Genomic DNA, 136,686 nt, shown 5'->3' with positions numbered 1-136,686 from the left:
ATGATTGCCTTAAAGACACTGGACACTATTGGTAATTGTCAAAGACCAGTCTTCTCACTTGGTGTATCTCAACATAATTTATGCATAAAATAAGAAAATTTGAGCTCATTTGGTCGTTGAAGTTGCGAGATATAATGAAAGAAAATACACCATTGTCACACAAAGTTGTGTGCTTTCAGATGCTTGAGTTTCGAGACCTCAAATTCTAAATTTGAGGTATCGAAATCAAATTCGTGGAAAATTACTTCTTTCTCGAAAACTACACCACTTCAGAGGGAGCCGTTTCTCACAATGTTTTATACTATCAACCTCTCCCTATTACTCGTTACCAAGTAAGGTTTTATGCTTATAATTATTTTGGAATTATTAATTATTACCAATATAGTATCCTCAGCCTCTAATGATGGTTTGTTGCATAGCTGTTTAGGCCTACTATTATGATAATGTTCTGTACACCCACCTAGTATTTTTTTTTTTAGTATAGACTGGTGCATTATTAACGTAATTTATCGCAAAAATCAGCCAAACGTAAATAATTATATCTGACAATATCGAAGCTTTCATACATGCATACACAAAGAAAACTATACTGCATTACAAAGTGCGTATACAAAGTGTTCAGTATCTTGTTGCTGTTCAGCTTTTTAAAGGCAGTAGACACTATTGGTAATTACTTAAAATAATTATTGGCATAAAACCTTTCCTGTTGACGAGTTATGGGGAGAGGTTGATGGTATAAAACATTGTGAGAAACGGCTCCCTCTGAAGTGACATAGTTTTCGAGAAAGAAGTAATTTTCCGCGAATTTGATTTCGAGACCTTATTTTCAGGCCGGGCATAGTCAACTATGACGTCATCTTGTCAGAAAAAAAGGGGCACAGCTATTTCCATCACTTCATTTTTAACCAACCAGATTAGACGATTTTAGGCTGTATCCGAATTGGCGGCTACGGCCACGGCTACGGCCGGATCGCCGCGTCATCATGCATTGAAGTATAGGACGCCCTTAATTGATTGTTTTGAGTAGTTTTAATCATGGATCCTAACACGGGGCGAGCACCCCCAGTTAACACGTGACCAACGAGTACAGCGCCCATTGGTTGACGGAGTCGAAGTATCGTAGCAGGTTGTATATGAAACACGTCGCATTCTAAATCTCTACTTTCATATTATTATTTCAGATACCATAGTGAAGTGTAGTGCGGTGCAATGATGGCTCACTGCGAGGGAATATCGGTGGAGAAAAACCTGTTGATATTTCTCTTTGGAATCCTCGTGTGGTTTTACCCGCTATCCTGCTGGTGCCTCAATATCACAAGTAAGTATTTAATTAACGAGGACACTAATGTGGGAACGCAGCATCAGGCAAAGTATACCTTCGGTTCTTAGAACGGTTCAACCAAGTTTTAAAATGTATGTGAACATGCACCCACCATTTCATTAAAAAAGTCGCGTTTTTATAGATGTCGCCGAAAATCCGGAATGATTTATGTCCTCGCAGAAGGAATCAATAATATTGTAGAATACACAGTCTTGAAAGCGTTACTCTGAGATTCAAACGTTGTGAACACAAACTTATATCTTATTACTAATCACATCACTTCGAATTGAAATGTCTTTCGAAGTGCTTAACACTATCGAAAGCTGCATGAATTAGGCTTCTACTAAAACTTTGTTTTTACATTAATTTCAAGAGTGATTACCAAACGTATTATGCATTCCCTTTTAAACATACAACTCACTAAAAATCTTGTAACTAATCACATCACTTCGAATTGAAATGTCTTTCGTGCATTAGGCTTCTACTACAACTTTGTATTTACATTAATTTCAAGAGTGATTATCAAACGTATTATGCATTCCCTTTTAAACATACAACTCACTAAAAACTTAGATCAAAAGGATTGCGTCTCAGATCTATAACGAATGCATTTTCAAAATTGAGTCAATGTTCATTTCAGCATTGGATCTCCGTGGGATGCAGGCGAGCCAGATCTCGGACTTGGACTGGGGAGGGTTTTCAGCAGATCTAGCAATTGATGGCAACTCAAACACATACTTCATGGATGGATCTTGCTCTCACACCGGTAAGTGTAAAATTTGAATAATTTTTTTTTGCAAGATACAAATTACATAGAAGTGTTTAGGAGAGAGTGTAACTCGGGGCAACGAACATACGAGCCTAGCATTGACCTTACTCATTGACGTCATCCAGCGGCCATCTTAGTGGAAAAACGGTGACGAAACAATCGAAACGCACAGATTTGTACGCGCGGCGCACAGGATTGGCCAATGAACAACCTCCGTTTTACCTCTAGGTGAGGGCGCCCTACTGAAATGACGTCATGTGCATAAGGTCTTTTGTAAATTTTTGTTTGATTTGTTGGTACCTGCCACTCATATCCAATGAGTCCCATTGGATACAATGATATCATTGGATAAACGTGCAATGGTTCGGAGGAGGAGGAATTAGATGAAAACGAAAGTGATGAATAAATAAAATGGCAGTGATGATTGTAATGATTGTATTGCCGTGAAAAAGTTGAACCAGTGAACAAACGAATATGGTCCACTAAACGATTAACGAAGGAATTGCACCACATCTCGTAATTTCATATTCTTTAAACCTATGCCTCTGAAGAAGGTCCGGTTTGGATCGAAAGCTAAGGCCGTCTACCCTACTCATAATACTTTAAACCTATTTCTGATACATTTTGATCTCTCCGAAGGAAGGTCAAAGTGTTCAATATTGTTACCCTTCTTCTGGCACAGTTTGACCTTTCATTAAGGTTTCAGCCAATTATTTGTCCGAAGTTCATGTAATTCATGCCTCACCTATTATGTCCCTGTTGCAGGTTATGATGTTCATCCCTGGTGGAAGGTGAACCTGGGAGCAAACCACTGCCTGGGTAGTATCACCCTTGTCAACAGAGGAGATTGTTGTAGTAAGTCCTAAAAAGTTAATTGATCCAATTCACTAGACGTCATCAACATTAATATTGGATGCGCCATACTGGTTGGCAATGTCACTCTGTGCGCTATTCAGTGAAGTGCGCACTTTAGGCGACGCGGCGTTTTACACATAAACCTTTTGACAACCAAAAGTGTGAGTGTGGAACAGTCACCGCATGTGACGTGCCTGCAAGGGATCAATACTTGACGTTTGAAGATAATAAGATTGACCTGATTTGGATGAATATAAAGAAGAAGTGTCTGTAACCAGCGAATACAATCATAACCATATCACTCGAGCTGGTTATAGTTTAATGTTTTAGCAATTATTGTTGTACGGGACTTATTAATTGACCAAAGAGGGCGCTGTTCGTAAGGTCGAACAGAAAAGTGTATTGTTTGGTTGATAACTGGGTGAGCAGAACGAAAAGTACTCAGATGTGGTATCTATCACTCCCTCGTTCGCAGAGTAATACCGTAATGCTACTCTCACACTAGGGAGAATATGCTAGCGAAAGTGCTTACGAACGGAAATATTTAACAATGGCTCAAACTTCGCAACATTCGCCACAAATTCACTACGTTCACAAGTCATTCTCCACCTCCTTACGAAGATCGGTCACTTTATGCTGCTCTCACACGGCGAAAATGCTAGCAAATATGCTATCGGAAAGACATATTTGACAATCGCTCAAACTTCGCAGCATTATTCGCCGTGTCTTCGTAAGCGTTGGTAACAAATTCGGAACGTTCACAAATTATTTCCCACCTCCTTTCGAAGATCGCTCAATTTACAAACCGGTTTGTTAATTTCAGCGAACGTTGCGAAGATGGTCATTCGGCGTGATTTTCGTTAGCATTGGTAATGTTGGTAAAGCGTGCGTAAGCGTTTGCAACGTTCGTAAAGGCATTGGCAAGCGTTGGTAAGCATTCGCAATATATTCGTAAGATATTGGTAAGGAGAGGGCCGACCGAGGACGATCAAGGGGTGAGACCGAGATGAAAATATTCACTATCCAACCGCCATTTTGGACGAATTGAACGCGAAATTCATATATTCATGATCGCAAGAACATTCGCCACTCTGTGAGAGGGGTAATACGAAGCGCTTTCGTACATTCAGCGAATGTTGTGAAGACGGTAATTCGCCATCGATTTGCGTAAGCATTTGGTAAGCCATTGGTACTGTTGGTAAAGCGTGCGTTATGCGTAAGATATTGGTAAGGAGAGGTTAAGGACGACAGAGAACATCAAATCGCAACTTTGGGGCGAATTCATCGCGAATTTAAACATTCGTATTCGCAAGATATTCGCCCAAGTGTGAGAGTAGCATTTACGGGGGAAAAGGGGATTTACAAAATTGATTAAACGCTGGCAAGAGCCATGCCGACGGGCTAAACTTAAACTCAAGTTAATTATTATGACAAAGAAAAGTCATGCATGGATGTATAGATTATCACAGTGTTTTTCCTGGATTTCTTGTTGACAAGAGTTGTTATCTATGGTTTGTCCGCTGACAGAATGAAGTAAAGAACATTCAGATTGGATGTGGTAGATATTATCACAAACATAACAAGGGTTCTTCTGCAAAGAATATTGGTGTTGACCAACGACTATGTCCGCGAGTATTTTAATGCAACAAGATTATGTATAGTAAATGCCAAAACCGTTAACATGGGTTGTCCTAATATAACTGCACAAAACATCAAGCATAGTAAGACTCGTATTCAAATGTTGTGCATCCTGGGTTGAATCAAGTTGAATAAAGAGTTTTACTTTCATTGACAGGCGACCGATTGATTGGCGCCGTGGTAAGGGCAGGCATAGAGAGCGACATTTTCAACAATGCCGCGTGTGGGTTACCAGTGACATCAGACCAAGCATCGATCCTTGGGGGACACATACGAGTTGTATGTGACCCGCCCGTGATTGCGCAATACATCAGTGTGGACGACGATGTCCCTTCTTTACAAGTAAACTCCCTAGCACTGTGCGAAGTGATGGTTGAAGAGTACTCCATGGAAGAATGCCTTCAGACGTCAAGTAAGAAAACAAGAAAATGAATTATGACTTTATTTTTTATGATTTTTTTTTTTAGTGAACCATTTTAGTTGAATGGGGGAAACTACAAACAACGAATTTCTTTATTCAGTAGACATCGTCTTGAATGGTAAACTCACTCTGTGACAGTATTTGCCAGAAATGGTTCTTGGAATGTAACATTTATTGCGTGATTGCGTATTCCGGTTTTTGTCGGCTGTCTGTCTGACTGACAGTTTTTATCAACTGCTATCAGTTTAACTTGTTTTTCTGCGTTCTTATGGGATTAACCGCCTTTTGATTTAAAGGCAGTGGACACTATTGGTAATTGGCAAAGACTAGCTTTCACAGTTGGTGTATAGATCTCAACATATGCCAAAAGAACAAACCTGTGAAAATTTGAGCTCAATCGGTCATCGAACTTGCGAGATAATAATGAAAGAAAAAATACCCTTGTCACACGAAGTTGTGTGCGTTTAGAAAAGTTCTAAACTTGAGGTCTCGAAAACAAATTTTTGGAAAATGACTTCTTTCTCGAAAACTATGGCACTACAGAGGGAGCCGTTTCTCACAATGTTTTATACCATCAACCTCTCCCCATTACTCGTCACCAAGAAAGGTTTTACGCTCATAATTATTTTGAGTAATTACCAATAGTGTCCACTGCGTTTTAATATTTTGTTATATTTTGTTAAAGATGCAAAGATCTCGGTGAAGAGATTTCCTTTTTGCGAACGACCTCGACCTGTTCTACATGTTTATTTTCTGATTTTATTCAACAGCTACTGAGATGTCAACAACCACTGATATGTCGACAGCTGCAATGATCGGGGACCCGTCGTTCTCCATCGCCTGCATGTCCACATTGATGTTTGTGGACAAAGAAATCACCAACGCACGCCCTCTGTCGGTCGCTAACAAGAAGTCACCCATGCAATGCTTCATGCGTTGCAAGATAAATAACGGGTGTTGGTCTTTCGACTACGTCATGACTTCTGGTCAGTGCAGGCTCTACGATGTAAAGGCTGGAGACTTGAAGGCAGATGATCAGCCAGGCTGCTTGGTGTATGCAGTAGTCCGTGGCTAGACCAACATTGCAATATTATATAAAAAAGGCAGTGGACACTATTGATAGTTACTCAAAATAATTATTAGCATAAAACCTTTCTTGGTAACGAGTAATGGGGAGAGGTTGATGGTATAAAACATTGTGAGAAACGGCTCCCTCTGAAGTGCCATAGTTTTCGAGAAAGAAGTAATTTTCAACGAATTTGATTTCGAGACCTCAGATTTAGAACTTGAGGTCCCGAAATCAACCATCTAAACGCACACAACCTCGTGTGACTAGGGTGTTTTCTTCTTTCATTATTATCTCGCAACTTTGATGACCGATTGAGATCAAATTTTCACAGGTTTATTTTAAGCATATGTTGAGATACACCAACTGTGAAGGCTAGTCTTTGGCAACTACCAATAGTGTCCACTGCCTTTATTTATGTAACCATATACGGACGCATAATTATGCCAATAAATGATTCGAGTTATTCGGAATTAATTCATGTTCTTATTTGTACGTTCGAATCAATGTCGTGTTTACAAAATCATTTCAAGTACACGAATGGGAGACTTTGGGACGCTAGGTGGCAGCAGACTTACCAGGTAAATTTCCTTTGTTTACGTAGTTCTGAGCGTGCGTACATGACCGAGAACAATGGATTTTACCTGGTAAGTCTGCTGCCACCAAGCGTCCCAAAAGTCTCTCATTAAATACTTCGAATTGTCTTTGTTTCGAGTGAACGAAAGAACGCAATTAACCAGTTCTTGGCAGGTGGATTTGTTTTTTATCTTTTGTTTCCCTTTATAGGCACTGGACACTATTGGTATAATTATGTCAAAGACCAGTCTCACACTTGGTGTGTCTCAAAATACGCACACATGCTTTCAGATGCTTGAGTTCGGGACCTCTAAATATTATTCTGAGGTCTCGAAATCAAATTCGTGGAAGAAAATTCTTTCTCGGAAACTATGTTACTTCAGAGGGAGCCGTTTCTCACAATATTTTATACTATCTACAGCTCTCCATTGCTTGTTACCAAGTAAGTTTTTAAGCTACCAATTATTTTGAGTAATTACCAATAGTGTCCACTGCCTTTAATCATTGTAGGAAACCTAAAGCCTGTTTTTGTGTTCAGCTGAATATTTTTGTTTAGATGGCGCTCTTTTACTAGGTAGTCGCATCGCAAATTTCAAGGTTTAATGTTTTTAAAAGGCATGGCTTTGCTTAAAGCTATTGTGGTGAATCTATTGTAGGCTTATGTACATGTCTCACTCTGCGTTGAGAGTTTAGTTGAACGCTTTTGTTAAAGCCAATATACACGTTCGGAACAGAAAACAAAATAAAAGTTCACAGATTTACAAATAACTTTACGTAGTTTACAGAAGGTAATGGTAAAAGACTTCTCTTGAAATATTATTCATTTAAAAAAAGCACTAGATCCAAGCACACATACATTTTGAAAACTACAAAAAAAAACGTTTTTAAATAGGACGAAGAAATTAACAGGGGGGGGGGAATACATCCATTAAATACACACAACCAAATACAAAAAAACAAACAGAAGAACCACAATGGAGTTATAACAAATGCCAGTAAAATTGGGATTAAGAAAGTCAGTAAAAATGGGATAAACTGAGCTGTTTGAGTTGAGTTAAAAATTGATTGAGGATAGGGACTATAGCCTCAAGTTTGTTTTTATATCTCCTAGGATCAGGTCCCAATTCTGGTTATAAAAGTGTTTGGTTTTCTTTTTTGTTTATCAATAATGAAGTTTGTAAGTCCAGCCAGCAATTGGGGGATAAATGCAACTTAGGATCGAGAAAGGCAACCATAAATCACACTCATCATGAAAGTAAAATAACTAGAAATATAGTTTGGTATTTGTTGAATGGGTTTCCGATTGGAAGAACTTTTGAGTCATATTCAGGTCTAACTTTTGGGTAGCATTATTATTATTATTATTGTTTACTGGATGCCACAAAACAGTGTAATGCCTAGCTAGGCGTAATAGGGTTATGTTCTGTATAAAGGAGGATATTCATCTTTGTTTTCAGTAATTTATTAAAATGGGTTGTTATGTTAAATGAGAATTATTGAGCTGTTTAAAGGCACTGGACACTTTTGTTGGTAATATTGTCAAAAACCATTTTTGTTCACCTGGTTTATCTCAACATAATTTATATGCATAAATTTGTGAAAATCTTTGCTCAATTGGTCTTTGAAGAAACAAAAAAAACCTTATTGCACAAATCTGTGTGCTTTCAGATGCACGAGAAAGGGTTCATATATATATGTGTTGGGTTATAACCAAACGTGTCCAGTTTTCAGTGTTATTTGGAGTAAGAAGTAGGAGGATATGTATCGATGTTTTCTGTAATTTATAAAAATGGGTTGTAATGTGACATGAGAACTTACACGAATTAGTGAGCTGTTTAAAGACAGTGGATATGTTAAGTTGTCAAAGACACGTCTTGGCACTTGGTGTTATCACAATGGGACACTTTGGAACGCTAGGTGGCAGCAGACTTACCAGGTAAAATGTCCATTGTTTACGTAGTTCTGAGCACGCGCACATTACCTAGAACAAAGGATATTACCTGGTAAGTCTGCTGCCACCAAGCGTCCCAAAAGTCTCCCATTACATATGCGCAAAATAACAAATCTTTGAAAATTTGGGCTTGAGTGATCATAGATTTGGTGATAAAATGAAGAAAAAAAACTTTGTAGCACACACATTCTGTGTACTTTAAGATGCCTGAAAGAAAACCCTCACGCACTATTGAAGTATTTTAGTGAGAAACAACCGCTTTTTGAAAAACCATGTAAGAGGCCATCTACCCTACTCATAATACTTTAAACCTATTTCTGATAAATTTTGATCTCTCCGAAGGAAGGTCAAAGTGTTCAATATTGTTACCCTTCTTCTGGCACAGTTTGACCTTTCATTAAGGTTTCAGCCAATTATTTGTCCGAAGTTCATGTAATTCATGCCTCACCTATTATGTCCCTGTTGCAGGTAATGATGTTCATCCCTGGTGGAAGGTGAACCTGGGAGCAAACCACTGCCTGGGTAGTATCACCCTTGTCAACAGAAAAGATTGTTGTAGTAAGTCCTAAAAAGTTAATTGATCCAATTCACTAGACGTCATCAACATTAATATTGGATGCGCCATACTGGTTGGCAATGTCACTCTGTGCGCTATTCAGTGAAGTGCGCACTTTGGGCGACGCGGCGTTTAACACACCAAAAGTGGAGTGTGGAACAGTCACCGCATGTGACGTGCCTGCAAGGGATCAATACTTGACGTTTGAAGATAATAAGATTGACCTGATTTGGATGAATATAAAGAAGAAGTGTCTGTTACCAGCGAATACAATCATAACCATATCACTCGAGCTGGTTATAGTTTAATGTTTTAGCAATTATTGTTGTACGGGACTTATTAATTGACCAAAGAGGGCGCTGTTCGTAAAGTCGAACAGAAAAGTGTATTGTTTGGTTGATAACTGGGTGAGCAGAACGAACAGTACTCAGATGTGGTATCTATCACTCCCTCGTTCGCAGAGTAATACCGTAATGCTACTCTCACACTAGGGAGAATATGCTAGCGAATGTGCTTACGAACGGAAATATTTAACAATGGCTCAAACTTCGCAACATTCGCCACAAATTCACTACGTTCACAAGTCATTCTCCACCTCCTTACGAAGATCGGTCACTTTATGCTGCTCTCACACGGCGAATATGCTAGCGAATATGCTATCGGAAAGACATATTTGACAATCGCTCAAACTTCGCAGCATTATTCGCTGTGTCTTCGTATAAGCGTTGGTAACAAATTCGGAACGTTCACAAATTATTTCCCACCTCCTTTCGAAGATCGCTCAATTTACAAACCGGTTTGTTAATTTCAGCGAACGTTGCGAAGACGGTCATTCGGCGTGATTTTCGTTAGCATTGGTAATGTTGGTAAAGCGTGCGTAAGCGTTTGCAACGTTCGTAAAGGCATTGGCAAGCGTTGGTAAGCATTCGTAATATATTCGTAAGATATTGGTAAGGAGAGGGCTGACCGAGGACGATCAAGGGGTGAGACCGAGATGAAAATATTCACTATCCAACCGCCATTTTGGACGAATTCAACGCGAAATTAAAATATTCATGTTCGTAAGAACATTCGCCACTCTGTGAGAGCAGCAATACGAAGCGCTTTCGTACATTCAGCGAATGTTGTGAAGACGGTAATTCGCCATCGATTTGCGTAAGCATTTGGTAAGCCATTGGTACTGTTGGTAAAGCGTGCGTTATGCGTAAGATATTGGTAAGGAGAGGTTAAGGACGACATAGAACATCAAATCGCAATTTTTGGGCGAATTCATTGCGAATTTAAACATTCGTATTCGCAAGATATTCGCCCAAGTGTGAGAGTAGCATTTACGGGGGAAAAGGGGGTTTACAAAAATGATTAAACGCTGGCAAGAGCCATGCCGACGGGCTAAACTTAAACTCAAGTTAGTTATTATGACAAAGAAAAGTCATGCATGGATGTATAGATTATCACAGTGTTTTTCCTGGATTCTTGTTGACGAGAGTTGTTATCTATGGTTTGTCCGCTGACAGAATGAAGTAAAGAACATTCAGATTGGATGTGGTAGATCTTATCACAAATATAACAAGGGTTCTTCTGCAAAGAATATTGGTGTTGACCAACGAGTATGTCCGCGAGTATTTTAATGCAACAAGATTATGTAGTAAATGCCGAAACCGTTAACATGGGTTGTCCTAATATAACTGCACAAAACATCAAGCATAGTAAGACTCATATTCAAATGTTGTTCATCCTGAGTTGAATCAAGTTGAATAAAGAGTTTTACTTTCATTGACAGGCGAACGATTGATTGGCGCCGTGGTAAGGGCAGGCATAGAGAGCGACATTTTCAACAATGCCGCGTGTGGGTTACCAGTGACATCAGACCAAGCATCGATCCCTGGGGCACACATACAGTTTTTGTGTGACCCGCCCGTGATTGCGCAGTACGTCAGCGTGGACGACAAAGATCATATGAATGAATATGACAACCTCATAACACTGTGCGAAGTGATGGTCGAAGAGCACCCTATGGAGGAATGCCTTCAAACAACAAGTAAGAAAACAACAGAATGAATTATGACAAAGACAGGTTTTTTTTTTTTTTTTTTTTTGTGTGGGTTACCAGTGACATCAGACCAAGCATCGATCCCTGGGGGACACATACGACTTGTATGTGACCCGCCCGTGATTGCGCACTACATCAGTGTGGACGACGGTGTCCCTAATTTACCAAAACATAAAACCTACCTGACACTGTGCGAAGTGATGGTTGAAGAGTACTCCATGGAGGAATGCCTTCAAACAACAAGTAAGAAAACAAGAGAATGAATTATGACAAAGACATTTTTTTTTTTTTCGAAGACAAATTTGTGGAAAATTACTTCTTTCTCGAAAACTATGGCACTACAGCGGGAGCCGTTTCTCACAATGTTTTATACCATCAACCTCTCCCCATTACTCGTCACCAAGAAAGGTTTTACGCTAATAATTATTCTGAGTAATTACCAATAGTGTGCACTGCCTTTAATATTTTTTTATATTTTGTTAAAGATGCAAACATCTCGGTGAAGAGATTTTCTTTTTTGCGAACGACCTCGACCTGTTCTACTAGTACTACTTTATTTTCTAATTTTATTAAACAGCTACTGATATGTCGACAGCTGAAATGATCGGGGACCCGTCGTTCTCCATCTCCTGCATGTTCACATTGATGTTTGTGGACAAACAAATCACCAACGCACGCCCTCTGTCGGTCCTTGACATGAAGTCGATGTTGCGCTGTTTCCAGCGGTGTTTGAGGATGGAGAACGAGTGTTGGTCTTTCGACTACGTCATGACTTCTGGTCATTGCAGGCTCTACGATGTAAAGGCTGGAGACTTGAAGGCAGATGATCAGCCAGGCTGTTTGGTGTATGCAGTAGTTCGTGGCTAGACCAGTAAATTTGTGTGCTTTCAGATGCATGAGAAAGGCGCCAGACACGATGTATTTCTCAGATTACAATATATATTTTGATTAGTTACTACGGAAACGTGTCCAGTATACAGTTTTATTTGGAGCGAGAAACAGGAGGATATTTATCAATTTTTTCAGTAGTTTATGGGTTGTTAAGTGACAGGAAAACTGACAAGTTATTGAGCTGTTTTAAGGGCAGTGGACACGTTTGGTGATTTGTCAAAGACCACTAATAATAATAAAGAATATTTATAGGGCGCCAAAATCCACCAAAATGAGGTGCTCAATGCGCACAGGAGGGGGAACCACACACAGTAAGGAAAATAAGAAAAATAGACCAATTACACATAGGCGAGATTAAACAATGTGGTTCTCAACTTACATGGGAAAAAGACCTATCGCCCCATGACTTGCTTCTCTTAGTAACTTGAATCATGCATTGGAAGATCGGAGAGATCGCACGGGAGTATAATCTTAGCAGAAGTTTGAAAGTAATACGAGATTCGACTGGTAGCCAGTGTAGTGACTTCAGAACCGGTGTAATGTGAGTGTGTTTCCTGATAAGAGTGACAATGCGAGCAGTATTATCACTTGGTGTTATCACAACAATGCGTAAAATAACATATCTGTAAAAAGTTTGGGCTCGATTGATCATCGAATTGGTGAGAAAATGAAGAAAACAATATTCTTGTAGCACAAAAATATGTGTGTGCTTTCAGATGCCTGAAAAAAGGCTTCAGACATAATGTCTTTTAAATGTTCAAGTACTTTCATTAGCGAGGAAATTACAGCTTTCTGAAAAACTATGCTACTATACTATCAATAGCTCTCCGTTGCTCGTAACCAAGTAAATGTGTATGCAAATACATATAGTTTAGTAATTACCAAACGGGTACAATGACTTTAAAGCCTCATTTGGTTCGAAAAATAATAAAATGACAGAACAACTCGAAACAAAGAGTCACGTCTCAGTTTAATTCGCCTATAACGTGTGATGTTTTATCTGAGGTGTGTGACTCTATAAAGGGCAACACCATTAAACTAGTTTCCTTCACTGTGTATTAGCCATGCCACTTAAGCACTTTCAGAGCCCTAGCCTTGACCGCCCTCGTTGAGTCAAGCAATGGAAACTTACACGCGTGTAAGCGCTGCACACGACCCTCAGCCAATGACAGGTCTTCATTGACCTCTGTGAGGGCGCTGTTTAGAGCTTCTGACGTCATGTGCAAGGGAGTTTATTGGTTGATTGACGCAAAACAACCCCTCAGCTAGCCCAATTAACATCTAATTAGTCTGCATCACTCAGTTTGCATATAGCACTTGGCTTCTGTATTCTGTTAGTATTATTTTTTGATATCAGCGAACGAATGGCGAGTTACCATGATGGCTCACTGCGAGGGAATGTTGCTGGAGAAAAACCTGTTGATATTTCTCTATGGAATCCTCGTGTGGTTTTTCCCCCTATCCTGCTGGTGCCTCAATCTCAGAGGTAAGTATTTCATTAACGGGGAAACTAATTGGGGAACACTTACAAGCAAACGAAGCATACCTTAGGGCAAAGTATACATTCGGTTTTCGGAACCGCTCAACTGTTTTAAAATGTAGATACATGATAAAACTATCATGTGAACATTAATTGTAGATATCGCCGTAAAACTAGACGCAAGAAGAATAGTCCCTACTGGGAATACACAATCTGGGAACTTACTCCCAGATTCAAATTCCGGGACATAAATAACCATACTTCGAAGTTGAATGTTTCTGTAAATGCTTGACACTATCGAAAGCTGATTATAGGCTTTTAACTAAAAGTTTGTACAAAAATTACATTTTAAGAATGATGACCAAACGATACTCTCTCTTTAAAGCCATTGGACACTTTTGGTAATATTGTCAAAGACCGGTCTTTTCACTTTGTATATCTCGGTATATGCACAAAATAACAAACCTGTGAACATTTGAACTCAATCGGTCATCGAATCTGCAAGATAATAGTGAAAGAAAAAAAAACACCCTTGTCACACGAAGTTGTGTGCGTTTAGATGGTTGATTTCGAGACCTCAAGTTCTAAACTTGAGGTCTCGAAATCAAATTCGTGGAAAAGTACTTGTTTCTCGAAAACTATGTCACTTCAGAGGGAGCCGTTTCTCATAATGTTTTATATCATCAACCTCTCCCCACTACTCGTCACCAAGAAAGGTTTTATGCTAATAATTATTTTGAGTAATTACCAATAGTGTCCACTGCCTTTAAGGCAAAGTATACCTTCAGTGTTCGGATCCGTCGAATTGTTTTAAAATGTAACATACCGTAAAACTATCATGTGAACGTTCATTTAAAGGGTCGCGTTTTGAGATATCGCCGAAAACCCAGAGAAAGAAATGTGCACGCAGGGAGAACTATCTTTAAAGGGAGGTTACAGAATTGGTAAGAAACAAAAATCGTGATGGTCACAGATTAACATACAACTTACACGATCTAATGATGATGATAGTAGAAAACATCCCTTGAAATATTTCTGTCTGAAATGTCATATTTGATGAGAAAAAATAATCAAATTTCGCGTTTGGAGTTTATCGCTCAGTGAGCGTTTTATTCATTTTTATTTTGGCATCGATGCAATGCAAAATTTGTAATCGGTTTTCACTATTCTCTGGTGACCCAGATGGCCAATCGATCTCAAACTTCGACAGGTTTGTCAGTTTATGTTTAGGGTGGATTACATCAAGTGCTTACCCTGCCAGCAACTGTTTTGTTAGCAAAAATCAATTCTGTAATGTTCCTTTAAGGACTCTACACAATCTGAGAAGTTTCTCTCAAAATTTAAATTCCGTGGCATGAACATAAATATGACTTCTAAGTGGAATGTTTCTCAAAATGCTTTTTACTATCTAACCAAAAGTTTGTATAACAATTAAATTTAGTGTAACTCAAACGTTGATCTCCTTTAACCCTCTAGTCCCTGCACCGCCCGAGTTTGCCGAACTAATTTTGTTTTTCTTTTCAAGATTCTTGCAGTAACTTTACTGAAATCGTAGTTCATTTGTTTTAAAGATAGCCAAGGCTTATTATTTATAATTAAACGTACAATTTTTGACCCTTTCGGTAATATTTGTACAAGTCCTCATTGGGGAACAATAAAAATCCCTACGGTAATATTTAATGGCGATTATTTTTGTATGATGATAAAATGGATACAATAGCTTTTCAAGGCTTTTATCTGGCTCAATGCTGATTGTTTGCGAAGGCATAAGTTTTCGACAATATCACCATTAACGATAAATACAGTTTCCTTTGTGTTCACTAATAAGCGTTTTGTTGGGTAAGTGCTAAATTATTTGATCATCATTAGCTTCGTCAAGTCAACTATGAAGAGAAAAATGAATAAATGATCTATAAACAACTAGATGGATTCACCAATGCGTAGGCATACTATTGACTACCTAGTTTTATTTTGATGTTTCTTATTGTAAAGAGAGACGGGAAGGTGAGAGCCGGTCCTCTACTTAATAAAGGACGAGCATTCGCCAAAATACATGTCAATAAATGGAACAGTCAATAAGCCAATGACGTTTATATGAAAATCTCTTCTATACAGGTTTTAATACTTCCAACCCATAGAAAACATACAAAAAGTTATAACACTACAGTATACACTACATGTAGCCTACATAAAACAGTGCACAAAGGTCAGCACACACAGAGGCTTAAACGGACGCACGTGTGTGACAGTGCTACATGGCATACACACATGGTTTTACAAATAAAACTATCCAAATAGAGAGCTACGAAATCACAATAATTTGGGAATTAATTAGGGTAAAAACACAAAATAATACTCACAAATATCTCTACAGCTTACTTGATCCCATATTAATAGGTTTTTGGAGCATGGCTCTTGCCATATAGAAATAGAGAGAATCACAGCCCAAATAAATTAGTTGCTCTTCCAAGTCGAAGCTATAGAAAAAGAGGGTGATTGTCACGTGACAATACCAAAAGTTAACTTTGAACAAATCCAACAATGAGGGCGCACTTTGGATTCCTACATTATTTTCTACAAACAAAAGCTATAGCGAGGTTTCCTCCTACCGCATAATACAGTGTATCGCTTTAGGTGGCTGGGCGGTCCAGTGGCTAAATGGTTAAAACAAAAAACTTCACTAATTTATATGTATAAATGTTGCGTTTGCAACGACATAATATTACTTTTAATTAAGTCATGTTCATTTCAGCATTGGATCTCCGTGGGATGCAAGCCAGCCAAATCTCGGACTACAATGGTGGTACAGCAGCTCGAGCAATTGACGACAACTCAAACACAATCTTCACTGAATGGTCTTGCTCCCATACCGATACCGGTAAGTGTAAGATTTAAATAAACAAATGTTTGCAAGATGCAAATTACATTGGTGGTTTAGAAGAGAGTGCAACTCGGGGCAACGAACATACGAGCCTCGCATTGTACAACTTTGTTTGATTTGTAATCTTCACACGCTCGTATCGTATCGTCGGTTGCACCAAGTTTGTCAGCTGCATGCTCCCATATCACCTCGACCAATCAAAATACATTTATGGAACGCTAGTACCTATATTTACCCTTTCGGATAAAGACAAGGGCCCAGTATATGTGTCATAATGACATTTTGTATTTAATGTAAGTCTGCACCATCGATACCGCAAGGGTTTCAACCAATAGTCGTCAAAAGTTCATGTAATTCATGTTTGTGTTATAGGTGTTCATCCCTGGTGGAAGGTGAACCTGGGAGCAAACCACTGCATCCGTCGTATCACCCTTGTCAATAGAGGAGATTGTTGTAGTAAGTCCTAAAAAGTTAATTTTTTTGGAATTTGTAAATAATAAGACTGACCTAATCTAGATGAATATAAAGAAGAAGTATCTGGAAAATTAATAACCATTATTCGAGCTGGTTATTACTTTAATGTTTTAGCAATATTGATGTGCGGTACTTATTACTTGACAAAAGAGGGCGCTGTTTGAATAAGATTAAACAGAAAAGTGTAATGTTTGGTTGAACTGGGTAAACAGAACGAAGACTACTCATTGGTGGTATATGTCACTCCCACCGTGAGCGGAGCAATACAGAAACGAGTGAAAATGGGATTTACAAAGGTCAAAGCTGGCAAGAGCCATTCCGACTGGCTAGACTTACATGTAACTTCAAAAAGTTATTATGACATTGAAAGAGGCAATAATACCAATGCTATACTCACGGTGTTTTACCTGGATTTTTGGGGGGTTTGTTTGCAGACAGAATGAACTAAAGATAACTCTTACTAGATAAGGTCGATCTTATCAAAAACAACGACAAAATATAATCATATGGGTTTTACTGCAATGAATATCGTGGTGTTGGCCAAACCAATGCCGTTTAAATATTAGTTGCATGTACGCGAGTCTTAGAAAGTAATGTTACAAGATTATTACCAAAGCCGTTAGTATTGGTTGTCCTAGCAACTGCACAAAACATCAAGCCTAGTAAGACTCATTTTCAAATGTTGTGCATCCTTGGTTGAATCAAGTTTAATAAAGAGTTTAACTCTCATTGACAGGCGAACGATTGATTGGCGCCGTCGTAAGGGCAGGCATAGTGAGCGACATTTTCAACAATGCCGCGTGTGGGTTACCAGTGACGTCAGACCAAGCATCGATCCCTGGGGGACACATACGAGTTGTATGTGACCCGCCCGTGATTGCGCAATACATCAGTGTGGACGACGATGTCCCTTCTTTAAAAGAAAAAGGAAATTACCTAACACTGTGCGAAGTGATGGTTGAAGAGTACTCCATGGAAGAATGCCTTCAGACATCAAGTAAGAAAATAAGAAAACGAATTATGACTTTATTTGTTTTTTTTAGTGAACCATTTTAGTTGAATTGGGGAAACTACAAACAACGAATTTCTTTATTCAGTAGACATCGTCTTGAATGGTAAACTCACTCTGTGACAGTATTTGCCAGAAATGGTTCTTGGAATGTAACATCTATTGCGTGATTGCGTATTTTTGGTTTTTGTCGGCTGTCTGTCTGTCTGACTGACAGTTTTTATCAACTGCTGTCGGTTTTACTTGTTTTTCTGCGTTCTTATGGGATTTTGATTTAAAGTCACCTGGAAATAGAATTTTTTTTCTTTCAAACATAAGAGTATATGCTTACGAACAAAAAAACAATTTTTTTAGTAATTGTTTGTCACGATTTATATGTTTAAAAAATATATAAAGTTGTTTGGGGGGCTGACTCCGCCTACCCCTTTTGTGACGTCAATCGAGGCAGACTTTGCCTGCAATGTGTATAGTAAACACACGTGCAAAGTACATGTACGTCCAAGTCGTGAGTTGGTACGTTTCAAAAAGTGTTTTTCTGCATTCAGCGGCAATACACCTGGTCAGCATTGCCGGAAAAAAACAAAAAAAATCTTTTTTTGAAACGTACAAACTCACGACTTGGTCCGTACATGTACTTTGCAATTGTGTTTACTCTACGCATTATAGGCAAAGTCTGCCTCGATTGACGTCACGAACAGCGCCCTCTCAGGTCGGGGTCTACTCTTAAATTTGTAAATAACATAAGAACTGATTTTTTAAAACCTTAGTTAACTGTTTATTCACATTCCACTCATCAAAACACATTAGTGACAAAAGCTTTATTTTAAAAAAATACCACTTCCAGGTGACTTTAAAGGCAGTGGACATTGTTGGTAATTGTCAAGGACTAGCCTTCACAGTTGGTGTATAGATCTCAACATATGCCAAAAATAACAAACCTGTGAAAATTTGAGCTCAATCGGTTATCGAACTTGCGAGATAATAATGAAAGAAAAAATACCCTTGTCACACGAAGTTGTGTGCGTTTAGAAAAGTTCTAAACTTGAGGGTCTCGAAAACAAATTTGTGGAAAATGACTTCTTTCTCGAAAACTATGGCACTACAGAGGGAGCCGTTTCTCACAGTGTTTTATACCATCAACCTCTCCCCATTACTCGTCACCAAGAAAGGTTTTACGCTCATAATTATTTTCAGTAATTACCAATAGTGTCCGCTGCCTTTTAATATTTTGTTATATTTTGTTAAAGATGCAAATATCTCGGTGAAGAGATTTTCTTTTTGCGAACGACCTCGACCTGTTGTACATGTTTATTTTCTGATTTTATTCAACAGCTACTGATATGTCAACAACCACTGATATGTCGACAGCTGCAATGATCGTGGACCCGTCGTTCTCCTTCACCTGCATGTCCACATTGATATTTGTGGACAAACAAATCACCAGCGCACGCCCTCTGTTGGTCGCTAACAAGAAGTCACCCATGCAATGTTTCATGCGCTGCAAGTTGAATAACGAGTGTTGGTATTTCGACTACGTCATGACTTCTGGTCAGTGCAGGCTCTACGATGTAAAGGCTGGAGACTTGAAAGCAGATAATCAGCCAGGCTGCTTGGTGTATGCAGTAGTCCGTGGCTAGACCAGTTTTGCAATATTATATAAAAAAGTAACTCCTTTAATTATGTAACCATACGGACGCATATGCCAATAAATGATTCGAGTTATTCGGAATTAATTCATGTTTTTGTTCGTACGTTCGAATTAATGTCGTGCTTACAAAATCATTTCAAGTACACGAATTAAATACTTCGAATTGTCTGTGTTTCGAGTGAACGAAAGAACGCAATTACCTAGTTCTTGGCAGGTGGATTTGTTTTTATCTTTTGTTTCCCTTTATAGGCACTGGACACTATTGGTATAATTATGTCAAAGACCAGTCTTCTCACTTGGTGTGCCTCAACATACGCACAAAATAACAAACCTGTGGAATGAACTCAATTGGTCGTCGAAGCTGCAAGATAAAAATGGAAGAAAAAAACACTGAAAGTAAAATAACTAGAAAGATAGTTTGGTATTTTTTGGAAGGGTTTCCGATTGGAAGAACTTTTGAGTCATTTTCAGGTCTAACTTTTGGGTAACATTATTATTATTATTGTTTACTGGATGCCACAAAACAGTGTAATGCCTAGCTAGGCGTAATAGGGTTATGTTCTGTATAAGGAGGATATTCATCTTTGTTTTCAGTAATTTATTAAAATGGGTTGTTATGTTAAATGAGAATTATTGAGCTGTTTAAAGGCACTGGACACTTTTGTTGGTAATTGTCAAAGACCATTTTTGTTCACCTGGTTTATCTCAACATACATGCATGAATTTGTGAAAATCTTTGCTCATTTGGTCTTTGATGAAACAAACAAAACCTTATTGCACAAATCTGTGTGCTTTCAGATGCACGAGAAAGGGTTCATATATATATATGTGTTGGGTTATAACCAAACGTGTCCAGTTTACAGTGTTATTTGGAGTAAGAAGTAGGAGGATATGTATCGATGTTTTCTGTAATCTATAGAAATGGGTTGTAATGTGACATGAGAACTTACACGAATTAGTGAGCTGTTTAAAGACAGTGGATATGTTAAGTTGTCAAAGACACGTCTTGGCACTTGGTGTTATCACAATGGGACACTTTGGAACGCTAGGTGGCAGCAGACTTACCAGGTAAAATGTCCATAGACCTTATCGCAAATACCAATGCGCAAGCGCAGACTGTTGAATGAGGTGCATTGTGGGATAGATATGGATCAAATTTTGATACCAGCAAGACCACAATGCACCTAATTCCAAGCTTTACGCGCGCGCCCCGGTATTTGCGATAAGGTCTATTGTTTACGTAGTTCTGAGCACGCGTACATTACCTAGAACAAAGGATTTTACCTGGTAAGTCTGCTGCCACCAAGCGTCCCAAAAGTCTCCCATTACATATGCGCAAAATAACAAATCTTTGAAAATTTGGGCTTGAGTGATCATAGATTTGGTGATAAAATGATGAAAAAATCTTTGTAGCTCAACACATTCTGTGTACTTTAAGATGCCTGAAAGAAAACCCTCACGCACTATTGAAGTATTTTAGTGAGAAACAACCGCTTTTTGAAAAACCATGTTAGAGGAAGTCATTTTTTCACAATGTTTTATAATATTAATAGATCTCCGTTGCTCGTTACCGAGTAAACAATTAGATGCAAATATATATTTGAGCAATAACCAAACGTGGCCAGGGCCTTTAGGGTTTCATTTTGAGCGAAAAATAAAAAACTAACTACAGAGCAACCCGAAACAAGACTCACGTCTCAACTGTCTTTTGATCCTAAATTAAATCATTGGAGAGATGTGGCATGTAGAAAGCCACTGTACCAAAAATACGCTTCTTCTTGCGCACGTAGTATTTACAAAATTGATTTCTCACATTGATAATGGCAGCCAAATTTCACTCTTCAGCATAGGAATCTCAGATCACAATACAAATTGAATAGGTCAAGTGAATTCACTTATTTAGCGAATTAACGTATAAGCCTTGGTTACCTGGACCCATCTGGTGTTAGGGAAACACCACCAAGCCGATTCCAGTGCCCTTGTAGCCTCAGCGTCCACCATGTTACTAAAAAACCAGGGTGAATTAAGAGTTGTAGAACATGCTGAACATCGCTGGTTGAAGGTAGAATGGAGAGTGGGGTAACCATCAGAGCGTGCTCTGTAGTTTGTAGTACTGCGTTCCGCACCAATATTATGATGAATAGGATAGTCTGTGCCACATCTTTGGACCATTATTAACAAAAGAAAGGGAAGAATTCACTTCAGTATGTAAAGTGAACCGGGTCAAATGTCGTTCCTGTTTATTACATGTGTCTCAATCATCTTTAAAACCCCGTTTTGAACCACGCATCCTCCTTGGTTACAAGTTATGTTCGTCAGTGTTTTGCCCAGTTGCAAGGCCCACAGTGAGTTAGACTCTGCAATTGTTACGTACAAGAGGTTGCACTCTGTGACATCTGGAGAAATAATGATGCATGAGGGACAGGGAGATCTAGGGACAACTCAGCCGTAACATTGACCGAGGACACCACTCGAAATAGAAGTAGTTACTGGGATAGGGCATTTAGGGGTGTCAGCAAAATTCTAAACGGCTCACCCGCCAAAAATTGAAAAGAAATCGTAAGTTTAGTTGTTTCAAATGCATTTTGAAGTATTCAAGAGGCTGACTTCTTTGTTTGATGAGTATGTGAATTTAGCCTTATTGACATTGGTCTCCATTGGAGCTTACTTAGTGAGGTGCACCGTAGGCATTATTATAGATGTTTTTGTCAAAACATAATTATTCTGATGATAGAACGCACTTCACGGAAATAGCGCTGGCGAGGACTTTGCAGAATAAAGGAAAGCGCACACGATTAATTAAGGCAAATGGGATTTAGCGAAGCCAAATGTCCTTGATGACAAAGAATCGTGGTACAGATAAACTGATGCCGGCTATTAGGCCCTACTCAAGGGGCTAACAACAATTGATGAGTTATAGTTGTCCATCCTCTTCAGTTCAATCGGATACCACAATTTGAAAATGCCTAACTTATTTGTTTTTTTATAGTGATCCCGATCCCCATAAAACAAATGTTTTTATATAGGCTGTGAACTTTAAAAAGGTTTTTTGGTCGTGTGATATTAATGGGGGTGTACTTTTGTTTGTAAACAAATTGCCTGTGGAGTGTGTGTAAACAAATCGTGTGCGCTCTGCACTGCTCCAGCAATGTTTTAAAGTCTTTTAGAAAAGGAAAAGAACATTAATATTGGAGAAAGGAGGGGGGTTATTGGTGTTCCCAATAAGCCACTTCGGAGTTCCAGCTGCGCATGTCTGTTAGTGCTGACAACGGACTTTGTCTATCTCCCGTAACCTTTTGACAATATCCGGGGTATTAATTGTCAAAAGGTTACGGGAGATAGACAAAGTCCGTTTTCAGCAGTAACAGACATGCGCCACTGACATTCCGAAGTGGCTTTTAGGGTGCGTTCGTTTAGCTTCCCTGGGTCTACCCCGGTGTGTGGCAGGTATTTTTTTCCAGGACGAACGTGGGTAATTATCTGCACACGTTCGTCCTGGAAAGAAAAAAACGCCACACACCGGGGTTGACCCAGGGAAGCTAAACGAACGCACCCATAGACTGAGTGTACATATCTTGCGGGTATTCAAATTTCCACGCGTTAACAAACAACCTCGTTCCCAGTGGTGTATGATCTCACCGCGCTGTGTTTTTCCGAAATGTCCTGCTCGATCATTATAAGCCCTAACCATAGAGCTATATATTATTGTCAATATATAAAACTCTCTGGCCCTAACCGATTATTTGTCTTTAAAAAACGTGTTTATAATCAAGTGCCTTCCAATTCCTCGAGGACGTTCAAGGTTCGTGTATCAAAAGTCTGTTACCGAAACCAATCGGGGGATTGTTGTCATGGACGATTGGAAATACTTCATTGTTAGCCAAGTTGCCAAGGGTAACAATGCGCGATGATGCTTTTCGTCAGCAAGCAAACCGACTCAGGATCGATTATATTTTACCCACCAGTTGATGCTCTCGTCAGGTTTAACACTCGACAAGAAATAAAAAGACAAACTTGGATAAATCCCCCAAAAGATAAAAACTCTATAACCCTCATATCTTTATCACAGGCACGGACACCTTCGGTAATTGTCCAGGATTAGTATCACACGATGTATCCCAATAATTGAGTTTTAATATGCAAAAATTCAGAAAATCTGAGAACATCTGGACTTAATCACTAGGTCACTCTGAGAAAAAGAAAAAAGGGGGGGGATCTGTATTTTACACGAACGTCATGATTAAATTTTTGTATAACTTATGGTTAGGGAAATAGCGAGTAGAGTGTAACAACCGCATCCTATAAGCCCATTCGCGACCGGACACTAGCCCTCCCTGAGAAATCTGAAGTTCTCTGATTCAATGGTTTTCGGAGAACGATATTTAAAGGAACACGTTGCCTTGGATCGGTCGAGTTGGTCTTGGAAAAGCGTTTGTAACCGTTTGTTATAAAATGCATATGGTTAGAAAGGTTTTTTTGACTCCCATAAGTGGCCGACCGTGTTAGTTCGCAAAGTAAAAGAAAAACCGCTCAATTTCGAGGCAAATTTGTGTGGATCATTGTATTCTACTTTTAAAACATCTTTCTAACCATATGCATTTTGTAACAAACGGTTACAAACGCTTTTCAAATACCAACTCGACCGATCCAAGGCAACGTGTTCCTTTAAACCATTAAACTCGAAGGGAATCCTTTCTCAAAAATGTTAACCAACCAGCTGCACTAATTCTCAGCAAAACAAAGTGTTTATTATAATTGATTGTTTTGAGTAGTTTCAATCATGGATCCTAACACGGGGCGAGCACCCCAGTTAACACGTGACCAACGAGTACAGCGCCCATTGGTTGACGGAGTCGATTGTATCGTGGTTGTATATGAAACACGTCGCATTCTAAATCTCTACTTTCATTATTATTTCAGATACCATAGTGAAGTGTAGTGCGGTGCAATGATGGCTCACTGCGAGGGAATATCGGTGGAGAAAAAACTGTTGATATTTCTCTTTGGAATCCTCGTGTGGTTTTACCCGCTATCCTGCTGGTGCCTCAATATCACAGGTAAGTATTTAATTAACGAGGAAACTAATGTGGGAACGCAGCATAAGGCAAAGTATACCTTCGGTTCTTGGAACCGTTCAACCAAGTTTTAAAATGTATGTGAACATACACCCACCATTTCATTTAAAAAGTCGCGTTTTTATAGATGTCGCCGAAAATCCGGAATGATTTATGTCCTCGCAGAAGGAATCAATAATATTGTAGAATACACAGTCTTGAAAGCGTTACTCTGAGATTCAAACTTTGTGAACAAAAATGTATATCTTGTAACTAATCACATCACTTCGAATTGAAATGTCTTTCGTGCATTAGGCTTCTACTACAACTTTGTATTTACATTAATTTCAAGAGTGATTATCAAACGTATTATGCATTCCCTTTTAAACATACAACTCACTAAAAACTTAGATCAAAAGGATTGCGTCTCAGATCTATAACGAATGCATTTTCAAAATTGAGTCAATGTTCATTTCAGCATTGGATCTCCGTGGGATGCAGGCGAGCCAGATCTCGGACTGGAGAAGTTTTTCAGCAGATCTAGCAATTGACGGCAACTCAAACACACACTTCATGGATGGATCTTGCTCTCACACCGGTAAGTGTAAAATTTGAATAATTTTTTTTTGCAAGATACAAATTACATAGAAGTGTTTAGGAGAGAGTGTAACTCGGGGCAACGAACATACGAGCCTAGCATTGACCTTACTCATTGACGTCATCCAGCGGCCATCTTAGTGGAAAAACGGTGACGAAACAATCGAAACGCACAGATTTGTACGCGCGGCGCACAGGATTGGCCAAGGAACAACCTCCTTTTGACCTCTAGGTGAGGGCGCCCTACTGAAATGACGTCATGTGCATAAGGTCTTTTGTAAATTTTTGTTTGATTTGTTGGTACCTGCCACTCATATCCAATGAGTCCCATTGGATACAATGATATCATTGGATAAACGTGCAATGGTTCGGAGGAGGAGGAATTAGATGAAAACGAAAGTGATGAATAAATAAAATGGCAGTGATGATTGTAATGATTGTATTGCCGTGAAAAAGTTGAACCAGTGAACAAACGAATATGGTCCACTAAACGATTAACGAAGGAATTGCACCACATCTCGTAATTTCATATTCTTTAAACCTATGCCTCTGAAGAAGTTCCGGTTTGGATCGAAAGCTAAGGCCATCTACCCTACTCATAATACTTTAAACCTATTTCTGATACATTTTGATCTCTCCGAAGGAAGGTCAAAGTGTTCAATATTGTTACCCTTCTTCTGGCACAGTTTGACCTTTCATTAAGGTTTCAGCCAATTATTTGTCCGAAGTTCATGTAATTCATGCCTCACCTATTATGTCCCTGTTGCAGGTAATGATGTTCATCCCTGGTGGAAGGTGAACCTGGGAGCAAACCACTGCCTGGGTAGTATCACCCTTGTCAACAGAAAAGATTGTTGTAGTAAGTCCTAAAAAGTTAATTGATCCAATTCACTAGACGTCATCAACATTAATATTGGATGCGCCATACTGGTTGGCAATGTCACTCTGTGCGCTATTCAGTGAAGTGCGCACTTTAGGCGACGCGGCGTTTTACACATAAACCTTTTGACAACCAAAAGTGTGAGTGTGGAACAGTCACCGCATGTGACGTGCCTGCAAGGGATCAATACTTGACGTTTGAAGATAATAAGATTGACCTGATTTGGATGAATATAAAGAAGAAGTGTCTGTAACCAGCGAATACAATCATAACCATATCACTCGAGCTGGTTATAGTTTAATGTTTTAGCAATTATTGTTGTACGGGACTTATTAATTGACCAAAGAGGGCGCTGTTCGTAAGGTCGAACAGAAAAGTGTATTGTTTGGTTGATAACTGGGTGAGCAGAACGAACAGTACTCAGATGTGGTATCTATCACTCCCTCGTTCGCAGAGTAATACCGTAATGCTACTCTCACACTAGGGAGAATATGCTAGCGAAAGTGCTTACGAACGGAAATATTTAACAATGGCTCAAACTTCGCAACATTCGCCACAACGAAAAGTCATGCATGGATCTATAGATTATCACAGTGTTTTTCCTGGATTTCTTGTTGACAAGATTTGTTTTCTATGGTTTGTCCGCTGACAGAATGAAGTAAAGAACATTCAGATTAGATGTGGTAGATCTTATCACAAATATAACAAGGGTTCTTCTGCAAAGAATATTGGTGTTGACCAACGAGTTTGTCCGCGAGTTTTTTAATGCAACAAGATTATGTATAGTAAATGCCGAAACCGTTAACATGGGTTGTCCTAATATAACTGCACAAAACATCAAGCATAGTAAGACTCATATTCAAATGTTGTGCATCCTGGGTTGAATCAAATTGAATAAAGAGTTTTACTTTCATTGACAGGCAAACGATTGATTGGCGCCGTGGTAAGGGCAGGCATAGAGAGCGACATTTTCAACAATGCCGCGTGTGGGTTACCAGTGACGTCAGACCAAGCATCGATCCCTGGGGCACACATACGAGTTGTATGTGACCCGCCCGTGATTGCGCAATACATCAGTGTGGACGACGATGTCCCTTATTTACAAGTAAACTCCCTAGCACTGTGCGAAGTGATGGTTGAAGAGTACTCCATGGAAGAATGCCTTCAGACGTCAAGTAAGAAAACAAGAAAATGAATTATGACTTTATTTTTTATGATTCTTTTTTTTTAGTGAACCATTTTAGTTGAATGGGGGAAACTAAAAACAACGAATTTCTTTATTCAGTAGACATCGTCTTGAATGGTAAACTCACTCTGTGACAGTATTTGCCAGAAATGGTTCTTGGAATGTAACATTTATTGCGTGATTGCGTATTTCGGTTTTTGTCGGCTGTCTGTCTGACTGACAGGATTTATCAACTGCTGTCAGTTTTACTTGTTTTTCTGCATTCTTATGGGATTAACCGCCTTTTGATTTAAAGGCAGTGGACACTATTGGTAATTGTCAAAGACTAGCCTTCACAGTTGGTGTATAGATCTCAACATATGCCAAAAGAACAAACCTGTGAAAATTTGAGCTCAATCGGTCATCGAACTTGCGAGATAATAATGAAAGAAAAAGTACCCTTGTCACACGAAGTTGTGTGCGTTTAGAAAAGTTCTAAACTTGAGGTCTCGAAAACAAATTTGTGGAAAATTACTTCTTTCTCCAAAACTTTAGCACTTCAGAGGGAGCCGTTTCTCACAATGTTTTATGCCATCAACCTCTCCCCATTACTCGTCACCAAGAAAGGTTTTACGCTCATAAGTATTTTGAGTAATTTTCAATACTGTCCACTGCCTTTAATATTTTGTTATATTTTGTTAAAGATACAAATATCTCGGTGAAGAGATTTTCTTTTTGCGAACGACCTCGACCTGTTCTACATGTTTATTTTCTGATTTTATTCAACAGCTACTGATATGTCAACAACCACTGATATGTCGACAGCTGCAATGATCGAGGACCCGTCGTTCTCCATCACCTGCATGTCCACATTGATGTTTGTGGACAAACAAATCACCAGCGCACGCCCTCTGTTGGTCGCTAACAAGAAGTCACCCACGCAATGTTTCATGCGCTGCAAGTTGAATAACGAGTGTTGGTCTTTCGACTACGTCATGACTTCTGGTCAGTGCAGGCTCTACGATGTAAAGGCTGGAGACTTGAAGGCAGATGATCAGCCAGGCTGCTTGGTGTATGCAGTAGTCCGTGGCTAGACCAGTATTGCAGTATTATTATTTGACTTCGCGCTCGATGTATTGCAAATTGTATTCATTTCAAATGTCCTTGCCCTACGGCTGTTCATAGAAGTCAGTTATTCCAACTTTCTTTTGTGTTTCATAACCTTGCATTATCTGAAGGCTGACATAATTTGTAATCAGTATACAACAAACAAAGTTAATAAACAGTATAGGCATGGAAACAAATTCATTAATTATCAAATAAATTAGCCAAAACCATAACATATACTTAATTATTTGTCTTTTCAAATGTCAAAATCCTATAGCCAGACCCTCAGTCTGTGAAATGCGTTGTGGCTTTGATATAACTCACAATAGCTTGATTTTGCCTGGAATAATGCGAGTATAACTCTTAATACCTAAGGTAATACCTCACTACTGCAGTAAAGCACAGTGCAGTGGTAGCCTCAGGAAAATGCTAGCAATTTCCAACTAAGAACGAAAGTTAGCAATTTTGCTTCATTTGTTGCTTCATGTACGTCAGCCACTACCGGTAAATCGATATTGCTCTAGATGATGCACTACAATTCTAAAACGTTATTTCACTTTGATGCACACCGTTCTCGCCTCAATTATTTGTAAAATTTGTATCAATAAATTGAGCTGTGCAGAAGTAATTCTAACTGACACATCACCGTATAGTTATTGATTTGCTCCCCACTTGCTGAGGTATATTTGACTCAAGAAGGACTACATAATCATCATTGAACTCAACACTTACTGCTGCAAACGACATTTACCAACATGTTGTTTCGCCTACTTTTCTAGTTTGTATCTGGTACCCAAACCCCATTGAAAAGGTCCCTATCTTCACAAAGGTTAACTACCAAATTTTACTATGTAAAAGTGTTTTAGTATTAGTTTGAAGATATAAATATTAACGAATTCGTTTGTGAGTTTATGGTTAAAAGATAAGGCTGCGTACGTGTTTTTGGGGTGTTTTTTTTTAATGCAAGTCGCCTGACACACAAGGCCTGAAGGCCACTTCAAGGTGTGGGCCACAATTATTTTTTTCCAGAGGCCTTTGTCACCTACTCCTAGGGCTGAACAGGGTTAAACCCTTTACAGTCCATACGGATGTAGGCTTGGGTATCATCAATTCGAATTCTGGCCGGTAGAGCAGAAAGCACTACCTCACCTATAGTGGAAATAGCAGGTAATAGATTCATGAAAACATAGAAGTATTTCCCTTTTTTTTTGGGGGGGGGGGGGTATGTGCAGCGGCTTCATATACGTCAAGAGTGTTTGCACTCAATGATAATAATGTGCCCTTTGTTTTGGGGGTATTTTTCCTTTTTATGTCACGCCTACGGCTATAATCCGAAAGGGCAGCTCAAATTGTGGGGCTACGAATGTTGAAACGGGTGTTTCTAAGTACGGCATACGACTGACTGACCTCAACTTTTCACGGGGAGATCACTCTTTCTCAATTTATTATATCGTGCGTGCTTAGATAGGCTCACGTTCCGAAATATAAAAAGAACAAAAACAATGTTTGGAATAAACATGTATTGGGAGTAACTGTAACGGAGCCCCTAAAAAGACAGGTAAAAACAAATGAAAGGGTAAACCAAAGTACTGAAAGTAATCAGTTCCCTTGAATCATTATTTCGGGGGGGGGGGGAGAGATTTAACATTTCGAGGGCCCGAGATAATACTTTGGGGGAGACGAATGTTATTTTGAGTGAAAGAATTTGTTACATTGTTTTTACCTTGTAAAATTTGAATATCATTTGGTACCTGTCCCATATACATATGCGCACCATTCGCGAACAGTTCAAGCATCGATCGCATACTCATGCGCAAAAAATTTTTTCGCGACCTCACGCATGCGCACATAATTTATTTCATTATGCGAGTTCCCTTGAACGTCAGCTACGACACTTTGCGTTTTAAAACTCTGAGCGGCAGAAGAAAAACGTCGCGTTCTCAGCCTATTGAAAAGATTATTCAGATAGAAGTGAAGTGAAAATAGAGGTGCAATGATGGCTCACTGCGAGGGAATATCGGTGGAGAAAAACCTGTTGATATTTCTCTTTGGAATCCTCGTGTGGTTTTACCCGCTATCCTGCTGGTGCCTCAATATCACAGGTAAGTATTTAATTAACGAGGAAACTAATGTGGGAACGCAGCATAAGGCAAAGTATACCTTCGTTTTTTGGAACCGTTCAACCAAGTTTAAAATGTATGTGAACATACACCCACCGTTTCATTTAAAAAGTCGCGTTTTTATAGATGTCGCCGAAAATCCGGAACGATTTGTGTCCTCGCAGAAGGAATCAATAATAATTATTGTAAATATTGTATTAATTTTTTTTTTTTTTTACCCATACACTGATGTGTGTAGAACTGTATACTCAGTACTTTCCCGAGTCCTGTGAAAAAATATCACAGGCATATTATGTACTGAGTATACAGTGCTAACACACATCGGTGTATGGATAAAAAAAAAATAATAATAATAATAATAATATTCTTCATCCCCGATGCAAATTTAACATCTATTATAATAATATTGTAGAATACACAGTCTTGAAAGCGTTATTCTGAGATTCAAACTTTGTGAACAAAAATGTATATCTTGTAACTAATCACATCACTTCGAATTGAAATGTCTTTCGTGCATTAGGCTTCTACTACAACTTTGTATTTACATTAATTTCAAGAGTGATTATCAAACGTATTATGCATTCCCTTTTAAACATACAACTCACTAAAAACTTAGATCAAAAGGATTGCGTCTCAGATCTATAACGAATGCATTTTCAAAATTGAGTCAATGTTCATTTCAGCATTGGATCTCCGTGGGATGCAGGCGAGCCAGATCTCGGACCGGACCGGACCGGGTTCAGCAGATCTAGCAATTGACGGCAACTCAAACACTTACTTCAATGGTGGGTCTTGCTCTCACACCGGTAAGTGTAAAATTTGAATAATTTTTTTTTGCAAGATGCAAATTACATAAAAGTGTTTAGGAGAGAGTGTAACTCGGGGCAACGAACATACGAGCCTCGCATAGACCTTATGCATTGACGTCATCCAGCGGCCATCTTAGTGGAAAAACGGTGACGAAACAATCGAAACGCACAGATTTGTACTCGCGGCGCACAGGATTGGCCAATGAACAACCTCCGTTTTACCTCTAGGTGAGGGCGCCCTACTGAAATGACGTCATGTGCATAAGGTCTTTTGTAAATTTTTGTTTGATTTGTTGGTACCAGCCACTCATATCCAATGAGTCCCATTGGATACAATGATATCATTGGATAAACGTGCAATGGTTCGGAGGAGGAGGAATTAGATGAAAACGAAAGTTAGGAATAAATAACATGGCAGTTATTGTAATGATTGTATTGCCGTGAAAAGGTTGAACCATTGAACAAACGAATATGGTCCACTAAACGATTAACGAAGGAATTGCACCACATCTCGTAATTTCATATTCTTTAAACCTATGCCTCTGAAGAAGTTCCGGTTTGGATCGAAAGCTAAGGCCATCTACCCTACTCATAATACTTTAAACCTATTTCTGATAAATTTTGATCTCTCTGAAGGAAGGTCAAAGTGTTCAATATTGTTACCCTTCTTCTGGCACAGTTTGACCTTTCATTAAGGTTTCAGCCAATTATTTGTCCGAATTTCATGTAATTCATGCCTCACCTATTATGTCCCTGTTGCAGGTAATGATGTTCATCCCTGGTGGAAGGTGAACCTGGGAGCAAACCACTGCCTGGGTAGTATCACCCTTGTCAACAGAGGAGATTGTTGTAGTAAGTCCTAAAAAGTTAATTGATCCAATTCACTAGACGTCATCAACATTAATATTGGATGCGCCATACTGGTTGGCAATGTCACTCTGTGCGCTATTCAGTGAAGTGCGCACTTTAGGCGACGCGGCGTTTTACACATAAACCTTTTGACAACCAAAAGTGTGAGTGTGGAACAGTCACCGCATGTGACGTGCCTGCAAGGGATCAATACTTGACGTTTGAAGATAATAAGATTGACCTGATTTGGATGAATATAAAGAAGAAGTGTCTGTAACCAGCGAATACAATCATAACCATATTACTCGAGCTGGTTATATTTTAATGTTTTAGCAATTATTGTTGTACGGGACTTATTAATTGACCAAAGAGGGCGCTGTTCGTAAAGTCGAACAGAAAAGTGTATTGTTTGGTTGATAACTGGGTGAGCAGAACGAACAGTACTCAGATGTGGTATCTATCACTCCCTCGTTCGCAGAGTAATACCGTAATGCTACTCTCACACTAGGGAGAATATGCTAGCGAAAGTGCTTACGAACGGAAATATTTAACAATGGCTCAAACTTCGCAACATTCGCCACAAATTCACTACGTTCACAAGTCATTCTCCACCTCCTTACGAAGATCGGTCACTTTATGCTGCTCTCACACGGCGAATATGCTAGCGAATATGCTATCGGAAAGACATATTTGACAATCGCTCAAACTTCGCAGCATTATTCGCCGTGTCTTCGTATAAGCGTTGGTAACAAATTCGGAACGTTCACAAATTATTTCCCACCTCCTTTCGAAGATCGCTCAATTTACAAACCGGTTTGTTAATTTCAGCGAACGTTGCGAAGATGGTCATTCGGCGTGATTTTCGTTAGCATTGGTAATGTTGGTAAAGCGTGCGTAAGCGTTTGCAACGTTCGTAAAGGCATTGGCAAACGTTGGTAAGCATTCGTAATATATTCGTAAGATATTGGTAAGGAGAGGGCTGACCGAGGACGATCAAGGGGTGAGACCGAGATGAAAATATTCACTATCCAACCGCCATTTTGGACGAATTCAACGCGAAATTAAAATATTCATGTTCGTAAGAACATTCGCCACTCTGTGAGAGCAGCAATACGAAGCGCTTTCGTACATTCAGCGAATGTTGTGAAGACGGTAATTCGCCATCGATTTGCGTAAGCATTTGGTAAGCCATTGGTACTGTTGGTAAAGCGTGCGTTATGCGTAAGATATTGGTAAGGAGAGGTTAAGGACGACAGAGAACATCAAATCGCAACTTTTGGGCGAATTCATCGCGAATTTAAACATTCGTATTCGCAAGATATTCGCCCAAGTGTGAGAGTAGCATTTACGGGGGAAAAGGGGGTTTACAAAAATGATTAAACGCTGGCAAGAGCCATGCCGACGGGCTAAACTTAAAGTCAAGTTAGTTATTATGACAAAGAAAAGTCATGCATGGATGTATAGATTATCACAGTGTTTTTCCTGGATTTCTTGTTGACGAGAGTTGTTATCTATGGTTTGTCCGCTGACAGAATGAAGTAAAGAACATTCAGATTGGATGTGGTAGATCTTATCACAAACATAACAAGGGTTCTTCTGCAAAGTATATTGGTGTTGACCAACGAGTTTGTCCGCGAGTATTTTAATGCAACAAGATTATGTATAGTAAATGCCAAAACCGTTAACATGGGTTGTCCTAATATAACTGCACAAAACATCAAGCATAGTAAGACTCATATTCAAATGTTGTGCATCCTGGGTTGAATCAAGTTGAATAAAGAGTTTTGCTTTCATTGACAGGCGAACGATTGATTGGCGCCGTGGTAAGGGCAGGCATAGAGAGCGACATTTTCAACAATGCCGCGTGTGGGTTACCAGTGACGTCAGACCAAGCATCGACCCCTGGGGCACACATACAGTTTTTGTGTGACCCGCCCGTGATTGCGCAGTACGTCAGCGTGGACGACAAAGATCATATGAATGAATATGACAACCTCATAACACTGTGCGAAGTGATGGTCGAAGAGCACCATATGGAGGAATGCCTTCAAACAACAAGTAAGAAAACAAGAGAATGAATTATGACAAAGACAGGTTTTTTTTTTTGTTTTTTTTTGTGTGGGTTACCAGTGACATCAGACCAAGCATCGATCCCTGGGGGACACATACGACTTGTATGTGACCCGCCCGTGATTGCGCACTACATCAGTGTGGACGACGGTGTCCCTAATTTACCAAAACATAAAACCTACCTGACACTGTGCGAAGTGATGGTTGAAGAGTACTCCATGGAGGAATGCCTTCAAACAACAAGTAAGAAAACAAGAGAATGAATTATGACAAAGACATTTTTTTTTTTTTTCGAAGACAAATTTGTGGAAAATTACTTCTTTCTCGAAAACTATGGCACTACAGCGGGAGCCGTTTCTCACAATGTTTTATACCATCAACCTCTCCCCATTACTCGTCACCAAGAAAGGTTTTACGCTAATAATTATTCTGAGTAATTACCAATAGTGTGCACTGCCTTTAATATTTTTTTATTTTTTGTTAAAGATGCAAACATCTCGGTGAAGAGATTTTCTTTTTTGCGAACGACCTCGACCTGTTCTACTAGTACTACTTTATTTTCTAATTTTATTAAACAGCTACTGATATGTCGACAGCTGCAATGATCGGGGACCCGTCGTTCTCCATCTCCTGCATGTTCACATTGATGTTTGTGGACAAACAAATCACCAACGCACGCCCTCTGTCGGTCCTTGACATGAAGTCGATATTGCGCTGTTCCCAGCGGTGTTTGAGGATGGAGAACGAGTGTTGGTCTTTCGACTACGTCATGACTTCTGGTCATTGCAGGCTCTACGATGTAAAGGCTGGAGACTTGAAGGCAGATGATCAGCCAGGCTGTTTGGTGTATGCAGTAGTTCGTGGCTAGACCAGTAAATTTGTGTGCTTTCAGATGCATGAGAAAGACGCCAGACACGACGTATTTCTCAGATTACAATATAATATTTTGATTAGTTACTACGGAAACGTGTCCAGTATACAGTTTTATTTGGAGCGAGAAACAGGAGGATATTTATCAATGTTTTCAGTAGTTTATGGGTTGTTAAGTGACAGGAAAACTGACAAGTTATTGAGCTGTTTTAAGGGCAGTGGACACGTTTGGTGATTTGTCAAAGACCACTAATAATAATAAAGAATATTTATAGGGCGCCAAAATCCACCAAAATGAGGTGTTCAAGGCCCACAGGAGGGGGAACCACACACAGCAAGGAAAATAAGACAAATAGACCAATTACACATAGGTGAGATTAAACAATGTGGTTTTCAACTTACATGGGAAAAAGACCTATCGCCCCATGACTTGCTTCTCTTAGTAACTTGAATCATGCATTGGAAGATCGGAGAGATCGCACAGGGGTATAATCTTAGCAGAAGTTTGAAAGTAATACGAGATTCGACTGGTAGCCAGAGTGTAGTGACTTCAGAACCGGTGTAATGTGAGTGTGTTTCCTGATAAGAGTGACAATGCGAGCAGTATTATCACTTGGTGTTATCACAACAATGCGTAAAATAACATATCTGTGAAAAGTTTGGGCTCGATTGATCATCGAATTGGTGAGAAAATGAAGAAAACAATATTCTTGTAGTACAAAATGTGTGTGCTTTCAGATTCCTGAAAAAAAAGCTTCAGACATAATGTCTTTTAAATGTTCAAGTACTTTCATTAGCGAGGAAATTACTGCTTTCTGCAAAACTATGCTACTATACTATCAATAGCTCTCCGTTGCTCGTAACCAAGTAAATTTGTATGCAAATAATATATAGTTTAGTAATTACCAAACGTGTCCAATGCCTTTAATAAAGCCTCAATTGGTTCGAAACATAATTAAATTACAGAGCAACTCGAAACAAAGAGTCACGTCTCAGTTTAATTCGCCTATAACGTGTGATATTTTTATCTGAGGTACGTGACTCTTAAAAGGGCAACACCATTAAACTAGTCCAGTATAATAATAATTATCACGTACTAACCTTGATGTGGCAGTCTTGCCTTCACAATGTCAATGTCACAGCTTTCATCAGGCACTATAAACGAAAAACGCTTAATAAATTACTTCCGTGGTTAGCATAAGAACAAACATAACAGAGTCTATTTGGGGAAAATTTCTCAGCATTTGATGTTAGATGAACCAGAAAATATTGTGGTAACTGAAAACACTGAAAAATGGCAGCTATTTTTGAAATGTGGTTTCTGGTTTGAAAATTGGGTGGCAGCTATTCGTTTTGGTAATGCGCATAATTATTTGCATTGCTATGACACTTTAAGATAGTTGTTTAGTTTAAAACTGAGCGCACCTTCTTCGAGGCCATTGAATTAGGCCTTCTGTTTAGACTAACAAAACCCGTTTGTAGTTTCGTTGTCATGGATACGTGGCAGTGTAAACACCTCGGGTAGCTACACCAACAAGAAGACTCTTGGGATTTGACTGAATCGTCCACTTCTGCACGGACTTTCGGTTGAGTAACTTCGTGTTCAAAACAATGCAGTTCAGAAAAAAGTATGACTAATTTAGTTAAATTTATGTGGGGTGGCTACCAGGGAATTTTGTCCGCCGAAGATTCGGTCCCCAAAAATGTCCCATTACATGAGAAAAGAATTATTGATTATTGGGCTGGAGGACGATGATTCAAAAGAGGGCACTATCAGAAGAAGTTTGTAAACATTTTAAAAGAATCTTAAAAGAATCTCCGGGGAACAGAATCTCCTACCACACCTTAAGTTATTATCACTACCAAACAATTAAGCCCCCCCCCGTTACTCTCAATACCCCCCCCCCCGACCTAATTATCCCCTATAGCTCTCAACCCTATTGTATTAGGGGGGCCCCTAATAACTAGCTTTATCGGCTGCTGCATAATATTGGGTGCGTTCGTTTAGCTTCCCTGGGTCGACCCCGGTGTGTGGCGGTTTTTTTCCCAGGACGAACGTGGGTAATTATCTGCACACGTTCGTCCTAGAAAAAGAAAACGCCACACACCGGGGTCGACCCGGGGAAGCTAATCGAACGCACCCATAGCTACATGTCATTCGGTCACGCCCCCTCCAACTCTCAACTTTTGTCCCCATCAAAAGAGGGCGCTGTTGTATTTGACCCGCTTTGACCTTTCCGTAACTCGGTCTTGTTCACACTTTCAGTACTATTTTGACTCCCGAAACCACGATTTATCTTTAAAATGACGGTTTAGTTTCGTGAACTTTAAACTGCACCTTTTCTACCACAAGTGTCAGAGGCTACCACAAAGCTCTACATCACCAGGACGCCTCGACGTATGCGTTTATTCTTTATTTTTAAAAACAGATTTTTGACCTACCGATTACAAAAAACATGGCTGCTTGTGTGCGGTCAGTTAACAATATTTTCACAAAAAGGACAGTTAAATTTGTGACAACACATCAGGGTTTTATGTGCAGGAGGTTCACTGCTACGGAGACTAGTGCAGCAGCTAAGAAACCAGTCCCAGCTGAGCTGACATGGACGCAGTATTTCTTCAGGTTTGTGTCAATTTTACAAAATCATAAAAAATGGGGCCATTCGTTTTTTCGTATCCTGGACCTGGTGTCATGTGTTTTCAGTAGGAAAAATAGTAGGATAACAGGAAAATTGTTCACAATCAAAAACTAAATATTTTTGTTTCAAATCATCTATCTAATTTTTTAACAATTACCATTTCACTTCATGGTGTGTTGAAATTTTTAAAGTTTTGGTTTTACGTTGCAAGAGATAGTCCGCCATTAACAGTGCTTATGCATGCATGACATTGGAGCAACGTCATATGTTTTCACACCTTTCATTGGTTGGTATTTTATTGAATATTTAGAAGCTAGTATGGCGTGCAAAATAAATCAAAAATATTATTCAATTACTACTTAAAAAATTTAATTACATTTTTGTCCTAAAGGCATTATGGCTACTATATTAAAATCCAGAGATATCATAAGGCATGAAAGTAAAACACCCCACCCCTCCTTGATGCACTCACACTTCATAACAATCCGTTTTCCCCCATTACAGACCAGTAATGTTTGGTTTCAGGAGATAAGAAACCAATCTATGATATTTTCTCTTTAATGTAGACTTAATATTTATTACGCTTATCGGAATTTATTACAGTATGCAGTAAATCAACAACAAAAAATTGTTGTAATTTTCACTTAAAATATTTTAATATTTTCCCCACATTTGCACACCATAGAATCCCAAATAGTAACCACCTCACGTGATCCATCTAGTGACTAAAGCAGAATGAAACTCAATCTAGCAGATAGTAATTTTGCTTTGAACTTTCGAGGTTGGATGATGTTTCTTTGACTCATTTGAATGTTGGCATAATAATGCACTAGTGATTAGTACCAAAAATCAATCATTTTATAAATGTTTGAGCATAACCAACGACAGGAAACTTTATTCTCAGCATGATTAAGCCTGATGAAAATACCGACCGTGAGTAAACTGCATGGCTTCTGTCACCGGTGCAGCTTGCAGAATTTCGCGGTAAATGGGAATCAAAGTTGGGGACCGAAAACATATGAGGCTCGATAACTTATGACGCTACGATATTATTACTTCATGCTATAGTATCTGATTCTTCTGAAACGTTCGTACGAACGATGATAATAGTCTGTTGGGGTGTTATAAAACAAATACATGTATTGACTGTTAATAATTCGTGCATAGAGAAAGCTCCTTGGATCACCTCGGGAGTCATAGTTTTAACCAGAGCACTCGAAGCAGTCAATATTTGTATATTAGCCGCCATGGCCAAACCTAAATAATTGGTTACCTAATTGACATTCTGACTTTACTTTGTTTGTATTCACTCTTGTTTTTCATGTTCCTTCTGCCATGGTGTAACTATCGACTCTGATGTAAATACAGCACGGTGAGTAGCCTCGACCTTTCTTGCTCTTTTAAGGAACATGACAGAATTTTTTTTTGCAAACAAAAGTTGCTGGCAGTGTAAGATGTAATCCACCATATTACATAAACTGACAAGCCTGTTAAAGTTTGAGATCGATCGGCCATCTGGGTCACGAGAAAGTAGTGAAAAAATGTTCACCATAGTCATTGCATGACATTGATTAAAAAAACACTCAATAAAACGCTCACTGAGCGATAAGAAGGAATATGAAATTTCAGACAGATATATTTCAAAGGATGCTTGCTACTATCAACATTCAACATTAGTAGACCGTGTAAGTTTTATTTTAATCTATGACCTTACATTACATGTACATGTACACAAGTTTCTTGTCAATTCTGTAATGTTCTGTTTTACAATAGCAACTGTGGTGGAGTTTCATTGAAGTTGACAGCGCTAGGCCTGGGCGACTTAAAAGTGAAGTTTAATACTCGACTTGTCGCACCTCAAAAAGTAGCGACTACGACACTTGGCTTGACTAAATTTTATTATCCCAAGGTGCTTTGTGGCAATGTTTGCCGCAAGCCCAACATATACGTACTAAAATTCAAGCTGAAAGGATTGAAGGATTGTGTCCGTGTCTTGATGTGTTTTGTAAGTAAATTATATTGTGTTGACTAGTCGTGAGGGCCACAATTAACTGAGTAGTTGAACAAAGGTAGTCGCGACTCGACTAAGCAATCAATAGTTGCGGCTACGACACTAGTCGCACTCATCGCCCAGGCATGGACAGCACCATAATTAAATTTACATGTAATACTTAGGCCCTTCGTGTATATCTGAGAAAATTTATCATTATCCTGACATCCAGAATGAGTTTTTAAAGCTTGTTTTTATTAGTCTGTTAGTCATAATTGAGTTCTTTGTTATTAAAACGTGTTTCTCTTTTTATTTTACAGCATTTCTGGGGGCCGGGTGAGTACAAATACTATTTATAAAATGCTTTTTTTTTTTTTAAGATGTTTTTAAAAGTAACACTAAAAGACAGGCGCTCCAGAGTGGCGCTGAACCTAATTCTGAATTTTAAAAGTACATGAAAAGTTTGACGTCTGAAACAGTTAGGAGTGACTGGAAGCAAAAGATCGACTATTGCAGTTGGACTCTGGGTCGCCCTGGTTTCAGATGTCGAACTTGTCATGAGCCAAGCCAATGTTTATGTTATGTTTAGTTCGCCTGTCTGAAACAGAAAGTTATTTGGGGCGACCTAAAGTCGCTCCTAATCTATTTAGTTCTGCGCGACTCTGGCGGGCCTGTCCGAAACGGGTGTAATTTTATTTTTTTTTAAGTTTCAAGCAATATGAAAATCTGCTATGTTTTGTTTTTACTTGAATGAAATAAATATAATGGAAAAAAATAGTGATATGTATGGTCAGCTAACATGGCTGAGACATTAAATACTCGCCTCTCACCACAATGGCCATGGTTCGAATCCCAGTCAGGACTAATGTGATTTGACTTGAGTAACATTGGTTGCCTCAAAGTTTTTTCTTGCCCTCTGGTTTTACTCCCGCCGAAATGTTCAAACACTTTACTGTCTGGCTAGAAACTGTGCTCCATCCATACTCTGTGACCACAGAGTATTTATCATGTTTTGTTTATGGGTCAATGTGGCTGGACGCCACTCATGCCAAAAAGCCCCCTTGCATGTCAGACAGCTGGCACACGTCCTTGGCAGTCAAGCTCCTCCGCTAGCAAGGATGATTACCCTTCCAAACTATCATGAACCATAATAATAATAACAATATGGTACTCATGGCGCTGAGATATAAAAACTTTCAGAAAGATTGGTTATTGCAGTGATGAATTCTTAGACCGAATGATGTAGCACCTTATTGGTTTACAAGGTGCTACGCGCCTCAGCCACAGCCAGGAACACAGAGGCGAACAAATTCTCTTTACGATAAGTGCACTGGGTTCTTTTACATGCGTTGCACAACACATGGGATCAGCGGCTTTATGTCCCATCCGAAGGACGAAGCAATGGTTAAGTGTCTTGCTTAAGGACGAAAGTGTCACGGCTGGGGATTCGAACCCACACTCTGCTGATCAGAAATACCAGAGTTTGAATTCGGTGCTCTTAACCGCTCGGCCACGACACTCCTATTATCTTTTTCCATATTGGAGGAATTGCAAGGTATTAAAAGGTGTCAATGGATATTTTGATTTGCCGTAACACCTACAGTTCATTGTATATCTCAAGCTGGTTAGATGTTCTTTTGAGAACCTGTCTGGCTATAATAGTGCAAAGTCGATTTTATGGAATTTTAGAGACTTTTCTTTTACCCCGGAGTAGATTTTTTTCAGAATTTGGGAGACTTCTCAGTTCTAAAAAGAACTGTCTGCTTATTAACTGCTACCTAGGTTGAAAGTTGGAAATTGGCCGGGACTAGCCTACTACTTTCGCCTAGTAGATCTACATGTAGGGGACTTCTCGTCATTAACTTAACTGCTGTGACGTGAGTAAGTGCAGGCAAGCGTTTCCAGAACTCAGAAGTCTCCTGATTTGTGAAAAATCTACTGGGTGGTAGTAGAATCTAGTAATAGTAAGACACGTTCTCAAAAGAACATAATCTAGTTTGTTCTGTATTCCACCTGCGTGTGTTATAGCTAACAGTAGTGTTTTTGTTTACCTATTTTCTCTTTTGAATGCAGTCGCCAACTGGGGAATCCCCCTAGCTGCCCTCGGTGACATGAAGAAAGACCCAGAGATCATTAGTCCCAGGATGACAACAGGTAACTATGGCAACAACCGTGACCATAGATCACAGTGGTCCAGTAGTAACACTGCAGGACTGCAGGACTTGCAATCACAGGGTTGTGGGTTTGAATCCCCCTAGCTGATTTTACAATGACTAGAACAAGTATTGTCGTCAAGTTACTCGTGGAAAAATTGTGGCTTGATAGCCTGAAAAGTCTATTAAAAGCCCTTTTCATACGAGAGCAATTTAGCAAGGGTCCCTTGCTAAATTGTAGCATGGTTGTACGATTTTACAAAGTGCAACTCGTGTGAAAGGACAATAATTTTTGGAGTGTCCAGGGTCCCTTGTCAAATCTTGTCCAACATTGCTACATTTTGTCGGAGGTCTGGACCTATGTACGACAAAATCTTACACTAGCGGAAGTTTTGACCAAGGCAGGGGCTACATCATCGTGTGAAAGGAACTCTTGTTTGTTGAACAGTGCCTAGGTGAAGATGCCCATACAGCACATGCTATTGTGGGTGCTATCTTGTCCAACTATGGTGATCAGGATTACCAATTCGTCATATCACTCTCATGTCGCACAAGGGTTGTTAGTTTTTTAACTTTGCAGTGTGAAAGCTCACAAAATCAGTCACGCATGGTGACAACAAATAGACAATCCACGCTCGTTTATTTTTTAACAAGGGACTCTGGCTTCATTTTTGGCGTGTGAAAAGGGCTAAAGACTACATCATGTGTACATATTGTAGGTCAACCCTTGTACTTACTGAAATTTTCCTACTTTTTAACGACTTAGTAAAGGCATTGGACACTATTGGTAATTACTCACACATAATAAACATAGAACCTTACTTGGTAATAAGCAATGGATATATCTGTTGGTAGTTTTCGAGAAAGAAGTAATTTTCCACGAATTTGATTTCATGACCTCAGATTTAGAATTTGAGAACTCGGAATCAACAATCTAAACGCACACATCTTCGTGTGACAAGGGTGTGTTTTCTCTCAGTATTATCTCGCAACTTTGACATCTAATTGCTAATAGAGCTCAAATTTTTCACATGCTCTTTTTTTTAAGCATGTTGAGATACACCAAGTGAGGAGACTGGTCTTGACATTTACCAGAAGTGTCCACTGCCTTTAATAGAATGCCTGAGTGTGTAACATGCTTTGTGTTTCTTGTTGTATTCCAGCTCTGTGCATCTACTCGGCTCTCTTCATGAGGTTTGCATGGATGGTCAAACCACGCAATAGTCTTCTCTTTGCCTGTCATTTCACCAACGAGTGCGCTCAGTTAGGTCAACTCACCAGGTGGTTTAGGCATAACTAGTAAGTATAACTATAAACAGTCTCCTCTAACTAGTGTGCTTAGTTAGTTCAGCTTACCTGGTGGCTTAACCATAACTAGTGAGTATAACTGTAAACGGCCTCCTTTTATCAGTTTATTAGTGTGCTTAGTTAGTTCAGCTTACCTGGTGGCTTAACCATAACTAGTGAGTATAACTGTAAACAGTCTAATGTGGCCTGTCATTTCACAAACTAGTGCACTCAGTTAGGTCAGCTTACCAGGTGACTTAACCTTAACTAGTAAGCATATAACTATAAACAGTCTCTTCTTACTAGTGTGCTAGTGAGTTCAGCTTACCAGGTGGCTTTCCATCACTAGTAAGTAATTCGTGTTTGGTAATTGTCGAAGACCAGTATTCTCACTTGGTGTATCCCAACATAAAATAACAAGCCTGTGGAAATTTGGACTCAATTGGCAGTTGAAAATGCAAGAAAATGTACAAAATAGTGTGCTTTCAGATAGGAATAAAAGGCTTTTGGCCGGAAGTCTTTTATTATTTTAGTGAGAAACTACCTCTTTCTGAAAATCGTTGTTACTTCAGATGGAGTCGTTTCTCACAATGTTTTATACTTTCAACAGCTCTCCGTTGCTCGTTACCAAGTAAAGGTATGCTAATATATATTTTAAGTAATTACCAAACGTGTATAGTGGCTTTAAACTGTCTCCTCTTTTCCTGTCATTTAAACCAAGGAGTGCGCTCAGTTAGGTCAACTGACCAGGTGGTTCATTAACTAACCCTAACGACTACAGTCTCATCTTTGCCTTAAAGTTATGACTAAAAATAGTGGAAATGTTTTTTTTTCTTCAGTGGCTCTTCCAAACATGCAGTTGCGGCAGTAGCAGCAACAACAGTGACTGCAGCATCAGTGGTCGCCGTCCAGGAAAGTGATGTAGAGACTGTATCAAGGTGGGTGAACATTATTCTCTTGTTCTGACTAAGATAATGGTAGAGGCTTTTTATATAGCGTTTATATCAGTCACTTAGTGACGCTCAAGGCGCTTTAACATACTTTATGTAACTGACATACAGATCCTTGTCATTTGATTGGTGGAACTTACTTCACGTGACATTCACTATTACTCCCATCCGCACCGACGATCAAAGAGACCTATTTGCCCATGGGGAATAGCATTTCCCATTCAACAGTTAGGATCATCCTTGTTCGTAATGTTTTCGAGTAGTACAGCGCCGCCGAGCCGCTGCTAAAACAAAGGTGCACCTATGCAAAAGGTTGTGATCCGATTGCTATTAAATTTGTGCATTGTTGCCGCTATGCAGTCCGAACTAGTAATTTGTGTGATTGCCTCGTGAAATGGAACAGTCCAAATTTTACCCTGCGATAATATTCCTCACATTCCTCTCTGAGCCACTCAATATTTGTTTAGTATTTTTTTCTGCAAGGTATGTGGGACTATGTTTGAGTTATGAGACCTACTCCTTTAATGTAACACTGTGTAATGGTTTACAAGATACTGTGACGCAATATGCAGCCAATCAAACCAGGAACACCGGGACAAGCCCCTTCTCTTTTCGATACGTGCGTTGTACAGCACATAGGACCAACAGCATTAGCCTTGTTTTGGGCAAACTTGCTTTAAGATAAAAAATATTTGAAAAGTTTTAAAACATCTTTTGATTTACTTTCATTTCAGTGTTGATAACACAGCAGAGGAGGTACAGTCAAGTCCATCAGCTTAAAAACAATCACCAAGGTCTGTGAAAATAAGGTCCTTATTAATTACAAATTCTTTCAATATATTAGAGTGATATAATCTTGGTCCAATTTCATAGAGCTGCTTAGAGCAAGTTCGAGTGTGCACAATGGTTAACTAAAGGTTGACCATTTGCACTCGAACCCAGGCTGGTCGACCATTGGTTGACTACTGTGGTCGACCATTTGGAACCAGCCTCGAGCCCATGGTTTCTTCACTGGTCCCAACAGCATGTTCCATTCTAACCTGTGTAAAGCGCAGAGGGGAACCAGTGACACTAAGGCGAAAAGACCGAAGGTTGACTAGACTTCCAAATGAATCGTTCGAGTGAGTGCATAACTGGGCATGTGCGTTGCTAGTCTGTGGTCGACCACTGGTGGACGAAGTGTGCGCACTCGAACTTGCTCTTAATCAGAAAGAACTGCTTTAAAATTAAACAGGATACCAGCCACAGGTCTGGATCTAGATCTGGATCAATACTGCAATCAATCTCCCACTGTAGGGATGTATAGGTTGCAGGTGTGTGGTGCTGGGGACTCTAATTATTATAGACGATGTGACCTATGTTTACATTCAAACCGCCCTCTGTTGACAAAACACTGTATACGTCATGTTTCGCCGGGCAAAAGACACGTAGTCATGGTAAGATTGCATACACTTTCTAGCTGGCTGCCAAAACACAAAGGTTTTGCCCGGCGGTATGCGCGCGAATCATGTTATGGTTTTCGTGTGACGTCAGAGGTCACATTGTCTATAATGCGCTATACTTTTGATATTTAGATAGTACTTGTGGGCTGATAACCTTATGCTGGTTAGCATTATTTTGTTGTGCTTAGCCACTTTTTGTGCTTTTAAGGAGCGCTATGAAATTGGACCCTGGGTCTAATCCTAGAACTGCTTATGCAGAAAAAAGTAAGCACAACAAAATTATGCTTACTAGAATAAGGTGCCAGCCAAAATGCCTTGTCACATGGACAATCTTTGACTGGTACCCCGCTTATTAAATATGCTTTGAGCACAAGCATTTTAAGCCCTAATTACTGCTTTGAAAGCTGATTAAGAAGAATGTATTGCTTAAACATTTTCTGCTAACAGAAATTAGCAGAACACCAGTTCCAAATTGTACATGTGAAACGTCATTTTGGCTGGTAACCTTACTCTGGTAAGCATATTTTTGTTGCACTTAGCTGCTTTTTTGCTTAAGCAGCTCCATGAATTTGGGCCCAATTTCATAGCGCTGCTTAACTATCGGTATTAAGTAAATTTTCGTGCTTACTGTAGCAGTAAAATCCGCTAAGGTTTAAGCGCGTAAGTCACAGGGTAGCATGAAAATTTGGCGGCCAGTCAGTTAGTTTTGTGCAGTAAGCACCAGAAGGTTAGCATGCCTTTTCGTGTGCTGACAGGGACAGTAAGCATTGCTATGAAATGGGATTCAATCTCTTGTGTTTGAATCCCGGTTGATACCCAAGCCTACATCCATATGGACTGTAAAGGGGGTAACCCTGTTTCAGCCCCAGGAGTAGGTTGCAACGGGCTCTGGAATAAAATAATTGTAGCCCACACCTTGAAGTTGCCTTCAGGCCTTGTGTGTCTGGCGACTTGCATACAAAAAATAATAATAAAAATAGTAAGCACAAAAATCGACCGTAAAGCAGCTCAATGAAATGGGGCCCTGGTGTAATGCAAATGGACTGGTAGAGGATTGGTTTTTAGCTGGAATTTTGGTTGGGGGCTGGTACACCATGTGGAAATCTTGGGTACAAGGTTGTGATTGAGAAGAATAGGGTGGGGGTATCGACTAACACGGTCGGCCATTACTGGGAGTCAAATTTTTGACTCGCATAAATGGCTGACTGTGTTAGTTCGCAAAGTAAAAGGAAAACCATGCAATTTCGAGGCAAATTTGTGTGGATCATTATAGTCTACTTTTTAATTATCTATCTAACCATGCATTTCATAACGCTTTTCAAAGACCAACCCGACCGATCCAAGGCAACTGGTTCCTTTAAAAGTAGGATTTGAAACTTTGCATGGTGGAATTTAGTGAAGGTTTGCGGTAACACCATGTAGTGATAATTTCTAAACCGTTTCTAAATTGGTTTGGGTGGTTCTGAAAAGAACCTTTGATTTCAACTCAACGTTTCGATCAGTATGCTCTGATCGTCTTCCAGGAAAAGAAGTTTTTTAAAGCCATGGTCTAAAAGTAAAACAAGTTTGGGGAAAACCAGAGTACACAGTTCTTAAAGCCATTGGACCCTTTCGGTAAACAGTATTGTCCAAGGCCCACACTTCGTGTATCACAACTGCTATATAAAATAACAAACCTGTGAAAATTTAGGCTCAATCGGTCATCGGAGTGGGGAGAAAATAACGAGAAAACCCACCTTTGTTTCCGCACGTTTCGCCGTGTCATGACATGTGTTTAAAATAAATCGGTAATTCTCGTTAACGAGAATTGATATTGTTTTACTGTGTTCTCAAAAAGTAAAGCATTTCATGGCTTTAATCATTGGTGTAGATTGTAGGATGAACAATTGTTTTAAAAATAATCTTTATTCCTGATGCAATGATGACATACATTTTCGAGACAGGCCTCAAAATGAGAAACTGACAAAACACAATAAAAAATAAATACAAAGCAAAATCCTTTTTTTTTTTAAGTAGGATTTTGAAATAATGTTGAGGAAAAGTAAAACTCTTTAAGATTGGTGTATTTAAAAGGAAATATAGAAAATTTAGAAAGTTTTCAAATTGTTTATTTTTTGCACCCCATATCTATTGTAGATTATAATACTAAAATAACTATTGTTCATAATTATGTAAACATTTTTACATACATACAAAAATGAATATAGTAAATTGCGGTGGTCATTTTAAAGTCACTGGACTCGCTCTCTTGTGAGTTTAAATCATCAGAATCAAACTGAGTCCGGGAGGAAAATTAGACTTGTTTTAGTCTGGTGGGAGTCAGTATTCACATTGCAGTTGAAAACAAGAATTTTAACGAGTTTTATAGTAAATGTTGCAGCTTAAAACAGGGTTTTATTGGTTGTAGGAATTGAAGCAATACAAATGTTAAGCAAAAGTATAATCCAAACTCAGTTGAAATACTTGAATTTCTTATTTTTTTGGTGAGTGATATCTTTGGATAAATATTTATCAGGTTTTAAGAAAATAAAGGTTGAGGAAAATGAATTATAGAAGAAGAAAAATGTATTTTGTTTATTTCAGTGTAAATCACATTTAAGTAAAAGAGGGCTTGCCGCGGCATTTCTAGTCTTGTTGACGACATTAATTTTTTTATCACAACACAAATTACTGGAGAGGAGTGTCTGTATCACACAAACTTCTGTATCGAAATGATTTGTAGACTTGCCCAGTCTTTCCGAGTCAGCCTCCAAAATAGTCTATGTAGCGCCCTCTACCGGTGACTAATGCAAACAACTGAGTCACCAATCAAGACTACTGTGTTTCTCGACTTGATTTGAAGTCTGAGATCGCGGGTTTTTCTCTGCATCAGTCATGCAAAACTCTCCCTTTTGTGCCCTAATAATTTACCCTAGTTACGGTGTGTACAGGTTTCCCAGGGTAACAGGGTAATCTGTCCCCCGGGGATGCTGTCCCCCATAATTGGGCTGAAGGAGGATGATCAAAAGGGGGGCTATTAGAAAGAGTTTGTGCACAGTTCGGTGGACAGAATCTCCTGCCCCAACCGAACTGCTGCGCAGGGCTCTGCAAAGTACGCCCTGCTACATTTTTCCAATTCAAGTGCTTGTCCCACTTGTTTGTCTTTAATTAAAGGTGGGGTCACATGTTGGTATAGGCCCTACTCTAAATAGTAATTGCTCCCATTGTATCAATGTAACCTAACCGAGGCTGGAAGAACAAAAAAGTCTGGTTCCTCATTGCAAATTCATTATTAGCATCCATTTTTGTTATTCGATACGATAAAGGCCTAGGTACCCGCTGTCACCTAAATGTGGATGGATTCAACATTCTTGTGTATATCGTGATTGCTTTTTGTGGTTTTAAAGACAGTGGACACTATTAGTAATTGTCAAAGACCAGTCTTCTCACTTGGTGTATCTCAACATAACATGCACAAAACAACAAACCTGTGAAAATGTTGAACTCAATTGGTCGTTGAAAATGCGAGATAATAATGGAAGAAAAAACACCCTTGTAACACGAAGTTGTGTGCTTTCAGATGCTTGATTTCGGGACCTCAAAATCTAATTATAAAGTCTCGAAATCAAATTCAATTGTTTTTAGTGGAAAATGTCTTCTTTCTCGAAAACTTTGTTAGAGGACGCCGTTTCTCACAATGTTTATACTTTCAACATTGCTTGTTACTAAGTACGCTTTTATGCTAACAATTGTTTTGAGTAATTACAAATAGTGGCCAGTGCTCTTAAATGGTCTATGTAACTTTTGTAGGACAAAAAAACACAATGTCCACAGATTTACACTACACTTACACAGTTTGATAATGATAGTAGAAAGCTTCCCTGGAAGTATTACGTGCTGAGGTGCTGTAGTTTGGGGAAATGGGTAATAAAAAAAAGTTCATGAAAATAATGTCCGTCTCATGAGACGAAAATTATTTTAATCAATTACAAACGTATTTTCATGACATTGTTTTACTCATTTCTCAAAAACTACAGCACCTCAGTAAGTAATATTTGAAGGGAAGCTTTCCACTATCATTACCTTGAAACCCTGTAAGTTTAATGTAAATCTTTGGACATTTTTTAAAGGTACCCGAATCCTTTAACGCAAAAAGCCGAAGGTCTCTTCATTCAACTTTTCCGATCGGACATACTACTGAAAGGAGTGAATAAAAAAAAATATACGCAACAAAAACCAGATTAGACTGTCCAATAACTATTGACGATAATAGTTCATCACACGTACCTCTAGTCATGATAATATGCGGAAATGAAATGCCTTTTCACCTGAACTGTTGTCACAGTTCACGGAAGCATAACCACCAACCTCAATGATTATACACACCAAACGTTGACTGGCATAAACTGAAGTGGGTTGCCTAACTGGTAGAGTTTTCATTTGCTGGTGTTAGCGTCGAGAGTAAACACTCGCTCAACTCACCGGGTACAGAGGAGCGCTGACACCCACGGAGAGCTTCAGTGATCTACGCTGCTCGGCCTGAGACCGGGAAGCCTCATTCCTTTGCAAGCTCTTTTTCCTGGGTTGACTCAGAAGTGCTGGAAGCAACATGGGTGATAGGTTGATCAATGAGGGTCTGAAGACAATTTTCTTGGTGAGTTTATAGCTGATACTTTCCTATTATAAACTGTTGATAGGGGGCTCGGTTGTTTCCGCGGTCATTGAGGTGTTTTCATAATATAATCCAACAAAAATAATGTTTAATAGATGTTAAATTTGCATAGGTGATAATATAAAGAATATTCATTTGGTTTTACCCATAACATACACTGATGTGTTTTAACACATACTCGGAACTTAGCCGAGTTCTGTGGAAAAAATGCAGCATACATTATTGCTCGGGTGGAACATTAACCCACGATCTTTGCAATTCCAGAGCAGTGTCATACCAGCTCATGATTTTAAAGATATGTTAACATCTTTTATGTTTCTCTTAGACTTCCAATCTCATTTCTTTTAAAGATAGACAAACATCAGTGTGGACCTTTCTGAAACATTTTCTCAACATACCAGACACCGCTTAAAGACACTGGGCACTATTGGTAATTGTCAAAGACTAGTCTTCACAGTTGGTGTATCTCGACATTGCATAAAATAACAAACCTGTAAAAAAAAGTTGTGTGATTTCAGATGCTTGATTTAGGGACATCAAAATCTAATTCTGAGGTCTCGAAATCAAATTCGTGGAAAATCACTTCTTTCTCGAAAACTATAACTTCAGAGGGAGCCGTTTCTCACAATGTTAACAGCCTCCCATTACTCGTCACCAAGTAAGTTTTTTACGCAAACAATTATTTTAAATATTTACCAATAGTGTCTACTGCCTTTAACGGGAAGTCGGCTGGTGATAGTAGGATTACTATTTCCTGACAGTGCTTGCCCGACCGACTTCCCTTTTCACAAAATGAATGATAAATAAGTGACAGCAAAATTAAAGGAACAGGTTGCCCTGGACTGGTCGAGTTGGTCTTTGAAAAGCGTTTGTAACCGTTCTCTATAAAATGCATATGGTTGGAAAGATGTTTTTAAAGTAGAATACAATGATCCACACAAATATGCCTCGAAATTGCGTGGTTTTCTTTTTACCTCGTCGATTAACAACGGTCGGCCATTTACTGGAGTCAAATTGTTGACCCCCATAAATGGCCGACCGTGTTATTAGTTCGCAAAGTAAAAGGAAAACCATAAAACCATGCAATTTCGAGACAAGTTCGTGTGGATCATTATATTCTACTTTTAAAACCTCTTTCTAACCATATGCATTTTACAACGAACGGATACAGAAACGCTTTTTATACTGCCAACTCGTCCGATCCAAGGCAACGTGTCCCTTTTAATGTAATATGTTAACACTTAATAACAATTAGTTTAAGGCAGGGTGAACTTTTGGTATTTACTCAAATAGAATGATCATGCAAAGTAACTTGGTATACAGAGCTTCGGAGAGCTGTTGATGGTATAAAACATTGTTAGAAACGACGACCTTTTTTAAGTAAATGCAGTTTTTGTAACTATAATGACATTAGGTTTTTTTATGAGAATTTAATCTCAAATTCTATGTCTACGTTTCCAAATTGGCTGTTTATAACACACTGTCTAAAGTAAAAGATGTCTTCAAAAGAAATTGGTTTCTTTGTGATTGGAAAAGTTATGTAATTTTAAACTTCAAACATTTACGTTATGGTCGTTCCAACCACGTTTTCCCTGTTTCGAATCTTTTATACGACTTACGTCAAAATGCACCCTTCCATCGAGTATAAGCAAAACCAATTAACCCATACGGGCGAAATGCTCACACATGGTATTGGTTATAGATCTAAAAGGCTTTCACACCAAGACTTCACAAAATCAAATGAGTTCCCCGTGGCTAAGCAAACAGCTCGAATTGTGCAGTGGACTTAGCTCAGTTATAAAAACTTGTAACGCTTTGCTGGACGCATTATAATGGGAGTCATACTGCTGTGTATAAATCATTGCCCAGTATTTTTAGCTTAGGTTGCGGCTTTTGTCCCGACTTAGGCTCCGACGGCTCCGGCTTAGGCTCTGACTTGGTTGAGGATGCTCCGACCAGAGTCCCGGCTTAGTTCCAACTTAGGTTGCGGCTAGACTCCGACTTATGTTTTGACTAAGGCTCTGACCTAAGGCTCCGACCTAGGCTTCGTCGGTAAGTTTTGCGGACGGAGCCTAGGCCAGGCCTTAGCCGTGGTCAGAAAACAAAATCATCTCAATCCCCTCGGGGAGTCAAATACATTGATACCCTAGACTGGACCATTCCAAAGGGTTGAGCAGGCGGGTGCTTGAGTTGGGTAGCTCTATTTTTGAGGGTCTGAAAAAAAAATCATAGGTTCTGAGGTTTTCCCAACACCACTTACCATCCCAAATGCAACTTTTTAGCTGACTGGGACAGTAGCTGTGTTAGTCATCACCTCCATTTAAAGGCAGTGGACACTATTGGTTGTTACCCCAAATAATTATTAGCATAAAACCTTTCTTGGGGACAAGTAATAGGGAGAGGTTGATGGTATAAAACATTGTGAGAAACGGCTCCCTCCGAAGTGCCATAGTTTCAGAGAAAGAAGTAATTTTCCACGAATTTGATTTCGAGACCTCAGATAGAGACGCACACACCTTCGTGTGACAAGGGTGTTTTTTTCGTTCGTTATTATCTCACAACTTCGACGACCAATTGAGCTCAAATGTTTACAGGTTTGTTATTTTATATTCATATTCAGTACATTTATTTCAATGCTGTCATACAAAACAATAATAAAATAGCGTACATTTATGTCAAAATTAAAACAAGCAATATCGTATGAGGTATGATTAGGTACACAATACTTCAAAAAAATAAAAATAAATGAGCAGTAGTTTAAAGACAACATTTAGGTGTAAGGTTAAGCAAAATGCTTTTGTGCCCTAACCTATTGACATACAAACATGATACCAAGGAACACAAACAAAGACAAGGGACAACATGGTCAGACGATAGGTGTAGGCCTACAAACAATACAAAGGCGAGTCATCATTAAATGGACTCCTACTATTAATGTCATGAATTATAAAGTTATAAAGAATATGCATTTGAGTAGTAGTTATTGTAGTTTTTTTCTCGAAAATACAGGTAGAGTGATTGCCGATTAAATTGTACATAAATTTGCCTAATTTCAATGATAATAAAAATCAGAGAACAAAATAATGCAACAGTATGAAGAAAAAAAAAATACATCTCGCTTTCGTGAGGTGAGATGCCGATTACTACTAGTGTACCAAAGTATTCCTTATTTGAGAGACAAAACAGACACACAGGTATACACAAGCTGACAGCTGAGACCAAACAAAGCAAACGATTAAAAAGAACAACATTAGATTTTGATGGCATTACAGATAAGTATCTAGCAAGTAGTGTTTAAGTTTTCTTGAAAATGTACTGATTGTAGAAGGCTGCTTAAAATGTATGGGAAGACTATTTCAATATTCTACTCCTCGTTGCACAACGCTATTTTTATGAATTGAAGTTCTATTGTGATTGACATACAGATCCCCCTTCAATGCTTTACGAGTACCATAGGAATGTATTGATGAAGCTAAAGTAAACATTTCATTAAAGCTATTAGGTAACAGGCGGTATTTGTTCTTGAACATGAATTTACCCAAGTTCAGACGATACAGGTCATTAAATTTGAGCACTTTAAGTTCGGCAAATATAGGAGCTGAATGAGAAAGATAATTGGCTTTTGTAATAACTCTAACGGCTTTCTTTTGCAATAGTAAAAGTTTGTTACATAGTGCCTTTCCGTGACCCCAGGATAATATTGCGTAATTTAAATATGAAAGAATGAATGCATTGTATAAAGTTAACAAAATCTTTTGCGGTAGAAAATATTTCAATCTGTTTCAATCTATTCATAATACCAACATTTTTTAATTTTATTATGCGTATGTTGAAATGCAGCAAGTGAGAAGACTGGTCTTTGACAATTACCAATAGTGTCCATTCGTAACATTGCATTATAACGAAACCATTGCATTATTACAGGGACTCTATCACACATGGCAACATGGCAACTTGTCTGGAGTGTAGAATATAAAGTACCGTAGACTTGGTGAACATGTTTACCGAGCCGTGAAATGTAATTTTTTTTTTATTATGGGAAATGTATGGCAGCGATTTCAAAGGACACCAGACTTGCGTGGTGCCATAACATTTCTATAAAAAAACTGCATGGTCACCTGGAACAACAGTCTTTGAAAGAATATTGGGGTCAGGAAAATTGTGTCATCGAGTTCAGAATTACGAATGTAACAACGCTATTATAGGTTGTCAAAATGGCTCTTATGTTCCACATGATTAGTTTGTTGGTGAGTTGACGACGGAGGGAACCCACTTCACTCCCCGGTATTTTGAAGTTGATACACAATCGGTGAAACTTTACATTCTAGGAATAACTTCAAGTTCAAAGCTCAGTTCATTTCTTTTTTGAGATACATAACAGTTTGTGTTGTGTAACGCATGTGAAATAACCAAGTGCTCAAGAGAAGGGGTTCACCCCGTGTTTCTGCCTAGATTGGCAGCCTATTTCTCCAAAGCACCTTGTAAACAAGTACATGGTGCTAAGGATTAGGTTTCATAATTCTAAACTTAGTCCCACTCACCTTGTACTAAAATTAATACCTGGCGCTTTGTAATCTTTGGGAAAATGCACGTATTAAATTCGGTTACTATTACAACTATTATTTACAATTCAACAACAAAACTTGGCACTGCAAAACGTAAAGGAACACTGTTTGATTTGCCTTTGGATACAAAATATAATATAAGACTAAGGGAACGTACTTAAAACACCCATTTCAACTTGTTCCTGTTTACCGAAACAGTTTCTTTCTTGAAACTCTGGATCTTGACATGATTATAATACAAACTGGCTGAAAACCAACATCACACGTACAAGACTAAAGAACAGCCAAGAACACAATAAGTAACCATTAGTTTAAGAACTCGTATGAAGTTGACCATTCTTCAGTAAATAAAAGCCAAGTACTTCCTCGTCGACAACAAAGATATTTAACGGAGAGGTAATCCTCTTTATTATTGGCACCCTGCAGTTCCTTTCTAACAATGCATTCAGTGCTAGAGGAAATACTATTTTCCTTATAGTATGTACCGTGTAACTTCTGACACTACATGTTTACACGAGAGCTATGGGTCCTGGACTTCCTGCAGGCACATTTTGTGCTATCTAATACAAAAAACACAATGCACTATATAGAAACCTTTGGTAATTGCTCAAAATAGTTTTAGCATGAAAACTTTCTTGGTAAATGAGGAATTGGAAGATGTTACTAGTACAAAACATTTTGAGAAATGGCTCCCTGTGAAGTGACGTATTTTTTTTTTACCAAGAGGTAATTACTCACTTAATACTGTATGCCTGAAGCATTTATTAGGCATCTTAATGTGCAGTTAGGTTTTTTTTCCTTGCATTATTCTCTTGCAACTCTGATGAAAAACAATTGAGCTGAATTGTTCACGGATATGTTATGTTATGCGTATGTAAGTCTTTTGCTTGCACTGTTGCTTTATAACACTTGAACTTGTGTGTAAATTAAGACACAATATTCAAAATGTCCCATTGTGACCATTGTTAAAACCGCAGTATCTTGCCTGCCTTGACACGATTTCAAACAATCCATAAAATCCATGCCTTCACATTATTTTGATTAACAGATAACTTTAACCCCAAGTTTTTGCAGTGTGCATTCTTTTAAGTGTTTGAGTTCTTTGTACGACACAAAACACAAACGCCCACAGATTTACATAAACTGGGTCACGGTATAAAGATGATGATAGTAGAATGATTTCCCTGCGGATGGTTTGCAGTTTTTTTTTAAATGAGTATTAAGCAATTTCACTAAAGTAATTTTAGCATGTACAACGGATTTACGCGACTCCCCTGAAAACATTGCTCTGTGACTCCCTTTTTCCCCTCTTTAAGACAGTGGACACTATTGGTAATTAATGTCAAAGACCAGTCTTTTCACTTGGTGTATCTCACAATATGCATAAAATAGCAAACCTGTGAAAATGTGAGCTCAATCGGTCGTCGAAGTTGCGAGATAATAATGAAAGAAGAAAAAAAAAACTTTTGTCACACGAAGTTGTGTGCTTTCAGATGCTTGATTTCGAGACCTCAAATTCTAAACCTGAGGTCTCGAAATTAAATTCGTGAAAAATTACTTCTTTCTCGAAAACTACATCACTTCAGAGGGAGCTGTTTCTCACAATGTTTTATACTATCAACAGCTCCACATTACTCGTCAAAGGTTTTATGCTAATGAATAGTTTGAGTAATTACCAATTGTGTTTGAGTAATTACCGCCTTTAAAACTTGCTGACTTATAATGAAGCTAACATTTCTACACGTTAGTTATATTACATACATCTTCGTTTACAGTGAGTGCACGGGGATTCATGTCATGGCCAAAAACCTGACCTATAAAAAGGTATCAAAACCCTTTATAACAACTTTCCACTTCGCTCGTCAGCCAAGTTATTTATTTACACACCGAACATGCCTCGTCATTGCCATGTTCGTTGGTTCGTTCTATTCGGGCATTTGTCCTTCAAAATCAGCCTACACATTTCCGTTTTATTGGCTCTTCATCAATCCCGGAAATAGGAACTCCATAAATCGATCTACTTGTTGGAATGAGTTTTGAATGGGTCGTCAAAATAAAACACTACCCTGCAAAAACTGTGGTGTTAAATTGACACCACTTATGCTATCACGTAATAAACACCGAACAGAGAACCAAAATTAGCCGATCATAGGATGTTAAAATAACACAAATTTCTGCAAAGACAATAACATTAAACAATGAAAGAATAATACATGCTTGGTGCAGTGAACGGTTAATGATGTACACCTGTTCATAAAGGCACTAGACAATTTTGGTGTTATTTGTCAAAGACCAGTATTCACTGTAGGCCTATCCCAACAAATGATAACATAAAATAACAAATCTGTGAAAATTTTGACCCAATTGGTTTTAGTTGCGAGAGAACAATGAAATAAAAAACCTCCCTGTTGCACAAATCTGTGTGCTTTTAGATGCCCAAAAGGGCATCAGGTCTGAAGTATTGTAATAATATTGCTTCTTTAATGATGACATAAAAATTTCTCAAAAGTTATGGTACTTCATCAGATGGAGCGGTTTTTCACAATTTTTTTATCAACAGCTCTCCATTGCTCGTTACCAAGAACGTTTTCACGCTAACAATTAACATTGATAATAATAAAAAAGAACACTTAATAGAGCGCCGTTATCTGCCTAAAGAAAGCGCTCATGACGCTTGATTGAGGAGAGAAGGACAAATTAGGACTGAGGACTGTGTGAGTATGCTTGTTTGAATAGGTGGGATTTTAAGTTGTATTGAATTAGACTCCCTCCAGTCTCGAAGAATCAAACTCTGCCATCAATTTGCAGAGAAGGCAAGCGCTTCTGTAATATTTTCGAGGTGGTTCCCTGCGTCTGTAAACAACTCGTCCATGCAACTGCGCCAAAGAGCCAAGTTTGGTTTGTTTAACTGTAAAACCAACATATTCCAAAATAGCCCCCTGCCCTACCTCACCAAGCTCCTGCCCTACCTCACCAAGCTCCTGAACTCTTAAAACCATTTTTAATATATTGCTAGATTTCCTGGTCTTAATTGTATATAAATGTAGTCAAACTGTTTGTACATTTTTTTTAAGTTTTGTTCATCAAATGTTCACTAAGTATTTTATATTGTAAAGCTTTTTAATCATTATTGTAATATTTTTAATGATTGTAAATTATGTCGCAATTCAGCGGTATGCTGCGATGGCATTTTTAAATAAATAAATAAACCATTCATAAACCATTCATAATTACTTTAGTGATTACTTTTACCTTGATTATTCAATTGTGTATTTATTTTACAGTTACTATGGCTAGGTGCCAATGTGGGGTACTGGATGCGGGTGTTTTGGACCTACGAGTTTGGACCTCAGTATTTCTACATCAGACACATCACTGGGGTACGTTAACACCTTCTCCTTACACCCCCAAGACATTTCTGTTACGATTTTGTTTCCTTCATTTAAAGACAGGGGACACTATTGGTAATTGTCAAAGACCAGTCTTCTCACTTGGTGTACCTCAACATATGCATAAAATAACCAACCTGTGAAAATTTTAGCTCAATTGGTCGTCGGAGTTGCGAGATAATAATGAAAGAAGAAAAAAAAACTTGTCACATGAAGTTGTGTGCTTTCAGATGCTTGATTTCGAGACCTCAAATTCCAAATTGTGAGGTCTCGAAATCAAATTCGTGGAAAATTACGTCTTTCTTGAAAACTATGTCCCTTCAGAGGGAGCCGTTTCTCACAATGATTTATACTATCAACCTCTCCCCATTACTTGTTACCAAGTAAGGTTTTATGCTAATAATTATTTTGAGTTATTACCAATAGTGTCCACTGCCTTTAATGTATATTACACAGGATTTGTAAGAACAACAATTTTTTTTTTTTTAATCTGAAGTCAAAAGTGGCATCTCTTTCCAAGTGATCCGTGTTTTATCGTAAACTTGGGTGTGATCCCTGGCTATATTATGGCAGTTAACGGTTGTATGGCTTCTGACTGGCACCTACCGAACAAAATATTGACAAATTAGGAGACCGCATTTTTATAGGACTGTAGCTCAGTTGAATCGTGAATATTTACGTAAATATTGGCAATAAGGAGGCACAAATCGTGATTGTTTGCGTAAATTTGTTCCCAAAATCGCAAATATTTTGTTAAACATTTGCCCTTTGGATGCACTAATCGTGAATATTGACGTCAATATTTAAGGTTCGGGCACACATCATAAGCAATTATTCTCGCGTCATGGCCACCAATGCTTCTGAAGGGATAATTTTCTGCTGAATGGACTATTGTTCCGTCCGACATTTAGTAAAAGAAAACTTGTGGGTTAACGTTGCATGTACAATAACACACAACAATCATTGTTGATGACGTAATGGGTGCGTTCGTTTAGCTTCCCTGGGTTGACCCCGGTCTTCCCCCGGTGCCTTCGAATAGCTTTGACGTCATTCCAGGGGCTCACCCGGGTCAGCCCCCAGTGCCCTGCTTGTGGAGTGGGTCACTTGGGGGCTCGCCCCAGGTACATGACGTAACTGCAAGAGCGGCGAGTGTGATCGTTCGTTTAGCTCTTGTCAGGTGGGCACACCCGAGTGAGCACCACGGGGTAGACCCAGGGAAGCTAAACGAACGCACCCATACGTTTCCTCTTTCCAGCTGGGCGTGTCTATAGCCAAGGCATGTGGGGCGTGCCTGAATCTGAACAGCATGCTGATCCTCCTACCAGTGTGCCGCAATCTCATCTCCTTCTTCAGAGGATCATGTGAGACGAACACGGTAAGACATTTGAAAAAAAAGAGAATGTTGTTTTATCAAGATAGATGCTTACTAAAACGGCGTCCTGTGCACATGAAACCTTTAACCTATGTTCCATAATCTTTTGGTAGTATATCAAATGCCCATAGCTCTGTCGTCGAAGCGTCCGTCGCCAACTCGACAAGAACATCACATTCCATGAGACAATTTCTATGATCCTCCTACTGTCTTGATATGTTGCTCTACCAGGAGAGACGCTTACTAAAATGGCGTCAGGTGCACATACCTTTTAGCCCGTTTTCAATGAGCTTTTGGTCTTATCTTAAAACTTCCACATCTCTGTCGTCACAGCGTCTGTCGCCAACTCGACAAGAGCATCACATTCCATAAGACACTTGCTTACATGATCCTCCCAATGTACTGATCTGTTGTTGTATCAGGAGCTAAAGTTGCTTACTAAAATGGCGTCCATTGCACAAACCTTCTTATGTTCAATAATCTGTTGTTTTGATCTCAAAATTTCCACAGCTCTGCCGACGCAGCGTCCGTCGCCAACTGGACAAGAACATAACCTTTCACAAGACACTTGCTTACATGATTCTCCTGCTGAACATAGTGCACGTCATCGCTCACTTCTTCAACTTCCGGAACCTCTACAATCACTTCCGGTTTGGTCGATGCGGTGATGGCCCTGTGACCCTATCATGCACCCTGAGGGACCTGCCGGACAAGGAAGGAGGGACGTGGCTCAACCCTATACAGTTTGACAACAGGGTGGGTTTTGGGCAATTCAATTTCAGTTTTTCAATTAATTTAGTAAACATTTAATTCCAAGATATCTCAACCTCATTCCCAGTGGTGATACGATTGCGCGGTTTTAGCAACTAATTTTATACTAATTTTATAGTTTTTCTTTCACTACACCGATGTGTGGTATACTATATGTATTTGTCTCTGAGTTATATGTGAGCAAGATTCACAGACATATTACTCGGGTGGGATTCGAACCCATAACTTTCGGTCATCTAGAGTAGTGTCATACCACCTAGACCACCGAGATCGCCCCGATTGCTATAGAAGCCGTTCGAATCCTAGTTTTAGCAGCGAGGATCGGGTTGGCTTAGTGGCTCATTTCCAAGCCTTCGGGTTCGAATCCCACCTCAGGGCCTTGAATGTTGATGAGGTTTATACCCTACCTTAATGTGGTGGTTTTCCCAACCAAGGGTTTTCCCCTCCCAAATCTAAAAGTTAACATTCTATTATCTCGTTTCCTTGTCATCCCTTTTCAAATCAAACATGAACAGATGTTAATTGACCTTTTCGCAAATACCGGGGCGCGCGCGTAAAGCTTGGAATTAGGTGCATCGTGGTCTTGCTGGTATCCAAATTTGATCCATATATATCCCACAATGCACCTCATTCAACAGTCTGCGCTTGCGCATTGGTATTTGCGATAAGGTCTATGTTGCATGGGGTAAAGAATAAAGAAAAATGAAAAATTTTGTTTTACCCTTTCCTACGGAAGCGTAATGCTGCCACAAAATCTCTCTATTGTAGTGTACGATACCCAGTATTTAGCGTGTATATTTTTTATACACAATTAGTTTTTTTTATTCATGTCGAGGCACTACGCTTCTGCACTTTTTCAAGTTTTGTGTATCAGACTTTTACTTTCCTTAGGGACTCCCATTTGTGTTTGGTCTGATTCTTCAAGGCGTCATCCCATCGCTGGATGGTCTTAAAGATTGGTTTATACCCTTCCCCGAGTTCTATATGTATCCGTCCTTTACTTTCCTTATATGGTGTTCCTTCCACCCTCAGGGACTTCCTTTCGGGTTCGGTCTCATTCTTCAAGGAGTCATCCCTATCGCTGGATGGTCTGGGGTCGTCCTTACATTGGTCTTCATCATAATGTTTTCATCAGCAACAGAATTTATCCGGTAAGTTTAAAGGCACTGGACACTATTGGTAATTGTCAAAGACCAGTCTTCTCACAAAGACCAGTATTCTCAACATAATGCATACAATAATTAACAAACCTGTGAAAATTTGAGCTCGATTGGTCGTCGAAGTTGCGAGATAATAATGGAAGAAAAGAACAGTACCCCTGTCGGACAAGTTTTTATGCTAATAATTATTTTGAGTAATTACCAATAGTGTTCTAGTGCCTTTAAGAGTGATTATGAAATGCATCTTCTCATTAAAAGAAATCCTTTAAGAAGGTTTCCCTAGGATATACATAGACAACTGTTGGCAATAACAATACTAATCTCTAACTATAAGAGCTGTTAAATTTGCATCGGGGATAAAGAATATTAATTTTGGTTAATCTCTAACTAAATAACAGTATTGCTTCCTCAATTACCATGCAAAAGAGCGTCATGAAGACACAAAAACATGTTTGAGAGAAATAAAATGCTGTTCTCACACATCTCTGTCTCCGAATTAGTTTGTGTGTCATGGCCGAGCGGTTAAAGGCAGTGGACACTATTGGTAATTGTCACAGACCAGTCTTCTTACTTGGTGTATCTCAACATATACATAAAATAACCAACCTGTGAAAATTTGAGCTCAATCGGTCATCGAAGTTGCGAGATAATAATGAAAGAATAAAACACCCTTGTCACACGAAGTAGTGTGCGTTTAGATGGTTGATTTAGAGACCTCAAGTTCTAAATCTGAGGTCTCGAAATCAAATTCGTGGAAAATTACTTCTTTCTCGAAAACTGTAGCACTTCAGAGGAAGCCGTTTCTCACAATGTTTTATACCATCGACCTCTCCCCATTACTCGTCACCAAGAAAGGTTTTATGCTTATAATTATTTTGAGTAATTACCAATCGCGTCCACTGCCTTTAAGAGCACCGGATTCAAGCTCTGGTGTTTGATCAGAAGAGTGTGGGTTCGAATCACGGTCGTGACACTGGCTCGCTACGTAACATTGGGGAGGTAGTGCCTTCTGCTTTACCGGCCAGGCTTCGGATTGATGATACCAAAGCCTATATCCTCTGGAAAAAGAATAATTGTAGCCCACACCTTGAAGTTGCCTGCAGGCCTTGTGTGTCTGACGACATGCATACAAGAAAATACGTATGTCATCATACTGGACTGTAACACCAGTATTATCTCTAAAATGAATATGACATTATTGGTTTTTTTTTGACAGCTTGAAAGCGGAGTAGAATAATATGGCTTGTTTATTTGTCTGTTCGTTTGTTTTGTTTGTCTATAATTACACAATGAAAATGAAAGAATAGTGAAGTTCATTGGAGGATACGTGTGGAGTATTTGTTTCGATTCTACTTTGGTTTTGAAACTTGGGAATGTCAATAATTATATTTTGCCTACTCATGTTGGAAATACAGTGTTAAAGGAATACATTGCCTCGGATCGGACGAGTTGGTCTATAAAAAGCGTTTATAACCGTTTGTTATAAAAAGCATAAATGGTTAGAAAGATGTTGTAAAAGTAGAATACAATGATCCACACAAACATGCCTCGAAATTGCACGGTGTTCCTTTTACCTCGTCGACTAACACGGGCGACCATTTATGGGAGTCAAATCTTTGACCCCCATAAATGGCCGACCGTGTTAGTTCGCACTGTGAAAGGAAAACCACGCAATTTCGAGGCAAATTTGTGTGGATCATTGCATCCTTTGATATTGCATGTGTATTGTATTTCTCTTTAACATGTTCTGGATTTCGTCTTAGCTTAGGCTTACGTTTCAATTTTGGTCATTGTACATGTAAATATTATTCTTTGTATTAAGCGCCATGAGCGCTTTGATGGATTTGTGCGCTTTATAAGTTCTCATTATTATTATTGTTATTATTCTACTTGTAAAAATTATTTCAATAATATATATTTTATAACAAACGGTTACAAACACTTTTTTATAAAACCAACTCGTCCAATCCAAGGCAACGTGTTCCTTTAAAGACATGGTGTACTTTTTGTAGTATTGACCATGATAAAAAAACTACTTGGTAAGAGCACTTGAGAGCTGTTGATACTAAAACATTGTTATAAGTGATACCATTTTGGTAATGTAGGTTTAGATAAAGGGGTAATTTCCGAACCCCCCCCCCCCCCCCCCCAATTGAGCCCAAATTTTTGCAAGTATTTCTGCATATATTTGGATACACCAAGTGGTCTTTGTCAATAACCAAAGTTATACCTAATGGTTGTGATATGCTGGAAACTACTGTGATTTTCATATAGAAAGTGAAAGTGTCGAACCTTATGTTAATCCTCACTGTATTTGTGGAAGTATTCTGAAACCTGGGTACACAGACTGCTTGCAGTTTTACTTTTTACTTCCCGTACCTTAATTCCTTTAATTGAATGATGCAGCTCAAAAACATTTGGTGTTCTTTGTTTGTTATATTATACTTACTTGCCAAAACATAGGATTGCCTCTAGCTGCCGGGCAACCTCGGTAGTCTAGTTGGTAGACACTGCTCTAGAATTGCAAGGGTCGTGGGTTCGAATCCCACCCGAGTAACATGCCTGTGATATTTTTTCACAGGCCTCGGGAAAGTACCGAGTATACAGTGCTAACACACATCGGTGTATGGGTAAAAAACAAAATTAATATATTATACTTCTTTCAAATGTGCCGAATCATTAGGTATGAACTGTACTAATTCACACTAAGTTAATGTTATTATTATTATTTGTTTTCTTGACAGGCGTTCATACTTCGAGACTTTCTGGATCACCCACCATTTGTTCATCGTGTATTACGGTATGATACTTGTTCACGGAACTGGGTGAGTAAAATAACAAACATCTCACCACGCGATTTCCTTCATTTCAATGAAGTTACTTTCTATTCCTGAAACCCGATACCTGTTGTTTTTGAAACATTTATATGGAGCAATGAACGGTCCTGAGATCTTACTATGACTTTGTAAAACATTACTCTGTAAAGGTCACTGGTCATACTAAACAAAAAATGTTTAGCATAAAATCTTACTTTGTAACAAGCAATAGAGACCTGATAGCATAAAACATTGTGAGAAACAGAGCCCCATGAAGTAAACGTATTTTTTGAAAAAGGGGTAATTAATTCTCATTCAAATAATAACAGACTTCAGGCCTTAAGCCTTTTATGGAGCATCTGAAAGCACAACAAGTTGTGCAACAAAGGTGTATTTTCTTTATTCTGTTCCAACGTCGATGACTTAGCCCAAAATTTCACAGGTTTGTTATTTTGTGCTTTGGCAAACACCATGTGAGAATACTGTGATTAATCCCATCCTAAGTAACCCATCCTAACTTAGGATGGGTTCAATGCGTCCTACGTATTTGGCTACGGAACTGAACCCGTCCTAAGTCCTCAGATTAATCCTAAGTTAGGAAGAGTTTGGTGAAATCGACGGCAGGTTTTGACAGTTACCAAAGGTGACCGTTGCCTTTAAAACCACTTCGGGGAAAACCCGAGAAAGACACCAGTGGAGTTGCTGTTCACCGCAGAAATTTAATCTGGAGGATATTTTTGTGAAGTTTTTTGAAGCAATTCATGCTGAATGGGTAAATGTTAGCCTTCAAAATGTTGGTAGATTTGTCTCCAAGTATATGTGTTATTGAAGTGCTTTGCCTTTTTGATAATGACTGCACCACTACCTGAAATGGCCCTCTTGTGGATTAACCTTCAATCACTTTTAACCTAAATCGCCCATTCCAAGGCAACATGTCTCTTTAAGCTACCATCAGTTCTCGATTTCACTAATAAAAGATTCACTTTAAGTTATCAGCATTACAGTGATTTGTATTGTGATATCACACTTTGCATAGCACCGTAACACGGACCATACGGAACCTAACGCTTGTAGGAACACGTTGCCTTGGATCGGCCGAAAAGCGTTTGGTAACCGTTTGTTATAAAATGAATGGTTAGGAAGATGTTTTAAAAGTAGAATACAATGATCCCGAAATTTGCCCCGAAATTGCGTGGTTTTCCTTTTATTTTACGAACTATCACGGTCGGCCATTTATGGGAGTCAAAATTTTGACTCCCATAACACGGTCGGCCACTTATGGGAGTCAAAATTTTGACTCCCATAAATGGCCGACTGTGTAAGTCAACGAGATAACAGGAAAACCGTGCAAATTCGAGGCATGTTTGTGTGGATCATTGCATTCTACTTTAAACACATGTTTCTAACCATAATGCATTTTATAACGAACGGTTACAAACGCTTTTCAAAGACCAACTCGACCGATCCAAGGCAACGTTTTCCTTTAATGTCCCTTCTGGGGTAGATTTCACAAAGAGATAAGACTAGTCTTATCTCGAGTTAGGACTAGGTTAACTCAGGACTAGCCTTCAGTTTTTTGTAATATCTCCTAGGAATAGTCCTACGTGCTTTGTGAAAAAAGACCACAGGCCTTGTGTCATTCTTGTTTTATGTAAAGGTATATAGGCCTACTTATACTCGATCCCCGAACCAAAGTTAAAAAAACCTCTGTTGCTCTTATTTTCCAGGGGCATAATTCGTTCTCAGTCAAACTTAGCGGACCACAACATCACCCTCTGCAAGAACATTCCAGATACGTGGGCCCCAGAAGCACAGCCGTGTCCATACCCGGTATTCGTAGACGGCAGCGCTGCGGTGAGTAGAAAAAGTACCTGACCAAATCTAATTGTATAGGGTGTCATGGCCGAGTGGTTAAGAGGATCGAATGAGAGACTTTGAAACGCTAGGTGGCAGCAGACTTACCAGGTAAGTTTCAATTGTTTACGTAGTTCTGAACGTGCGCACATTACCAAGAACAATTGATTTTACCTGGTGAGTCTGCTGCCGCCAAGCGTCCCGTAAGTCTCCCATTCAACTTCAGGTGGAAAGTCATCGGAGTGGGTTCGAATCCCGGTCCTGATGCTTGGGTCCTGGGGGAATATTCTTTACTCTAATTGCTTCTCTTCACTCAGGGGTATAAATGGGTACTTGCGAGGGTAGAGGTTGATATTGTGTGTTCTTTTCAGATCCAACACAATCCCATGGGGGCTGTTAATACTTGTGTTTTTTAGGGCTCAACTTCCTGATTTTGTGTTTTTCTCTTCACCTTGCAACATAGTTTATTAATCGGGTGTTTGTTCACCTTTCAGAGTTGGATGTGGGTTATTGGTCCGATAGCCCTGTACATTCTCGAGAGAACTATTCGATTTGCTCGCAGCTGCCAGAAAGTTCAACTCGTCAAAGTCGTCAAACATCCTTCAAAGGTGACGGAGAAAGTTACTTCTAATAAATAGGTCTACACTCTGAAAACTCCCGGGTCAGAATTGTCCGGATTTGTGTCACAGGAGGCCAGACCCATTTCTGGGTCTGTTTGACCCGGAATCCGTGTCAATGTAACCCGGAATCCGTGTCATTGTGACCAGATATTTGGTTAAAAGCGGTGATTTTGACTCGGAATCCGGGTCAATTCTGACCCAGGAGTTTTTAGAGTGTATATAAATAGCTCATTTGGTAAACCACTCGTTAATCTGGAGGTGGCGGGTTCAAATCCCGCTCTTTAAAGGAACTTTTTCATTTTTCACCCCAAAATTAATTTCAATAAAAACGTGTTAACCCAACATTATATTGGATACCATTGTTGTCAGGTCAATAACCTAACAATAAAAGGATTCAACGAATACCATAATAAAAAATGTCCACCCTGACAAGTAATCCTTCTTTCAGAGATTTATTTTCTTCACAACATCGCACATCAAAACTTGAGGCATAAAAGCATAAGTTCAGATTAGCTCAAATTTAATTTCCATCCTGCTCCTGAATTGAAAATAACCATCTGTCGCAAGACCACACATTGTTGTCTCACCCATCAAGGAAACCAAGGGCTTCCTTAGGTGATCGGGCATTTGTATACGCCGCTCCAAATCTTTGGAACAATCTCCTTCCTTGTATTAGCACCCTTCTTCTTCTTTAATGTATTTAAATCAAAGTAAAAAGGGGGGAAAATGGTTTACTTCACCCATTTAATTCATTCTTGCTCTGTTTGTGTATTTTTTTTTTTTTTTTTTTCATTTTTCTCTGCATTTGTTTGTATTCCTTGTAATGCGCAGTACAGTGTATTTATATAGGTCACTGCGCAATATAAATATCCTTATTATTATTATTATTATTATTATTATTATTATTTTTTTTTTTTTTTTTCTAGGCAAAGTTGCATACCCTGTCACTAAGACAACATTTCTCGGTTACTCGGATTACGGTATCAACAAGATAAAAAAGACGGCCACAAAGACCAAAATGTCACAAAGACGTACATATTGTTAAGGTCACAAAGACCAATTATGTCACTGAGACTTTACTTATTTAATTTACAGGTGATTGAGCTGCAGATGAAGAAGTACGGCTTCAAGATGTTGTCTGGGCAGTACATCTTCCTCAAGTGCCCACCAATCTCACACATCCAGTGGCATCCATTTACCCTCACGTCCGTAAGTTTCATTTTTGTAAACTACAATTAATTTCATTAGTTTGGGCCTGGTTTAAAGACAGTGGACACTATTGGTAATTACTCAAAATAACTATTAGCATAAAACCTTACTTGGTAACAAGTAATGGGGAGCTGTTGATGGTATGAAACATTGCGAGAAACGGCTGAAGTAACATAGTTTTCGAGAAAGAAGTAATTTTCCACGAATTTGATTTCGAGACCTCTGATTCAGAATTTGAGGTCTCGAAATCAAGCATCTGAAAGCACACAACTTCGTGTGACAAGGGCGTTTTTTTTTTCATTATTATCTCGCAACTTAAACGACCGATTGAGCTCAAATTTTCACAGGTTTGTTATTTTATGCATAATTATGTTGAGATACACCAAGTGAGAAGACTGAATTTTGACAATTACCAATAGTGTCCACTGCCTTAAAGGCAGTATTGGCAATTACTCAAAATAATTGTTAGCATAAAAACTTACTTGACAAGAAACGACCCCATCTGAAGTAACGTAAGTTTTTGAGAAACAAGTAATTTTCCACTAAAATATTTGAATTTGATTTCGAGACCTCAGAAGTAGATTATGAGGTATCTGTTGAAGCGCAGTTGCCTCCTCCGCCGCTGGGTCGTACGCCTGTCAATCAATCGATCAATCAATCAAAGGTCACTTTAGAGCGCCAAAATACAAAGTTTGTTCTAAAGGCGTTGGGGAGGCACAGTTGAACGGTTAAACAGGTGAGCTCTATGCAGTGTCTTCAATGAGGTGAGCAAGCTGGCGTTTCTGATCTGTGCAGGAAGCTTATTCCACATTTTGGGGCCATATACAGAGAATGTATAGGGGCATTGATTGGCAACAAACAGCGCAGGATAAATAGTGAAATGAACAAATGGTGAGGAGATTGTCCTCCTGCAGTGGAGTTAAAAAGGCTATAGATAGTACAGAAAATGATCTCTCTGCAAACGTTGGCTAGCGAGTTCCTGACACAACACAAAGGGACCAAGATGTAAACAAACTTGTGGGTTCGAACCCGCGACAATCTTTTAATCAGGAGCAACTTAAAGCGCCTCCCCGGTGATGAGAGACCCTCGACGCCATTATATTCATAAAATTTGTTCCCTTTCTTTATTTATTATAACACATTTTTATTACACAATTTTTTTTTTTTTAATCTTGTTTTGATCAGGCGCCAGAGGATGACTTTTTCAGCGTTCATATCCGCACTGTGGGAGACTGGACTACAGACCTTTGGAAGGCAATGGGAGCTGACGCTAAGACCAACACTGAGTCTGCTGACGATCTTGCAAGGTATAGCGCAGAGTTATTAACACTGGATACTATTGGAAGTTACTCAAATAATTGTTAGCACAAAAACTTATTTGGTAGCTAGCATTGGAGAGCTGTTGATAGTCTAAAACATTGTGAGAAACGGCGACCTGTGAAGTAACAGGTTTGTTATTTTATGCATAATATGTTGAGATGCACCAAGTGAGAAGACTATCACTATCTCCAAACCGTGTATTCGTTTAATGTAAATCCGTGGACGTTTGTGTTTTTGTACCCAGACCCTTCAAAGTATAACAGCAAACATTGCCAAAGGTATCTCATTAAAACTGAAGTTTTTCACAGAACAGAGGATTTGATCCAAACAGTCATTTCTATCCACTTTAAATGTTGATAACTACAAACCGAATTAACATGTAGGCCTATCTGATGGAAAAGCTTCTTTCAAAATGGACGTTGGGCAAAAAAATCATCAGTTTCACGCAAACCTTGAGTTCATAATGAGCTCATTTTGATAATTTCTTGTTTAAATACTTTGGGTTTTTTTTAAATTCGTCATAGTTGATATCTCTTTCATATTCTTCTTACAGGGTTGCAGTTGATGGACCATTTGGTACTGCAAGTCTAGATGTGTTTAAATACCAGACTGCAGTGTGTGTTGGTGCGGGCATTGGAGTCACTCCATTTGCATCTATTCTGCGATCCATCTGGTCAGTTTATTATCATATTATACACATAATGAATGTTTATGAGTGCAATGGTGCGAATATGTTCATGAGTTGAAAGATGGAATGTTTTATATAACACCCAAGCAGATCGTTGCCATTTGATTGGAGGATTGTCCGTCACGTGGTAGCAAATAAAAGTACCATTGCACGCTGAGTCACTCGCCGTGCTTTTTCGTTCCATCCGAAAAGTACCATTGCACGCTGGCACGCTGCCAGCGTGCAATGGTACTTTTCGGATGGAACGAAAAAGCTGAGTAAAAACATCACTGCGTGCGCGTGTCTTTGGTAACGCAGCATGCAGGTGTTACTGCAAGAAGGCATAGTAAAATTACTAGCATTCGGCTTCTACAGTTGAAATTGTTTGTTTTGAAAGTTGTTTCTTTCAATCAAAATGACAAAGTTCTACTTGGATGTTATATTAAACAAATAATGAATGTTTTTCATTCGTGCAATGGTGCGAATATGTTCACTCGTTGAAAGCTGGAATGTTCCATTCAACTCGGCTCCGCCTCGTTGAATAGAACATTCCATCTTTCAACTCATGAACATATTCGCACCATTGCACTCATAAACATTCATTATGTGTATACTATTCAACGAGGCGGAGCCGAGGTGAATGGAACATTCCAGCTTTCAACGAATGAACATAATTCGCACCATTGCACGAATGAAAAACATTCATTATTTGTTTTATATAACATCCAAGTAGAACTTTGTCATTTTGATTGAAAGAAACAACTTTCAAAACAAACAATTTCAACTGTAGAAGCCGAATGCTAGTAATTTTACTATGCCTTCTTGCAGTAACACCTGCTGCGTTACCAAAGACACGCGCACGCAGTGATGTTTTTACTCAGCTTTTTCGTTCCATCCGAAAAGTACCATTGCACGCTGGCAGCGTGCCAGCGTGCAATGGTACTTTTCGGATGGAACGAAAAAGCACGGCGAGTGACTCAGCGTGCAATGGTACTTTTATTTGCTATCACGTGACGGACAATCCTCCAATCAAATGGCAAGGATCTGCTTGGGTGTTATATAAAAATTATTATTTGAACAGTATGCACAAAATAATATGTATATGGGTGCAATGGTGAAGATATTAAGTGTATAATATTAACAATGGAAAGCTCTTACCCTGGCTGTGTTTATAGGGCTGTAGTTGTGCTTATACTACCGTATGAATGTAAAGGGGGTAACACTGTTCCAGCCCCAAGAGTAGGTGGTAACGGTCCCTGGAAACGTAAGTTGATTGTAGCCCAAACCTTGAAGATGCCTTCAGGCCGTTTGTGCCTGGCGAGTTGCAAAAAAAAAAAAAGTTTTCATATGCCGACTCTCCTGTTTTGACTGTTTATTCAGGCACCAGAGCATGTCTCCAGACTACGAACTCAAACTCAAGAAGGTCTACTTTTTCTGGATCTGCCCTGACACCAATGCCTTCGAGTGGTTCTCGGAACTACTGGATTCCTTGGAGAATCATATGATTGAGCAGGGCAAAGCGGACTTCTTGAATTATAACATCTACTTGACCAGAGGATGGAACAACAAACAGGTATGTTTAAAGACACTGGACACTATTGGTAATGTTCAAAGACCAGTATTCTCACTTGGTGTATCTCAACATATACATAAAATAACAAACCTGTGAAAATTTGAGCTCAATTGGTCATCGAAGATGCGAGATAACGATGAAAGAAAAAAACACCCTCGTCAAACGAAGTAGTGTGCTTTCTGTCTAGAAAACTACGTCACTTCAGAGGGAGCCATTTATCACAATGTTTTAAACTATCAACCTCTCCCCATTACTCATTACCAAGTAAGGATTTATGCTAAAAATTATTTTGGGTAAATACCAATAGTGTCAACTGCCTTTAATGTAGACTGGTCCCCTGTCTTTATCCGACAGGCACTTGCTTTTCATAACCAGTGATTTAAATGGATACAATAATTTCATTGGATAAACGTGCAGTGACGTAATCTTTCTATATCTGTGTTTTGATTGGTCCGAGGTGATGTGGGTGCAGCTGACAAAGTCTTACCAATGAAAACTGGACTCGGACTGATTAGTATAGTTCATTTTTGGGATTATTCATCATCGATTTGTGATAAATTCTTCATTTTTTCTCCAATTTTTTTAAAGATTTATTTTGTCAATATTAACAGATTAAATTTTAAATTTCAGATTAAATTTCTTCAACTGAGGTTGATTCTCCAATTTCAAGTATTTTTTTAAATAATTTTAGACTTTCTTGTTTGTGATTCATTCTTCGATCTCTGATTAATTAGAAATCTAACAATAAATCGTAAATCGAAATTAATAGATAATATTTAAAATAACATGAGGTTCATCTTTTGTTTATAGGCTAAGAATATCTACCTTCAAGAAGAGGAAGAAGTTGATGCCATTACTGGTCTTAGACAGAAGACTAACTATGGCCGTCCAAAATGGGATGACATCTTCAAGGTCATTGCTGAAGAAAACCCTGGGTAAGGATCTATTGGATTTCGTTAGGGTGATGTTAGGGTTTTTATATAAAATTAATATTAACTTAAAAACTGACTTGGTAACGAGCATCGGAATACATGTAGTGGGAAACGAATCCCTCTGAAGTCTCCGTTTTTGAGAAAGAGGTAATTTCTCACTAAAATATTAAAAGACTTCTAGAAGAAGTCTTTTATTCTTATCTGAAAGCACACAAATTCGTCCAATAAATGTGTTTTTTTTCTCTCATCATTTTCATGCACTTTCGATGACCAACTTAGCTCAAATGTTCACAGGCTTGTTTTTTATGCTAATAATTATTGGGTAACACCAAGTGAGAAGATTGGTCTTTGACAATTACCAAACGTGTACCTTCCCTTTAAAGACACTGGACACTATTGGTAATTGTCAAAGACCAGTCTTCTCACTTGGTGTATCTCAACATATGCATAAAATAACAAACCTGTGAAAATTTGAGCTTAATTGGTCGTCGGAGTTGCGAGATAACTATGAAAGAAAAAACACCATTGTCACATGAAGTTGTGTGCGTTTAAATGGTTGATTTCGAGACCTCAAATTCTAAACTTGAGGTCTCGAAATCAAATTCGTGGAAAATTACTTCTTTCTCGAAAACTACGTCACTTCAGGGGGAGCCGTTTCTCACAACGTTTTATACTATCAACCTCTCCCCATTACTCATCACCAAGTAGGGTTTTATGCTGATAATTATTTTGAGTAATTACCAATAGTGTCCACCGCCTTTAAGGAAGATAAACTTAAAATGGAGCCGTCTCAATTTCAAGATAACTGATGATTTTACACTTTCTTCCCGCAGTAAAAGTGTTGGTGTCTTCTTCTGCGGACCCAAGGTTCTATCCCAGGTGCTACACAAGTGTTCTAACAAACACTCCAGCATTAGTGGAGGGGCAAAGTTCTTCTATAACAAAGAGAACTTCTAAAGATTGTCTTTAAAATCCTTGACTCCTTTAAGGACTTATAAGATGCTTTTAGAGCAGAGACGATGGAGACTTAAACCTTATAACGTTACGCAGTTTGGGTCCCTTGCACGTGATTTTCACAAGAAAAATCCATGTTATCAACTGCACTGTGCATTAATGCTTAGATGGGGCCATTACTTACAATCTGAATACTCGGTTTTATCCTTTAAATAAATGATTATTTTTTCAATTTGCCATTGAACAAAAATGGCAGTGGCTGGAGCACATTGTCTAATAAAAACTACTATAAGCTTGTGAGCATCACATCTCAACGTGCGATAAATGTTGAAGGCTAAAGAAAAGTTTCTTTTGGGTGAGTGTTTGCTCTTAAAAAAGCCGGTTTGGTCTCGACGTTTCGAACAGTATACTCTGCTCGTCGTCATTCTCCTGAAGACGAGCAGGGTAAACTGCTCGAAACGTCGAGACCAAACCTGCTCTTTTTAGAGCCAACACTCACACACAATAAATGTACAATGATATAGTTTCTTCCTATTTTTCCACACCACTTGCAAAGCTTCAAGCAATGCTTACTCAAAACAGTTGTTTTAGACCGTCGTTTTAGTCTGTGAGTTGAACTTCATTTTTAGGAATAATCTGTTTGTTCCGTAATTTCCGTATCCATAGACGTTACGACGCATTGAACCCATCCTAAGGGATGGGGTTAATCCAAGCGTTTTGTGAAATCGGCTGCTGGGCTACTAAAATGTGTCTGGGCAAGTAAAATGCAAAGCTACTGTAAAAAACAAAAATAGGTAGCAATGCCTGAAAGTACTTATTTAAAAAATGAAGGCTATTTCAGTTAAATATTGGTTTAAATAATAATTATTGTATTTTGTGAAGTGTAATATACTTTTTCAAAGGTTTTATAGCACCTATGCGTTGTTAGTTTAAAAACAAAATGTATAGTGTAAAAATCTCTTAGTGTAAAATAAGGGGCTCCAATATCAAATTGTGTTTATTTGTGACTCTTTAAACAAAAATTCAGTAGTTTGAGGAACTTTCAGCTGTGTGAATATCCCCTAAATGCTTGTTAGCAAATCTCCGAGGTCGAATCACCGAGGTCAAATCACCGAGGTCACACCAATGAGGTCTAACCACCGAGGTCAAGTTAATAAGGTCAAAACATCTTCTTGTTGTTTAAATAACTGGGGTCAAATCACTGAGGTCAAATCCATGAGGTAATTTCTTGAGGTCAAACCCCTAAAGGGTCAACTCGACTTCAAAAACAACAACATCAACAGCTAATTTAAATAGTTTTAAATGTCTTTATTATATGTTAATCTCACAGAATCTATAATATAGCTTTTAATTTAACAGTTAGTTCTCGAGCAATGTACTAACCATACTGCAATTGTCTTTATTTCAGAGTTAATAGATACTGCCAATAAAATTCAAGCAGAACTCAATAAAGAATATTATTGCAAAGTAAATAAATATTTTTGGACAAGTAAATACAAATTATTATATTTTTCAAGATTCGTCACGTGTTTATTTTAAATAAAACCCCGTGTTTCTTGAAGGTGTGACATGGTCCTTCTTGTAGACCACTAGCAATTGATTATGTTTCTATATTTGTTTTGTCCCACCGTTTCCTCCATTAATATGAATTTGATGTTTATTATATTACTGTTAGTAATGCACAAGTGTTAATTGACCAGGGCCAAATATAACAGACAGGTCTTAAGAACAAAGTTGCTTAGCACAACAATCATGCTTACCAGAATTGATTTGCCAGCCTATGTATAATGCACTCATAGTAGCTTATAAGCACACACCCGAAATAATACCCTTGCCAGAGAATTGCTAAGCCAAAGTCTCACACAATCTGTGAGTGATGTCCTGCTCTTTGTTGCTTGATAACAGAAAGTTGTTAAGCATAATTATCTGCTTAAGCAGTTCTATAAAATGGTCGATTGTTCTCATTATTTATTAAGAGTAAAATAGAGTCTTAGCGGGTGGAACACAACGTGCGACTTGTGTAAAATCTATGCTTTTGGGATCAGGCTCTCGATAGAGCGCCCTCTCTCGAGTTGCTTCTCCATCTTGATCAGGGTTTCGATACCGTCAACGACACGCTGGCACTGCTGGACCTGGACAAAAACGAACGAAATTACAGTTGTTGAAAACTCTCAGCAAGACAGGTATGTTGTTAAAATTATAGTACAACAGAGCATGGTTCTACTTTGGAGTGTTATTTCCTAGTTTACTTGGTGCCAAGCGTCTGCAAAGATGCGAGCTAAAAGTTCATTTCCGTGTAGGCCGTTTCAAGAAGTGGTTGCTGTGTAGGCTGTCCTTAAAATTTAAACTACCGCGGACTACACACTCTTTTCCTCTTGTACAGAGATCCCAGCCCCCCCCCACCCCCCCCCCCCCCCCCCCCCCCAACAACCATTACGTCTGCTAAAGAATTCCTGAGATTTCCAGACTACAATGAAACACAACAGGAGCTTGGGTCGAGGTACACCACAACACGACACACATTGAAAATGCCATGCATTGCCAATGTTTCTCTTAATGTCAGGCTTTCTTTGTATATGATGCAGTAATAGCTTCCATTCTGCTACATCATGCATTGTGTTATGAGTGAAAGAAAATACATGTAGTTTACAACTTTGTTCTTGTAATTTAAGTTTCACTATTAACAACGTATCCTTCTTTAAATTGCTGTATATTGTATGTTTCTCTTAATATTTTTATATGGAGCTGGTCTGCTATTGTAATTGGCTGCAACGGATTATTACAGTTTTTTTAATTGAATTGAATTGAATTAAGAGTAAACCTTTCACCGGTACAATGGATCGTATAAACGCAATGACAAGCGCAAACACAATTCCGAAAAAGACCTAAAAATGTTTTAACTCTCAGTACAAAATGTAAACAAGTACCCCTTGTTGGTATACTTAATCTCTGTACTGTGGCGTGGTCACAACATGCAGTTTTAGGAGCCCCCCCCCCCCTCTGAAATGTTCATATACTTAACAATACCCTTCACTTTGGTAATGAAGTCCAACTCCCCCCCCCCCCCCCCTCAGCCCCACAATCCTCCGAAGAAAACTTAAGTGAAGACACAGTATGATGTTTACCATGCCAAAAGCAAGACGCGTGTGTTGGCCACTGTTCTCACAGAAAGTAGCTCAGTTGCCGACTGGCTCTGTTTATGAACAGTATAATTTGCATAATGGAAGTGCCACTCAGCCACACCTACATTTTATTCAGACCTGTACACAGTCAACATTTTGTTTCTTCTTTCTTTTAAGTATGTTTTATTTCTTATGAAAAGGTCTGCGGTAACACCATGATGTTACCGCAAACCTTTCCATGTCGTATTTCCACCATGCAAAGTTTAAAATCCTACGTTTTATTTCTTGTTTTTTTTCTTTTGAAATATTGTAGTACCCTCTTGATAACCATGCAATTAGCGTCCAGCTGCGAATTGGTTTAATAAAGTATTATGAATATGAGTATCAATAATATTTCAAAATTATACAATGACATGACCCTGTAGCTTCTAATAATATTAATAATAATGGAAATTTATATAGCGCCTGTCAATGTAAACATGCTCCTGGGCGCTGAACAATTAAAAGAAAACATATTAAAACCCATACAATTAAAACACCCAATAGAAAATACAGTTAACATGTAATAAATGCAGATTTTGTACACAACAATCAATGATTAAAAAACACTGAGAATAAACCCTAGTTAAAAAAACTGGAATTGCTCACCTCTGATTGTCCGAGACGATCCAAGTTTGATATGTCAAACACGCCCCCAACGGACGCCGTGTCCACACCACCCGTACCTCGCTTCTGCAGCCTCAGTCGCTCCAGGATCATATCGAATCGAGATTCCTGAAAAGTTTAACCGAAAACCAAACAATAATTAGTGACACTGTATACAAAAAAAAAAATATAAATGTTAAAGGCAGTGGACACTATTGGTAATTACTCAAAATAATTATAAGCATAAAACCTTTCTTGGTGACGAGTAATGGGGAGAGGTTGATGGTATAAAACATTGTGAGAAACGGCTCCCTCTGAAGTGCCATAGTTTTTGAGAAAGAAGTAATTTTCCACGAATTTGATTTCGAGACCTCAGTTTAGAACTTGAGGTCTCGAAATCAACCATCTAAACGCACACAACTTCGTGTGACAAGGGTGTTTTTTCTTTCAGTATTATCTCGCAACTTCGATGACCGATTGAGCTCAAATGTTCACAGGTTTGTTATTTTATGCATAATATGTTGAGATACACCAACTGTGAAGGCTAGTCTTTGACAATTACCAATAGTGTCCACTGCCTTTAACGCGCACTGTTATGTACGGCACACAGCAGCAACTAGTGAACGAGCTTAGAGACCGACTCAAAGGTGCTGTGAACACCTTTGGTATTTTGTTAAAGACCAGTATTTTCACTGAGTGTATCCCAACTTATGCATAAAATAACAAATCTGTGAAAATTTGGACTCAACTGGTCATTGAAGATGCAAGAGAAGAATGAGCGGGGGGGGAATCCTCTTTCTCAAAAATGAGTTACATCAGAGGGGGCTGTTTCTCACAATGTTTAAAGACTATGGAAACATAAAGGCCAGTCTTCACACTTGGTGTATCTCAACATATTATGCAATAAGTATCAAACCTGTGAAAATTTGAGCTCAATTGGTCGTCAAGTTGCGAGATAACTATGAAAGAAAAAAACACCCTCGTCACACGAAGTTGTGTGCTTTCAGATGCTTGATTTCGAGACCCGAAATTCTAAACTTAAGGTCTTGAAATCAAATTCGTGGAAAATTACTTCTTTCTCGAAAACTACGTTACTTCAGAGGGAGCCGTTTGTCACAATGTTTTATACTATCAACCTCTCCCCATTACTCGTTACCAACTAAGGTTTTATGCTAAGAAATATTTTAAGTAACTACCAATAGTGTCCACTGCCTTTATACAGCTCTACATTGCTTGTTAGTGGTTTATGCTAACAGTTTTTGTGAGTAATACCAATATTAAGTGTCCAGCCGTCGATTTCACAAAACTTAAGACTAATCTTAGGATGTTAGGACGAGTTCCTTAACTTGAGATAATAAGACGCGTCATAACTCTTTGTGAAATCCACCCCAATGCCTTCAATCGATCTTAGCTGCTCAGTAAAGAAAGTGAGACTATTACATGTATGAGGCTGTATGAGGCTCCTTCAGTGACAAATTAGTCAGGGTTCTTTGGGACGTTTTCTTCACTCACTATCTACATACCTTGTAGTCTAGTTCCTAGACCATTGGTGTTGCGTGGTCACACACAACGAACGTTCCGATTATGCACGGCAAAAACTGTACACGCTTGTAATGAACGAACGCTGGCGGGCGCTCTGTTTCTCTAATTTCCGGATCTCACCGGAAATCAGAGAAACAGAGCGCCCGCTAGCGTTCGTTCATTACAGTGTGTGACCACGCAACACCAATGGTCTAGGAACCTAGACTACATACCTTGCCGAGATTGGGTAGTTTAATGTGCACTCCAGCACGCATCCCGGTGCCCAGGTTGGACGGGCAGGTCAAGACGTATCCAAGATGCTCATTCCACATGTACTCCCATCCCTTGGACTTGATCAGCTTCTCAACCTACACAGCGAATCAAACACCAGCACAGTGTCAAACTTTCACTCCGTTTTTCCAAACATTGTTTAATTCCTTCTTGTTGGAGCTTAGTAGTTTTCGTTTGTATTGCTGCTGCTGCTGTTCTCCCGATACACTGCATCTCCCGCGAGATTTCAAAAGTGAAGTAGATGGAAGCCAGCAGTCTCGCGAGAGTATAGTCGCGTAAAAGTAGTTTTTGAGAACGCTATCGCCAAAATCCTGTGCTATATTTTGAGTAGCCACCTTTCTTAAAACTTATATTGTTATAATGTTGTCATCACCATTTGCCATGTGTACTGTTTGCTTGTGTTGTGCTGCTATTTTGTCCGCTAAGAACCCAGTCACATTTTTGTGAGAAACAAGGAGTGGTTTAAGCACTACAATCCATGCTGCACATTGGCGACAACTGCTTTACTGAATGATCTGACCAATCCCCATGATCACACCTATTGACCCATTTCACCTGACGTCATCATCAGAATAATCTTGGATGCGCCATTTTTGGTGGTCAATGTCAACGTGTGTTAAAGTGCACATTTTGAGGTGACGCGGCGTTTACAGGTAAGCCTATTGACCACCAACATGGTGAGCGTGGCATCAGTCGCCGCGTGTGACGCGCGTGCAAGGGGTCAATACTGCCAGTGACCAATTTCAGGAGGCTTGTAAGCACAACATTTTGCTAAGCACAAACTCATGTCAGGCTTAGCAGAAGCTTAAATTGTGCTTATCATCGGCTTAATGAAAATCAGCTGTTGGGCCCAGATGGGAGTTCTTCTTTACCTCATTCAGGCCTTTGCAGAAGCGTTCAAAGACGCCTTTCATGTTGCCTCCTTTCTCCATGGAGATAAGACGAGTGTGATCCTCCTCGTTGATCCAGACCAAGAAGGTCTTGTCGTTATTGTGCCTGTGAGGGATGAATTGGATACGTTCTTAAAACACTTAAACGAGTCCTCATGTCTTCATACAAGAGTTGCGGGTTATGTATTTCATTCTGGGTTTTTTTTCAATGGGAGACATTTTGGACTCTTGGTGGCAGCAGATTTTTCATTTGTCATTGTTCTTGGTAGTGTGCGCATTCTCAGAACTAGGTAAGCAAGGGAAACTTACGTGATAGGTCTGCTGCCACCTAGCGTTCCAAAGTTTACCGTTGAAAAGCCCATATCGATTTGGACGTCCTAATTGATATCCTAGAGTGGACCATGCCACGAGGGGATATTCCGGTTTGGTTTTGGGGGTTTTGTTCAATGGGTTTGGGAAAACACATTCATACCCAGCGTACAGATGTATAGCTTAGCATAGAAACGGTGGCCTAATAAATGCAAGGGGTATTGTTACTTGTCACACTTACCAGATCCCACGACCGTCAGGCCAGTCGCGAGCCATACCAGCGCACGTAAGCAGCGGCGACACCGGTTTGTCAAACAGGAAATGGTCGTCGATCAGAGTCTGTTGCTCCTCGTCAGTCATGTTGCTCAGCGGGTAGTATTTCCCCGTCAAGTCACCGGTCAGGCCTCCCAAAGCCTCGGAGACTACCTGCTCCACCATCCGGCGTTCGGCCCGAGAGCAGGCAGGCGGCAGGCTGAGGCCGCGGATGCTACGGCCGGTACGGACCCGGGACGACAGGACGTACTTGGAGTCGAAGTTGCCACCTCGTATCTTGGAGGCGTTCAGGTCTGTCGGGTGGACGTCATTGATCCCGTAGCCGTTGTGTCGCTCGTCGATCACGGGGTCGAACAGCTCCTTGAAGACCTTGGAATTTTGAAAAAGAGGTTGAAAATTGTTCAGATCTGCACATCTATCGACCGCATAAAGACCAAGGACAAAAAGGGGGGAAAAGGCTTTCACCTAAAACATTATTAACACCGGGCTCTTCAGAAGAAAATGTGTGATCGAAGTCTACAGGAAACTGAAAAGTTCAGGGACAAAGGAAAGAGCAAAAACAAAACATAAATGCCTTTTAAGAATGCGCTTGTTTGTTTGTTAAATAGGGTTTTGACATGTTCTGTATCAAGTTTTGTTGTCTTGAATGAATCTTACTGTGAATGGATATGGAGTTGTTCGTAACGGGGGCTAACTATACCTGTAGAAGTTTCAACTTCATTAGTCGTCAACTTTTTGCTAAGCAATGTTTTCAGAAGAGTCGCGTAACGCCGACATGCTAAAAATATAAACGTCTCCTAAGACGGAAATTATTTTCGTGACATTGTTTTACTAACTTTCCAAAAACTACCAAACCTCAGCAACGTCATCTTTCTTTCATCATTTTCTTCAAACCGTGTAAGTTTAATGTAAATCTGTGGTCATTGTGTTTTGTGTCGTACAACAACTAACCAAACCCTTTGATGTTGTTTGTTTTTGTTGTTGTTTGTTTTTGTTGTTGTTTGTTTGTTTATGACATTTGTCCGAACATATGAGACATTTTGTCCGAACAATTACCTCGTAGGACTCCTCATCACCGGCCACGCAGCCGACCGTCTTGATGAACGGATGTCCGGGGTTGTCCACCCCTGTCTGGATGGCCGCGTCGAGGGTGAACCCGTTGGGTGTCTGACGATCACACAGCTTGGCGTACACGTCTGGGGTGAGGTGAGACGCCATCACGTTGTTGTGCTTACGGAGGTCCGGGAAGTTGGCTGACGGGGGGAAGCGGGTTGCTCCGCCCTCGGCGGCCTGTCCTCGCTTGGTGTTGTAGTAGCTTAGTCCAGCAACGCCTGATAACGATTCACAAAGGAGACACGAAAAATGAAAAGCACTGACTACATATATAACCTTCGATCGCAGTTTTTAGGCACAATAAACCTACACATTTCTTCATATAATTGCATCACCCTTTTTTCACGAACAGACAGCATCATGTTCAAAATTCATGTTTCCACATTTGATTTTGTTTTCTCAATCTCCTTCCAACTGCAGATCTTGCTTATTAATTCAAGCGAACTATGTGTATGTACTGCCCCCCCCCCACCTCCAATTCAACGGATCAAAGTAACTCCCATTTTTTGTTTGGCCTTTCTTTTATTGTTTTCTTTTTTTATATGGGGGGTCACATCGGATCTAACATCGTAAACGCGTCGTGTGAAAACAATAATGACGAATAATATATTCCTTGTATATTTTATGCACTTTTATTATAGAAAGAATCTTCATTATTTGTTACCCTTTTAAAGGTCTGGGAGGGCACATCTTTTTGATGATAGTTATTTTTTACTTTTGCCCTATTCCTGGACGGCACCTGCTTGTTATGTCTGAAGAATTAAAGAAATAATAAATAAAATAAATAAACGATTTATACCGAAGATTTAAATTTAGAGGGTTACTTTGTGACTTGACTTACCTGCTGCTAATGCTGCCACTGCAGATATCCGCCCCTTGTACGTTCCCAGGAGTGGGATCAACCTCGTAGCCATGGTGATAATGAGTAGGCTAAAAAATGAGACAATTACCACACATTTGTCAACATTTGAAAATGAGCCCCCACACCAAAGTGAGCTATGTCTGATTTAAAGACAGTGGACACAATAGGTAATTGTCAAAGACCAGTCTTCTCACTTGGTGTATCTCAACATATGCATAAAATACCAAACCTGTGAAAATTTGAGCTCAATTGGTCGTCGAGGTGGCGAGATAATAATGAAAGAAAAAAACACCCCTGTCACACGAAGTTGTGCACTTAGATGGTTGATTTCGAGACCTCAAATTCTAAATCTGAGGTCTCGAAATCAAATTCGTGGAAAATTACTTCTTTCTCGAAAACTACGTCACTTTAGAGGTAGCCGTTTCTCATCATGTTTTATACTATCAACCTCTACCCATTACTCGTTACCAAGTGAGGTTTTATGCTGATAATTATTTTGAGTAATTACCGATAGTGTCCACTGCCTTTAATGGCTTTTGGTATAAAAGTATATTAAACTATTTCTGTGACGTCACTCTATATTTGATGGAAGTGTAATGGTTTGCTAAGTATACCATTTGTAGATGTACATTGTACATTGTAGATTCGTTACGAATCTATACTCAATTCGTTATGAGTCTACAATTAACTGTTAAAAAATAATGAATTGATAGTTCAACCTGAATTGAAATTGACTGACTTCAAAATGTAAAGATAAATCATTTTATATTTACAATTTCCAAAAACAATTTCCAATTTAGTTTGACTTTTTTTTTTTTAGTAAAAAACGTAATTGTAAACTGATCAAAACATTGCACTCGATAATGTTGCAAAACACCTTTGTTGCATAGGATGCTTGCATAGAAATATAACTCGATGCCTGAAGACGTACCAGCTTCACATGACATTGGGTGAAACATAACCTCTTTTTCTATACCAGCCTAGGTGGATGTCGTATTTTGTTTAAGTTAATGACCGCCAAGGACAACATCTTCCGCCAATATTTTTTACAAATATTTTAAAGTCAAACAATCATGCAATCGTCAAGATGGCTCCTTGGTGTCCCAACAAAATAGTAACAGTTGGTTTGATTTGCTTTTATTTAATAATCATCCGATCACAAAGCACAAACAAAAATCATAAACGATGCAGAAATCCCGAATTAGTACGAAGGTAGGAAGTGTCTCGTGAGAAGGTACGAAGTGACTCATGAGAAGGTACGAAGTGTCTTGTAAGAAGGTACGAAGTGTCCAAGGTACGAAGTGTCCAAAGTCGGTTCGAAGTCACCAGGGTACGAAGTGGCAAAGGTAGGAACTTGTGTCCTGACACCGCCTAGATCTATCTTCAGAGGGGTTGTATCACTATCTAACAAATTGTAAAAACACAGCTCTTCAGTGCTCTTTACCAAGTCATTAACTTGTAGAGAGTACGTTAAATGCTCTAGAATTGCAAGGGTCGTGGGTTCGAATCCCACCCGAGTAACATGCCTGTGATATTTTTTCACAGGACTCGGGAAAGTACTGAGTATACAGTGCTAACACACATCGGTGTATGGGTAAAAACCAAAATTAATATTCTTTATCCCCGATGCAAATTTAACATCTATTATATCGTTGCGGTACCCGCTGCCAAAACATAGGATTCGAACTGCCTCTAGCTGCCGGGCAACCTCGGTAGTCTAGTTGGTAAGACACTGCTCTAGAATTGCAAGAGTCGTGGGTTCGAATCCCACCCGAGTAACATGCCTGTGATATTTTTTCACAGGACTCGGGAAAGTACTGAGTATACAGTGCTAACACACATCGGTGTATGGGTAAAAACCAAAATTAATATTCTTTATCCCCGATGCAAATTTAACATCTATTATATCGTTGCGGTACCCGCTGCCAAAACATAGGATTCGAACTGCCTCTAGCTGCCGGGCAACCTCGGTAGTCTAGTTGGTAAGACACTGCTCTAGAATTGCAAGGGTCGTGGGTTCGAATCCCACCCGAGTAACATGCCTGTGATATTTTTTCACAGGACTCGGGAAAGTACTGAGTATACAGTGCTAACACACATCGGTGTATGGGTAAAAACCAAAATTAATATTCTTTATCCCCGATGCAAATTTAACATCTATTATATCGTTGCGGTACCCGCTGCCAAAACATAAGCAGTGAAGTGGAAATACATGAATGGGGTTAGTAGGATTTAAAACTTTGCATGGTGGAAATACTATTTAGAAAGGTTTGTGGTAACAACATGGGGTTAGAAAGCATACAGAAAAAAGCAAGGGGTCAACAATGAATAGGGGGACAAAAAGGGGGAGGGAAGGAACTGGCTTGACCACAAGAAGATGGAAACAGTACTATATCAAGGGTGGGGAATGGTGAATGAGGCTCAGGTTAAAAGGCTGTGGGGAAAAAGGAGACGGCAAAACAAAAGGTTTATTAGTCGTTTCCTTCTTGAATGTTCAGACCATGGGGTTGAATGGTCTGAAAGCGTCTAATCCAGAGTTTCTGCCTACTCAAACGAACAGTCTCTCTGTGGTGCCTCTATATGCCCTGTAAGATCATGTCAGAAATGGAGTGATTAGGAAGATTGAAGTGATGACCTACAGGTGTATCTAGCTTTTGGGTCTTGACTGTAGATCTGTGGCCGTAGAAACGCCTCTTGAGTGTAGTTCTTGTTTCACCTATATATTGAACACCACAGACTCTGCAAGATTTGAGATAAATGAGATTAGTGGTGGTGCAGGTGACATGACCCCTTGTCTTATGGGTGGTACCGCCGGTGTTACTGGTGAAGGAGTCCGATTCCCTGACGATGCATTTGGAGATGTTGGAACACCTAAAAGTTTCCTGTGGTAGAGGGGGATTGACATTGTCGTTAATGGGAGGGACTTCTGCTCGGACAATGAGAATCCTGAGACTTGGTGGGCGTCTGTATCTAATCCTACCTCCATGATGCAACTATGGGTTCTTCATGTACAGCACGTTGAAGTCGATCTGATGTGTGAATGGTTAGAACTGGTTATTTTACGAATGGGAGGAAGTGAGGGGTGGAAAGTGACAACATAAGGAACGTTCCCATTTAAACTCTGTTGTTTATTGGGTCCTTTGGAAAGTACTGACTCCCTATAGAACCAGCCTTGACTTTCTGGATAGCTCGATAGACTGCTAGAGAGCTATGACCGCTGGAAACAAGGTGTTTCTTAAGTTCCTATATAAGTGGTGGATAAAATCAGAATAATTAGAACAGATTCGACGGAGTCTGAAGGCCTGACTGTAGGCTAATGTTGGTTTTGCATTGTCTGGGGTGACAGCTAGTGGAATGTAGGTATTGGTGTTTATCTGTGGGTTTAACGAAGAGATCTGTGGTTAAGCCATCATCCGTCTCGAGAACCTTGACATCAAGAAAGCGTGTATCCTTGGTTGAGTATTGGCTCGTGAATTTGATGGTCCTGTGGAAGGAATTTATGTGATTAATGAAAGCTGTGAGGCTTGCTTCATCGCTTGTTCAAATGAAAAAGATGTCATCAATATAGCGCCACCAGACCCAGGGACGCAAGGGGCTGATGCCAACATGCGCTGTTCAAGATGGCTCATGAAAAGGCACGCCATTGATGGTGCCATACGTGTGCCCATTGCAGTACCCTGTACCTGTAGGAAATTCTTACCCATGAAAGAAAAATTGTTTTTGGTTAGAACATGTTGCACGAGGGATAAAAATAATGTCAGAAATGGGTGGTGATGTGTGACCACTCTTAGCCAGAGCTGAAGAGCAGGCAGCAATCCCTTCATCTTGGGGAATGTTGGTGTATAGAGAGGACACATCAAAAGTACCGATGATGGCTGTGTTTGGGACCTGCTGAATACCTGAGATTTTGCGGAGAAAATCTGGAGTGTCATGAATATAAATGATGGAATCTGCGGCATTAACGGCTTGAGAAAACTGTCAACAAAAAGAGAAATGGGAAACATTTTTTGCATTAAATATAGTTGCTTAAAATTAATGCTTGGAACTTACTTGTCTTATTCTCTGTAGACGACAGTGGCCCTGTTGTTAGACCCAAGATTTATTGGAGCTAGTGGTAAAGTATTGTCCGTTTTTGAGACTTCTTTGTTTTCAAGAGAATAAAACGAAACGCACGCGCATCTCGCGTCCTGAACAGCGCAAGCGCTTTGCGCTATGCGTATGAGGGCCTCTGCGTCATACGTCACTATGCAACAGTCCTGTTGATAGGTCAATACGTCACAAATGCGCGTATCCGCTACATCTGCTGCACGCAAGATCTAGCTTGGACCGATTTAACATTGATCGTGTATTTGGCAAAGTTAATAAAGTTAATGCTCTATAATGGGTGCGTTCGTTTAGCTTCCCTGGGTCATTCCCTGTGTGTAGCGGGGTTTTTTTTCCAGGACGTTTTTTTTGCACACGTTCGTCCTGGAAAAAAAACACGTCACACACCGGGGTCGACCCAGGGAAGCTAAACGAACGCACCCGAACAACTCGGACACGGTGATCTTAGCTCTTCGTTAAATCGGCCCTGCCCTAAAAACTACTGCTCTAGCTCTGTACTCACCAAGCTCCACCGCCCTGTGTAAAGAAGTCCCGCTAAGACAGAAAGCCACCGAAACAAAAAGACTGAGTTACAAACTTGCAAAATAAAATTATTGACACGGCATTCACTCCTACAAGATCAGTAATGACTTTATTCAATACTTTGTTCATAATCACTTCGTCAAATTATTGATAAACTTCAAATTGGCTCGTACTTAACGCTTTGTCGTTTTAGCAAAGTGTCTATTGGTCTGTGGGTAAAAACACAATAAATTGGTTCCCTTAAAATTTAAAGGAACATGCACGTTGCCTTGGATCGGACGAGTTGGTCTATAAAAAGCGTTTGTAACCGTTTTTTATAAAATGCATATGGGTAGAAAGATGTTGTTATAGTAGAATACAATGATCCACTCTAGTTTGCCTCAAAATTGAGTGGTTTTCCCTTTACTGTGCGAACTAACACGGTCGGCCATCCATAAATGGCCGACCGTGTTAGTCGACGAGGTTTAAGGAAAACCGTGCAATTTCCAACTCGACCGATCCAAGGCAACGTGTTCCTTTAAGCTTTTTTTAACCAGTCAAATATAAGTAAGCCTATCTATAAATTAACTGTAGATAAATAAATTTAAAAAATTGCTTGGCCCCTTTGCCCTCGATGGGCTAATGAGCTTGTACAATTTCTTGTTCAGGATGTAGTGATACATAATGGGAACGATTGTATATGCTGCAGCCGACCCAATGCGAACAATCACATCTTTTACACCCACGATAGCATAGGTCTAGGCTGTGGTCATAACTGGTGGTTTAACCGACATTATTGTTTGAATAAAAGTGAAATGAAGTGAACGTTGCAGCACATTGGTGCCTTGTTTATATGTGAAGTAAAAGTGCAAAAAATTAATGTAGATTAAGTGTCGCTGGATGGTAAAAAAACACTTGCTGAGTTGACTAGAAACATTCAGACTTTCAACAATTGACTTTTTTCTTTACAAATTTTATTATCTGTTTTACGTAACATCCAAGTAGATATTTTGTCCTTTGTGTTTTTCAGTCACTAACTGACCACTTAATACTTAAGATCTATTGCTGAACATTTTTCCCCTCTTTTCTCATCTCAATTGGTTTTCAAGCTCTGTAGACTATTGTGTCAGGCAAGTTTAGGGTTTTTGATGGCAATAAAAAAGAGCCTACATATCATAGGGAGACTTTGGAACGCTAGGTGGCAGCAGACTTAGCAGGTAAATTTCCATTGTTTACGTAGTTTTGAACATGCGCACATTACCGAGACCAATGAATTTTACCTGGTATATCTGCTGCCACCAAGCGTCCCAATAGTCTCCCATTGAAAGAAACAGGTTTGTGTCATCCAAATCTCGTTGAGCCTGACCTATTTCCGAGTCAAGTTGACTCGGAAACTGGCTAAAAATGTAATGTTGCCTCCGATTCTTTGTCAGTTTGAACCATTTCTTGGTGATTTAGAAATAGGTTTCGGGTTTAAATTGGTCAGGCCCCAACAAGAGTCTGACTCCGGGTAAATTTTGACCCAGAAGTGTTTAGATTGATAGAGGGCATATCGTAATGTTTTATTCAGAAAAGCAAGAGAAGTATAACATTGCTGGCCACTGTGTTTCTGTAAGAGAAATTGAAAACTTTGGTTGAGTGGTTGAGTGCAATCTTGGATGCGATCGGACAAGGTGGAAGACACCCAAATATACCCACCCTTTTTTAATATGGTCCTCCAGTAACAATCTTTTCTAACAATTGTCCTATCTAGACTTGTTGTGTATGGCTGTGATCAGTATACATTTTTGTGTCCGTTATCGAAAAAAAAAACACGACATAGGGCTCCCCGGTATGGCTAGACTTGAATCAAGTCCCAATCCCGTGCCAACCTCAGAAAACTATTGCTTTGTGATGCTCTGCATTTCCCGCACGCGGGTATGCTTAGGGACCTTCCGCACGAGAACTGGACTTGAATCAAGTTTACGGTGTGGCTTGAGATTATGTTCCCCATACTGTGAACATAGCGCCCTCTTTTGAATCAATTTATTTCAGCCCCGTGTTATTAAATTTCCACATCGTGAGACACTCACATCGGGGAAATCTACTCCAGCACTGGCTTATAGGCTTTGGCTCCGTGTGGCAGGATATTGTGGTGTCGACCCCCCCCCCCCATTATGGCGAACTGTGCATTAATTGCGAGGTATATTCACGGAACAATGGTCGAGGTCCCCCCCCCCCCCCAATCCATTATTATGTAATCTATATTGATAGTTGGTGCTCTCATTTGTTTGTGTGTGTACTTCTATAATCTGTGAAGGCTCTATCTATTAATTTTGTTTGCGGTAAATAAAAACTGAAGTCATTAAGCGTCACATTTGCTTATTTTCAACAACACGGCGCCTCTTAGTGTGAACATGGCGTCCAATGCTGCTGATCACCTACACGAGATCAGCCTACCGTTATTGTATAACTTTTATTCATCAGTTCATGATTTTAATCCTTTTGTAATTAATTTACAAATACACTATTGCAAAAACGAACAGTTCGAGTTTAGATTATGTCCTATCATTGACAATAAGACCTCAGTAGTTACACCTTCGAATAACTAATGATTTACAATTATATACACACTATTTTGTACATTTTTGTATTGACAAGTTTCCCAACTTGGACCAAGTCGCTTATTAAACAAGATTTGTACAGTCTTGTTACGTCATCACAATCGCACCACAAGAGGGCAGTCATTTTAAACAGATTATTCTTGTTACGTCATCATTGTGTCTTCATCACAGAAGGTCACTCGTCTTCAATCAGCTAGTCACGCAGTCCCATGTTCTTCGAGTTTAAGTTTCCAGCATCAGAATTCAGATTAGACTTGTATATCAGTCGTTGCTATATCAGACTAACGCATGAGACTGTGGATTCACCATCTTTGATAGAGTAGCCATGCCACAAGCCCACAATGGACTGTAATGACGTCCTAGGTAATAGTCTCCATAACGCAACACCATTGGATCACGGCCCGATATTATGGTTGACTCCCGTATTCTCTTTACAAGCCGCTCCATCCATCACCTAATGTAATAGTTCAGAATTCCTGCACTTTGTGCAAATCTCTGATGATGAGTCTATGGACCGGCATGGAGCCTACGGTGTGCCTTAAAAACAGCTGTCGATATGGTTGACTCCCCTTAGACTCTCTTCCAGTCGCTTCATCCACCACCTAATGTCATAGCTCAGAATTCCTGTACTTTGTGCAAATCTCTGATGAGTCTGTGGACTGGCATTGAGCCTACAGTGTGCCTGAAAAACAGCTGCTCTAGAGTGCTCCCACGTATCGCCCTCAACGACGGAAGGAGGAGAAGCAGCTTGCCGAAACGGAAAGGCTGCGACGGGTGCCGTAGGGAGATGTATTTGTTGAGAGTTAACTGCGACTGGTCTTGGAGGTTAGCTATTGCCGGGACGTCATCAAGGCCTGGAGCATCTATTTGAAAACAATTTCGTCACAATTCGTAAATTTAGAAGCTGCGGTATCTTTTTACTCGTACATTGTTCTATTCTTTAAATTAATCGTTTTATTCTATTTGTTCCATCCAGGCATGCGTAGCCAGTTTCATCGTAAACGATGGTGTCTGTAGGCCTATAGTAACAGCAATGGTAAGTTCCACCATTTGATTATTGTGTTGTTTCATGTAATATAAAACTGTGAAGTTTATTGACCTATATAGGATTTGAGGCATTGCATGGTGAGGTTATCAATGAATATTCGGTTTGCGGTAACACCATGTGTGTATCTACTTGACCTACTAGAGACTATCAGTTCTTTTATTGTGTGGTTTTGTGTACGCTTATCAAAAACTGACAGATAAAATAGCTACATGCTTTCTTCGGCTCATGAAGCTCTTTTGAAAAGAATTACCTGCTTTGAACATCAATATTCCCTTGAGACATGCATATTCAGTAGCATCTACTTGAAGGTGATGGAGTTTAGCTATGATTTCTTGCAACACGTGCATTTCGCTGGTAACCGCTGCGAGTTTCTCGGGCGCAGTGTTCTCTGACGTCAGACCTGCATAGGAAACAAAAACATCGCGTTATAATTAAAAACCTGATACCTCCTCTATTTTGGACGCTAGTTGGCAGCAGACTTACCAGGTAAATTTACTGTTCTCTGTAAACACTGTGGTCATGCTCAAAGCTACGTTGACATTTATCTCTGGTAGTCTGCTGCCATCTAGCTTTCCAAAGTCTCCAATTTACAAGCCCACACACAATAATTCAAAGATACGTGTATTCTAATAATGGTTTCGTAACGCACACAAGTTACTGGTTTAAGGGTGAAAATGAACATCAAACTTTCTCGCTGAATTTTTAGTACAAACAAAATGGTGCCCATTGAAAAGGTTTTTCGTCTTGACGTCATGCACCTCGGTCAGACCGAAGTAAAATGCCCCACAAGCCAGCAGGTTTGTCTGACCAAATGAGCCACAACAATGATGTCAAAGCTACCCGAACGCACCGGGCCTCGGATCTGGGCCCAATTTCATAGAGCTGCTAAGCACCAAAATTTGCTTAGCATGAAATTTCTTCCTTCATAAAAACAGGATTATCGACTAAATTTCCATTTGTTGCATATTGCTTGTTACTGGTATTCAGCTGTTGTTTGCTTATCCTGAAAATCACGTGGAAATTTGGCTGGTTATCCTGTTTTATCAAGAAAGAAATTTCATGCTTAGCAAATGTTTGTGCTTAGCAGCTCTATGAAATTGGGCCCTGATGGGTCGACCCAGGGAAGCTAAATCAAACGCACCTAATTATTAATACAGTTAAGTCTTGATTTGACTTCATGTTCTTGTTTAAGTGGCCATGATTGATATAGGAAAAACAACAATAAAGTTGACCACTTACCAGCCGCAGTCATCAGCGATTGGCTATCGATAGTGAGTTGCCACTGTGCCGCGCCTAGAATAAATAATTCCCGCCATCCATCGGCGAGTAAGACGAGCTGCACAAATAAAAATGATCAGACATTAGTAACGTATGAAGCTTTGTTTTATGTGGGATATAATAAGGAAGTTACTTCTACAATTCGGTGTCACAATCGCTACATCGAACGAACGCAGCTAGCGAACAAATCACTTGGATCCTGCTGTTCGTCACAGCGGTGTTCTGCTGCTCTGGTAAACGTGTGGGTATAATGTGTAGATCTCTTTCGGGAGTAATGGACCGTTGGCTCAAAGAAAAAGAGCTACTGTTTTTGTGCTGGTAAAACTGAAAGGAAAATTTAAAAAAGTAGTGCATCATCTATGAACTGTTTCTGCTAATGGCGACCGGAACGTTCGGTCTTCTGAAATGGCCTTTTACACAATTCTAGTTTGTATGCTGTCCATCATGTCCTGTCAAATTTAAATTAAACCTGTATCTTCAGATAGGAGTTTGATGTAAATTGTTTCTGCCGGGGGCCTCTAGCTTTATTTCCGTTGGGTTGCCATAGAGGGACGTCGTGAGCAATAAGTTGTCGTTGGTTGTGCGGGTATTATTTTGTTTTGTGCCAGTGTGTGGATAAATAATTATACCCAATAATATAGAACAACAATAGAATACAAGTTTTTTTCTTTATTGGTTGTTGCTATGAGAATATTGTACGCAAAGCTTTATGAACGGTATGCTGCTGGATATTATGTGCCCTAAAAGTAAATGTGTGTAAATGTTTTGTCATGTAGCGCCCTCTGTTGACTCAACCTCCCCCAGATCATTACCATGCATGGGACATGACACAAGCACCAGGGAAAAATATATTATGACACCGGAAAGGAAACATCGTCAAGGGGAGGAATCGAGGGGGGGGGGGGGTGAAGGAATCGAACAGCACGATGCATTCTTAAACGCAAGAGCACCACCGCACTCGTGCGCTACAAAGACCACTTTTAGGGGGCACTCTGATTTAAAAATTACAAAATAATGGACAAATTAAAACCTACAACAAAAAGGGAGGCACACACACACACACACACCCAAACACAACAGTCTCTCGGAGTAAACGAACCTGTTCTCTTTCCGGGAGGCTGCCGAATGCTGGTACATTCTTAGCCCATCTGATGCTCATGAAGAGCAGTCTAGCTGCCATCTCACACACTGCTTCTACGCCGGTAGATATGGGTCGAACGGCCTGGTGGTGATGGTACTATTAGAAATCAAGACAAACCCATGTTATAGACCTTTTAATTTCAAAGTCACAGAGTTCCGAAAACTAGAAAAAGTCACAAATGCAAGGGAACAAAATTAACAACCCCAGTTTGTAACAATTATGTCACCCAACTGTTAGAAAAATAGTGTTGTATTTGTTGGAACCAAAAACAACCAATTATGGGAGATGTTTTATTTATTCGAAAGTTTGCGAAACAGTTTGGTCAGTACATTATGTTAACACCTACGATTAAAATGTTTTGCTGACATGCCAATCATTCAGCCGACCATGCAAACCAGTGTGGTTTATTTAATATCTACAATGAAAGTAAAGCCGTCTTTCCTCGACGAAGATTTGCTGAGAGTAGCTTGTATTGAGCTTTGGACGTGCCAGCCGACTTGTTAGCGTTTTTTGAGCCCTACTGTTTGTCTGTTTTCCTATTTTCTGAAGAATTCCTTTATGGGGTCCAAGTTGAATAAAAAGAGGGTTCGATCGTGCCTGTGAGATCAAGACCCCACAAGGGCCTGTGTGAAAAGTCTTACTCTACCCCCATCGGCTTGAATTGGTACATTGAAATAAATGTTCTCTTATCACGTTAAAAGAATTGTGAACAGCTTTTTTTACTTACACGAGGGACAGGCTGGCAGAGGCTGAGCGGGTTTAAGCCAGACGCTACACCGTGAAACGGAAAATTCACCGGGCCCATTGTCGGACCGCCGCACGTTTGCTCTACGCCGTTGACCGCACCGAAGAAAGGGTGGAAATACGCCGGGCTGTGAGGCGAGTAGCCGGGGCTGATGGGGTGCCCTACAAGCTCGGACGACGGCGAGATGTGAGCGTCTCGGAGGTAGAGCGCCATGTGTTTACGGAGAGTGGAGTTTCGAGGTCCTCTCTCGTGTTGCACAGCTATTGAACAAACAAACACAAATACATAAGAACTAAAGAACTGAATAAACAAAAAGAAGTGAATATAGTTAAATTCATATAAATACAAACATACATACGTTAATAACAATACTATTTGTGTTCGCGTTATTATTCATTAACTTATTTTTCATTCTCTTTCGTTTTCGGTGGCCAGTAAATTTATTGTTCAACACTGAACTCAAATCTCTTAAATTAATTGTGTAATTACTCATACTTTTGTGTCTCTTTTCTTTGTTTTCCTTTCTTGAAACTAAATCAAAATAAGGGGACGAAACACACTCTTGTTCTTATTATGTTTTGATGAATTTGATCTGAAATAATAGTTTAGTTGATGAGGCAAAGGGTTTGTTGACAAATTAAACTATACTAAACACAAGCTGCATGGTTCCAAGATGTAAGCCATATGGAAATATTTGCGGTAACACCATGTAATGACAATCTCTAAATTAGTTGGGGTGGTTCTGCTGAAAAGAACCGCTGGATTCAACTCGACGTTTCGATCAGTATGCTCTGGACAATGCTGGAGAAAGCTGCGAGCCATAAACAAGATGTAAGCCATAGTTTCGAAAAAAAGGTCCGTCAATGTATCAAGTTCACCTTGACGTTCGAGCTATCGATATAATGTCAATATTTAATTGATATTAATTTGTGGTATGACTTTGAGTTAATGTTACACAACCAGCAGTTGTGTGTTGGTTTCCCTTGTCCAGACAATCTGACCCTCTTATGAACTGACCATGGTCAGTCGATCATGCTCAACCGTCTGACGAAGCGATCTACGGCCACTCAATCCCAACTCACACCAGCCTCCTCGAAACCTCTTACTCTCTGACCATATGACACAATTAAACGCTATCCTTTTCATAAACTCACTTCAGGAAACCAACAACAAAAAGCTGCTCTTCTGCTCTGCGCCTTTCAATGCAACCAGACACATCTATTGTTCTGCTTTTCCTTTTTTAACAAATCAGGAAAAAACTTGAGTTTGGAGGACCATCAAAACTCGAGACTCTTCAATTTTGTTTTCTGGCTCTCCGTGCTGAGATTTGTTTTTCGTTATCGCGGTAAAAGACAAGTGTTGCTCAATCTGCAACACAGGATGTGAGAAAAGTGGCTCAAAAACCAGTAACTTGTTTTGACGAGTTGCTCATTTCGAAACGTCTGTTGTCAAAAGCTGAGGGGACGGGAAGAGTCGGTTTCCCAGACACTCTGCTTGGCACCAGCTGTAAGCTAGAATTCGTGAGTGGTTATTTTCTGAGCAGTTATTCATTTTTTTGAAAAGAGACCCAAGACAGAAAACTTATTTTGACGAGTTGTTCATTTTGAAACGGCTGTTGTCAACAGCTGAGGGGGCAATGGGATCTAAATAATTGGTTTCCCAGCCATGCATCTTGGCACCAGCTGTAAGCTATATTTCGTGAGTGGTTATTTTCTGAGGAGTTATTCACTTTTTTGTTCATGGAGTGAAACAGAGTTTGTAATAATTGGGTTGTCCAGGACAGGCACGTGGCTACTATATAGAACCGATTTAACAAGATAACAACTTCCTTCCATCGTATCACATTCACCGTCATTCACTGTCATTCACCGTCATTCACCGTCATTCGTCGTCATTCACTGCCTTCGTAATGGACGTGATCACCTTACATGTTCACATTGCAAACCTATTGTTTTTCTTTGTTGATACCCATCCGTCTATCCACCTGCCTGACTGTACATCAGCCCACCAACCCTTGCTCTATGCTCCTACTACGCATAACAATACTCAATGCACTATTGATGGTGTAATCAATCCTATTCGCCCCCCCCCCAAAAAAAAAAAAAAAAAAAAAAAAAAAACATCTGAACACCTTCACCATTTCCGTTTTAATTTCCCCCTTCATTGTTATCCCACCACTACTTCCATCTCTTCCTAAAAAACCTCCTCTTTCAGACGGTCACGTTCCTCATCGTGGCCCCTCCTCATCAATTTGTTATTCTTTTGTCCATGTCTGTTCTCCTCCTGAAGACGAGCAGAGTATACTGTTCGAAACGTCGGCGAGACCAAAGCGGCTCTTTTCAGTGCCCTTACTCCCTCAAAAGACACATAATTACGGGTTGTACCCGCAAGTTTACTACTATAGTTTGTTTCACTAATGTGCCTTTACTGTTCCTCTCCTAAGTAGATTGTACTTTACGTTAACGCATTTTTAATGTTCGGGAAGTCCTGTAAGAGTCGTTTGTTGTCCTTTTTTGTTTGTATATTATTTGAGGTATTTCCTTCCTTGTTAGCTTTTTAATCATTGTCTAAATTTGTTTTGCGCTCGTGTACAATTTATGAAATAAGCGCAATATAAATAATTAATAATTATATATTATTATTGTTCTAAGTTGAGATTGAATTCAATATGAAGTACGTCTTAACTTACCGTCTTTATTCATGTCCACCTGGACACACTTCTTCAACCGGCACGCCCTGCACTGGTTACGGTGCGTCTTATCGATGGGACACGGTCCACGTCCCCGGTTCTTGCAGACGTAGGTTCGATTCCTCCTGATGCTTCGCTTGAAGAACCCACTGCAGCCGTCGCACGCGTAGACACCGTAGTGCTTGCCGGAGCTACGGTCACCACACACCTTGCATGGTATGTCTAAGATGCGACCTTTAATAGGAAAGAGAGATGAGCATAGTTCATAATTTACTTTTCTAACTGCTGTCTTAAGGTCTGCCGTAAAAACAAAACAAGAACAAGAACAGCGAGAACAACAACAACGACACCAACAACAACAAAACTAACAACAGCAGCAACAACAACAACAGCAACAACAACAACACCAACAGCTCCACAAAAATTGACAACATAAAAAAAACGTCAACAATTACGTCTGCCTTAAAGGACTTAGGTACTTTTTCAAAATGTCCATAGATTTACATTAAACTTACAGGGTTTGAAGATAATGATAGTGGAAAGCTTCCCTTTAAATATTACTTACTGAGGTGCTGTGGTTTTTGAGAAATGAGTAAAACAATGTCATGAAAATACGTTTGTAAATGCTTAAAATAATTTTGGTCTCATGAGACCAAAATTGTTTTCATGACATTGTTTTACTCATTTCTCAAAAACTACAGCACCTCAGCACGTAATATTTTCAGAGAAGCTTTCTACTATCATTTATCTTCAAACTGTGTAAGTTTAGTGTAAATCTGTGGACATTGTGTTTTTTGTCCCACAAAAAATACATACACCCTTTGTATACGGGTCTGCACATTTGTTTCACTGGAAATCGCCGGTTCATTCCCTAATGTACATTATATTCAGTCAAAACAGCGGTAACTTCGACATCTTTAATGATAAATAAAACTCCTCTTTGAATTGCTGACACTTAATGACGTCATGTTTCAAACATAGCTCTGAAAAAGTCTCATACACAATGGTCATTCTAACCATTTTAGAGTCTAGAGTCTAGAAACTTATACATTTTCCCAGTTTTCATGAGGAATCTATATCTTTTGGAAAATGAGTGCATCACATAATTTAATTTGACCTTAGAGCCCCTCTTTAAAGGTAGAGTTAAAAATTTTAATTTAAGGTCCAGACAGGTGAATATGGGTCATTGACCCAAAACATACAACTCTAAGCTTAAGCTCCATCAACCAATTAATAACACGCAAAAGAAAACCGTACTTGTGAGGCATTTTCCCTAAGAAATAGAAATGCATACTGGTTTCAAATTTTAAGAACAGCCTTCAGAAAATGTCTACTCTAGAATTTAAAAGGAAGACGTGCGCTTGTCTGAGCAAAAGTGAGAGTAGAGTTTTCCCTCATTTGAATTTGTTTCTATAGTAATCGTATGATGATACCATACACACATATCGATTCCAGTTAGTCAAACAAACTCTTTTGAAAACTAATCGATTACTTGTAATCGGGGCTCTTACGACTACAAAGGAAGCTCCCCGGACAAGGTTAATTCTTTTCGGTGGGTGATATTCGAGGCAATAAACTCTCACAGTATCGAATAACACAACCTTTGGCTGGATATTCATAGGGCACTCATGTAGGAATTGTTAAGGGAAATAACATCATTATGTCAATACGTGAAAATTAATCAAACAGGGGGTAAGGATATATGGGTCAAAATTATAATGAAAAGTGTCGACTGCTGATGGAAAAGGGAAGACGAAGTGAACTGTGTGTGATTTGGGGTTGGATGAGTTTCAATTAAATTATCGATTGAAGATTGTATTTCATGATGATTGTGCTTAGCTTTAAGAAATTGAATATCTCCGAAAAATAAATTGTAGAAAATGTTGGAAACTGATTAAAATCGTTACTTATCGTTACTTATCGTGAATCAAAATTATATTTTCTTGGATGTGGGTGATTCTTGATTTGTTGATGTTTGTTTTCGACGGGGTTATGCTGTCTTGTATAGGTGTACTTTTTCTTATACTGGGCACTGCAATTTGTGTGAGTCGATCTTGTTTGTAGTCTTTTTTTTTAAATTTGATTTCATTCTGATTGACTTATTTAACTATAATGTCTATAGATTTGCTGCGGTTCGCTACTGTTGTGAGGTTAATCCGGATGATTTGATTTGATTTGGTTTCACAGAATTCAAAAATCTCCTGTGTCCGAATCGTCTTATATTCCGCATAATTTCATTTCATTCCAGTTTAATTTTTGTCTGGTTTTGCAGCTATAGATTCTCAGAAAAGCAAACTTAACCACTGTATTAGCCAATAATCCAATGGAGGGAAAACACTTAATAAACAATAAATAAGTATTTAACAAGCTTTATCAAGGTTCGTGTACGTACATGATAAGTTATCGTGTACGTACACATTAAGTTTGGACGTAGTATGTACGTACAAGATAAGGTTTTTGACTTTGTACGTACAAGATAAGTGTATGCACACGTAAAGTTGTCGTGTATGTACACGATAAGAGAGGGACACAAATTATTCATGTGGCGGCAATACGCTTCCGTAAAAGAGGGATTATTATTTTATATTATGTAAACTCACACAATTAGGAACTGTTTTGCAGCCTTAATCAAACCCTGTGAAGAAAAAACAGATGAAAACTTTTGATTTACATCACAATCCACATTTTCGGTGACAAAAAAAATACCTTGACAATTATTTTATAATAGGTAAATTCACATAATAATGCAGACATGAATTCTACAGACTTAATTATCTCGTTCTGTAAAAAAAATCATATGGTACAACATTTTAATTTCATCACAATCCCACCACGAGCTACATCTGACATCACTAACAGCCCCATTTTCACCGTTGATCCCAAAATTAAAGCCACATTACAACACAAAGGCGTCCACTCTAACAATCCCACGGCATCGTGATTGACGGTATAAAGAAGGGATTTGGACACCCATTCAACCACTTAATCGTAACAACTTGAGAAGCAGACAAAAAAACATGTTTCCAAAATAGACATCTGTGATTTTGAGAAGCGATTAAAACGTTCAGTGTTTACCACGGACTTCTGAGGACACTGTGACACCTTGCGTCAATTTAAAGGCACTGGACACTATTGGTAATTAGTCAAAATAATTGTTAGCATATAAACTTACTTGGTAACTAGCAATGGAGAGCTGTTGATAGTATAGAACATTGCGAGAAACGGCTCCCTCTGAAGTAACGTAGTTTTTGAGAAAGAAGTAATTTCTCAGTAAAATATTTGAAATTATTTCGAGACCTAACGCGTGAGGTCTCGAAGTCAAGCATCTGAAAGCACACAACTTTAGTGTGACAGGGGTGTTTTTTCTTCCATTATTATCTCGCAACTTCGAGGACAAATTGATTTTCAAATTTTCACAAGTTTGTTATTTTGTGCATATGTTGACATACACCAAGTGAGAAGACTGGTCTTTGACAATTACCAAAGGTGTCCAGTGTCTTTAACTCACAACGTTGTCCGGAGTTCCTCTTTACAAAATCAGCGAAAGAGTGAAAGAACATAAAAACGGGTGTTTAAGATTAGGGGACCCCTGCCGGAAATCTTCAAATCACAAGATTACACTTTCTCGTGGGAATTGGATAAAATCTTTTATACCCAAACCATAATTCCCATGAATTAATTGACCAGCTTAAAACCCCGCTGTTCGATCTTCTAAATCCCGTCAAACACCGTAAACAACCGGCCTAAGAAAAAAAAAGTTATTACTTGCCAATCATAAGAACCGTGTTAATTAAGCCAGGGAACAAGAAAATGTTTTGACACTTTCAAGTGGTTAGGCCTTGGAATGCTTTTTTCTTCTTCTTTCTATCTCCAACAACTGATTTGGAGTTGGTTGGGGTTACAATAGCCCTGGTGTTGCACCACGGTGTGTAAAGACCGGGTACAAGCTGCGACAGTCAGCCGTGTTTGACTATTCAGCCCGCCGGATTTTCTTCAGCTGAAGCCCCGCTGTTTTCCCGCTGTTTCCCCGCTGTTTCTCCTTGTCCGTGGACCATGTGAACACACCATCCAGCCTGTCTCAGACGTATTTTGGAATCAACCACACAAAACCCACTTAAGACGTTACTTTTGATGTAACAAACTTTTCAATCTCTTATGGGTGGTTGTTTTTCTATTTAAGAAAGCTGTGTGAGAGACCATTCTCAGAGTGTTTAACATGATCTTTGTGTGTTACTTGAAGTGATTTTTTGTGTAACTTCAATGGGACGAAGACGGAGGAGGCAGATGGAGAGGGGTTCAAATCTCACCACCCCAGGTCTATGACCTAAAGGGGAGGGAGGGGTGACCCAATGGTGACCTGGGGTAGGGGAATGACCGCACACAGGGGACACACTCCCCAGGACATGGTCACGTGTCCATAGTCGCACTTTTGACCGCTATGGCGTTGACCTTTGGCTGCTGGTCTGGAGTGGAATGAGGCAGGGTGAATGACTCCTCTCAGCTTGACCATTACAAAATGGAAAACATATTTCTACCAGACAGCCATGATTTTCCCGCCAATTTAAACAAACGCCCCCAACAAACAAACAAACAAACAAACAAACAAACAAACAAACAAACAAACAAACAAACAAACAAACAAACAAACAAACAAACAAACAAACAAACAAACAAACAAACAAACAAACAAACAAACAAACAAACAAACAAACAAACCAAACAAACAAACAAACAAGCAAGCAAACATACAACAAACACAAGAACAACCAATAAGCGTAAACATGTTATACAACTGGTATCCCATTAAGGGCGTATCCGCGACTGGTAGAAAGGGGACTCCTAAATTACTCCATTTTACACGATGAGGCTTATATCTACGGAAAAAAATCTAACCAAATACGCCTACATTAGTCTGAAATTTGTATCAATTAACACAAATAAGTTGTGACCAGGCGAGCACAAATCATGGAGATTTGCCCCGCCCCCCACCCATCCCCTTCCTCCCCACCTCTCGTGATTTGCCGTTTAGATTTGCATTTGAAAATTGTTGTTACTCTGTTAACTATGTTTTACCCAAAAGTACATACACACATACATACGTACACACATACATTACTTGGATTGTATATAGCGCCATTTCATTTAGACCACAGCGCTCTGGTATTATGTTTATCCTTTTGTGGGAAAACTCAATGGTCTCGCAGCAATCGCAGTTTCTGTCGCATGGCACGGTAGCTGTTTGTCTTGATAAAAACTTTCAGTCAGTCTTCTTATTTTTTCACCACCACAAGTATCGATCTAACATACAAGGTGAATTTAGAACAGCGTCTTTGTGCTAATATGACACAGATACCATCGTCCATGGCCTGTTTGTTCCCATTTTGACAAACTGGCGAGATATTAACTTTAATTTCAGTCAATATTGTCTATTATATAACACCCAGCAGATCCTTGCCATTTGATTGGAGGATTGTCCGTCACGTGATAGCAAATAAAAGTACCATTGCACGCTGAGTCACTTGCCGTGCTTTTTCGTTCCATCCGAAAAGTACCATTGCACGCTGGCACGCTGCCAGCGTGCAATGGTACTTTTCGGATGGAACGAAAAAGCTGAGTAAAAACATCACTGCGTGCGCGTGTCTTTGGTAACGCAGCAGGTGTTACTGCAAGAAGGCATAGTAAAATTACTAGCATTCGGCTTCTACAGTTGAAATTGTTTGTTTTGAAAGTTGTTTCTTTCAATCAAAATGACACAGTTCTACTTGGATGTTATATAAAACAAATAATGAATGTTTTTCATTCGTGCAATGGTGCGAATATGTTCATTCGTTGAAAGCTGGAATGTTCCATTCAACTCGGCTCCGCCTCGTTGAATAGAACATTCCATCTTTCAACTCATGAACATATTCGCACCATTGCACTCATAAACATTCATTATGTGTATACCAAAGTGTCCATGGAGATTTGTTCCTTCGCTCTTTTTATATGCACTGAACTTAATGGCAACGTCGTTTGAAATTGAAGACGAACATTTTGTGGGTCACAATAATTGGTGCGATGATTGGAATGGTGGGCGTACGGGAGCAATACTGTGTGCAGGTTTTTGTTCAAATTAAAAACATGAGAAACCTTACATTGTTGGCTTATGCCCTTATAAGGTATTTAAGGAAAACTAAAAATATAGATTAAAAAAAAAATCATAGGAAAACATCAAGGCCCTATTTTATAGAGCGGTTGAAAGACAAAATGCAGCATAACAAAAGTACACTAACAGAGTAAGGTTAACAGCCAAACTACCTTGTCACATGCACAATTTGTGACCGGTAGAGATAGACAGCTAGAGATTTTTGAAGCCATATTTTCTGCTTAAAGGCAGTGGACACTATTGGTAATTACGCAAAATAATGTTTAGCTTAAAAACTGACTTCGTAACGAGTAATGGAGAGCTGTTGATAGTCTAAAACATCGTGAGAAACGGCTCCCTCTGAAGTAACGTATTTCGAATAAGAAGTTATTTTCCACGATTTTTCTTTTTTTTTAAGTCTCGAAATCAAGCATCTGAAAGCACACAACTTCGTGAGTCAAGGGTGTTTTTTCTTTCATTATTATCTCGCAGCTTCGAAGACCAATCGAGCTCAAATACTCACAGGTTTGTTATTCTATGCATATTATGTTGAGATTTGAGTAACTACCACTGCCTTTAAATATAACGCAAATTTGTGACTTGTTTCATTCGTTACAATATAACTTAGCAGAGAAAAAAAATTGTCTGTCTGTTCAGTTTTATAACTGGCTTTGTTATTATTACACTCGGTATATTATTAGACTAGAGACTACACTGAAATTACCACATTTTGAAAAAGGTCTCTTCTATGTCAGAAAGTGATAATTAACTGTGTGTCATTCATGCCAAACAATAATCCAGAACAGAAAAACATAACTCTAATTAAAAATCATACTATAAATATTTCATTGTCAATGTCAAATTTTTATGACAAAAGAAATCTTGCTGTGTTTGTAAACCGCAAGGGCGTTGTTGAAACGTCCATTCAGTTTTCGTCATTAAGGCAATATTAATTAAACAATAAATATCTGGCTTTCTAGCAATTAGACTATTGTGTTGTCTTGTTAGTGTTGATGTACCATTGTAATCGGAACAAATGAAGACTGTTTTTTCATTTATCCACTTGTCTGAATTCGCCGTATACCGGAATGGCTTATACGTTGGTATGTTTGTATTGAAATTGCGTGGCCTGATTTTCGCCGAAAGACATTTCTGTAAAACACATATTTTCTCAGGACGAATTTTGACAGACGATGCTGTTTCAAAACGAAAAAAAAAAATACTTGCATAAACATTCGTATTTTTACCACAGACAATGCATCGTAACATAATACATAATTTTGTATAAAATTGTTACATGCTAAAAGTGATATACCACTAGGGCTAATGACTCGGTAAATTTGTAATATTTGCGGGTGGAACAAGGGGAAAATAAATGTCAGTGTTATGATAAAGGTAGACACCTATGCTTGAAATGACGGAACATTAAAGGCAGTTGACACTATTGGTAATTACTCAAAATAACTTATAGCATAAAACTTTCTTGATTACGAGTAATGGGGAGAGGTTGATAGTACAAAACATTGTGAGAAACGGCTCCCTCTGAAGTAACGTAGTTTTCGAGAAAGAAGTAATTTTCCACGAATTTGATTTCGATACCTCAGATTTAGAATTTGAGGTCTCGAAATCAAGCATCTGAAAGCACACAACTTCGTGTGACCATGGTGTGACAAGGGTGTTCTTTCTTTCTTTCATTAATATCTCGCAACTTCGACGACCGATTGAGCTCAAATTTTCACAGGTTTGTTATTTTATGCATATGTTGAGATAAACCAACTTGAAAGAGACTGGTCTTTGACAATATTACCAAGTTTGTTTTATCTTGTATGTGTTAATCACGTTACTACTTTAGTGTTTACCCATACATCGATCTGTGTTAAGCCTGTGTACCTGGGACCTTCCCAGGCCCCTCCGAGTCCTGCGAAAAAGGGGGCATCGGGTGGGATTCGAACCAACCGATCAGAAGTATTAACCACTTTATGATAAAGTGATGAAGTTTATCACTGGGCTCGATTCTCACTCAAAATAACAAATAATGCCTGTGGATTTTGCTCACGGGACTCGTGGAAGCAGTGAACAATAATATGCGTAGCCCTGTCGGCCTTTAAAGGAACACGTTGCCTTGGATCGGTCGAGTTGGTCTTTGAAAAGCGTTTGTTATAAAATGCATATGAGTAGAAAGATGTTGTAAAAAATTGTCCACACAAACATGCCTTGAAATTGCACGGTTTTCCATTTACATCGTCGACTAACCAGGTTGACCATTTATGTGAGTAATTTTTGACTCCCATAAATGGCCGACCGTGTTAGTTCGCAAAGTAAAAGGATCGCCAGACGCAATTTCGAGGCAAATTTGTGTGGATCATTGTATTCTACTTTTAAAACATCTTTTAACCAAATAAATTTTGTCACAAACGGTTACAAATGCTTTTTATAGACCAACTCGACCGATCCAAGGCAACGTGTTCCTTTAACTATCATGCCATACTACAGTTTACAGCACAATGAAGAGTCCTATATTGGGTTAGCTATATACGGTGCTTTACAAAACATAACATCAGTGTTTGCATAGGTAAAACAATTATATTCTTTATCCCTGGTGCAAGTTTAAAAGCTACTCCCATCATTTTGTCCCAAATCTTTCTACTCCCATTTCATAGATTCTCCCTCCCTGTCAAAAGTAATTAGCACCCGTTCATCCCACTGTCCAAAAAACCCATCACCTCCTCCTCTATGATAACATCATCAATGTTATCTTATTCCTTTTGTCCTACCCATCACTTCGTGTTGACTTCTCAAGTCCCACCTTATTGTTCACCGGGATTGAGACGCAGAATTGACGGCGGATGACTTTAACGATCACCGTCGACCCTAATTCCTCTCCCGGAGGAAAAATCATGCACGCTGACTTAAGGAATCCTTTCATATCCCGACCAGAGTGTTGACTTAGTTTACTTATTTAATTGCTTTGCCGTCACTTCCATTAAAGGAAGTGTCGACTTTTGAAATGATTTTGGCTTGGCTTTCTGTATGTGTATGTCTGTCGTTTGTTTGTTGGGGTTGAAGTTGTACATTAAATGTTGTCGGGTTGATTGTGGATTTTTGGATTTTTTTTTAAATAAATAAAAATTGCATTCACTTATCTAAGTTGTTTACATTTAGTTTTAGTTTAGGCCTACTTGTATTCTAAAAGTTTGTGCCATGTATACTAAGAAGTTGTAATTTTTAACATCTATATATATATTTGTTTTTAATTGTTTTAAACTTATACCTGTGTAAATGGCAGATATCCGCCGTTGGATATCGAATAAATAAATTAATACATAAATAAAACATTAAAAGAGCAAATATGAACAAACAAAATTCCCAATGCCACAGTAAAAATCGAGGTCACCTTGGAAGCAGACACTCCCTTAATTTTTCACTTTGTTGATTATTTTAAAATGCTATGATACACGTTAATAGCGGATATCCGATGTGGAGTATCAAATGAACAAATAAATAAATGAAAATAAAGTTTAGAAATATATTCAACAACTAACAGCCTCCAATACACAGTAAATATTTCAGTCACCTTAGAGGCAGACAGCTCCTTTAACTTATCTCCACTTTGTTGATTGGCTCATAGTTATAAGTGTTTGGTCATCCAACACACACACACAATGACGTCTAGTCAGGACAACCCAAGACAATTAAAACCCTAATCCCTACTAATCCGATCACACACAAAGCCCTTAATCGAAACTAACTGTACCCCGTTATGAATCCTATAATTGGGGTACGGTTCCAACACACTGCAGATCATTATTAATGGAGCAGAATTAATAGCTGGGCGTTCTAGTACATTGCATGGGCGTTTGACAATTGACTGACTAGACTGTTGAAGATCTCATATCATTGATTGCCTTGGAGGGTATTCACACGACAGCAAGTGTACTTGGGTCCCTTGCTTAATGTTAGCATGGTTTCAAAACGTAGCAATATTTGACAAGATTCTCAAGAGGACTTGGACAGTAGAAAAAATGGCTAGATGTTGTAAAACTTAAACATACATGCTACAATGTAGCAAATGACCCTTGCTAAATTGCTCTCGTGTGAAAGGGGCTTACAATCCACTGGACACTTTATTGGTAACAACTCAAAATAATTGTTAGCATAAAACCTTACTTGGTAACGAGCAATGGGGAGCTGTTGATAGGAATATAAGACATTGTGAGGAACGGCTCCCTCTGAAGAAACGTAATTTTTAAGAAAGAGGTAGTTTTTTGTAATTACTCAAAATAATTATTAGCATAAAACCTTACTTGGTAACGAGCAATGGAGAGCTGTTGATAGGAATATAAGACCTTGTGCGGAACGGCTCCCTCTGAAGAAACGTTGTTTTTGAGAAAGAGGTAGTTTTTTTGGTAATTACTCAAAATAATTGTTAGCATAAAACCTTACTTGGTAACGAGCAATGGAGAGCTGTTGATAGGAATACAAGACATTGTGCGGAACGGCTCCCTCTGAAGAAACGTAGTTTTTGAGAAAGCGGTGGTTTTTTGTAATTACTCAAAATAATTGTTAGCATAAAACCTTACTTGGTAACGAGCAATGGAGAGCTGTTGATAGGAATATAAGACATTGTGATGAACGGCTCCCTATGAAGAAACGTAGTTTTTTAGAAAGAGGTAGTTTTTGGTAATTACTCAAAATAATTGTTAGCAAATAAACCTTACTTGGTAACGAGCAATGGGGAGCTGTTGATAAGACATTTTGATAACATAAAACGGCTCCCTATGAAGTTTTTGAGACAGAGGTAATTTCTCAGTCAAGTAATGAAATACTCAAGCTGAAGCCTTTTATTGTGCACCTGCTTAAAGCACACAAATTATGCAACAAGGTGATTTTTCTTACTAATTATCAAGCTTATATTAGAACCACTTTTTTCAAATGATTTCATAATCGAAACAAACATTGTAGCATATGTGGAAGCCTAAAGCCTAAAATTGTTGTCCCTTCCTCTTATCGCTGCGGTGTTTTGTTGTGGGTGTAGTTTTTTGTTTTCAATAGTCTGGTTTTGCTTGTGTTTTAATGTTTTCTTTTGTGTGATTTTTAAATGTTTCAGTGCAATTACCTTTTTATATTGTATAATTATATTTTTATCGTTGGCAGGGGTCTGGTTTTACACATCTTTTGATGACAGTTTTTATATACTTTTGTTTTAACCTTGACAGCCCCTGTACAACTTGTAACTATTGTGTATGTCTAAAGATTTAAAATAAATAAATAAATAATAAAGACAAAACAGCTGTTTTCGGATGATCCAACCACAATTAAAGACACTTGCCACTATTGGTTATTGTCAAAGACCAGTCTTCACAGTTGGTGTATCTCAGCATATGCATAAAATAACAAACCTGTGAAAATTTGAGCTCAATCTGTCGTCGAAGTTGCGAGATAATGATGAAAGAAAAAACACCTTGTCAAACGAAGTTGTGCGCTTTCCGATGTTTGATTTCGAGACCTCAAATTCTAAATCTGAGGTCTCGAAATCGAATTCGTGGAAAATTGCTTCTTTCTCGAAAACTACATTACTTCAGATGGAGCCGTTTCTCACAATTTGTTATACTATCAACCTCTCCCCATTACTCGTTACCGAGAAAGGTTTTACGCCAATAATTATTTTGAGTAATTACAAACAGTGTCCACTGCTATGGACGTTAATGTGTATGCCAAAACTTTGCGTGTATGGTTTTTCACTATTTTCTCAATACTCATAACTAAGGTTAAGCCAAAATGTTTTTATTTATTTATTTATTTTATTTTTTATTATGAACAATGGTTGATCACACAACCTGTGAGCACTATTTTGTCAGCTCTACCAATCATGAATAACACTTTTAAATGGATATCAGACATGTCACTATATGCAAGATTATGTATGGACGGTGAATTTTAGAATTAGTGTGGCTTCAGAATACATGATATCGGAAGAATTTTAAAATGTGAACTCGGGTTTCGCTGCTTGGAAAATAGGGCAAACTCAATCTAGAAATTCCAGGAGAAGGCATGTATCATTACAATTGTGGATGGATTATGTGTAACAATTTCGCTATACATCTCAACACGTGACACACTTATTCCACGTTTGCTAAATACAGTAATCATTGCTCAATGCTGAATGTAACGTACTCAAAATAGGTGGACAGTGTGTTAACAAAAACTGCAATATTTGAGAATAATTTTCCTTAACCACGTTTTGATTATGCTGACTTGGTTTTCGTATGAAAGCAGAACATTTGTCGACTGGTGCTTAATTTACGAGGACACTGCAATCAAGTCATTGAGGTTTCTAGAATAATAGCTCATGTTGCTTTTTTTATTGACACTGGCTGGTCTGTAGTTCTTTAACTTCCAATATGTTACAAAGGCACTGGACACCTTTTGTAGGTAGCTATCAAAGACCAGTATTCGCCACTTGGTGTATATGCATACAATAACAAATCTTTGACAATGTTGGCTCAATTGGTCATTGAAGTTACAAGAGAATAATGATTATGGAAGAAAAATAGCACCAATGTTGCGCAAAAACTAATGTGTGTGTTTGAGATGCCAAATAACGAACTTCAGGCCTGAAGCAATATGGTTTAAATGAGAAATTACTTCCTTTTTCTCAAAGACTACAGAGGGAGCTGTCTCTCACAATGTTTTATACTATCAACAGCTTTCCGTTGCTCGTAAGATTAACTTAAATGCATTTATAAAGTGCTTTCACACTGTTTCAAAACGCCGTACAGTCAAAAGGCATTAACATGCAGGATAAAAACATGAGCTGAAAGAGCTATGGTTTTAACATATACAACAGTTAAAAAAGAAGCAACAATTTAGTATACAAAAAACTTATCAAGTAAGTTTTCATGCTAGCAATTCACTTGAGTTAAGTACCAATAATGTCCAGTTCCTTTCAAGACAATGCCATATATTATTTTTTAATGCGTATTCATACCTGAAACAAAAATTTCCCTTTCAGGTAATTTGCTAATTGGAAAATAACAAATTAGAGAGATCAGTGTTTTTAATCCTCTTCGATTGTGTAATCTGCTAAATACTTGTCAACAGCGTGTTCTTTTCAAACTTAATTGTTGTAATGACTTGCAATAGCCTGTGATTGCGTCGAATTTCCCTAATAAGTAAAGATTACATTACGTTACCAACACCTCCTGATTTGTAAATGATACTTTGAGTGATGTACGAAGGTTTTGTTTTGTTACTTACTTGACGTGGTCCCAACCTTGCTGCTCATGTCGACTGTCGCCTGCAGCTTTTCCCGTCTCCAATTCGAAAAAGGAACAATACAAAAGAGAAATTTCAGCAGTACAGGCTAATCCTAGCCGCCAGGCAAGGGCACTGGGTGACTCGAGAGTAGCGGAACGCGGTCCCCCGGTCAAAAGCGTCCACAACACGGCGTCGTGTTACGAGCGAATTGCGCCCCCTCGATCCCTGCTCCACGTTAGTTGCTGACGTCCGCTTGCCTTCTTAACCGGCTGTAGCTCAACTGTCTAGCCCCAGGCAGTTCAACTGGAAGCTTATAATGAGGTATTTGCTAGGGGGCTTTTGTGGGCTTTACACTATGTAAAGCTCTCGTGATGTAAAAAAAAAAAAAACTGCGAACAGGACGCCCCAGGGTGCCGTACAAAAAAACCAACAGCACTCCTCCCACTTTTGTTACACAAACCGATGAGGCTGCGGACAAAAATGAGCAGACGACACAATGCTCGCTTTCTGATTGGCCAGTCGCTTTTTGTAAATATCTTCAGTGAGTGAAATGCTGGTGGTGGTGACTGTAAAAGCAAAGGGTTTAGTTTAACTTTCATGATGAAATGTATCACCCTCAAAGCGTGTATTGTGATCGTCATTTATTTGTCATTATATTGTTTCTATACTGTCATTAGCGTTAGACTGTCTCTCTTTAAATCACGGTTTTAATACCCCACGGAGCGTTTTGAATAATATTCGCATGTTTCTTGCTCTATTACACCACTACATTACACGCAAGTGGAGCTTCCTTTACAGTAAAACCATTAAAGGCACTGGACACTTTTGGTAATTACTCAAAAGAATTGTTAGCTGAACAACTCGATTGGTAACGAGCAATGGAGAGCTGTTGATAGTATAAAACATTGTGAGAAACGGCTCCCTTGGAAGTAGCGTAGTATTTGAGAAAGAAGTTATTTATTACTTGACTACATTCGAGACCTCAGCTCTGAAAGCACACAACTTGTATTTTTCCTTCCATTATTCTCGACGACCAATTTGAGTAAAAATGTTCACAGGTTTGTTATTTCATGCATACGTTGGCACCAAGTAAGAATACTGGTCTTTGACAATTACCAATGCTGTCCAGTTCCTTTAATCACCAGTATGTATATTATGCCATGCCGATATTCCGTTCCTCACTTGTTGCTTTTTTCCTAGCATTCCGATTCTGGGTCATAGTAATTGGTCCACTGTTGTTAAGGGCAAGGTCACACCAGTGTGCTAAGCGCAACCGTTTTGAACTGATGATGCTAAGTTGAGCGCATTAATTTGGAATAATTGTTTTGTCTGTTCTAGAAAATGTGAACATTTGCCTTTGTATTACCAAGAAAATTAGCATCCTGAATATCGTACAAACTTCGAACTTCATATTTGGTATTCAATCGTGACGTCATGATTATGTCATTGGATATTAAAATACACTAATTAAATAAATACAAAATATTTGTATACTGTCAAACCTTAACGGCATTGGACACCTTTAGTAATTGTCAAAGACTAGTCTTCTCACTAAGTGTATCACTTAGTGTACGTAAACATGAAATAACAAACCTGTGAAAATTTGAACTCAATTTGTCACTGAAGTTGCCAGAGAATAATGGAAGAAAAACACCCTTGTCGCACAAGTTGTGTTCTTTCAGATGCTTGAATTTGAAACCTCAGATGAGGTCTCGAATTCAATTCAAATATTAATTTAGTGGGAGATTACTTCTAAAACACCATGGGTTTTTGTAGTGTTCATATTTTAATCAAATATTTTCAAAAAATAATTGTTCGAGTTTGCCTCATTGCAAACTCCGAATAAAGTGGTGTTTTTCAAAAAAAATTGATCCAAGCTAATATAAATACTAGCGAATGAAACTGCACGAACCTGCGATTCCTTTTAATTAATACAAAAGATTTCCCATTGTCTTCTGCTGATAAATACTTAATTGGAACAAGATCCCCATGTCTTAATCTCACAGCTCCCGACCCAAGAACCTTAACCAAGCAGTCGTCTCTTTTCAATTAAGTTCAAGTCAGGCCCACGGCCATCGCTTGTTAAGGGTTAACACCAACGACTATCTATTTGCATTAAAGGCACTGACGCATCTTTGTAACATTGTCAAAGACCAGGGGTGGATTTCACAAAGAGTTAAGACTAGTCTTATCTCGAGTTAGAATGAGTAACTCCTCCTATAACTTAGGACTACCTTTAAGTTTTAATAACTCCTTAAGAATGAATAGTCCTTATGTAAGGACTATAAATGTGAAATAGACCACTGTATTCTCACTTGGTTTATCCCAACATAATATGCATAAAATAACAAACCAGTCGAAAAATTTGACTCAATTGGTCATTGAAGTTGTAAGAGAATACTTAAAGAGAAACACCCTTGTTGCACAAGTTCGTGTGTTTTCAGATGCCTAATGAAGGGTTGCAGGTCTGCTGAGGTCTGTAATTAATTGAGTTGTAAATTACCTCTTTCTCAAAAACTAAACGTGACTTTCAGAGGGAGCCGTTTCTAACAATATTTTATACTATCAACAGCTCTCTGTTTCTCGTTACCAGGTAACTTTTAATAAGCTAACAATTATTTCGAGTAATTAACAATGGTGTCCAGTGCCTTTAATACTCCCAAAACCTCTTCCCTAAAAAAAACCCGAAAGAAGTCAGCCATCACGACGTGCAATCGTGCCGTGCGCCAGGGTCAAATGTACTTCTACATTATCGTCTTTTTAGTACAGCCACTCCGAGAAGGCAAACAAGTTAGTGGCGTGGAGGGGCCCCCGTGTTATGGCGTTTGTTGTCGGCGTAGCTCGGGCCTGGGGTTTGCCCACTTGTGCACGCGTTGTTCTCCCCCTTCCCCTTCTGAACCAATCCCCCTGGCACCCGAAAGAAGCTTCGGTGTGGCTGTGCCAATGTTTCATTCACACATCACGTAGTAGTCCTACGCCTTCCCTTCAATAGGAGAGCTGCAGAGCTCCTTGCCCTTCCAAAGCTAGTCCAAACCCCCGCGTTTTGTCATATCACCACGCTGAACGTCCTCCAAGCAAAAAAAAAAACAAAACAAAAAACGCCAGTTAAACAGTCGTTGTCTAATGTCTAGGGCGGGACAAGTAAATATTTTGTGATTGCGGTCTTATTTCGCTGCCTCGCCGAGAGCCAGTCCTCAAACATCACTTCTCTTCTAACCAGATTTTGAAGTGCTCTGTGAATTGCCAAGCATGCCCTTATGTGACAATGAGGATCCCTCGCCCATCTGAGTGGTTTATAAGTACAATCATAAGATGGAACTCTTGAAAATGATAATGAAATAATATTGAGAGATCTATGGAGCAATTCTTGAGGATCACCCGGGCCGATTCAGAGGGCAGGTGGTGAGGGTGGGTAGGGCGAAACCCTAGGGTAGATTGGCTTACACTGGCCGTGCATTATCTTGGACACTGGTCTGGTGTCGACACCAAAAGGTTATGATGTCAGGCTCCTCTCTCTTCTTGACCCAGAACGACTAGCCAAATATTGCTGATTCTTCGGCCATCTGGGGCAAAAAGTACCACCGATACAGCTGAACCGTGTAGCCTGTAGAAGTTGATGTTTCTTTGTAGCTCGTTGTGTCCAAAATTAAATATGGTCACCATTTTGCGTTAACGTTGTATCCAAAATATGGTCACCATTTTGCGTTTCGATTTGCCTGACCTAACTGTGCTCGCATTATAGCCAAACTTTAACTAGTGACAAGCCGAGAGCAGGGCCCAGTTTCACAGAGCTACTTTAGTCTTCGATGTTTGGTGGAGGGCTAGTTCTGGAAGGGAGGCTCTTACCAGGGGTGGGGTCAGGTCCTCCCCCACCCTTTAGTTACACCACCTGTATGTTTTCCTAAGTTAAAAGCTGTTAAGCATAAGTTTCATGCTTACCGTATAACCCCGACTCATTCGCGAGATTATCGCCTCGGACCGGACCCAGTCTACCTTCTTTTTATGGCTACAGCATATTGCCCCACCTAATCGGCTACCTTTCTCACGTTATAAGCCTATAAGACTTAACACACTTTTTGGGGGGCCATAACATATGAATCCCTACTCACCGTGAATGAACGGTGTTTATGTAATACAGCTTACTTTTAGAAATTTCATGAGTCGTCACATTTTGGGGGGAAAAGGGTGGAAATCACAGTCAAATGTTTTCAGGAGAGTCGCGTAACACGTTGAACATGCTGAAAACAAAACCGTCTCTTGAGACGAATATTATTTTTTCGTGGCATTGTTTTACCCATATTTTGAAGACTACAACACCTCAGCAAGCTTTCATTCATCATTATCTTCAAACCGTGTGAGTTTTAATGTAAGTCTTTTGACATTGTGTTTTGGTCCAACAAATGTACCCAAACCACTTCGAGGCGGCACTGGACACATGGGTAATTGCGCAAAAAAATAATTATAGCAGAAAAATCTACTTTGTAAAGAGCAATGGGGAGAGCTGTTGATAGAATTTGTTTGTGTTTTTTTTTTTTTTGGGGGGGGTGGGGATCTGATAAAAGACTTCAGGTCACATTAATTGTGCGACAAGAGTGTTTTCATATAATTATTTTGAAACTTGGATGAAAATTGAGTCCACTTTTTTACAGATTCGTATTCTTATGTTTGGATACACTATGTGGGAATACTGGTTTTTGGCAATAAAGGTGTGAAATGCCTTTAACACGTCAAGAATTAATAGAGTTAGTGCAATAACGCACTCTAAAAAGAAACAATACTACAACCTTTTCCGTGTTGTAGACTTCGGTTTTGATGTGTGCAAAAAAAAAAAAAAGGTAAAACGGGAAATGTTAGTTGGGCTGCCTATTAGGTTTCGTTAACCACAGATTTGCGAGATAATAGAAGATAAATAAACAGCGAGTAATTAAATAGAATTAAGGGACTAGGGTACATGGAATGCAGGTAACGGCACGTCCAAAACAATAGCTTGGACTTTGGCCTATTTTTTCCTTTTCATCGGGTGTTCAGAGTTCCAATGAACTGTCAAAAGTAGGGTTTTCCCTTTCATCGAAGTAGGACTAGCATTGCCTCCGCCGTCAACTTTCATTCTTATGTACTCATAATTAGACCATACACTGCCTGTTATTCCCGGCCCAGATTCGTGGCCAGATCTAGGTCTCTTTTTAAAAGGGATCCTCTATTTTCTGTCAAAAGTCTCGCTTGCCAGCCTGGCTTAGCGACTCCGAAACTACAGTGACAATGCGGAGTGACGGTTAGCCCCCCTAACTTTCCCCCGCGGGGGTATTGTGGTCGCGGAGGCTGTACGCGTTTTGACGGGGCAAGTCCGTGCTGTCAAACAGGGTGCTGTCAAGCAGTGCAGTGCTGGGTGGGGCGGGACACCCCATTTCACGGCACCTGGTCAAACACATTATGATTGACAGCCAGATGTTTTTTGGCGCAGGACTGAAAGGCTGTTCTACATTTTACTGTTCTCAATTTGTCCCCCCGTTGTTTTGGTAAAAATGGATGACACAGTTTTTCATTCACACTTTGGAGTTTTTTTTTAAAGAGATGAATTTGTTATGTCAGTTCACTGAATTGTCAAAATTGAGGTCATACCGGTAACACAGTAGCGTCATTGTCAAAAACCAAGTGCCTGGTTAAATTAGCTATTATTAATTGACTGTACACACGTGAAATTAATTTTTATCTGGGTATTTATATGCTGATCAACGTGGTTGACATAAATGATACGGGCAATTCAACGTGGATGGGGCAACGACCATTTTTAAAGGAACTGGACACTATTGGTAATTACTCAAAGAAATTATTAGTTTCAAAGACAAAGCTTCAAATTTTCTAGAACAGACAAATTAAGTCCAATTTAATGAGCTAAACGAATCATCACAGTCTGCGCTTAGCACACTGGTACAACCTTGCCCCTGAAGGCAGTGGACACTGCTGGTAATTACTCAAAATAATTATTAGCATAAAAACTTACTTGCTTACAACAAGCAATGGAGAGCTGTTGATAGTATAAAACAGTGAGAAACGGCTCCCTCTGAAATAACATAGTTTTTGAGAAAGGTGTAATTTCTCACTCAAATATAATATTAAAGACTTCAGCTGAAGCCTTTTATTATATGCATCTGAAAGCACACAAAGTAATGCAACAAGGGTGTTTTTCTTTCATTATTCTCTTGCAAATTTGATGACCAGTTGAGCTCGCAAACCAAATACACAGCTATTAAAAAGTAGACGATACACATAATGTGATATCAAATCGAATACAATTGAAACCTCAAAATACAATTCCCCACACAAATGATGGTGGCAAACTTCTATGGGTTTGCTTAAAGGCAGTGGACACAATTGGTGATCACTCAAAATATTTGTTATAATAAAACCTTACTTGGAAACGAGTATTAGGGAGCTGTTGAAAGTATAAAACATTGTGAGAAACGGGTCCCTCTGAAGTAACGTAGTTTTCGAGAAAGAAGTAATTTTCAACGAGTTTGATTCCGAGACCTCAGAATTAGATTTCGGGGTATCGAAATCATCTGAAAGCAAACAACTTCGAAAAGGGTGTTTTTTCTTTCATTACTATCTCGCAACTTCGACGACCAGTTGAGCTCAAATTTTCACAGGTTTGTTATTTTATGCATATGTTGGGATACACCACGAGAGAAGACTAGTCTTTGACAATTACCAATGTGTCCAGCCAGTGTCTTTATTAAAGCCATTGGACACTTTCGGTAAACAGTATTGCCCAAAGGCCCACACTTCGTGTATCACAACTTCTATATAAAATAACAAACCTGTGAAAATTTAGGCTCAATCGGTCATCGGAGTCGGGAGAAAATAATGGGAAAACCCACCCTTGTTTCCGCACGTTTCGCCATGTCATGACATGTGTTTAAAATAAATCCGTGATTTTCGATATTGAGAATTGGTAATTGCTTTAATCTCTTCTCAAAAAGTAAAGCATTTCATTTATCAATATTTCAAGAGAAGTATTTCACCATTACCTTCTGTAAACCCTGTAAGTTATTTGTAAATCTGTGGACTTTTTTTTTCTGTTCCGAAAGTGTCCAAGCAACATTTTCTGGTCGGGACAGCCGTGATAGTATGCAAAGTATACATCAAACTCATTCCGCATAAGATCGTCCATATAGAACCAAAATGGCATTCAACATAGTTGAATCATCCAAATAATTTGCATCAGCAAGATCGCCACGCAGAACCAAAATGGCGGCCACCATATTTGAGTATTGAGGCGTTTAAGCCCGTATCCCAGATCCTCTATCAATTGCTATAATGTCAAACCCCCCAAAAACCATTGCAGTCATCGTAAAGGTGTGAACGCATTAAAACAGACCTGCTCTGTTTTGAAAACACCGAAGTTAAGGCAACGTGTTATTTTGAGGACACCGTAACTATAGTGAGTTTCCTTCTTGAAGCTTGTTTTGTAAAAAAAAAAAAAAAAAAAAAAAAAAAAAAAAGACATGGAAAGCTTTATTGTCCGGATAAGACCCTTATGCCTAAAAGCCATAAATTACGGTCGAATCAAGTGCAAAGCTACACGGTGGCCCTTGTTTGGCTAGCCATTTAACATTTACCGAGTCGCTCAATTCCCCCAGCGTCTTCCAGCGGACAAAGGGGGGTCGAACGCCGGCTGGGGGACCCCTTGACTGTCATCGAATCCGTAGACAAACATGAATTTAAACAGCATAAAAATGTGTTTAAAAACGCACAAATATATAGAGCTTTTGTGACACTAATTGTGGGGTGAGACTGTGGGCTTGATAAAGGGTTTGGGGTTTGAAGGACGGGATGTCCCCGAGGGAAGGCGATTTTCGGCTTCCCGTACCGGGCTCCGTACGGGAACAACGTGCCGTGAGTACGGCCGGGCCTGGTAGTAGTAAGATGGGGGTCGTGAAATGCGTTGTGCTGTCGACACCATGTTGCAGTGCGCTTGCGGGTCTGACGGGAAATGGGGCAGGGCCTAATTTAGTATACCATGTAAGCATGAAAACTTGCTTAGAAAGGTGTTAAAACAACATGGTTGTTTTTATGATGCAGGTTTTATATTGGCAGCATCTGATAGGTCGAGATGAACTTTCGGCACATTATTCTATAACGGCCCTTTTCGAAACTACGGCTAGTGCAGGCTTGGGCTTGGAAGCCGCATAAGAAATTACACATTCCCAATTAATAACTGACGCAACCTATGCCAAAGCCGAAGCCCAATCCGTGGTTTCGAAAAAAAACTTTACATATTTATAACAAATTATTGCACTGCCGTAAGACGCATTGAACCCATCTTAGTTTAGGACAAGTTATTAGTCCTAACTCGAGATAGGATTAATCCTAGCGTTTCGTGAAATCGACTGCAGGTCACAAAAAGATCCGTGGTAAATGCCCTGGGGTGGATTTCACAAAGGTAGTCCTAACTTAGGACTAGTCCTCGGCAATGCAAAGAGATACGGGACTGGTCCTAAGTTAGGACCAGTAACTCATCCTAACTTAGGACTGGTCCTATCTCTTAGCATTGCCGAGGACTAGTCCTAAGTTAGGACTACCTTTGTGAAATTCACCCCAGGGGTTGTGTAGGGAAATGGTATTAGGGGGTGGGGGGGGGGGAGATGTGAATCTAGAGGCACTCGATCAACCAACATGACTGTTGCCAGTCTATCGACAAGCCAAGACCGATACCTGCCGCAAACCGCAAAACACAATGCCTTCCATGTGCGCCAGTTCGGCGACCGTAACGAGGCATTGATAAGAGAGAAAAAGACCAGAGTGCCGTGAAACACAACATTAGCCCCGTACATTGTGAACGAATACATGGCCAAATATCATACAGCTGCTTAAGCAGAAAACTCTGCATAATAAATCCATGCTTTTAAAAAAACAATGATGAGCAGGACACCAGTCGTTAGTTGTGCATGTGACATGGTAACTTGGCTGGTAACCTTATTCTTGTAAGCATAATTTTGTTTTGCTTTGCTTATTTCTGTGCTTAAAAAGCAGGGGCCAATTTCATAGAGCTGCTTGAGCAAAAATTTTGCTTAAGCACGAAAATAGCTTGCTTATTTTACACATGTTACTGGCCAACATTTTATGCTATATACATTGCTTCTGACTGGTATTTAGCTGTTGTTTACTTAGCATAACAATTGAGTGGAGTCTTGGCTGGTAATCTGATTTTACTAAGCAAGGTTTTTTTTTTGCTTAAGCAAAATTTTGTGCTCTATGAAATTGAGCCCTGCTCTTTGGAACTGAGCCCGGGAATGCAAGGTCACCATCCACCTTTAAATACTTAACAAAAAATCATCACTAATGTGATTTGTTCCACAAAGTATTTTAAACTAAAAGTTTTATTTATCGTTTAATCGAAGTTTTTATGGTTGAAAAGTAACCAGAATCACTTCACTATTCAATTCACGTTTGTTTCCATCTGTCCATGCTTTCGGATGCTTAAATTGGACGATTCACGTCAGCTGAGGTCTCGAAATCAATTCAAATTTGAGTCGCCAGCAGTTGAGTGGCATTGTACAGTTTAGAACAATAGTTTCACGAACTTGTGTGGGAGTTGTTGAAATAAGTGGTAAAGATAATTCTTCTATGGGTTTTCTCGGTCAACTTCGGCAAATGAGCAGCCAATTTCATTTCCATGCGTTCGAATTGAAGCTGTTTTGCCTCTCCAGTTGTTACTGCGTTTCAAATTCAGAATTCGGCCATTCAATTTTGTTTTGAGTCGAGTCAAATTCCTTTAGCACTATATGTTCAATTTAGTGTATCGTCATTCTTTTTCGAGACACACACGCCTCAAGAAGCGACTGCGAATTTGAATGCTGCTTTGATGAATTGTTAAATTGAATGATTATTTTGTTAAATCGAATGACGCAACATTACATTTGACTAATCATAAAACGAAATCGAATGACCCTTTTCAGTAGCATTCGATTTCGCGCGAAATAGAGGAGCTTGATGGTTAAATTGGCTGCCCTTTTTCCGAAATTGGCCGAGAAACCTATATTAACATTTAACATGAGGGTATATATTGTTGATTTTCTTTCCTGGAGAACTGTATGCTAATTTTCCCTATAAAAAAAAAACGTTTTTATAACTCCATTGATCACTCCAATCGTCTAGATTTAGAACATCTTCTGATACTCTTAATTAAAATTCGTACTCACGTGTTCATTAAAAACTACGAATAAATAGTAATTAAATGTTTAGTAATGGTTTTTGTTCAACCTATAATGCTTGTTATTTATATTGCCTGAGCAAACAAAGAAACAAATGACACAAGAACAAAAAAAGGGTATCAATTTGGCGGGGGAAAAGCCCGCCGTTTTTACGTCACCTTTTTGGGGGCATCAATCCGCGTTCTTTCGTCCGGTTAGACTCGCGCCATATTTACCAATTAAACAGTGTTTTTTTCTGGGTGAAAAGTCTTTCTACAAATTTGCGTTGTGAATTTTGCTTTTCATAATATCAGCATCCACAAAGGCATGTAACATAAACTGATACGGGTGCTGTCTCCCATCGAGTTTGCAATGCAAGGAAAGAAAGAAAAGAAACAAACCATGAAGGCAAACTAATTGCCATTCTCGAAACTGCCGCTTAAAATTGTGTTTCCTGAAACTTAATCCGAAATGGTAAATGTTACTCAATTGGACGCAAATTACGCTCACTGCAAAATCAATAGCGAGGGAGCGAATTATACCAATAATCGAGGGTCTATGTTTGTTGTTCAATGTTTTGTATCTTTCTCACTGCATCACGGACGTACAATAGCCCAAGGCTTCCCTCTCTTGTAAAGTCGACTCTGCAGAAATCATTATTAATAGAATATTGTACGGTGAGATTTTCTGAAAGGGCCTCACAAAGAGTCTGGAAGCGTGTGTTTTAATGGGAACTTGATACTACAGCAAAATGTTCACTACTGAGAATGGAAAGTGGTTTTAATCAAAATTGCTCTTTTCGATGTCAATATTGAGTCGAAACGAATCTAAGGGTTTACAACCGAAGTTTAAATATAATTGTGTTTTTATATTACTTGGATCAGGCAAATTAAAACGCATCCGAACGGTCAACAGACTATGACAAGTTTTGAAGTATTGGCTTATATGAAAACAAAACATTTAAAACAGCAGCAACAACAACAACAACAACAACAACAACAACAACAACAACAACAACAACAACAACAACAACAACAACAACAACAAAAACAACAACAACAACAACAACAACAATAGCAGCAACCATTGAACCTCTATCCGATATTACGTTCTGTAATGCTTTGTTAAAGACACTGGGTACTATTGGTTTACTGTTGGTATACAAACTTACTTGGTAACGAGCAAAACAATGGCAGCTGTTGATAGTATACAACTTTGTGAGAACAGGTTTCCTCTGAAATAACGTAGTTTTCGAGAAGGAAGTAATTTCTCACTAAAATAATAAAATACTTCAGGCCTTTCGATCTATTGAAGACTTTGTTGGGAATCTGAAAGCACACAATTTGTACAACGAGTGTTTTTCTTTCATTGTTAACTTCGATAACAGATTTAGTCCAAATTTTCAAAGGTTTGTTAAGTTATGCATAATTATGTTGGGATACACATTATTATTTTGAGTAATTACCACACGCGTCCAGTGACTTTAACTTTCGTGTTATACAGCACGGAGGAAGAGGTCGTGTATTCAATTTTACTTGAAACCTTCACAGATTGCTCAACGTACCTCTGTGATGATCACTCGTACAATTAATAATTTTGCAGACTTTTTGAAGAAAAAAAATGTAGTTTGTTGTAAACGCAGAGAAAGACTAAAACGGCAGCCGGCGGGGTACGTATTCAGCAAGCCACGTCCCGACTTTACTTTATCACCGTAATACCTGATCTTAATCGCTCATTATTCAAAGGTTCAATACCAAAGAAAAACAGTTTAGCATCAACGTACCGTAGCTCGCACAGCGGGAGTGAAATCGTCGTGAGAACACAAGAAGAAAAAAATCGCAGTGAAAAAGTCACAGCGAAAAGTACATGTTCTAGACTGTTTTCCTTTTTTTTTTGAAAGACCGAGAGTGGGGGGCGAGGCGTGAAGAAGTCATGCCACACGCTGGGGTGTTTTAGATCCACCTCCTGCCCGAAGAATTCACGGTGGTCCCGTACGCAAAAACCAACCCCGGAGTTCAGGGTACTTTTACCTCTGACAATGGTTAGAGGTTCATTCAAGAATCTGGGAGATGCCCAAATCGTCGGCACTCTTTCTGATGTCTGGCCTCCTCCCACTCAAATTGTGAATAACTTAAGCTTTAAAAACTGAGGTGTGTGTTAATCGGCTAAAATGGTCTGCGTGCCTGGCCCACGATCATACAAATTATAACTTGGCGGGAAGGGGCGAATTTATCACCCCAAGAAGAAAAAAAGGAGACAAACAAAAAAAGAAAATCTCTGGCAATTTATTACCCCTAGGGCGTTTCTTATCAGTCATGAATTTATTAGTTAACATCTGTTGTGTAGATGTGACGCCTTTTTACGCAGAGAGCCGTTTGGGTGTTTTTTTTAACTCATGTATGTTTTATTCATTGGTATTCTGATTGCGTCTGGGTGAATTAGTCTAACTTGGTTAATCCCAATCAGTGTAAGTCACTTAATGAGTCTTGAGGTAACGAAATGATTCTCCTGGATGTTGTCGGGACTGGAAGCAGAAAATAGCACATAGTCCATCGACTATAATGAGTTGTGGGCGGGGCCCAATTTCATGCCTCTGCTTACCGCCAATTTCTGGGCTTACGATCACCATTTTCAGCTTAATTTGCAAGCGCCGTATTTCGGCACTAGCCGTGTAAGCGAAGAGTGCATGGTAACAGGGAGTACGCACGAGTAGGACCCAACTTCATGGCTCTGCTTACCGCCAATTTATTGGCTTACGATCACCATTCTCAGCTTAATTTGCAAGCGCCGTATTTTGGCACCGAATAACCGTCCGGTAACCTGGGCCATATTTCATATAATAATATAAAAATACTGCTTAACAAATTTCGTTTCAAAGCAAAAACAAATAAGTTGGGCACCAGCCACAACAATGCAAACTTAATGTAATTTGAGCCCGCCCGGTAACTTGTTTCTGCTAAGAAATACCTTTCTGTGCTTAGCAAGTTTTTGTGCTTACAGGCTTTATGAAATCGGCCCCTGGAATAAGCACAAGCAGGAACAACAATTTCCTGCTAACCCGTGAAACACGCTAAAACTAAGCGCAGAATTCCTTGCGCAGATTCTCTGCTTACGGTAAGCAGGGCCATGAAATTGGGCCACACGTCATATCAGAAGTGACGAGTTATAATTTGCGTTATGGTATAATTATGACTATAAATAGTAAATTAAGCTGCTGCTGCAGCAATATTGGGGAAGAATAAAACTCGCGGCCAAGGTGTAAACAAACCTTGTAGATGGCGCGAATCGAAACAATGATGAGCAGATTGATGTTAATGTTAAGGAAGAAAACAAGAAACAAGCAATAACAATTATCAAAAGTAATCATGCAGGCAGGCAAGCAAGCAAGCCACCAAACATAAAGTCACCAAATGCCTCTCTACATCCTTGGGAACAGTGAAGGGAGTAACCCTATTTTAGCCCAAGGAGTAGGTGGCAACGTGCCCCTGGAGGCAGTTGGTTTGGGTCGATATAGAGCCCAAATCAGGGAAGGAATACGTTTGGTAATTACTCAAAACAAATATTAAATTAACTACTGACTTGGTAACGAGCATTGGAGAGTTGTTGACAGTATAAAACATTGTGTGAAACGGCTCCCCCTGAAGTAACATTAGTAGTTGAGAAAGAGGTAATTTCTCACTAAAATAATAAAAGACTAAGCTAGAAGTATTTTACTCCTATCTGAAAGCACACAAATTCGTTCAACAAGGGTGTTTTTTTCTTTCATCATTTTCTCGCAACTTCGATGACCGATTGAGCCCAAATTTTCACAGGCTTGTTATTTTATGCTTAAATACATCAAGTGAGAAGACTGGTCTTTGACAATTACCAAACGTATACGGTGAAACTCTCACCTTGAAGTGGCCGGCCGGCCTTGCGTGTCTGTTAGGTGATGAAGATTGTCTCATATAAAAAATAATACAAAATCTGTTTGACGAGAAAGCCAAAGCACTCACAGAAAACATAATATTACGAAAAAAGTACATATTGACCCGACCGTGAACTTGCCATCTTATATTCATATCTCGGGGTCCCGAAAAGAAAATAATAAAAAATCAACAGCCGCCCAAAGAGCACAATGCATTGGTAGGAAGGGCGCCCAGTGATCGCGAGCAGTCACCCGTAAAATGGGATTATTCCCTTCGCCTTGACTTTGGTAAAAAAAAAAACATTCTGAGGGGGTATAAAACTTTATGTACACCCATTATAGCTTTGTTGCTTAATCCACTACACCACGTTCGGTGAGGTTTTATTACAAAAAAAAATATTTTCTTCTCGGTTCAACCCGGGCGTGAACAAAGTCGACTTCGAAGTTCTGAAGTCAATAAAAAATATTGTTTATTTAATATTATTGTATGTTTTATTTTATTTCTATTCATTTATTTATTATTATTGTAGATTTGCGGCAGTTCAATAAAAAATTACTTACAGAAGGAGTCAACAATATTTACTATAAATAATTTCTATAAATATTACCTTTACAAAAATGTGAAGTCATCGATATTTATTTTAGATGAAAACGATTTGTGCGTTTAGGCCAAAATTGAATTTTGCTAAAGTTTGCTCTTTTTTGCACCATGGGGCGCTTTTTGTAAATTTGTGAGCATTATAAATAGTCTCTATTGTGGTTAGTATTTTATTATCGTAAACACTAACACTTATTCGGGAAAAAGAGTGGCAGGAAGAAAATAAAATTTACCGATAAAGAATTCCCTGTGTTCTTGCAAACGGACACCTCAGAATGTTTCAAAAAGATTTCGGGTGACAATATATCCAAAACATTACTTCGAAGGGAATTATCCTATCAACAGCTGCAGTGCTAAGTTACATAAGTAAATGAGTTTGCCATTGAGGGAAATGGCTCCCACTGATCAGTAAAGTATAGTTGAATTTGAGAAAGAGGTTTCTCACTTTATAAAAAAAAAAAAATAATACTTTAGACCTGAAGTCCTCTGTGAATTTTAGGCGTCTTGAAATCACACAAAATACTATGCGCAACATTTTATGGTGTTTTTTCTTTCATTGTTTTTTCGCACTTTAGATGTCCAATTGATACAAAACTTTCACAGACTATGTTGGGGTACACCGAGGGAAAATACTGGTCTTTAAATACCGAAGGTGTCCAGTGCCGCTAACCTCAGTTGGTGATGCGAGTTGCAACGTTACTTTAATATGCACAAGGATGAGTAGTCACCAGGAACACCTAACATTCCTAAATAACATGCACACACTGAACTTAAAATGAACACGTTGCATTGGATCGGTCTTTGAAAAGCATTTGTAACCGTTGGTTATAACCGTGGTTATAAAATGCATGTGGGTAGAAAGATGTTGTAAAAGTAGAATACAATGATCCACACAAATTTGCCTCGAAATTGCGTGGTTTTCCTTTTACCTCGTTGACTAACACGGTCGGCCATTTATGGGAGTCAAACTTTTGTCTCCCATTAATGGCCGACCGTGTTAGTTCGCAGTATAAGGCAAACCACGCAATTTCGAGGCAAATTTGTGTGGATCATTATATTCTACTTTTACAACATCTTTCTAACCATATGCATTTCACAACAAACGGTTACAAACACTTTTTATAGACCAACTCGTCCGACCCAAGGCAACGTGTCCCTTTAAAAGCAGTGGACACTATTGGGAATTGTCAAAGACTAGCCTTCACAGTTGGTGTATCTCAACATATGCATAACATAACAAACCTGTGGAAATTTGAGCTCAATCGGTCGTCGAAGTTGCGAGTTAATAATGAAAGAAGAAAAAAAACCTTGTCACACGAAGTTGTGTGCGTTTAGATGGTTGATTTCGAGACCTCAAGTTCTAAATCTGAGGTCTCGAAATCAAATTCAGGGAAAATTACTTCTTTCTCGAAAACTACGTCACTTCAGAGGGAGCCGTTTCTCACAATGTTTTATACCATCAACCTCTCCCCATTACTCGTCACCAAGTAAGGTTTCATGCTAAACATTATTTTGAGTAATTACCAATAGTGCCCACTGCCTTTAACACGTATATATAATCCTTGTTGCGCCAACTGAAACGTTCAATGTCAACTACATGAATAGGAAATCACACAGTAATATAAAACACCCAAAACGGCAAAGGCATTGAAAAGAACTTTTGTTCGGTCGCTATTAGCTTCTTCTGCCAGACTGGGCAATTTTACACCTTTCACGTGGGTTTATTTTATTATTCTTGCGAGTCACTGTGCACCTGTCGGATTGATATTGACTTTGAAGGGGGTTAGACTAGGGTAGGCTATACCTACCGCCAAGGTTACCCTTTTGACAACTCGTGAAAAGGCCCAAGACATGACAAGAATGAAACAAAGTATGAAACGAAGATCCAATCAATTCATATTGCATCATGAGTCACAAATTAAAGTGACTGTTTTTTCTTTCTACAGTTGTGTTTATTTAAAACTTGTAAATAATTATTGAGTAGTTCTTATCGAAGCGCTTTATCACACCCGATATCGTCTCAAAGCGCTCAATTTTTTTACAAGGTATGTGGAGCTATGTTCAAAAGCTTGTGGTGCGATCTATCTGCAACTAAACCATACCAGAAAACACAAAAGCGAACTCCCTCTTTTAAAGGCACTGGACACTAATGGCAATTACTCAAAATAATTGTTAGCATAAAAACTTACTTGGTTATGAGCAATGGAGAGCTACTGATAGAACAGCACATTGTGAAACGGGTCCCGCTGAAGTAACGTAGTTGTTAATGAAGAGGTAATTTCTCACTGACATTTTTTAATTGAATCTAAACCTCAGCTGAGGTCTGGAATTCAAGGCATCTGAAAGCACGCAACTTGTGAGACAAGGGTGGTTTTTCTTCCGTATCTTGCAACTTCGAAGTTCAAATTTTCACAGGTTTGTTATTTTATGCATAATGTTGAGATACACCAAGTGAGAAGACTGTTCTTTGACATGATGGATGCGAAACGCATACATTAAAGACACTGGACACTATTGGTACATATGCATAAAATAACAAACCTGTGAAAATTTGAACCCAATCGGTCGTCGAAGTTGCAAGATAATAATAAAAGAAATAAAACACTTGTCACACAAAGTTGTGTGCTTTCTGATGCTTGATTTCGAGACCTCAAATTCTAAACTTGAGGTCTCGAAATCAAATTCGTGGAAAATTACTCCTTTCTCCAAAACTAGGTCACTTCAGAGGGAGCTGTTTCTCACAATGTTTTATACCATTAACCTCTCCCCATTACTCGTTACAAAGTAAGGTTGTATGCCAATAATTATTTTGAGTGATTACCAATAGTGTCCACTGCCTTTAAAGGCACCGGACATTAATGGTAGTTACTCAAAATAATTGCTAGCATAACAACTTACTTGGTGATGAGCAATGGAGAGCTACTGTTAGTATAACACATTGTGAAACGGGTCCCGCTGAAGTAACGTAGTTGTTGATGAAGAGGTAATTTCTCACTAACATTTTCTAATTGAATCTAGACCTCAGCGATGAGGTCTGGAATCCAAGCCATCTGAAAGCACATAACTTTTGAGACAAGGGTGTTTTTTCTTCCATTATTATCTTGCAACTTCGACGACCTTTTAAGTTCAAATTTTCACTGGTTTGTTATTTTTTGCATATGTTGAGATACACCAAGTGAGAAGACTGTTCTTTTACATGATGGATGCAAAACGCATACATTAAAGACACTGGCCACTATTGGTACTTGTCAAAGACTAGTCTTCTCACTTGGTGTATCTCAACATATGCATAAAATAACAAACCTGTGAAAATTTGAGCTCAATCGGTCGTCGAAGTTGCGAGATAATAAAAGAGAAAAAAACACTTGTCACACAGAGTTGTGTGCTTTCTGATGTTTGATTTCGAGACCTCAAATTCTAAACTTGAGGTCTCGAAATCAAATCCGTGGAAAATTACTTCTTTCTCGAAAACTACGTCACTCCCGAGGGAGCTGTTTCTCCTAATGTTTTATACTATCAACCTCTCCCCATTACTCGTATTCAAGAAAGGTTTTATGATGATAATTATTTTAAGTAGTTCCCAATGGTGTCCACTGCCTTTAACTTGCTGTTATAGATAATTGGCCCATAAATATTGTTTGTAGAAACTGGAACCTTTAGAACTGTCCACACCGTAATGGAAAACATAGCACTTGTCCGATGTGTATTTATTTTAGAAAAACTTCAGAGAGAGCCGTTTCTCACAATGTTTTATACTATCAACAACTCTTTTTTCTCGTAACCAAGTAAGTTTTTATGCTAAACATTTTTGGGGTAATTGCCAATAGCAGGTGCCTATAAAAACAATGTGAAAGCATTCCAACTTTTTTTCTCGTGACTCTATTCACGTGATTTTGCTGAACTTTCACACCTTTGTTATTTCATGTGTAAGACAAATATTTTAAAGAAAATAACCATAACAATCAAATAATATTCACAAAAAAGTTGATAATTTTTTATTTCATAATCCCATAATTCATCACTTACTCCATTTCTATAAAATAAATCAACATATTGTCATTCCAAAATACATAAATCAAAGCTATTTCTATTTAAAAATCACTTCAATTCGTGAAACTAATACCTGTGTTTATAATGTGCAACTAGTATTGTTTATTACATTATTTTGGATAATGTGTACAAAATTTGTTCAGTTTTGAATACAAGTTGTGCATAGAAATGTTGTTGGTGACTTTGTTAATTTGCATACAGTAAAATAACCTCCATAATAATAATAAGTATACTGTGCATAGTTTGCTGTACATTGTTCGAGAGTGCTCTCAACTTACAATTACTAATTAATTACTGCTAATTAAAGTAACCAGAGTGAAATATAATGTGCTATGCTCGTAGGTTCACCGTGCGTGGATAATCTTTAACAAAGATCCATCACTGAAATGTTGTGAGTCCAGTAAGCACAGTTATTGTTAAATGAAAAAATTTTATTAGTTTTACGAAAATTAAAAATTGATTTTGTTTTCCTCACCAGGGGGCAGCCGTCGAATTCACATAGCGCTTAGGATTAATCCTATCTCGAGTTAGGACGAGTAACTCGTCCTAACTTAGGATTAGTCTTAGTGTTCACATGCTACAGTGCAGGGCTGGGACTCGTCCTAAGTCTTAAGATTAATCCTAAGTTAGGAAGAGTTTGGTGAAATCGACGGCGGAACTCTAAAAAGTGGGAATATTCAGTGATTATCACTTGCCCATCTTAGGGTATTAAGTCAAAATCAATACACGTTATCCCAAATTATTAAGTGTTTATTAAAATGTTTGCAACGCCCACTTACAAGATTCAAATTGGACTCTACCCAACAGAGGCAGGGAGCCAGCCTAATAAAACAAATACAAACACAGTACAAACAAGTCTCATTTTGTCCGCATTTTTTTTCGTTAACCACAAAAATAGCTTTTGCATAGAACTGTCATTTTATGATAGTCTGATCTGGCGCCCTCTGTTGAAATTGAACAAAATCAGTGCCAAACGGATGCAATGAGTGTGGGATGTTCACTTGAAATCTTAAGATCTAGTTTAGGAAAGGGCAAGGTGAAACTTTACTCGAATGTTCCATATCCATGTGAAACAATCAAACTTAATAAGATGCTACATTCTTTGCCATATTCCCAGAGTATTATGTCAGCAATGAATGCAAATTTGCAAAAATACCAATGAAGATGGGTCAAAATATTTTGATTTTGCATTTTCATCCCTTATTGACTTCAAAATTTGAACATGAATGGAGAACAAACAAAAAATACAATAAATACACAAATATTTTGATCAACCAATTTTCTCTGGAATAAACATTGGAACAAGAATCATGTTGATCCTTCTGACTGACACAAAAACATTAATTTCATTTTAAATTGGCATTTAAACCAAGAGCAAGTTTGAGAGAAACATATCGAAAGAGCTCATGGTCTTCCAAGATTTCTTACATCTAAACTATTTCCATAAAAAAAATTGCAAAATACCTCATAATGTTAATTGATGTTAAAGCAGTATATAGAATGCTGTTGGTGCGTATCTAGTATTTAAAATGGAAACAAATCTGGTGCGTGGTTTCGACCCTACTTGCTTTGCATTTGTTGTTAGGTGCATAGGTTGCCCTTACGGGCATTTACTTTTAATCGTGTGAATCAAAATAACATACAGCTTAGCTTTTTTTTCTTCTGACAAAACGTTTTGAGCATATCCATATCACAATATGTGTATCTAAATAATTGTTGGTCTATATTCCACTGATTTTCCAAAATTTTGAAAACAGTCCGGCTAATTAATTTTGTTTTTTTACCCATACACCGATGTGTATTAGCACTGTATACTCAGTATTCCCCCCCCCCCCCCGAGTCCTGTGAAAAAATATCACTAGGCATATACCCGCTCGTTCATTTTCCAAACATTTGCTTTATCCCAGCATGGCAGGGCTCGAAATTAACACTGGACTGAAGACTTGAGGCCAGTAGATTTAGCAAAGGCTAGTAAAGTCACAACTGGACAAGCCTATCACGCTTTTTTTTCTCAAATGACTAATATAAACAGCGCTATCTGATTGTGTAGAATCTTTGTGAAAACTGTCGCATCGATATTTCAGTTCTTTCAGTCTTTCAGTTCACACGCATATTACCCGCTCGTTCATTTTTCAAACATTTGCTGTATCCCAGCATGGCAGGGCTAGAAATTTACACTGGACTGCATGTCCGTGGCCAGTAGATTTAGCATTAGGCTAGTAAAGTCACAACTGGACAAGCCTATCTTTGTGAAAACTGTTGACAATGATGTCTTTTAATTCTGTTGAGCATTGAATAGACCGATCCATTAAGCTCCGCCCCATTGCGACAGAGTTGTGCAGAAAGGCAATGGAGAGCCCCATGTGTTCTTGCTCACACGTGCGTCGTAGGCGGAGCCTACTAGATCGGTCTATTAGCATGACAAATGAGATAGATCTTCTTTTAGGGCTTGTTCAACTCATTTTGAATCTGGTTTTGTAAAAAGAAAGATAGTGGTCCCTTAAAAATGTTGAGCTACGAGCCGTGTAGTCTTGTGGATTTTCCACGCTAAAAAACGTTTTTTTTCCCTCAAATTTCCATCTTTGATATAAGTTAATGATAATGCTTGGAGTCAGTTTTGCCAACACCACCAAAGCTGTACCGTACGATATTTTCTTTAAAAATTACCAAAATGCTCTATACTATTTACAAATTAAATTTACTCTTAATAAAGCAACTTTTAATTAAGTTGTAAAATAGATTTTTACTCATTAATTGAAAAAAATAGACAGTGTATAAAAGCAGGGAAATCATTATTTTAATAGATATCAGAAGTTATTTTTAAAAACATGAAATAGTCACAGATAAAAACATTTTGTTCAGAAGAGTTGAAAATGTATTTTTTAAAGTAAAAAAGTTACGTTTATTACAAAAAAAAATTGTGTTTGAAAGCTCTCTTTGAAAAAATATGAGTGAAAAATGCTGTGTAATTTGATCTTGAAACTCATTTGTAGGATTTGAAATGTTGCATGTGAAATCTAGTTAGGTTTGAGGTCAGACCATTTACGAGTATAGGATTTTAATGTGTGCATGGTGGAGATACAATCTATAGTAAGATTTGCAGTAACACGTCTATGAGTAGGATTTGAAACTTAGCATGGTAGAGAAACGACCTCTCGTAAGGTGTGCTGTAACACCATGCTATAATAAACTCTCTCTAAGTTGGAATGGTTCAGAAAAGAAGAGGTGGTTAATTATTAACAACTCGACCTTTCGTCTTCCCATTCTCAAAACCATCAGAGAATACATCAAGTTGATCAACCACATGTTCTTTCCAGAACCAACACAACTCACAGAAAGTTTATTTTGAGGCATCACTGCAAGTCTTACTAGACCATTTATAAGAGCAGGCACATTTCATAAAGCCAAGGGCCCAACTTCAGAAAACCTGTAAGCACAAAAACTTGCTTAGCACAGAAGTACCGCTTAAAAGAAACAGGTTTTAAAACAGCCCAAAATACATTCAGTTACATTGGTGGACCAGTACCCCACTAGTTTTTGCTTAGTAAAGAAATCAAGTGTCATTTCCTGCTTAATAGCTGTATGAAATTTGGCCTGTGCTTATTTGAAAAGAGAAAGACTGGCCACTTAATTATGTAGTAGGTGTTCGGAAATTGCTTCAAATTATTTTGACATTTTGTGACTACAAACCCTCCTGAATTGCGCTGCTGTGTGTGGATAAGTTCTTTATGTGGATACCATGGTGGGTTGCTGGCTTGTGTAGACTCTCTTTTTCTGGCATTTCATCTCTTCATCGACGATGGTCGGGTCAAAGGACATCTTGGACCACTCCTCAAAATCAAAGTGGCAGTCGTTGAAGACGCCTTTCATGCGCCGTCTGAGGTGACAAAAACATGACAAAAGATGACAATTACAAATTTGTTACAATTTCTGTTTTAAAAGGATGTCTATTTGTATAGATTCAGACTACCTCTAGCTACTCGGCTAGCTCTGTAGTCTAGTGGTAAGATATCTGCTCTAGCAATGCAAAGGTCATGGGTTTGAATGTCACCAGAGTGATTTGCCTGTGGATTTTGTTCTCACACGACTTGGGAAAGTACTGAGTATAGATAATAAACATTGGTGGAAGGGAACAGATTTTATTTCCGGCATGTCTTTCCCGAGGGGTCCAGCATGCCAGACTCCAATTCTTGTGGCTAGGGTTTTGGGTTCGAATCCCGGTTATGACAACTGTTTCCTTGAGAAACAGACTCAATAATTGCTTCTCTTCAACCATGGATAACGATGTCTTCTTCTTTTACTCCCCCTTTCTTATCGCTTGTGATTTTTTCTGACATTTTTGGCAGAAATCTTTAGTAGGTTTGGAAAATGCGCTTATAAGTCTCATTCACTGTTATTGTTATCTAAACTAAACCACAAAAAGGACCTATTTTGGGATGGGTTGCAGTTTGTAAAAACAAGAGTTTTCACTTGCCCACATTTTTGTCACACACAAATTTCAGAACATGAACAAAAAAAAAACCGAGGTGAAGTTTGCGAACATGCATTTTGGGGCGATTTTATCACGTAACTTCTGCCCTAAACTATATTTTTTCCAACAACAAACCATTTTTTTGGATTCGTGATTTGATGGTTGGTTGTTTTGAAGTTAACTTACAATAAAATCTTTGTGAATCAACAACTGGTCGACAATGCACATTCAGAAACAATTCAATGAACTTTGCCCTGCATCGCCCGGCGATGAAAGGGTTAATCAATTTTTAGCTACAAGGGGAATAACTGGGTGCAGTAATCTCTGACTCACCTGCTTCCCAAGCGAGCTGGACTCTCGATGTCATGAAGTGGCATGGCCAGCCAGGTTCGACACTCAGTCCCGTGTCGGCCGAGAGGTACAAGGGGAAGGGGTGGCAAGCGTTGGACCTCCACAGCAGAGTCCGACAACGTTCTCCCTAAAAATTAAAACAACATTGTTAAAACTATACATTTTCAAATGACTGAATATGTTTTAGGGGTGACACAGAACTTTTTTAGTTTGGTCTTGTAAATTATACATTTTTTGTTGTGGACTTTACATACTGAACGATTTGAGAAGGTGTTTAAGGTCCAATGAACAGGGTTGGCAATGGTGTCATGCTAATTCAATACTCAACAGAACTGAAAGACATATCATTGTCAACAGTTTTCACAAAAATACTCCACAATGAGGTATTATACAAATATTGACTGCTTCGAGTGCTATGGTTAAAACTACGACTCCCGAGGTGATCCCCGGGGCGTTCTGTTTTGCCGTGAAAATGATAAGAGCACCAAACTCGAGCTCTGGTGTTTCTGTTGAGCAGAGTGTGGGTTCGAATCCCAGTCGTGACACTTGAGCAAGACACATACTATAAATGCTTCTCTCTACCCAGGGGTAAATGGGTACCTGTGAGGGCAGAGATGGTTCTTGTGGTTGGTTTAGCTTAGTGCGCTACAAATTAGGCAGCACAGGCTGTATACTCCCCAGGGAGCTGAGATGGTGTAAGGAATAGATTGATCAGGGTAATAATGTTGGAAGCGCTTTGAGACATGCTGTATAAAGCGCTATATAAAAAACAAATACTATCATTATTATTATTAAAACACAATTTCTTGAAGAGTAAACTGAGAAGAATTTGAGGGTTCTCTTTACCTGTTCTACATCTGATGATAGTTCGGTCTTCCTCGTTCCTATTGCGCTGTTGTGATATTAGAGGGTCGTCCAGCATGTCTGTCACTGCTACGATGGGGGCGGGTCTAGGGACGACCAATTTCAGGGGGTCATACTCTCTGGGATCGAAGGTGTCCAGCGAGACAAAACCCTGCAGTGAAGAAAACGTCGAGGATAAAGTGTGAGTTTAACATCTGATAAAAAAAATTCATCCAGGGGTGTGATTGAAAAATTTCATCCGGGGGGTGTGATTGTTCCTTAGAGGTTGCTTAGACATACATGTTGTACTTAAGAGTTGGTTTTAGGCAGTTCTTACCCATTCGGTTTGAACTTTGCGAGTACGAGCGCTCTTAAATCTCTAACAAATCAAGTTAAGTCGGTCGACGAGGGTGGTTTAACGCTAAACCACTTCGGTTTTATATTTTGTCTGGACAGAATAAAAAAAAACACACCCCGTTTTAAAGTCCTCACAGGTGACCGGTGACCCAGGACAAGATGCCCTAAACATGGCCTAAATTGTGAAAGCAAGCATCTTTTGTACACACTTTTAACATATGTTGTTGTGTTGGGCATGTAAATTAGACATGGGAGCTCAGCCTTCTCTGTGTTCTTTTTCCATATTGATACTGTTTTCTGTTTCTACGCTGATTCCCATACTTCATGTGAAAGCGGTTGTGAAGCGAATTATGTGTCACAAACAATGTTGCATGGACTGTTTTCCAATTGAATACGTGAAGAAAATTTGCTCCATTTTTAGCAATTCACTTTTAAAGGCAAACCATGCGAATAATCATGAGCTTTAAAAGCCAGTGGACACTTTCGGTAAACAGTGTTGTCCAAGGCCCACACTTCGTGTATCACAACTTATATATAAAATAACAAACCTGTGAAAATTTAGGGTCAATCGGTCATCGGGGTCGGGAGAAAATAACAGGAAAACCCACTCTTGTTTCCGCACGTTACGCCGTGTCATGATATGTGTTTACTATAAATCCGTAATTCTCGATGTCGAGAATTGATTATTGTTTTAATGTTTTCTCAAAAAGTAAAGCATTTCATGGAATAATATTTCAGGAGAAGTCTTTTACCATTACCTTCTGTACACCCTGTAAATTATTTGTAAATCTGTGAACTTCTATTTTTTTTTCTGTTCTGAAAGTGTATAATGGCTTTAAAGTCAATATTAAAAGTGAGTGAGGAATAATGGAACAAAGAAACTAAAAAGTCAATTTGAATAACTTTTACTTCTTTTACCTTCTTGTTTCTGTGGCGTAGATATTCCATGAAGAGCGCCCTCTTTCTCTTGTCCAGCGCTGCGTAGTTACCCTTCATCTCTCTGTACATCTGCTCTTGGAGAGGGGCGAAGATTCGCTCGTTCCACTTCTTATACAACATCTCCTTCTTCCTCAGATCGAGGAACGACTTCTCGGTCAGAAAGTTATCGACATCCTAAAGAATCAGAGCAGTGTCGTTAATGTTTGGTTTCATCTTGAAGTGGGATTACATGTAATAATGTGAGATTATGTGGATGGATTAAAGGCACTGGACACTATTGATAATTACTCAAAATAATTGTTAGCATAAAAACTTACTTGGTAATGAGCAATGGAGAGCTGTTGATAGTATACATAATCGAATGTGTTTTTACACCATTTTAACGTTAGGTTAGAGACTTGTAATTTTTCTCCATATAATGTAAGGGCTATTATATATACATGGTATGTTATATAGTTCCAATGACATTCAAACCTAGGCGCTAATTCGAACGCAGTGTTTGTACCTTGACAAATGTGTTTTCTCTGTCTAGCACCGCCATGTATAACTTCTTGGTTTCTTTTGATTCGGGATCCGCTCGTTCCTGCGACAAAGAAGAAATAATATACATTCACATTTTTGTTTTAATCATAAACCAACATGTGTTAAAAGTACTGCATATTATGTAATCAGTAGGGCCTACTTTACCAATTCCTATGAAAAAAATCCACCATTTGAGGCATTACTCATTTGGGATTCGAACAACGACCTTTGCCCCTCAATTCAACAGTGTCTTGTCATTATTACTAGACCACAGTAAAGATTGCCCCGTAGCTAGAGGCAGTTTGCATCCTAGCAGTAGGTACCGCAACAATTTATTGCATCGGTATTATGTAAATTTTTAAAACATCTACATGTAGGCCTGTAAGATTCAAGTCTTATTAAAACAAATCTGGTCCAGTCAAAAAAGCCTGATCGTTGTAGGTTCCCACCCCCCTTATTTTTCAAGCCCTGCTTTGGTCCAGCATAAATTCCAAGCATCGCTCAGTGCACTCAAACAT

The 136,686-nt window shown here is 39.0% G+C and overlaps 7 protein-coding genes across 7 annotated transcripts in view; 4 read left to right on the top strand and 3 right to left on the bottom strand.

Moving 5' to 3' along the window:
• The first annotated feature begins 1,212 nt into the window (after positions 1–1,212).
• On the top strand, positions 1,213–6,079 carry LOC117296613. The gene is made up of 5 exons (XM_033779633.1): positions 1,213–1,318; positions 1,962–2,087; positions 2,856–2,945; positions 4,741–4,995; positions 5,775–6,079. Exons 1-5 carry the CDS (start codon positions 1,213–1,215, stop codon positions 6,077–6,079), a joined length of 882 nt encoding a protein of 293 aa, XP_033635524.1.
• Positions 6,080–27,045: 20,966 nt separating this feature from the next.
• On the top strand, positions 27,046–28,697 carry LOC117296282. Its single transcript, XM_033779123.1, has 2 exons — positions 27,046–27,292; positions 28,072–28,697. The coding sequence occupies exons 1-2, from the start codon at positions 27,250–27,252 to the stop codon at positions 28,374–28,376; spliced, it is 348 nt and encodes a 115-aa protein (XP_033635014.1). The 5' UTR covers positions 27,046–27,249; the 3' UTR covers positions 28,377–28,697.
• Positions 28,698–37,336: 8,639 nt separating this feature from the next.
• On the top strand, positions 37,337–45,057 carry LOC117296844 (mitochondrial pyruvate carrier 1-like). The gene is made up of 7 exons (XM_033779923.1): positions 37,337–37,730; positions 39,115–39,118; positions 40,057–40,072; positions 41,810–41,890; positions 43,053–43,188; positions 44,016–44,114; positions 44,861–45,057. The coding sequence occupies exons 1-7, from the start codon at positions 37,564–37,566 to the stop codon at positions 44,904–44,906; spliced, it is 549 nt and encodes a 182-aa protein (XP_033635814.1). The 5' UTR covers positions 37,337–37,563; the 3' UTR covers positions 44,907–45,057.
• A 4,876-nt stretch (positions 45,058–49,933) lies between these two features.
• Positions 49,934–73,844, top strand: LOC117296474 (cytochrome b-245 heavy chain-like). The gene is made up of 14 exons (XM_033779419.1): positions 49,934–50,201; positions 58,069–58,164; positions 59,429–59,548; positions 60,056–60,301; positions 61,349–61,467; positions 64,221–64,301; positions 66,020–66,146; positions 66,641–66,754; positions 67,862–67,975; positions 69,161–69,282; positions 69,849–69,968; positions 71,343–71,535; positions 72,346–72,470; positions 73,301–73,844. Exons 1-14 carry the CDS (start codon positions 50,157–50,159, stop codon positions 73,422–73,424), a joined length of 1,746 nt encoding a protein of 581 aa, XP_033635310.1. The 5' UTR covers positions 49,934–50,156; the 3' UTR covers positions 73,425–73,844.
• Positions 73,845–75,448: 1,604 nt separating this feature from the next.
• On the bottom strand, positions 75,449–82,499 carry LOC117296471 (creatine kinase U-type, mitochondrial-like). The gene is made up of 7 exons (XM_033779417.1): positions 82,427–82,499; positions 81,529–81,803; positions 80,441–80,841; positions 79,873–79,996; positions 78,943–79,077; positions 77,192–77,317; positions 75,449–75,553 (listed from the first exon to the last, which is right to left on the bottom strand). The coding sequence occupies exons 1-7, from the start codon at positions 82,497–82,499 to the stop codon at positions 75,449–75,451; spliced, it is 1,239 nt and encodes a 412-aa protein (XP_033635308.1).
• A 6,982-nt stretch (positions 82,500–89,481) lies between these two features.
• LOC117296473 (nuclear receptor subfamily 2 group E member 1-like) lies at positions 89,482–110,333 on the bottom strand. Its single transcript, XM_033779418.1, has 7 exons — positions 109,938–110,333; positions 96,557–96,790; positions 93,850–94,127; positions 93,081–93,218; positions 91,943–92,039; positions 90,954–91,103; positions 89,482–90,518 (listed from the first exon to the last, which is right to left on the bottom strand). The coding sequence occupies exons 1-7, from the start codon at positions 109,963–109,965 to the stop codon at positions 90,271–90,273; spliced, it is 1,173 nt and encodes a 390-aa protein (XP_033635309.1). The 5' UTR covers positions 109,966–110,333; the 3' UTR covers positions 89,482–90,270.
• A 21,219-nt stretch (positions 110,334–131,552) lies between these two features.
• The window catches only part of LOC117296808 (protein FAM228B-like), an 8,731-nt gene continuing 3,597 nt past the window's right edge, over positions 131,553–136,686 (bottom strand). The window contains exons 3-7 of the mRNA XM_033779872.1: positions 136,152–136,229; positions 135,626–135,820; positions 134,354–134,522; positions 133,490–133,634; positions 131,553–132,562 (exon numbers count right to left, since the gene is read on the bottom strand). Of these exons, the coding sequence (XP_033635763.1) occupies positions 132,412–132,562; positions 133,490–133,634; positions 134,354–134,522; positions 135,626–135,820; positions 136,152–136,229 (738 nt within the window). The 3' untranslated portion in view covers positions 131,553–132,411. The remainder of the gene's footprint in view (positions 132,563–133,489; positions 133,635–134,353; positions 134,523–135,625; positions 135,821–136,151; positions 136,230–136,686) is intronic.

The sequence above is a fragment of the Asterias rubens genome, chromosome 11 (genome assembly GCF_902459465.1).
Source record: "Asterias rubens chromosome 11, eAstRub1.3, whole genome shotgun sequence".
NCBI lineage: Eukaryota > Metazoa > Echinodermata > Asteroidea > Forcipulatida > Asteriidae > Asterias > Asterias rubens.
The sequence above is the reverse complement of the archived record's forward strand: the minus strand, read 5'-3'. Positions and strand labels throughout refer to the sequence as shown.

Excerpts from the sequence above, each read along its gene's own strand:
- LOC117296613 (XM_033779633.1), top strand. The coding sequence starts at position 1,213 with ATGGCTCACTGCGAGGGAATATCGGTGGAGAAAAACCTGTTGATATTT. Across the intron at positions 2,946-4,740 it reads CAACAGAGGAGATTGTTGTA|GCGACCGATTGATTGGCGCC; the intron begins GTAAGTCCTAAA and ends TTTCATTGACAG. Across the intron at positions 4,996-5,774 it reads AGAATGCCTTCAGACGTCAA|CTACTGAGATGTCAACAACC; the intron begins GTAAGAAAACAA and ends TTTATTCAACAG.
- LOC117296474 (XM_033779419.1), top strand. The coding sequence starts at position 50,157 with ATGGGTGATAGGTTGATCAATGAGGGTCTGAAGACAATTTTCTTG. Across the intron at positions 58,165-59,428 it reads ACATCAGACACATCACTGGG|CTGGGCGTGTCTATAGCCAA; the intron begins GTACGTTAACAC and ends TCCTCTTTCCAG. Across the intron at positions 66,147-66,640 it reads TCGTAGACGGCAGCGCTGCG|AGTTGGATGTGGGTTATTGG; the intron begins GTGAGTAGAAAA and ends TTCACCTTTCAG.
- LOC117296471 (XM_033779417.1), bottom strand. The coding sequence starts at position 82,499 with ATGGCTACGAGGTTGATCCCACTCCTGGGAACGTACAAGGGGCGGATA. Across the intron at positions 80,842-81,528 it reads GTGATGAGGAGTCCTACGAG|GTCTTCAAGGAGCTGTTCGA; the intron begins GTAATTGTTCGG and ends CAAAATTCCAAG. Across the intron at positions 79,997-80,440 it reads CCTGACGGTCGTGGGATCTG|GCACAATAACGACAAGACCT; the intron begins GTAAGTGTGACA and ends CATCCCTCACAG.
- LOC117296473 (XM_033779418.1), bottom strand. The coding sequence starts at position 109,965 with ATGAGCAGCAAGGTTGGGACCACGTCAA. Across the intron at positions 93,219-93,849 it reads TCTGCCAGCCTGTCCCTCGT|TACCATCACCACCAGGCCGT; the intron begins GTAAGTAAAAAA and ends GATTTCTAATAG. Across the intron at positions 92,040-93,080 it reads GCCTCCCGGAAAGAGAACAG|CTCGTCTTACTCGCCGATGG; the intron begins GTTCGTTTACTC and ends TTATTTGTGCAG.
- LOC117296282 (XM_033779123.1), top strand. The coding sequence starts at position 27,250 with ATGGTTGAAGAGTACTCCATGGAAGAATGCCTTCAGACGTCAA. Across the intron at positions 27,293-28,071 it reads AGAATGCCTTCAGACGTCAA|CTACTGATATGTCAACAACC; the intron begins GTAAGAAAACAA and ends TTTATTCAACAG.
- LOC117296844 (XM_033779923.1), top strand. The coding sequence starts at position 37,564 with ATGGCTGCTTGTGTGCGGTCAGTTAACAATATTTTCACAAAAAGGACA. Across the intron at positions 43,189-44,015 it reads AGGTGGTTTAGGCATAACTA|TGGCTCTTCCAAACATGCAG; the intron begins GTAAGTATAACT and ends TTTTTTCTTCAG. Across the intron at positions 44,115-44,860 it reads GATGTAGAGACTGTATCAAG|TGTTGATAACACAGCAGAGG; the intron begins GTGGGTGAACAT and ends CTTTCATTTCAG.